The 144,139-nt window shown below is 41.2% G+C and overlaps 5 protein-coding genes across 6 annotated transcripts; 1 reads left to right on the forward strand and 4 right to left on the reverse strand.

The window, feature by feature from the left end:
- Positions 1-3,049: 3,049 nt before the first annotated feature.
- Positions 3,050-19,248, reverse strand: LOC127584673 (ferroptosis suppressor protein 1-like). 2 transcript variants are annotated; one of them, XM_052041536.1, is made up of 9 exons: positions 18,479-19,248; positions 13,763-13,944; positions 11,739-11,854; positions 11,486-11,605; positions 11,264-11,356; positions 8,528-8,636; positions 6,740-6,892; positions 4,999-5,199; positions 3,050-3,478 (listed from the first exon to the last, which is right to left on the reverse strand). In XM_052041536.1, the coding sequence occupies exons 2-9, from the start codon at positions 13,935-13,937 to the stop codon at positions 3,324-3,326; spliced, it is 1,122 nt and encodes a 373-aa protein (XP_051897496.1). In that variant the 5' UTR covers positions 13,938-13,944; positions 18,479-19,248; the 3' UTR covers positions 3,050-3,323. The 2 variants fall into 2 exon arrangements, with proteins under 2 accessions (XP_051897496.1, XP_051897497.1); XM_052041537.1 differs by having other exon boundaries at positions 3,058-3,478; positions 18,957-19,248.
- A 7,383-nt stretch (positions 19,249-26,631) lies between these two features.
- Positions 26,632-52,926, reverse strand: LOC127584674 (ferroptosis suppressor protein 1-like). Its single transcript, XM_052041538.1, has 8 exons — positions 52,752-52,926; positions 48,409-48,524; positions 48,163-48,282; positions 45,726-45,818; positions 37,336-37,444; positions 36,158-36,310; positions 31,969-32,169; positions 26,632-26,849 (listed from the first exon to the last, which is right to left on the reverse strand). Exons 1-8 carry the CDS (start codon positions 52,924-52,926, stop codon positions 26,695-26,697), a joined length of 1,122 nt encoding a protein of 373 aa, XP_051897498.1. The 3' UTR covers positions 26,632-26,694.
- An 11,207-nt stretch (positions 52,927-64,133) lies between these two features.
- On the forward strand, positions 64,134-103,573 carry cdhr1a (cadherin-related family member 1a). Its single transcript, XM_052041358.1, has 18 exons — positions 64,134-64,239; positions 64,426-64,722; positions 65,342-65,437; positions 67,141-67,286; positions 68,592-68,642; positions 72,691-72,780; positions 72,868-72,954; positions 74,910-75,026; positions 75,126-75,269; positions 76,913-76,991; positions 79,912-80,012; positions 82,443-82,646; positions 85,079-85,231; positions 87,688-87,852; positions 90,690-90,757; positions 95,583-95,811; positions 97,327-97,581; positions 103,010-103,573. Exons 2-18 carry the CDS (start codon positions 64,662-64,664, stop codon positions 103,571-103,573), a joined length of 2,610 nt encoding a protein of 869 aa, XP_051897318.1. The 5' UTR covers positions 64,134-64,239; positions 64,426-64,661.
- A 12,064-nt stretch (positions 103,574-115,637) lies between these two features.
- lrit2 (leucine-rich repeat, immunoglobulin-like and transmembrane domains 2) lies at positions 115,638-122,258 on the reverse strand. The gene is made up of 3 exons (XM_052041359.1): positions 122,152-122,258; positions 121,176-121,957; positions 115,638-116,443 (listed from the first exon to the last, which is right to left on the reverse strand). Exons 1-3 carry the CDS (start codon positions 122,256-122,258, stop codon positions 115,638-115,640), a joined length of 1,695 nt encoding a protein of 564 aa, XP_051897319.1.
- Positions 122,259-129,289: 7,031 nt separating this feature from the next.
- lrit1a (leucine-rich repeat, immunoglobulin-like and transmembrane domains 1a) lies at positions 129,290-142,377 on the reverse strand. Its single transcript, XM_052041360.1, has 4 exons — positions 142,337-142,377; positions 141,378-141,850; positions 134,130-134,435; positions 129,290-130,386 (listed from the first exon to the last, which is right to left on the reverse strand). Exons 1-4 carry the CDS (start codon positions 142,375-142,377, stop codon positions 129,290-129,292), a joined length of 1,917 nt encoding a protein of 638 aa, XP_051897320.1.
- Between the last annotated feature and the right edge of the window lie 1,762 nt (positions 142,378-144,139).

Here is a 144,139-nt window from a genome sequence, read left to right on the forward strand (position 1 = left end):
CTTAACAACTGGGGAGCAGAAACTGACACTACTAGATGGGAAATATTCAGAAATGAAACACGCCTCACCGTTCTCCCTTGCCCATTTGGCAGTCCATGGAGCCATATGAAGTGATTGTTCTAACAGTCGTTTCACTGCGAACTGCCGATCCTGGTGTCAGAAACTGTCTGGAACTAAGCTGATCCAACAGATAATGTTTCGTAGTGCCATCTTGTCCACAAAGACGGTGTCATTTTTTTCCTTCAGTCTGCTTTTCAACAGTGTTCAAATGTATTATAATGTACCAAATCTTCTGTACATACACATACTGTATGCATTTGTGTTTAAAGAATGCCTAACTCATTGTCAATGTATTCATTAAAAATTTAAACAATTCATCTATTGTGCTTTATTTCAGGAAGGAAATATTCTAGATTTTTTCAGTTTTGTATTGTCCTAAACATTAAGGAATACTCTGAAGCAGAATCAAAAAAATTACAGCAACCTGTCAGCCGTTCAACCTAATTTGTCAAGCTAATGTCACTTCCCTACATTAGGTGCCTAGCCCTGTAGCTTATGGCTCTACAAGTGCTCATTTAGGTACATTTGAAATGTCTGCTTTGTGCTTTGATTCTTTACACTTTTACTGACAGCAGCACAAATCCTAAAATGTGCTACTTGCAAGAACCACAGAGCAGAGTCAGCAATCATGGTGTTATATAATTCAAAACATCATGATGTAACAGTTTCCTATCAAGGACATCTGACCAGAATCACAAGAACATTAGTACTCATCTTCGATTATCAGTAATGCAAAACGTCAAGGACTTCCCAGACCACTCTGAATGCACTTACTGGAGTGTTTTGTCTTTGACCAAGCACAGAGCTGCCTGCTCTGAACAGGTTGGGCCTAAACTCAGGAGTTCAGAATAAGGAGAGGTGATCCTGTTGAAATACAAGACTCCAAGATATTTGCTCTCATGGGTGAATCTACAAGGGGGCATAGTGATATTTTCAGGATAAAGTGTCCCGCATTTAAGACTGAGATGAGTATTTTAGAATACTGAACCCCGAGAGCTGCGATGTCCAAGTCATTGAATAAATTCAAAGCTGGGATCAATAGGCCTTCAGAAATCAGGAGAATCAAGTGTTATAGGGAATCAACAGGAAAGTAGTGTTGAAATCAATAATCAGATCGGCCACGATCTTATTAAATGGTGAAGCAGGTTTGAGGAGCTGAGTAGCCTGCTACTGCTCTTATTTCTAATGATTTATTGGCAGCTAAACCACACCCGTATAACCATTCTGCAAGTTTACTCCCCCTTTAGTTCTGGGATTAATTAACCTGCTGCTGTTTCCAGCCCGAAACAAAGGCTTCAGCAAACTATTGAAGTAGAAACTGTGTGAACTGGAAGGAGTCACAATTCAGATTCATGGTATTTTTTCCCAAGACTGCAGGCTGTGGAATTCTCTCCCAACACCTTCCTCTTTTTATTGAGGCTTAGTTTACAAATGAACTCTTTCAATAAGGTTGTCAGTCATCACCCCAAATATTCCCCGACGTGGCCGTGTTGATCCATTGCTTGATAAAGTTGGACGGGCTAGTCTTGCATTTGCTAAAGAGTGACAGAGGACTTGTTTGAAACATATAAGATCCCAAGGGACCTTGACAGGGTGGGTGTGTAGAGGATATTTCCTATTCTGGGAAGAATCTAAAATTAGGGGGTCACTGACAGGGATCACCCACAAGTGGGAAAGAACACAAAACAGCACAGGAACAGGCCCTTTGACCCTCTATGTCTGTGTCAACCATGATGCCAAATTAAACTAATCCCTTCTGCCTGCACATGGTCCATATCTCTCCATATTCACGCGTCTATCTAAAAGCCTCTTGAACGCCACCATTGTATCTGCTTCCACTACCACCCTGATGGTGTGTTGCAGGCACCTACCATTCGCCATGTAAAAAAAAATTAAGCCCTCTCACCTTAAAGCAATGCCCTCTAGTATTTGACGTTTCTACGCTGGGAAAATGATTCTGGCTGTCTACCCCATCTATGCACCTCATAATCTTAAACCTCTATCGGGTCTCCCCCCAGCTTCTGACACTCAAGAGAAAACAACCCAAGTTTGTCCAACCTCTCCTAGTAGCTAAGATGAGGTAAAAATATCATGAGTCAAAAGTCTTTGGAACTGTCTTCCTCAAAGGGTGGTGGAAGTAGGATTGTTGAGTATCTTTAAGGCAGAGATAAATAGGTTCTCAGTAAGTGAGGGGCTGAAAGGTCACTTGTATCAATGGGCATGCAGAGTTGAGGTTGCATGCAGATCAGCCATCGTCTTACTGGTAGAGCAAGCTTGAGGGGCCAGGTGGCCTACTCCTGCTCATAATTCACATAGGTTCCCATGAAGAATGTTGGAGTATTCTATGTTGAAGGTGCTTAATAACATTATGTAGTTGTATTTAATGTGATCACTGTGGCCCTCTACTGGTAAATCTTAAATTACCCGAGTTTTGTCAAGGGCTTCAAAGCTTTGTCCATTCAGTTGATCCTGGTTGATTCTATATAAAAAAAATTGCATTAATGTTAGGTATTTGCTATTAGGAGCTCGAATTTATAGACAACTGTGAAATCATGGCATTTTCTGCTGATTTCAAGAAAACTGCCTTAAAATAGTCTCCCTTTGGCGCAAGTGTGCTGGAGGTTGATGTTGGGTCACGACCCAAGACATTGACAATTCTGTTTCTCCCAGATACCTAGTTCCTCCAGCAGATTGTTGACTTGTTGCAATGATAGGTAAGAAATATGAGACAAATATACATGGATCCCAATGTTAAATGTTTCAGGGATTGTAAAGGGTTTCCTTCCGGATAGAAGGAAAACAACAACCTATATTGGAGACATGAGACTGCAGATGCTGGAATCTGGAGCATTTTCAAAGCAGGGAAAGAGCAGGAGAATTGGCCTGATTTGACTGGTCCACTGGGAACCACCACAGACTCGATGCTCCAATGACCTGTTCAGTATTGAAACAATTCTAAGACTAAAAGTAACCCACTCACACCTGACATCATGTTTTGAATAATTTATTAAAAATATTCAACAAACTTTTTGCAAAATAAATGGAATAAAGGCTTTCAAAATTCCATTTATTGGTTAATATTTTAAAGTTACATTGACACAATGAACACAGACAACATGGTGGTCGCCTTTCTCCACACATAAAGCCACTTGGGATGGTCTGTGTGTCAGTTTATGGCACAATGTTGTAAACCTGTTGCATCACTGAAGAAACTGCACAAGGCATATCTGTGTATGGGAGGGAGGTGGGTTGGAACTTGGGGTTCAAGGAGGTGCTGTCTGACCCATTTCTCTCCAGCTTTTCCAAACTAGAAGATCTTTACTTTTGGCCTGCACAACAACAAATTTTCCAACATGGAATCCGAAAATCTGACCAATCCCATCATTCCGCCCCATGGACAACAGCATAGTGAGGGCACCTAGGGGAGAAGAGATACCAGAGAGTTGAAAGCTTAACAAAACCATAAACAACCTCAGTACCCATCTCCCTCTCAGAATCAGGGCAGATCAGGGAATTGGTCAACATTGAAGCTATTGCAGCTGAGGACAAGATGATCGAGCAGTCACATTGAAGAATGTTACAGGTGTAATAGTTTGGCCATTTTTGCTGCACCTTCTACAGAGAATGAAGTTGAAACTTGAGGCAGTACTGAGTATACACTTAGGGCCAGAACCAATTATTTACAGCATGTCTTGCACTGTACTGCTGCCACAGAACAACAAATTCCACAACACAAGTCAGTGATAATAAACCTGATTCTGAACCTTCTTTCAGAGGTTCCAGTATCTCAGTGGGAAATGTTCTGGACCGAATGAATTAGCTCAGTTACATCAATGTCAGTGCAACTGAATCACCATCCTAAGGATGTTGCTGAAGAATCTCAGCTTCACACAACACTGGTACCCATTCAGCCCATTGGCCTATGCTAGTTCTCAGAACAATCCCATTCCCCTATTTCCTGCAATCTATTTTCTCTCTCATGCCCTTCAATTCCCCCCATTTACAGAACACTCACCTACACCAAGAACAATTTTACACGGCCAATTAACCTACAAACCCATACATGTTAGGCAGGTGGGAAAAATCCCCATACAGTCACAGGAAGAATGTGCAAACTCCATACAGACAGCAGTGGAGGACAACATCAAACTCTGGTCTCTGGAGCTGTAAGTGCTTGTATGTGCCACAGTACTGCTCCTGTTCACACAAGTTTAATCAAACAATGTTTAGTGGTATCTTTAAGTCCTGCACAAGATGATAGTGTTTATTTTATAGTCTGACTGGAGAGAATTTACAATTATTGAACTGAGGAGCTCAATGTTAAGTTAATGAGTTAATCTAACCAATTCTACTCCAAACACGAACACTAAGATATCTTTTATTGGTCACATGTACATCGAAACACGCAGTGAAATGCATCTTTTGCGTAGTGTTCTGGGGGCAGCCCGCAAGTGTTGCCACACTTCCAGCACCAACATAGCATGCCCACAACTTCCTAACCCATACGTATTTGGAATGTGGGAGGAAACCAGAGCACCTGGAGAAAACCCACGCAGACATGGGGAGAACGTACAAACTCCTTACAGTGGGTGGAATTGAACTCGTCACTGGCACTGTAACAGCGTTATGCTAACCGCTACACTACCGTGCATTCCATCGTATGGAGATACGCAAAAAACAAAGGATGCACCCCTCCCCACCACCCCCCCCCCACCCCCCAAAAAAATATTCTCCATCCTCAGGGCAACTTTTGCTTCTGTTCAGCATTTGTCATAGTGACAAGGTAAGATAAGGTACCTCCTTTGTAAGGGACACAGTGCACCGATCCGAGACACATGGGCAACTTTAGCTCATTGAACATATACAGTGTGTTCAGAGGTATCACAATCCCCTTGTTACCTTTTATTAAAATTACTTCGAATATATCTGCAGGCCTACCTGGTTTGTAAATTTTCAGGGGCTTTTTTGTCAGACTTCTGACAATGTTATCCACAGCAACAGCTGCATGTAGGCCAGCATGATAAGCCATTTTAGGCTCTTTGATATCTGCACAATCACCTATTGCATAAACATTTTCCATCCCACTGACTTGCAGATGCTGATTGACGTGCAAGGCACCATTCTCAGCAAGCTGATCGTCTGTAGAACAAAGATAAAAACAAAAGTCACATTCCAATTGCAATCACTCCAAAGGGTGGAGAGAATCCCTGACTCCAACTCAGTGAATCCAGCAGCAAACTCCCATCCAGTCACACAATGCTTTTACCACTTGGTTTAATTAAAAGCAGATTGCTTTTAATTAAACAAAGAGGGCAAAATCCACAGAGTCCTAAACAGTACAAATCTATTTATTTGTTTAATAAAAGTCCTTTTGGGGATTTTGGACAACTGTGGCAAAGGCCAACATCAAAGTCAAATTTATTGTCATATGCACAGGTACATGAATGCACAGGTGCAATGAAAAATTTACTTGCAGCAGCATCACAGGCAGTAGCATCAGATACACAACATTCACAAGAAACACATAAATTACACACAATTTTTACAAGAAAAGACACAATTCGAACAAAAAAAAGAGTCCATTGTAGTGCAAAGTGGTCATAATGTTGCTATACTGAGGTAATGATTAGGGTTGTGCAAATTGATTCAAGAACCAAATGGTTGAAGGAAAGTAGCTGTTCTTGAACCCAGTGGTGTGGGACTTCAGGCTTCTGTACCTCCTGCCTTATGGTAGATGTGAGAAGATGGCATGGCCCAGATGGTGGGGATCTTTGATGATAGAAGTTGCCTTCTTGAGGCAGCACCTCATGTAGATACTACCAATGGTGGGGAGGGATGGGCCTGTGATGTATTGGGCTGAGTCCACAACTCTCTGCAGCTTCCTACATTCCTGCACATTCGAATCGCCATACCAGACCGTGATGCAACCAAGTCAGGGTACTTTCAACAGTACATCTGTAGAAGTTTGTTAGAGTGTTAGATGACCTCCTTAACCTTCTAAGGAAGTAAAGACGCTGACATGCCTTCATTGTGATTGCATCAATGTGCTGGGCTCAGGACAGGTCATCCGATATGTTAATGCCCAGAAATTTAAAGCTGCTGACCCTCTCCACTGCAGATCCCCCAATGTAGACTGGCTCATGTTCACCCTCCTTCTCCTTCCTGAAGTCAACAATCAGTTCTTTAGTTTTGCTGACGCTGAGCGAGAGGTTGTTGTTGCAGCACCACATAACCAGATGTCACATCTTGCTCTGATAAGCTGACTCATCGCCACCTGTAATTCGTCCAACAACAGTGGTGCATTGGCAAATTTGTATATGGCATTGGAGTCATGCGTGCATTGGGAGTAAGTTGAGAATTAGCAAATGCTTTATATAAAAGAATTTCAGGAGGACAATTAATATTTCTCGGAGTTCACTAATTTATCAAGTAGCCAAATTATTTTTGGTCATACCAAAATAAATCAATTCTTGTTTAAACCAAAACTTGTTCATGTATTCATTGGAATATTCAAACAAAATTTGCAAAAAGATAGAAGGATTAATAATTCTTAATGTTCACAAATTGTCTGAATGCATTGAAACATTTAGTGCGAGTATTGGATTCTTCTTTAGCACAGCTGTGGCCGTGAACTAAAGAGCAAAGGAAAAACAGTATGGTCTACCAGAATTAAACTTACTAAAAGCCTTTGAGTATGCTGAAGAGTTGATCTTTATTCCAGTACAACAGATGACCATGTCTGCAGTGATTTCCAGACCCTTGTCAGTCAATATTTTCATGTCAGGCTGCATTTCATTCAACACGAGTTCATGCAGATTAGTGACTTTCTGTCCTGTTGGAAGACAGCAGAGTAGAAAAGAGTTCACTTGCTTCTCGAGGCAAAGCTTTAGTCAAGTACAAGCTTCAGGGAACAGCCTTGCTGTCTGCATGGAATTTGCAGGTTCTCCCTATGACCATGTGGGCTCCTCAAGGTGCTCCCATTTCCTCCCACATCCCAAAGACGTGTTGGTTGGTAGGTTAACCGGCGCTATAAACTGCCCCTACTTTGAGGGGGGAGTGGTAGAATCTGGGAGGAAGGTGAAGAGAGTGTGTGAAGAATAAAAAATGTGGGATTAACGTCAGATTAGGGTAAATAGGTGGTCGATGACTCAGTGGGCTAAAGGGCCTGTTTCTGTGTCGTAGAACGCCATGACTACAAGTTCTCAGAAGCAATGAAGAACCACCAGGACTGGGTGACACAGTGGAACAGCAGTGTTGCTACTGCACAGGTGCAGAAATCTGGGTTCGATCCCAGCCTCCAACACTGTCTGTACGTTCTCCCTGAGACCACTTTGGTTTCTGCTGGGTGCTCTGGTTTCCTACCGTGTCCCAAAGAGGTGCTGGTAGGTTCATTGGCTGCTGTAACTTGTTCCTTGTGTAGGTGGGCGGCAGGAGAATCAGGGGAAGTTGATCGATGTGGGAGTGGGAAGATTATAGAGAAGTGTTGGGGAAAGGGAGTGACAGGACTGGTGACAGCTGGCATAGACTTGATGGGTTGAATGGTAAGAAAGTATGTTTGGAGTATGAAAATCTATCTTCAGGAAAACCAGGCAAGGTACCAGAACAAGAACGAAGTGTCAAGTTATAACAAGGGCTGAATAGGGACGAAGATGTCAAGGTCAAATTGGGGAGAAAGGCAGCAAGAAGTTCATCTAACCAGGGAAGGCAAGGCAACCACCCATATGGCAAATTCAATCCCACGGCATCGAGAGCCACCGACATACATCAACACACCCTCTCTTCTCACGCTACACTAGTGCAGAGAGAACAGAGGAAGGTGGGAGGCAGGTCCAGGAGCAGGATCTGGATGGTAGAACATTAACAACCTTGATCAGGGCCTTCAGGCAAATGGCGTTGTTCTCACACAGGTTTGGAGAGAGGGAGCGAGTGTTGGTTCTGTTGGGAGGAGTGAGAAATGAGGGAGCTGAATCGGGGGTGGGGGCAGGGAGGGGAAGCTTTTGCCCCTAAAGGAGTCAGATTCCCTGCTCCGGACTGGATGTAGCTCAGGGAAATGTCCTGCAGAGCGCCATTAAAACCCGCTAGTTCCAAGAGTGATCAACAGCCACATCTTGGAGCAATGAGATGCGGTGTCCCAGGCAACCCTCTGAAAGGGGGAATTGAAGGGGTGCGCAAGTGCGAGTGTTGGCTAAGTGTTTGGTGTGGAATGAATCAACGCCGAAAACTGGTGCAATCACATTCCACCCCAGACACAAGTGATATTAGTTTGCACGGATCAAAGATTACAACAAAGACGAGCTTACCGCATGAAATTTATCAGGCCACTGAAGGGGCAATGATAACAGTAAAATCACCCACCAACCACCATCTCACCCCCCCCCCCCCCCCCCAAAGTCAAGTCACTGGCCATTTTCAAACGAGCTGTGATAAAGAGGCTCCGCCCTTGTTACCAAGTCTTCAGCCAACGTACCTAACTCTAGCTGAACCCCTTTCCTCAGCAGGATCTCCTTCAGCCCTTGCCTTACACTGGGTAAGAGCTGATCATCAGCCAAAGGAATCTTGGAATGAATCAAGGTCACCTAAAGAAAAATGTAAGAAAAGAAAATATTAGGGTCATGAAAGAACAGAGAAAAAGGCCACTCGGCACCTCAGTCCTGCCCTGCCATTCAACATGGTCACGGCCAACCTACGCTGGCCTCAACTCCTCTTCTGTGCCAATTCCTCGTAACCTTCAATTCCTCGAAATATTCATCTATCGCCACCTTAAATACATCTAATGATCCGGCCTCCAGAGGCAGAGAGTTCCAGAGATTCACTATCCTTAGAGAATAAATGTCAACGCGCCACAGTTTTAAATGATCAGCCCCTTGTTTGTGACACTTCCACTAGTGGAGACACCTCGACATCCACTCTCCCAAACCCCTTGAAATAAGGCCATCCCTCATTATCCTAAAATCCAAGGGATACAAACACAAAGCATCCAGCCTCTCTTGACAGGACAACCCTCACATCCCAGGAGTTAGTCTGGTGATTCCCCTTTGGACTGCCTCCAATGCTGCTATATCGTTCTTTTAGGTAAGGGGACCAAAACTGCAGAATAATTCAGGTGTGGCCTCACTGTTCTTAAACTCCGATCCCCTTGCTATAAAGGTCAAAATGCATTTGCCTTGTTGGACCTGCCTGCTAACTTTATGTGAATCATGCACTAGAACACCTAGATCCCTCTGAACTTTACTCATTTGCAGTCTCTCTCTCTTTAGATAATAATGCACTTTTTGATTCCTCTTACCAAAGTGCATCACCTCACACTTCCCCACACTAAACTCCACTTGCAAAGGTTTTTGCCCACTCAATCTATATCTCATTGCAGAATCATGATGTCCTCATCACAACATGTCCGTCCAGTTCCATATCATCAGCAAACTTTGTTCCCTCCTCCAGGTCATTAATGTAAATCGTAAACAACTGAGGGCCAAGAACTGATCCCTGGGGTACTCCACTAATTACATCTCTCCAGCCTAATAAGGACCCATGTATTCCAACTGTTTTCTACGCAACAGCTAGTTTTGAATCCATGCTAACACACTTCCTCCAAGACTGTCGGCTCTTAATTTATGCATTAATTTAAAGAATAAAGATGGATTTAACAAATCCAAGCAGAAAGTGTAGGTTCCCCAATAGAACAGGTCACACTTACTCTAGTATCACAAAGGATATTTTTCTTCTGTTTCTCATACATAACCCTTTTGGCAAACACTTCTTGAACAAGAGTGAATTGCAACTTTTTAAAAAAAACAAAGGGGAGTTGCCTATACTCCCATACAAATGATTTAAGGTTATGGAGAAACAGCAGAACCAATTAGACAGTTTGAACAGAGGTAGCAGAACCACAATAAGCCAATGATACTTTCTGAGGATGCAAGGGAAAAAGTCACTTCCAATCTTAGTTTGAAAGCAGAACCACTCAGTGCAAGGGGCTGTTTGTGTGCGCGCTGACCTCCATGTCAGAGCTCACCACCTATTCCTCTGTTTGTTCCCCTAATCCTGCCATTGGTTCATTTTCAAGTTTCTTTTGAAAGCCACAGTTGGAAACCCCTTCTAACTTTCAGGCAATGAATTAATTATTGTAACATCTTGCCCTGTTTAAGACTTGAATCTCCCCTTTCCTTTAAACCAAGGCATAGTCACACAGGATAGACCACAAAAATACATAGACCCAGCATCCACTGATGTGCGATGGTCTTTGCAGCAGGGAAGAGATGAGGAGGGATGCAGTGAGAGAATGGTTAATGGTCACGAGTTGGTGGATTAGGTCAGGGCCTGGCTCTCAAGGACTATCTGGGGACTCCTCATGAGGGATCCAAGGTTACCTTTCAGGGGTCTCAATCCAATGCTGTATTACTAAATCCTGGTTGTCCCAGGAATGCCAAACAATGTTGTTGATTCTTAACTGCCCTCCAAAATGCCCAGGAAACTACTCAAGTTTGTGGCCAATAAACTTTGATCCAGCCACATTCTGTGAATTAACTGTATTAAAATGAATGGAGGTCATACATTGGGCTCAAAGGGAACGATTCCCTCAGAGTGCACAAGCTTTAGGAATGCAAGTTACCCAGTCACAGTGCTCTGGGTAACATCCAATTAACACCTCAACACGTTGTGGGGAGGACGTCATAGGTTAACAAAGGAATTAACTATATTCGGACGATCACGCTGCAATTCACCCATTCTTCTCATAAACCTGCATCACCAGACCACAAAAGAGCAGCTTACAGAACAACACTGGATGGCAATCTTGGTTCCAACACATGGCAGTCAGTTTTAATTAAAGTCTTAGACTAATACTGTACAGAACAAGGCCCATCATTCACTCATCCTACATTTATCCATTTTTAAAAAAAATATTCTTTCCCCATTCTCATCAAACCCCCCGATTCTACTACTCACCAACATGCTAGGGACAATTCACAATGCCCAATTTTCCCATCAACCTCCACATCTTTGGGAGGTGGCAGGAACCCAGAGCACCCAGAGAAAACCTACGCAGTCACAGGGAGAACAAGCAAACTCGATGCAAGACAGCACCGAAGTCAGCATTGAACCAGTGTCTCTGGCGCTGTGAGGCAGCAGCTTTACCAGCTGCACTGCTGTGCTGCCCATCTGTGCTCCGCAGCCTTATAATAAGACTGACAGCAGTGTTACATACCTCTTTGTCAGGATAATCAGTTTTGAGCTCTGCTGCCATTTCCACACCAGCCGACCCACCTCCAACCACGACGATCCTTGGAGCTGCTCGAACCTGTGAAAGCACAAGTTCCCACCGCCGCCCCCCCCCCCCCAAAGTCGTTACAGATTGCAGAACCACAATTACAGATTCACAATTTTCTTTTGAACAAATGCCATTTCACAGTCTGCAACATAGTATTACCTTCACTACAAGATCTTCATACATCTGGATGGCATTCTCCATTGTAACTGGTTCACTGAATTTTCCAGGAAAGGGACCAGAGCTGCCAGTTCCCAAAATGAGGTGTGAAAAATGCACAACCTTCAAAACAAGCCAGTTAGATTTGCAATCTTGCATATTGAGAATGGAAGTTCAAATATTTCACAGCAATTAGATACGTAGACTTACAGATCTAAAGATTTCAATTCAACTCAAACAAACTTAGTGTGCCTACCTGCCCACTTTCCAAAACAACTACTTGTTTTTCCAAATCAATATTAATGACATAGCCTTGCACGAAGTTCTCTGCAAATGTCTCTTTGAATGAAATAAATGTTTTCTTTGCAAATCCTAACAAGAAAGAAAAAAAGCAAAACTATAGGAGTTATTTTGAAAACTTGAACTGATTTCCAAGCACTTGATATAGACAAGAATATTTCAGCAAGTGTGTCAAGAAGTACTGATATTAGTGGTTGGTAAACATGCCAGACGCACTGCAAAATGCCTTGGACTAGCAACTCCAACAGATTGGCGGTTAAGTATGCAGTTTGAGTGTACAATATTCCAGTAATTGGCAAATTGGTTTATTATTGTCACATGTACTGAGGTACAGTGAAAATCTTTTGTTTTGCATGCCATCCATACAGATTATTTCACAAATCCTAACAAGAAGAAAAAAGCAAAACTAAACAGGTTATTTTGAAAACTTAGACATGTTTCCAAGCACTTGTTATAGACAAGAAATCTTAACAATTGCTCCCTATTACAAGGAGCCATACAACATAGTCCAGGATAATAGTTCCTATTTCCAATAAGTTTCCATTGGTTCCAATAAGTAATCCCATTTCCTTATGGCACTATAATAAAACTATATTAGAGCAAACACTAAACTAACAACTGTCCTAAAGTTCTTTCCAGAGGGTGGGGTGTGAGGGCATGCTCATTCTTCAGAGTTCATCCCTGCCACCTTCTGTAGGCTTGATAAAACAGATGCTGTGGATAGTTGAGGACAGAAGAAAGAGTTAAATGGAAGAAAGGAAAACACCAAAAGAGACCTGGTCAGTATGAAGCTGAAGAGATGATGTGAAGTGGGGCCACGTTGACATTTGAACATTTGATTAGTGTCAGTGTGAGAATTTAGCTGCAGTAATTTTCCACCTGAGGTAATCTTACAGTGCTCTGTTCATCTCCATCACCCCTGAGACTGAGACACACACAGACAATTTTAAGATACTGTGTACCAGGGACAGTATTATACAAGTCTAAGCTCTGACAATTGTGGATCAGGTAGCTAAGGTGATTATGGGAACCAGCAAGAATTTGGAAGTATCAAACAACAAGTACATATATGGACAAGGAGTTGACCTATAGCAATATAATTGTCAAGGTCGAGTTTATTGTCATATGCACAAGTACATGTGTGCACAGCTATAATGAAAAACTTACTTGCAGCAGCATCACAGGTACAGAGCATCATATAAGCAGCATTCACAAGAAAAACAAATTAAACATAAATTATTCACAACTTTTACAAGAAAGAACAAAATTAGAACAAAAAAAGCCACGAAGTCCATTTTAGTGCAAAGTGATCAAAGTGGTTGTAGTGTTGCTAAACTGTGATTAGGCTATAAAATCAAAGTAATATCTGGAAAGTTTACAAAGAAGTGCATGAAAAGGTGCCTCATGAGATGATTGACAGCAATAACTCTGGAGACCAACAGCTGCAGAAGACCCCCCCAAGTTTCTGACTCAGAGGAACTCATTGAACCCTGGCCAGGTTCATCTGGAGCAGGTAATATCTGAATAGACTTAACGAGCTTTGGGGGTTATGAAACTGCTAAAAGGATTGTGTAACTGAAGAGTTAATGAAATTTTTTTGGTACTACATAGTGAATCTTTGAGTTGTTTGAACTAATCGTGATTAATAAAGAAATACAGTTAATAGGCAAAGTCATTCTCTGATGCGGTTTATTGTGTGCGGCATTAAATTTGGTTTAATTGGCAACTTCACACAGAACATCAGTACCCTTCTCCCAAGATGTATATCACTCCTTCATTAAGTACAGCTTAGTGCAACAAGGATCCTTTGTCCGATTACTTTTCCCTTTTGCAAAAAGTAAACCTTTGTGCAACATAGGAAAATGGCACAATAGAAACCATATCCTTACTGGTTCACTACTGGGGAGGGAGGAGGAGAGGGAAAAACACCCAGAGTTCAGGGCCACAGTTAACTTGCAGACTGTCTTTCCATGAACTCACCACTTTCCACAGATGCTCGGAGGGCTCCTGGATTGTGATGGAAGGCATCTTTCATGTCAATCAATGTGAATGGAATCTTGTACGACTTCAGCTGGTTTCCTGCTGCAATCCCTCCAAAGCCACCACCGACCACCACAACGTGGACCCCCTCGTCCACTGATACCGCCCCTCCCATGTTGTTTCTGAGGAAGAGAATATTTTAGCAAATGTGTTAAAAACTACTGATATTAGTCGTTAGTAAACGTGCCAGACGCACTGCAAAATGCCTCAGACTAGCAACTACAGCAGATTGGTGGTTATGTGTGCAGTTTGAGTGTACAATATTCCAGTAATTGGCAAATTGGTTTATTATTGTCACATGTACTGAGGTACAGTGAAAATCTTTGTTTTGCATGCCATCCATACAGATCATTCCAGTACATTGAGGTAATACAAGGGAAAAGCAATAACAGAATGCAGAATATAGTGTTACAGTTACAGAGAAAGTGCAGTGCAGGTAGACAAGGTGCAAGGCCATGACGAGGTAGATTCCAAGTTAAAGAGTCCACTTTATTGTACAAGAGGTCTGTTCAATAGTCTTACGACAGTGGATTAGAAATTGTACTTGAGCCTGGTGGTACGTGCTTTCATATCATCTGCCCGATGGGAAGAGGGAGAAGAGAGAATGTCTGGGGTGGGAGGGATCTTTACCGAGGCAGCAGGGAGTGTAGACAGAGCCCATGGAGGGGAGGCTGGTTTTCATGATGTGCAGAGCTGTGTCTACAAGTCTCTGCAGTTCCTCGCGGTCTTGGGCAGAGCAGTTGCCACACCAAGCTGTGAAGCATCCAGATAGGGTGCTTTCCTTTGGTGCATCTATAAAAAGTGGTGAGGGTCAACGGGGACATGCCGGATTTCCTTAGCCTTCTGAGGAACGAGAGGCACTGGTGCACTTCCTTGGCAATGGTGTCCATGTGGTTGGACCAGGACAACATACGTGAAGCTCTCAGCCATCTCGACCTCAGCACCACTGACGCAAACAGGATGTACATTGATGTACAATAATGTATGTAACATATACATTACAGAAAGGTACAGGAGCATAATGGGGTTGGACTACTGATCTGGAGACCCAGTTTTCAATCCCACCTTGACAGCTACCAAATCTAAATTCAGTTAAAACTATTATCATTAACAATGACCTTGAAACTATAGGATTGCTGTTAAATCTGTCTGCTTTTTTAATCTCTTGGGAAGGAACGGCCTATTTACGATTCTAGATCCAAAGCAATGATTCTTAACTGCCTTTCGAAATCACCCAGTTCAGGAGACAATTAAGAATGGATATTAAATGTTGGCCTGGCCAGCAATGTCTTCACCCAATGAACAATACACGAGCAAAAGGACATCCATGGCTCATCCCCATCCCTGACTTTTCAATGAGCCCTGATGCAGGGTCTCAACCCAAAATGATAACCATCCCTTTGCCTCCACAGATGCTGCCTGACCCAGAGTCCCTCCAGCAGTTTTACTTTGTCCTGACATGTATTCACATTTGAGGGCAGAACCAGCACACTCTCGCACTTGTTAGAGAACTAAATGTGACTGAATGAACTGACTTAGGAAAGTCCACTGACGTCAGTGACGTTTTTGCTCCAGGCAACTCTTTAAAGCCAGAAATGCCACAGCTACTGTTAAGAGCATTTGAGAATTCAGATACAAGTTTAAGAAACAGAGTTTAAACCAGAGTTTTATTTGTCACAGACAGATGAGGGCTAAATTCAGGCAAATGGGATTAGCATAGATGGGCATCACCGTTGGCATAGCTGAGATAGGCCTAAAAAGCCCATTTCTGTGCTGTACACTTCTATGAAAATCCAAAAATTGCCTTTCAGAGGCCATTTAAATGCAGCTGACAGCATTTAGTCAATGTAAACTATCTGTCGTCTTCCACAAGAGACTCCCATCGTCAAAAACTGTAACATCAATAGGTTACAGGATGTTAATAAGTCATTGGGAAACAGCAACACAGAGCCAAGACCTGAAGCAAAAACTTTTTATCCCACCACTTAAGTTACATCAATGTTGCAGGAAGGGTTCCCGCCTTGGCTGCAGATAATTCTGTTCAGCCAGAGAGTATCTGTGCGACAGCCATATTCTCCATACTGTGGCTTTTCAACGTAGCTGATTAAGTAACAATTTTATATTGGAAACTTGGACTCTTCATTTCCACTCTCCACTACCACAGCATCTTCACCAGCTGGAGGGAATTCAAGTTTATTGCCAGGGGCATACGTACCCAGGGTATAAATGCCATGAAAATTAGCTTTGTGTAGCAGCACAGCACCTTACAGACATGACAAACAAGTTAACATAAACTATACACAACATACGCTGGCACAAAAATAAACAACGAAATAAACGTAATGACAATCTAACAGTCAAAGATTAGTGCAGCCATTCCACCCATCCAAGCGTACAGGGAATCTAGTTTCTACGTCACCCTATCGAGCAGTCAGATTCTGCTCCCAACTCAGATGATCCAACACAGGTGAGCATTGCATGAAGCAGCATTTGCCGATGTTCACCCTATAATGTACCCATGCCCACAACCTTCACCCCAGGCTTTGTTTTTAAAAACTTCAATACATACTTTATTCATAGTATCCAGAGTAAATACAACCGCTACTCATCCTTGCCTACATTATACCATCAATTCAATACATTTTCTTACCTTACAATCAACAACACTCATCTTTTCTCAAATAATGCACCAGTGAAGCATTTGAGAGGCTGTTACACAGGGTACAGCCTCTCAATGTCCAGTGCGAGCAGGATCCCAAACTGTGCTCCTTCCCCTTTGCAGTTTCTCACCGTGCTTCACTTGGTCCATCAGCAGGTACACCTGCACCTTGGAATGTGCCAGTGGGCAGCATTCCCTTGCAGACATATCCCTCATCCCAAGCTGTAGATCCTTTCTCCCGTCTCCAGAAGCCAGATTACACAATGTTACCTCGACTTCACAACATTACCAAACCACTACACAAAAGGAGCTTAACTGCCCAATCAATGGCTACCTTATTTCACTGGCTCGGAAATTCCCTTTGCTCCACACAATGCCCTCCACCACCTTCCCTGCCATTCAGACCAACTCATTCTTCTCAATTCTCAAGGGTCTTCGACTTGAAATTTCAACTGTTTCTTTTTCCACAGATGCTGCCTGACCTGCTGAGTTTTTTTCCCAGCATTTTCTGTATCCATTTCAGATTTGCAGCATCTGCGGTTTTTGTTTGATTTTCATCCTTTTGTTGATTTGTTTTGCGAACTTTGACTGTTTTTCCCAATCTCCATTTACAGTTCTGAGTAACGTGCACTGCTTTATTACTGAATCCAAGTCAGTCATGTACTTGACAAAAAATGCAGGAAGTTCCCTCCCTGCTATTGGGACAATCCACTCAGTGCAACACTCCTAAGGTGAAGACACCAGAGGCCATAGATGCTGGAATCTGGAGCAACAAACAATCTGCGGGAGGAACTCAGCAGGTCGAGCAGCATCTGTGGGGGGAAAGGAACTGTCGACGATTCAGGTCGAAACCCTGCCTCAGGACCGTATGGGGAGACGGCCGGTATAAAGAGAAGGGGAGTGGTGAGACAGGGGTCCAAGGTGATTGGTGGACTGAGGAGGGATGAAAGATGACGGGCAGGTTGTGCCAGGTAGGGGAGGCGAGCAGGGATGGAGTTGGGAGACAGTGGCAGGTGAATGATAGATGGAGGCAGACAGAGAGAAATAAAATATGGAGGGGCAGATGGTGCAAGGTGGGAGGAGGGGAGTGTGAGGGTTGGAGACAGCTGCTGGAGGGAGATAAGCAGGAACACCAAGGGCCACCAGTGCTGGACTCTGATAAATAAAGGAGGTGAGAATAGGAACCATTAGGGGAGGTGCTTGGCAACTGGAACCAGGACCAGGGGGTGGGGGAAGGGGACCTGCAAACTGTTGGAAAAGTTCAGCAGATCGGGCAGCATCAGTGGAGGAAAACAGGCCAGTCGACACTTCAGATCGAGACACTTCTACCCGAAACGTCGACTGTTCATTTCTCTCCGCAGATGCTGCCTGACCTGCCGAGCTCCTCCAGCAGCTTGGCAAAGGCGTCAACCCAATCCGGCAAAGACACCAGCATCGTTCAGGAGGTAGCTGCAGAAAATAAAAGGACACAGGACCTCCTCATAAAGTCCAGATGCAGCACAGAGTTGCCAGCTCAAGTGGGAGAGAATTCTGCAGATTATACAACACTGTTCACTGACCTAGCTTCACCATTGGTCTAACACCATGTCCACCTTCCCTGATAGGGTGATTGGAGAGGAGGTGAGAATTCTTTTTCAACTTAGAGGGTGGTGGTGGACGGGAACTCACTGGCTGAAAGGTCAGTAGAAGCAGAATCTATCACCACATTTTGTTTTAAAAAGTGCTTACACCTACACTTAAGCTGTGACCTGCAAGGCTACACACACAGTTGGAAGATGAGAGCACACAGGTAGCTCTTTCCTCGACTGGCACAGACAAGAGGAACTGAATGGCCTCCTTCTGTGTCACAGATGTTCCACCATTCACTACACATGGTCTCAGCTCCATCGACAGGCAAACAGACTCGTCACTGGATGATGCACAGTTCGAAGTCCCTTCCCCGTCACACTTCACATTAGCCTGCACTTCACAGTAACAAAACATTAAATGAACGTTACCTTATTTCAAGAGGCCGGTTAGAAACTATTAACTTCCCAGTAAGAATGAAAGGTCGTCGAACCGAGAAGTTGACTCGGCTTCTCCCCGTGTGACCTGCTGAGCATTTACAGTCCTGGAAACCCGTCAGACTGGTGCACCACCAATGATATCCACCAGGTGGAAAACTCGTCCACGGTCGGACATGGGAACAACTCCCACAGCCCAGTCCCGAGTTGTTTTTTTGTTGCTTTTACGAGTTAGTTGGAATAATTCAGCGAATGCAACATCGAATTTTGAAAATGTAGTTTTAAAAGTTGGGTAAGTGTTCTGTTTCACTCTGATCTGCAAAGTTAATTTTAGCGCAGGAATTCCAAACGTTACACGAGCAAAAAGGTGGGGGGGGGAGGGGGAGGAGGAGGAGGAGGAGGAGGAGGAGGAGGAGGAGGGGTGGGGGGAAGGAGAGGGGGGGGGGAGGAGGGAGAGGGGTCCTGCACAGACCTGTCAGACTGCCCCTACACTCCTCAGCACTGAAGCCGTCCGCAGGATAAGACAGTGAGACCTACTGCCTCTGGCAATGGTGGCGAGCTGGAAGCGACTTGTGAATGACTTCGCTTGACCCGCCCCTTTGCAAATTCCGACACGGGCGAAGGTCCAATTGCAACGGCGATGCCGGGAGACTGGTGCTGGCGCATTGCCCGTCCTGGGGACCGGCTCTCAGAGTGATACAGGGTGCCCTTCAGATATTCTTTCTCCTCGTTTCGACCAACTGTTTACAGTTCTTCTGTATCTTGACCCGGCATTGGTATATTATTGTCACATGCACTGTGATGTAGAGAAGCTCTTGTTTGCATGCCGTCCAATTCACGTTTATTGTCATAGGCAGAAATAAACGGAATAAATGGCACGAAAATTGCAGCAGCAGCACAATACAGAACAAACATAAATTATACCTAACTTACACAACAAAATAAACAAAAAGAAACATCATGACATTAGTGCAAGAGGAAAAGAAACGTGGCCCAGACAGATCATGCCATACATAAGTACACTGAGGCAGTAAAAAGAAAACAGAATGCAGAATACAGTGTAGCAGCTACAGAGAAAGTGCAGTGCAGGCGGACAAATAAAGTGCAAGAGCCACGGCGAGATAGATTGGCAGAGCAAGAGTTCATCTTTTAGCGTGTGAGAGGTCCCTTCAAAAGTCTGATAACAGCAGGGTAGAAGCTGTCCTTGAGCCTGGTGGTAGGTGCTCTCAGGTTTTTGTATCTTTTGCCTGACGGGAGGGGGAGAAGAGAGAATGACCGGGCTGGGAGGGGTCCTTAATTATGTTGGCTGCTTTCCCTTATACACTGTGAGTGTAGGGGGTTACAGACCCCCAGTCTGGATGCCAGTGTAGTTGGTACTGTAATGACATCCTTGTGGCTATGATCAGCAGTGACTCAATTTAAAAAAAAATCACTTATGTTTTCAAATTCTTCTGTGGCCTTACCCCTCCCTCTCACTGTAATCTCCAAATCTACAACAGTTCGAATGTAAATTGTAAAAATGCAAAATGTAGAATCGGAAAAAGTTACAGGGCACATTAATAGACAATAGGCTATCAGGAAACAAGCAGGGGAAATAGATTGATGAGAATGCTCTGAGAAGCAGTGCAAACTTGATGGGCTGAATGGCCTACTTCTATGTCATAAGAAAATATGAATATATCTTCCTTGGAGGCAATGCAACAATGTTTGCCAAAGTAGAATGAGCAGTGATCTCCTTGAAACATAGAAGACTCTGAAGGGTAGGTTAACTTGGGGTTTAAAATGGGCGGCGCGGACTCGTTGGGCCGGAAGGGCCTGTTACCACGCTGTAAATAAAAAAAATTTAAAAAATTTTAAAATTTAGAAAAGGGTAGATATTGAGAGAGTGTTCTCCTAGTGGAGAAGTTTAGAATTAAGTTTAGAACTAAATTCCTAAAATAGCACTGCACTTTCTCCGGAACTGTAACACTATATTCTGCATTCAGTTTTTCATTTTACTACCTTGTTGTACTTATGTATGGCATGATCTGCCTGGATGGGACGCAAACAAAAGTTTTTCATTGTATCTCAGTACAAGTGACAATAATAAACAATTACCAATTCCAAATCCAAGTGTTTTAGTGAGAAGTAAATACCTTTGAGTAGTTAATGTGTGGCTGTGGAGAATGGACTCCTGATACGTCTGGCAGCCAATGAGACTTTGTGTCATCTAGCACATGGAGCAGGATTGGTTGTTTTCAGAGATAACATTTTAACCAAGAAAGAGAAAGGACTTACCTGAGAGATCGGACCATCTTTAAGAATGCAGGCAGGTGTTGATGATCCCTTGAGCTAAACTGGTGGTGGTGAATCTCTGGACTTCTCTTCCCTGGAAGTTTGTGGAGGCCAGATCATTGGATGTATTTCAAGAGGAGGGTAAACAAATCTTTGAAAGGTCGTGGAATTCAGGAATATGTGGAACCGGCACAGAAAAGATGAGATGCATAGGTGATGCATTTTGGGAAGTCAAATGCAAGAGGAAAGTATGTAGTAAAGGGAGCATTGAGGAATATTGGATGCAAGTTCAAAGTTCCCTGAAAATGGTAACACAAGTGGATAGGGTGACAAAGAAGAAAGCTGGCCTTCATCAGTTGGGGCGCTGAGTATAAAAGTTGGGAAGTCATGTTGCAGCTGTGTAAAACTTTGGTTAGGCCACGTTTTGGAGTATTGTGTGTAGTTCTGGTCACCATTCTATGGGAAGGATGTTGAGGTTTTGGAGAGGGTGCAGAAGAGGTACACCTGGATTGGAGTTTATTGACCATAAGGAGAGGCTGAACAAAGTTGGATTGTTTTGCTCCAGAGCGTCAGAGACTGAGGGGTGACCTGATAGAAGCATGTAAAGTTATGAGAGGCGTAGGTAGGATAGATGGTCAGGGTCTTTTTCCCAGGGTGGAAATGTCAAATACTAGAGGAAATATGTTGAAGGTGAGGGGGCAAAGTTTAATGGAGATGTGCAAAGGAAGATTTTTTTACACAGAGAGTGGTGGGTGCCCGGAATGTGCTGCCAGGGGTGGTGGTGATGGTAGATACTATAGCAACGTTTAAGAGGCATTTAGACAGATATGTGAACAAGCAGGGAATAGAGGGATACAGACCATGTGCAGACAGATGGGACTAGTTTAGATTGGCATCATGGTCAGTTAAGACATGTGAGCCAAAGAGCTTGTTCCTGTGTTGTATTGTTCTATGTTCTATGAGGACTGGGGCAGATCAGGCTTGAGGGGCCAGGTGCTCCTGGTTTCTTGTGTTCTTGTGTAAGCTGATGTATGCCTCCCCCTCCAGTTATAGCCTACCCCAGTGTTTGAGGTTCATGTTGTTTGTGAAGTGTGCAGCGAACAGTGAAAACACTAATTGGCATCTCTGATGCATGCCCAACAGCGTCCTTGCCTAACATGGGCAGGCACGGTAGTGTAGCGGTTAGTGCAACGCTATTACAGCACCAGCGACCCGAGTTCAATTCCTGCCGCTGTCTGTAAGGAGCTTGTACGTCCTCCTCGTGTCTGCATCTGCTCCGGTTTCCTCCCACATTCCAAAGGCGTACAGGTTAGGAAGTTGTGGGCATGTTGTGTTGGCGCCGGAAGTGTGGTGACACTTGCGGGCTGCCCCCAGAACACTCTGCGCAAAAGATGCATTTCACTGTGTGTTTCGATGTACATGTGACTAATAAAGATCTTTTCTTAACTGTGTCATATGGAGGAAGACCATACAGTCACTGAGCTTATAGCGCAGTTAGAAATTGGCAGGTACAACATTGTGGGCATCACAGACTCGTGGCTGAAAGAAGATCACAGCTGGGTCCTAAACATCCTGTCGAAAAGACGGACAGATGGGCAGAGGGGCTATGTCAATAAAAAATGAAATCAAATCCTTAGCAAGAAGTGACATATGATCAGAGATGTAGAATCATTGTGGGTAGAGTTGAGGAACTGCAAGGGTAAAAAGACCCTGATGGGAGTTATATACAGGCCTACGAATTGTAGTCAGGATGTGGGGTACAAATTACAACAGGGGATGGAAAAGGCATGTAAGAGAGGCAATGTTGTGGTGGTCATGGGGGACTTCAATATGCAGGTAGACTGGGAAAATCAGGTTGGCACTGGATCCCAAGAGAAGGAATTTGTAGAATGCCCATGAGATGGCTTTTTAGAGCAGCTTGTGGTCGAACCCACTAGGGAAAAGGCAATTCTGGATTTGGTGTTGTGCAGTGAACCAGATTTGATTAGGGAGCTTAAGGTAAAGGAATCCTTATGAGGCAGTGATCATAATATGATAGAATTCACCTTGCAGTTTGAGAGGGGGAAGATAAAATCAGATGTATCGGTATTACAGTTAAGTAAAGCTAACTACAGAGGCATGAGAGAGGAGCTGGCCAAAGTTGATTGGAAGGGGACCCCAGCAGGGATGACGGTAGAGCAGCAATGGCAGGAGTTTCTGGGAGTAATTCAGAAGACAAAGGATCATTTCATCCCAAATCAGAAGAAGCATTCTAAAGGGAGGTTGAGGCTACCGTAGCTGACAAAGGAAGTCAAAGACAGCATAAAAGCCAAAGTGAGGGCATACAATATTGCAAAAACTAATGGGAAGCTAGAGGATTGGGAAACTTTTAAAAACCAACAGGAGGCAACTAAAAAAGCAACAAAGGGAGAAAAGATGAAATATGAAGGTAAGCTAGCCAATAATATAAAAGAGTATACCAAAAGTTTTTTTCAGATACATAAAGAGTAAAAGAGGTAAGAGTGGACACCGGACCACTGGAAGATGACGCTGGAGAAGTAGTAATAGGGAACAAAGAAATGGCGGATGAACTGAATAAGTATTTTGGAAGACCCCAGCAACATGCCAGAAGTGAGTGTAGTCGCTGTTACTAAGGAGAAGGTGCTTGGGAAGCTGAAAGGTCTGAAGGTGGATAAGTCACCTGGACTGGCTAGACTACACCCCAGGATTCTCAATGAGGAAGCTGAAGAGGTTGTGGAGGCATTAGTAGTGATCTTCCAAGAATCAATAGAGTCAGGAATGGTTCCAAAGAACTGGAAAACTGCAAATGTCACTCTACCCTTTAAGAAGGGAGGGAGGCAAAAGACAGGAAATTATAGGCCCGGTTAGCCTGACTTCAGTGGTTGGTAAGATGTCAGAGTCCGTTATTAAGGATGAGGTTTCAGGGTACTTGGAATCACATGATAAAATAGGCCGAAGTCAGCATGGTTTTCTTAAGGGGAGATCTTGCCTGATAAATATGTTGGGATTCTTTGAGGAAGTAAAAGGCAGGATAGACAAAGGAGAGTCAGTGGATGTTGGTTACTTGATTTTCAGAAGGGCTTTGACAAGGTGCCGCACATGAGGTTGCTAAACAAGATAGGATCCCATGGTATTACAGGAAAGGTACTAGCATGGATTGAAGATAGGCTGACTGATAGAAGGCAAAGAGTGAAAATAAAGGGGGCCTTTTCTGGTTGGCTGCTGGTGACTAGTGGTGTTCCTCAGGGGTCAGTGTTGAGTCCACTACTCATCACATTGTATGTTTTATGTTAATGAACTGGATGATGGAATTGATGGCTTTGTGGCCAAGTTTGCAGATGATACAAAGATAGGTGGAGGGGCAGGTTGTGTTGAGGAAGTAGGCAGTCTGCAGAAGGACTTGGACAGGTTGGGAGAATGGGCAAAAACGTGGCAGATGGAATACAACATAGGGAAGTGTACGGTCATGCACTTTAGTAGAATGAATAAAGGCGTAGACTATTTTCTAAATGGGGAAAGAATTTAGAGATCAGAGCTGCAAAGGGATTTGGGGATTCCAGTGTAAGATTCCCTAAAGGTTAACACAGTTTGAGTTGTTAATAAGGAAGGCAAAAACAATAATTCATTTTGAGAGGACTAGAATATAAAAGCAAAGATGTAATGTTGAGACTTTATAAGGTGTTGATCAGACCACATTTGGAGTATTGTGAGCAGTTTTGGGCCCCATGTCTAAGGAAGGATGTGCTGGTATTGGAGAGGGTCCAGAGGAGGTTTACGAGAATGATCCCAGGAATGAAAGGGTTAATGTATGAGGAGCATTTGATGGCTCTGGGCCTGTACTTGCTGTAGTTCAGAAGGATGAGGGGGATCTTATTGAAACCTACCAAGTATTGAAAAGCTTGGATAGAGTGGACGTGGAGAGGATGTTTCCAGTAGTGGCAGAGTCTAGGATCAGAGGGCACAGCCTCAGAATAGAAGGATGTCCCTTTAGAACAGAGATGAGGAGGAATTTTTTTAGTGAGACGATGGTGAATCTGTGGAATTCTTTGAAACAGACGGCTGTGGAGGCCAAGTCATTGGGTGTATTTAAGGCGGAGGTTGATAGGTTCTTGATTAGTAAGGGCGTCAAAGGTTACGGGGAGAAGGCAGGAGAATGAGAGGGAAAAGTAAATCAGCCATGATCAAATGACAGAGCAGACTCAATGGGCTGAATGGCCTAATTCTGCTCCTATGTTTTATGGTCTAACTTCCCAAAGTCTGCTGCATGCACATTATGTTGCCCAAGATCTTCAGCAATCAGAAAAAATACTATGGCATACATAGCATAGCCCATGATTAGAAAAAATTCCATTACTTAATACACCAGATTCTTAATAAATTATGAGTTTCTGAATGCTTACAGAGGTGTTTGTTAACCATTGAAAGATGGAATTGGGTCACTTATATAAACCATGTTTTATTGTGCTTTGAGATATAGGAAGCTGTTTAAAGTCTGTGCAAAAATGCAGCCGAAACAGAATGTCTCAAAAAGGAGGAGGCATAAAATTGGATAAATCCCCAGGGCCAGATAAGATATAACCCAGGAGTACACAAAAGACTGTAGATGCTGGAACCTGGAGCAACAAACAATCTGCTGGTAGAACTCAGTGTTTCGAGCAGCATCTGTGGGCAGAAAGGAACTATTGATGTTTCCAGTTGAAACTCTGCATCAGGACTATTCCATGACATGTAAATGAACACAGATTGGTACTGATAAAGAACAGAGGATATGTGGTTATATTGAGCAAAACATTCTGACCTGGATAAAGTACTGAGTTGAGCTGGTCCACCACAGCCTGGTCTAATCTGAACCTGGAGACACAACATACTGCAGATGTTGGAATCTGGAGCAACACACGATCTGCTGGAGGAACTCAGCATCTGTGGGAGAGAAGGAATTGTCGATGTTTCAAATCAAAACCCTGCATCAGGACTGTGACAGGACTCAATCCTCATGCAGGGTTTTGACCCGAAACATTGAAAGTTCCTTTCCTCCCACGGATGCTGCTTGACCCACGGAGTTCCACCAGCAGATTGTGTTTTGCTCCAATCTGAACCTGAATATTTTAAATTTGGGTCATGTAACACCAGGGTCACATAACCCAGCTCCAGCCTCACCTACTCCCTCAACATAAAAATATCCCATGCACTATCTCACAGAAGAACAAGGAAGCAAACTCAGTCTCCCAGTCAACATTGTCCCCTCTTTCAACAGTACCTGATCTGATTATTTGGCTGTTATCACAGAGCTGTTGAATCTTGCTGTGTGCAAATTAGTTGATGAATTTCCTCATTTGCTACACTGTCTTTATTGGTTGCAATGTATTTTTGGGATATTTTGAAAGGGATGTTACTGGAATATATAAACATATCTCCTTTTGTGTGAAGCATTGCACATTGATGCTCCCTATCTCATATTCCCATCTATAATACTACATATATAAAGAAGTTGTATCTGGATGCATTTCCGGTCCACAAAACCTTTATTCACGTCATCTTGTTTTAACATTTCTCCATCAACTTTTTTGCTTCCAATTGTGTAAGTCCATGAAAAGTCCAGTGGTGCCAACTTTAAGTGTCTCAGTTTTCCCGATCAGTCTGTGGATAAACGTTTAGGCTCCAGCCAACTCCAACCTGCCTCCCAAACTGAATAAATTTCTAGAACACATAAAAATCAAAAAAATCCAACAAGGTCTAAGACTTTTAAACAAGCATGGATCTACGTCTGCATGCTCTGGCCCAAGTATCCCCGGCCTTTATTATACAACACAAACTTTATATATAGAAATTAGAAGGATTCAGGAAAAAAAAGGGATATAAACATTAGGCACTGGGTCACTGAATCAGACACTCTAGAAAGGGAGAATATATTTATATACTGTAGGAATTAAACTTCATTAGTTTGGCATCTTTTGGCCCATTTTTTTCCAGCTCGTCTTAACCAGCAGGTCCTTGCTCTTGATGTAAGTTACGATTAACTTCCCAACGTTGCAGCCACACATCTGACCAACGCCATCATTCCGACCCATTGTCACCATCATGTAAGGAGCACCTGAGATCAGAGAAGTGCACAACATCAGTTAGTGAGATGAGGAAGTAAGTGGCCTACATCGTTCAGTTTCTATGAAGTTCTATATCCAGAGGCAGCTATGACACATCTAAGATTCAAACAAAAGCAAGAAAGGATGGACGATGAAATGCAGTGTTTATGATGCTGTGAACTTAAGTTGGGAATTAATCTTGTTGCATGACCTCATATTCTCCTGGGACATAAAAGCAGACCATTTGGTCCAATGTCTGTGCTTTACCATCAATCTCATTTCCTCACATATGTCCTTGCACAGCAGCTCTCCCTGGATATTCCTGCCACCCACTTACACTGGCGGTAAATTCCAGTAACCAATTAATCCACCAGCATGTCACTGAGATTTGGGAAGAAACCAGATCATGCAGTTAGAGAGTGAGAGCTTGCAAACTCCACATAGACAGTGCCTGAGGCCAGGATTGAACTCAGGTCACTGAAGCAGTGTGGCAGTAGCACTACCTGCTGCTCCACTGTGCCCATCTTCATAATTTCCAGATCGTTAATGGAGCTGATGAAAGTGAACATCTTGCTAAACGCAGTCAGTGTTGACCATTGTCAAAGCAGTTCTGCAGGAAGATAAATTTCACCCTATTTTGCTTGTTTGGAAGGAATTGTTTTGTATGCCTTCTTTAAGCATCAGAGAAAATCCTCTGCAGAAGTTCCTTCACTGCCAAGTTCAAAAGCTTCTTCTACCACTGCAAAGTTGCAATTTATTCACTAACCATTTATGGCAAAACCACTTATACTCTGACAGAGATGAAATTTTTAATATGCTTGAAATCTATCTCATTACTTGGTTTACTGCCACATACAGTGCATACAAACAACACACTAAAAGGGCTATGGCAACCCAAAGCTCCTGGGTAACTCCTCAATTCCCAGATAATTTAGGGTCCTCTTGTCCTGAGCACTGTCATTGAAATTTCCTCAGTTTGGAAGGTCTGTTTTAGCTGCCTTGACATCCCAAGGGTCACCATGGACTAACACATGTAAATTCTGTGGCTACAAGAGCAGGTCATCCTATGACCAATGATTCATCTCCCGTCACCCAGAACCATCTACAAAGTAGAAGTCCCAGGTGCGATGAAGTCCTCTTGGCAAGGTAAGTGCAGTACCTATGGCACACAAGAAGCTCAACACCATCCAGCTCAAAACAATCTGTTTGGGGGTCTATCAACCACCTTACACTCACCCTAACAAACTGCAATTGATGTTGTGATACTGAATATTCTGAGAGAAAGTTTAGACAATTCACAATCACCGAAGGTTGCTTTATAAATTCCATCCAACAAGACAGAGGTTCAATCAGACCCAGAATTAGAATAAAAGGGACATTGTTTCCTTTTGATCCTGCTTTCAGTGCACATAGAATTTATGTAATAATGAGATTTGAAGTTATGGACTTTACCAACTTCCAGCTTCCTGTGGAATTAAAGCAGAGAGCTCAAATGATGAGCTAAAACATACCTCTCGCTGGTGGTTGCACACAGGAGGTTGCACAAGCTGGAGGGAAGATCCTGGTGCATGCACTGGATGCAGAGGCAGGTACACCGTATCACACACCTCAGCTATATGCCAGCCATGTAGTGTTGCTGACCTTGATTAAAAAGTAAGTGATTTGTTTATTTTTCTTTATTTTACTTTATCTATGTTTAAAATGAATTTCTGTTTAAGGAAATTGATTATTATTAATGTTTATTTTTGATGTAATTATTTAAATCTGTGTGAACTGTTTTCAAATATCTCTGTTTTTTTGACACAGGTAATCTGTCAAAGCCAACAGGATGGTTATGGGGGAGGAATTTAGGATGCACCAGTCGAGGTCTCGTTACCATTGATGCCTTGCTCTGTTTCACAGGCTGGCCATGAAATCCAGATCTCTAAATCAATTGATCTTACAAAGACACACAAGGTAGGTACAGCCACAGGAAACGTGCAGGTGATTGAGTTGGATCAAGTCCGATAAACCACACCCCAAAGTCTATCAAAAATACTCACTTGGAACATATTTCGTGTAATCACTTTTTCACGGAACTGATGATAAGCTTTCCTATTGGTTTGCACTTGTTTTTAAATATAAATTTTGCTTAACAATCATCCTTCAAAGTACTTCTTCACCTCCCCCCACTTCCCCACTAGTGATGGACAACATCTCCTCCAATTCCACCAACCCACTGTGGTACATTGTTCAAACAGCTACTCTCCTTGTGTAAGTTTGTACATGGACGTAGGGCAGATCAACAGGTAAAAATTTGACTGCACCATTTTTTTTTGCCAGGCACCGAATTGGCAACATCCCCATATACTGACAAAGGAAGCAAAAGTTAAAAGTCAGTCCTTTCAATGTTAGAATCTGGGTCTGAGTGAAGTTCCATGTTGGATGGAAATTAGAACCATCTAACCTGGTGCTCCTTGCACCAAGAAATTTTGCTTACACCGCATTTGATCACCTTCAGCTGCTTCATCAATGACCTTCCTTCCATCGTGAGGTTAGAAGTGGGCGTGTTGGCTGGTGATCAAACCCACTCACAACTTCTCAGCAAGTGAAGTAGTCCATGCCTTCATGAAGCAAGAGTTAACCCACATTCAGTCATGGATTGGTAAGTATCAAGTAACATTAATGCCACGTAAGTGGCAGGCAATGACCATCTCCAAAGAGTGTCTAACCATCTACCTTTGATATTCAATGACTTTGTCATGACTAAGTTTCCAAACATCAATATTCTTACTCAATGGTGACAAGAAACAACTAAACCAGTCACAGGAATAATCTGGCTATTATATCATGCCAGAGGCTAAGTACCCTGTGGAGACTGACTTACCACCTGACATCCCAAAGTCTGTCCACCATTTACAAGGCACAACTCGGGAGTGTGATGGAAGATTCACCACTTGCCTGGATGAGTGTAGTTTCATCAACACACCGAGGCGTGGGAGCAGGCACCCAACCTCTCAGATTTTGTTCTGGACAGTCTGGGTCAGGAGTCAACTGAGCACTTTACTTAGACTGATGTCCTGGCTACTTTGAGTATGAGGAGGATAAGGTCAGTGAACTCGTGGCACAAATCAGTACAAAGGGGTATGATTTAGTGGCCATTACAGAAACGTGGTTGCAGAGTGGAGATGAGTGAGAATTAAATATCCAAGGGTATCAGGTAATACAGAAGGATAGGCAGAAATGTAAGGGAGATGGGGTAGCACTGAGATCAGGGCGATAGTGAGACACCATATAAGATCCAAGGCTCAGAATGTTGAGTCCATCTGGGTAGAGATTAGGAATAGTAAAGGGGAAAAGTCACTGGTGGGAGTTGTCTATAGGCCACCGAATAATAACATTCCAGTGGCACAGGCAATAAACCGAGAAATATTTGACGCATATAAGAATGGACTGGCAGTGAAACTGGAAGATTGGGAAAACTTTAAAAAGAAATGAAGAACCACTAAGCAAGCAAGAAGGAAAGGGAAGATGAATTATGGAAGTAAACGAGCATAAAATATAAAAACAGATAGTAAAAGATTTTATAATTATATAAAGTGGAAAAGGGTGGCTAAAGTGAACGTAGGTCCCTTGGAAGATGAGAAGGGGGATCAATATTGGGTAATGTGGAAATGGCCAAGGCCTTGAATGACTATTTTGTGTCGGTCTTCACGGTGGAGGACACTAACATGCCAAAGAGAGATGTCATGGATGCGATGGGAGGTGAGGACCTTGATACAATCACTATTACTAAAGGGGTAGCGATGAGCAAACTAGTGGGCCTGAAGGTAGTTGAGTCCCATGGTCCTGATGGGATGCATCCCAGGGTACTGAAAGAAATGGCGGAAGTTATAGTAGAGGCACTTGTGATAATTTACCAAAATTCTCTGGACTCTGGGCAGATCCCGACGGATTGAAAGACAGCGAATGTCACGCCACTGTTTAAAAAAGGATGTAGGCAAAAGGCAGGTAACTATAGGCCAGTTGGCTTAAAGTCTGTAGTCAGGAAAATGCTTGAAGCTATCATTAAGGAAGAAATAGTGAGACATCTGGATAGAAGTGGTTCCATCAGGCAGGCACAGCATGGATTCAGGAAGGGCAGATCCTGTTTGGCAAACTTACTGGAGTTCTTTGAGGATATAATGAGCACAGTGGATAGAGGGGAACAGGTGGATGTTGTATAGTTGGATTTCCAGAAGGTGTTCGATAAGGTGCCTCATAAAAAACTTATCCATAAGATATGGATGCATGCAGTTGGGAGTAATGTATTAGCATGGATAGAGGACTGGTTAACCAATAGAAGGCAGAGATTTGGGATAAATGGGTGTTTCTTTGGTTGGCAATCAGTGGTGAGCAGGGTGCCGCAGGGGTCATTGCTGGGCCTGCAACTGTTCCCAATATACATTAACGATTTGGAAGAGGGAACCACGTGTAGTGAATCTAAGTTTGCTGATGATACTAAATTGAGTGGAAAACCAAATTGTGCAGAGGATGCAGAGAGTCTGCAGAGAGATATAGATAGGTTAAGTAAATGGGCTAGGATCTGGCAGATGGAGTACTATGTTGGTAAGTGTGAGATCATCCACTTTGGAGGGAAAAATAGAGGATCAGATTATTATTTAGTTGGTGAAAGATTGCAGCATGCTGTTGTGCAGAGGGACTTTGGAGTGTTTGTGCATGAATCGCAAAAGGTTGGTTTGCAAGTGCAGCAGGTTATCAAGAAGGCAAATGGAATGTTGGCCTTCATTGCTGGAGGGATTGAATTTAAGAGCAGGGAGGTTATGCTGCAACTGTACAGGATACTGGTGAGGCCACACCTGGAGTACTGCGTGCAGTTCTGGTCTTCTTACTTGAGAATGGATATACTGGCTTTGGAAGCGGTGCAGAGGAGGTTCACCAGGTTGAATCTGGAGATGAGGGGGTTAGTCTATGAGGAGAGATTGAGTCGCCTGGGACTATACTTGCTGGAATTCAGAAGAATGAGAGGAGATCTTATAGAAACATTATTAATATTCCCATAAAGTATCAGGAACAATTTTACACTATAAGTGATGCTATATCAATGAAAGTTGTTTTTAACCTTTTGGTGTGCATTTCTAGCATATCTACCTGGTTTGTATAGTTCCATAGGCTCATGTTTAAGACTATGGATGATATTTTTCACGCATGTAATTGCTTGGAACTCAGCAGTGTAAGCTGATTTATGTTCATTCACATGTGCACAGTCTCCTATCGCAAAAACAACCTCCATTCCCTTCACTTTAAGATGTTCATCGACTATTATTGCTTCATGTTCAGTGAGGTTACCTTCTGTTAAAAAGAAACAGAGGTCACACAACTTACTCCTCTCATAAACCTTCTCCTATTGTAAGTCTTCATGGCTGCTGAATCAAGGGTGAGGTGTGGGGAAATTCCCCAGGTCAGGCACTGTGAATATCCCCAAAAAAATCAGTAAGGTTCCTTTACACATGCAAGATCTAACTAATAATAACCACTTAGTTTCTGTATGCAACTTAGACCTGCCCAGGAAAATCCACCATTGAAGTTCAGTAACAAACTATTTGTTTTTGGCATACGTTCCTTTCTGGTTTAGGATGTTGTTCAAAAGATAAAAGAAACACCAGCATAAGATGCATTCTTATTGTCAGGTTATTTAACCATTAAAACACTACTGATGGTCCAGATACAAGGAAGCACAATGGTTGATTTCCCTGAAGCAGTGAGATCAGTCGCCAGTGAATCTCTGTCCATGATGTTGGTTGAGCGGTATGTTAGCCTGCACCCTGGGAGAACTTCCCTGCTCTTCAGGTAATTGGTGTCTGTCCTCAGTGGATGTTCTTTGTGTCAACTCTCTGCCCAGCAATTGCAAAGTTGCTTGATGGTTCAGGAAGGCTGTAGGTTGACAGACCAAGACACGGTCAAATTCAAATGACTTCAACAACTGTACCATTAAGAGAGACACTTGCAGGAAAACAATAATTTGATTATTGACACATTTTCACATTAGACTCAACCTCTATTATTCTCTCAGGTTGTTTATGGATAATATGGCATTGCAGCTTATTGAAAATGATCCCATGGCAACAAATTGAGGGGAATAACCACTGGATGAACAAAGGAAGAGAATAGCAAATAATGGGTGGGATCAAACAAATCACTAGAGTGCTTCTGCAGTGGTTTTGGAAGGTGGTCAAGTTAGAGAGAACCAGTTGATTGGGTTGACACTAACTGCCTGGCACCTAGCGGAAGTGGCCTGATTAAAATTAGACTACAGGCACAAGTTTCAAGAATGGAGATTTAAAACATCTAAAGTGATGGAAAAATGAAGGAAGCCTTTCAACGTGGAGGAAAAATCTTCAAGAGTTGGAATTAGGGGCACTGGTCTCACTCACAAACAACAGAGGTCCCAACACTGATCCTTGCGGAACACCACTGATCACGGACCTCCAGTCAGAATACCACCGCCCCCCCCCCCCCCCCCCCACTACCCTCTGTCTTCTATAGAGTCATAGAGCACTACAGCACAGAAACAGGCCCTTCGGCCCATCTAGTCCATGCCGGCCTGGTTTTCTGCCTAGTCCCATCTACCTGCACCCGGACCATAGCCCTCCATACCTCTCTCATCCATGTACCTATCCAAACTTCATTTAAATATTACTATTGAACCCCCATCCATCACTTCAGCTGGCAGCTCATTCCACACTTGCACCACCCTCTGAATGAAGTAGTTCCCCCTCAGGTTCCCCTTAAATATTTCACCTTTCAGCCTGAACCTATGACCTCTAGTTCCAGTCTATGGCCAAGCCAATTTTGAACTGAATCTACCAAGTCTCTATGGATCTCCTGTGCCTTAATCTTCTGGATCAGCCTAACATTTGGGACCTTGTCAAAAGCTTTACTCAAGTTCAGGTGTGCAGTATCCGCTGCCCTGCCGCATGAATCATCTTCATCACTTCCTAAAAAAGTTCAATACCTTTGTCACCTCCTCGAAAAGCTCAATCAAGTTTGTAAGACATGACCTCCCCTGCACAAAGCCATGGGAGTGTATCACAAAGCAGAAACAGGTTTTTCATCCCATCAAGTATGTATCGGCCATTTTATCCCTATAGACTGCCCGCTCCAGTCTCACTCTCATGCTCAACTCGTCACATTTCTATTTGTTTCTGGTAATTAAAATGAATTTTGGGCCCTGCTCCCACAGCCAATCTTTCCCAAAATTCTACCTTCTAATCTTAGGTATTGAGAAAATGCTTTCTTCCTACAACAGCTATGTTGAATGACGCTGAATTACGGATAATTTTGTAATAAGATTCATATTTGTTTAGTGTTGCCAGAACCATCAGGGAAAAAGATACTTACTCTATGGATAGAATGGCTCGGAACTCCAGTCTCAGAGACCGAAGGACAATATTACGAAGTCACTCCATTTCCCAGTCCCATGGTGTTGAAATTTAAGTTTATTATATTACTACAGAACCTTGGGGTGGCTGATCTCTGGGACAAACATATGGCAAAAATTGATCTTGTTATTTCAGTTATCATTACATATCCATTAAGCAACTTAAATGTTCACTTTCTCACTAAAATTTACAAGATTTAGTGTAGCTGAGTACAGGGTAAAACTTAGCAATGGACACTGTTATGAATGACAAGGGTCACATTTTCTAATGAGGATGGACTCCAAAGAAAAGTGTGATCATGCTGAAATAATAGCAACTAGACTAATGATAGAACCCGTCAATTTTTAAGGAAATAATTAGAGGAAAAACCATAATATTGTGGAAAAGATTGTAATATCATTGTGCATTTTAGTTCATTAAGCGGTAGGGTGAAGCATAAGACAAAAATATGAGAGACAAAGGTGTTTGACAGGAAATATCTTGATCAAGAGGAACATCTGCTCTGCTTCAGCCTTCTTCTGTGCCTTAGCATTCCCCGTGGATGGAATCAGCCAGGATCTCAGGCTCCCAAAGAATCGAAGAAAAGTGAACTATTTCGACACTAATCTGGTCTGGTAGTTTGGATGGATGAGTAGAGACAACTGAAATAATGAGACCAACTTTTGTCATCTGGTTGTCCCTAAGGTCAGCAACCCCAAGTGCTTCAAAAATGTATTATCTTTGCAACATAATAAACTAAACGGTGGACACAATGTGAAGTCATTGTGCAATAGGTAGATAATAGGGACAATCTACCTCAGAACTGAACCAATTAACAAACAGCAGACACTCATTCATGCACTGATAATATTTACTAATGGCATTATCAGTAGGTTCTTAAAGGATAAGGTTAGACTCAAATAAAAGACAGAGGTGGAATTGGAGCACTATGTACCTCTAACTAATCAGGTTTGACAAAAGGAAACTATTGTTAGCATTAATTCCAAGAACACTCATTGTGTAGGGTTATTTGATTGCTCTAATTGGTTGCAGATGGAATAATTTTTGGATTTAAGATAGGAAAGAGTCACAAGGCAGACTATTCATTTTCTGTGTCCTCTCCATCTTCTCTTGCAAGACTTCCAATCATCTGGGACCTTCTGTTTAAATTGGGAGTATCAGACTTGGCGCTTTTGACTATTAATCAGCACCTCTGAGTTTAACTAGGTATCTGAACATCTGGCAAAGATCTGTTCTTCAGTTAGGCTGAAACATTAGCTTGAAAGGAGCAGTAATGACTTGAACCATCGTAACCATGTTCTAGGATAACAATTGTCATGCATCTGTGGAAATGCTCAGAAAGTAGTGATATGCCATCAGAAGCAAACTCACAGCATAAACTTCGGTACATGGAGAAATTCAAAGACAAAAGTCAGATTCTTTATACAGTGTGCCTGCTGTCCATTAACATTCTGTACTTAATATTGTTTACTACTTAACTCCAGGAATTTTAAGTCATTATTGTTTGAGAACAAAAAATAGAAATTTAACACCCCAACCTCTACCTCATATATATCCAACTCTGGAAATATTTTTAAAGTATCTTTAAATACAGAAAAATATACAGACGAGATTGTGCTGCTATCATGTAGAGAAACCATGAATATTTGACAAAGTTACCTTTTATACTTCAGAGCCGCATAGATCTTGATGGAACAATTCCTCTCGTGGTTATGGCATAAAGGCAAGTCACATGCAGTTAAGATTCTTTATTTTAACAGTAATAGTCAGCCAATGCTTTGCAAAGAAAGTGGAGTATGCATCACCATGAAACAAAGAACAGAGATTCAGCACAAACTGTGCCACAGAGACGTTATAAGATCTTATATAAATTATAACATATCATAATTAGAACTTACGGAGAGCGTTGGCATATGCAGAAGAATTAATCTTTATTCCAGTGCAACAGATAACCATGTCTGTTATGATCTCCTGCCCCTTGTTTGTCACCACCTTAATGTCTTTCTGTGCCTTATTCAGAACTAGTTCTGTCAGGTTATTGACTTTATGTCCTTTTGGAAAGAGCAAAATGCAAAATATGCTGTGATTCAGATTGTCAGACAATCGTGCTTCTTGTAGTCAATTGTCATTTCCTGGAACCAATAAAGATGGAAATTATTATTGGGAGAGGTGGTGTCTCTGTGCCACTGAGTGGTTGGATAAGAGTCCACAGGCATAACTTTTTGTCAGCTTGGATACCAATCTTAAAAATGTTACTGCAGGAATATAGAGTGGAACCTGATATGTTACCCTAAGGAGGGAAGGAAGACTAGAGACAAAGATCTCTTTCATCCTTGGCTTGTTGTAACTATCGAGTAGTGGCCAGCTTTAAGAGTGGGGTGCCATTCGGAGAGAGGTGGAGACAGTCATTTACTCTTCCTTCTTGGTCGAGCAATGGTACATGGTTTAGTCCAACCTAGGTGGACTGTCTTGAAAAAAATAGCAACAGCAGTTTCAAGGAGACCTTTACGTTATGGGTGGAATGGGATTTTGCAAAGGTTCTTTAACAATGTTTACAAAGGGAATAGGTGATGAACTCTGAACCCCTGAATTACAGGGCTAAACTGAAGGAGATATATTTCTTTAAAATTTATTGCTACCCTCTTAACCATCGATAGGTCTTCAAATGATGCATTCTTCTCCTTCTCAAATGTCTGTTGATCTGCTCACTTAGAACATTCAGAATATACACCCATAAGGTGAAGTATTTCTTAAGAGTGCAGAATAAATTATATTTCATTAAACCAGGCTCTACATTTCTTCTTAAAGGGCAACATTTGCCTATTTTATATGGACTTGAAATGAGGGTCAACTTTATAAATAAAATAAAATAAAATATGTGAGATGAAACACACTGGAAAACTAACATTATTGCTCGAATGTTTTCCATAATTATGGGAGTTCAGCGGTTAGGTTGTACATTTTCATTGTGACAGAATAAGTAAATTTCATTACATTCATTCCATTAGCTGATTTAATAATTCCCAGAAATAACAGCTTTACCCCTACATTATACTGTTGATTGATGTGACATTACCTAATAGAAGATGGGCCCCTTTATTCACAAGAATTTCTTTCACTCCTCTCCTAACACTGGGTAAAACCTCAGAATCGCCCAGAGTATAAGTGGAATGAATTAATGTTACCTGGAAAGAAAAAAGAGAGAGGGTTAAATGAGTTATGCAAACATTATCCAGTTTAATTTCCCGCATGCCATGTTTGTAGTCAATGGTTCAATGAATTTGCAATAGATTTCCGCCTCTTATCAACAGTGAGGCAAAACCAGTAATCAGTGCACATGGAGGAAATTCAACACTGAAATTTAACACACTTGATGCTCAAAATATTGCTCAGAATTTATTTTGCTGCAGAATACTGGAAATCTGAAATAAAATGCAGGAAAGTTGCTTGGTTGTCTCATGAGGAAAATCTTTTTTTATGCAGTGAACAGTTATGTTCTGGAAGGGACTGCTGAGGGTAATGCAGAGGGAGATTTAATTGTGACATTCAAGATAGAGCCAGATAAGTACTTAAAGGAAAAGCATGGATAGCAATATCACAGCTGAATAAATGTTAGTAATTGGACTATTGACAACCGTTCTGATTTGGAAACAGATTAGCAGATGGAACAAGTACCTTCTGAGAAAATTTAAAAGGATTATTTTTTTCCAAAACAAAACCCATGGAGCAGAATTTCATTAAGTTTACTCTGTTATCAGGTTTTAAACCCACAACCAAAAGATGCATTTGTAAAGTATTTTTTAAAAATCTGTCTTTCAATATAGTGATCAACTGAGCTTCCACAACCATTTTAGTATAAACGGAATTCATAGCCATGCAGCAGGTTATGGGAAGAGCAGCTTGTTGCCCCTGCTCCAGGAGCTGACCAGATTTTCTTATCTGGAAATATCATGATACTTACACTTACAAAAAAGGATTAGTCAAAATTTCCCTAAAAACTGCTGGAATCCTTATTCCTGGATAGAATGACAGATGGCTTGGATAGACTATTTATAGGAAGAAAAGTTTCCTTGCAAACTGTCCTTTTAAAGGTATCCAAACAATCACTTTTTCTTAAGGTAACTCTGGGGTAAACTAATAAAGATCTTTCAAATGATGAAAGGCTTTTGATCGAGTGGTTATAGAGAACATGTTTCCGCTTGTATAACTAAAAGCCAGAAAAATAAGAGTGAACCAAAAACTCCAACAGGGAATTTAGAAGACTTCTTTACCCAAATGACATAGAAATTTATAGCACAGGAGTGGATGAAGCAAATAAAATTGATGCCTGCAAAGGGAGTATGGGCAAGCTACAAGAGAGAAGGGAATTGAGGGTTAAGATGATAGATTTAATTCAGGAAAGACAGGAGAAAGAGTGGAATATAAATGCTGGCATGAATTGGTTGTGCTGAATGCTGTATTTCCCATGTAAGAACTTGTCATAGAGTCATACAGCATGGAAACAGGCCCTTCAGCCCAACTGGTCCATGTCGACCAAGATTCCCATCTAAGCGAGTCCCATTTGTCCTTGTTTGGCCCATATCCCTCTAAACCTTCCCTGTCCATGTACCTGTCCAAATGTCTTTTAAACATTATTATTGTACCTGCCCCAATCACTTCCTCGAGCAGCTTATTCCATATACGGACCACCATCTGAGTGAAAAAGTTGCCCCTCAGGTTCCTATTAATCTTTTCCCTCTCATCCTAAACCTATGTTCTCTAGTTCTCGATTCCCCAATCCTGGGAAAAAGTCTGTGTGCATTCATCCTATCGATGCCCCTCATGACTTTATACACCTCTGTAATATCACCCCTCATTCTCCTACGCTCCAATGAATTGAGTCCCATTCTGTTCAACCCCTTTCCATAACTCAGTCCGTCAAGTCCTGGCAACATCCTCATAAATCTCCTCTGCACCCTTTCCAGCTTAATGGCAACTTTGTCCCTCAGTTGAGCCTACCAGCGCAAGCAATCTCCACGGTAATTCATTCATCAGATTTGCCAACTATTATTTATTATGCTGAAGATCTTTGATGTGCTGAGCAAAATACTGACCATTGGAATTGTGCCTCAGAAGTCCTGAGGTAAAGAGTTGGAGTTCTCTCAGGTTAAGGCTTAAACTTGAATAACTGATACTAACCCCAAGCTCAATAGCTCTCTGCAAAGGATTAAGGGATGAATTTTAGCCAAGACGAGACAAAGCAGCCCCAGGTAGTTGGAGCAGGACTCCATGCTGTAACTCAACGCCTGTAAGAGATTACTAAGAGAGCCATATGGAAACCAGAATTAGTCACCTGAAACAGCAGGCAGCTTCTCAAGAAACAGTGGCTAATCACACCACAGAATAAATCCAGTCTTAAAGTCATAATGTGGAACATATGGCAGAGTGAAATCTGAGATCGTTGTTGTTGACTACATCTGTGCTGGATCTGTAAAGGCCAAAAATATTTTCATTTGGCAGGCTCAAAGTTCTTCAGTGCTGCTGTTGTCTGCACCAGGCTTACTGAGCTGATAGTTCAATCTCAACAAAATCCATTCATGGTACCATAGACTGGTACCAGAACAAAACAGCAGGAAAGTTCTAAATGAATGCTGTTGCAAATTTTAATCCTAAATTGAAATGATTATAAATTACCATAAGAAATGTGCAGAATGATAGGGAAGCAAAAAACCATTTTACTAAACTGAACAAAGTTGAAATGAAAGGGCTTGATTGTACAGGGTAATAATGGTGAAGGTGTTAGCATTCAGTGCCATATCCCAAGTAACTGACAGGAAATTGGGGTTTCTGTAGATGAACTAACTCACAAGTCCAGATATAGCTGAAAAATTTTCATTGTTGGGTAATGGGTTCAGATCCGAAGTTGGATTCTTGATGGAGTTCAGTGAGAGAGAGGGAATCTGGACTGGATTCCCAGCATTTATATTCCACACTCGCCAGAAGAATCTGTGTCAGCTTGTGGGGTTGTGGGTCACGGAGCTTCTCGCCTTGATTTAAATGGAAGGTGATAGCCGAGAAAGCCTCAAGTTGGGGTTTGGTAACTTAAATCATTTTTAGAAGGCTCATTGATTTAAAAATACCTATAAGTCTTTCCAAGAATTTTTAAAAATTGTTTATTGATTTGTATTTTTAAAACATTTAAAATAATTTAAAAACAGATTTATGGTTTTATTTCTTCTTTAGGTTTAGGTTTTTCACTTAAAAATTCTTTTTTTAAAAGATTTTCACTTGCTTTGAATGTTTTTGACTGTCTTAGAAAATGTTTTTGAAAGATTTAAATGCTTAATTGTTCCATGTTTGTGGTCATGACTTTGCTGGCATTGAACCTTTCCCTAACTTTATGGATAGGGCTCACATTTTCCAGTACCTGTGATGTTGCTTATGACATGGAGACACGATTGCTCCACAGGGCTTCACCATGCAGAGCCCACAATATCACTTGATCTGCTTTTTTATAGCTGAGAACAGCAGTGAGCTGAGGGTACTTACTGCTGACTGCAAATTCCCCACATGATTTTCTTTCTGCTAGAGACAACTAGAGATATGTGTATTTAAAATCTTTGCATGAGTGTTTGCTCAGCCCATCCCAAATCCAGTGTCAAGTAAGTACATGGCTATCTATTCAAGATTTTGGCTTATGGATAATTTGGTAGATGCACATCAGAATCCCTGTCCTGATAAACTGTAGTCACCCCACATAACAGGAAAACAGAAGAACTAGATAAGTCTGCAGTGCAGTGGATAAGTCAACATTTTTGCATAAAATTAATGATGCTAATTCTGACAGAGTAAAAGGCAGGTAACGTTCTCTGGGTGTTTGTTTATTTTGTCTGCTCAGTCCTGGTTTAGTTACAGGGAATGGGGTCACTGAATTGCTAATTCCATTAATATCCTGGCTGGTTTCTGCCACCTTTCATTTTGACCTGTTCCCAAGTAAGCAAGGCTCAATTTTAGTAGAGACATAGAGTTGTGCAGCACAGAAACAGACCCTGCAACCCACCACATCAATGCTGATCTTTTTGCCCATTCTTTATGCCTGCATTAGGTCCACATCCTTCTATGCCTTACCTATTCCAGTGCCTGTCTAAATGCCTCATAAATACAGCAATTGTATCAAACTCCACTACCTCATCTGGCAGCAAGTTCCAGATACCAATCCACTCTCTTTGTCAAAAACTTTCCCCTCAAATCTCCTTTAAAACTCCTTCCTCTCACTTTAAACCAATGCCCTCTTGTTTTTGGTACTGCTACCAGGGGAAAAGATTCTGACTATTTACCCTATCTATGCATGTTATAATTTGATATACTTCTATTAGGTCACCCCTCAGCCTCCTTTGCTCCAGGGAAAATAAAAGCAGCCTAGCCAATCTCTCCCCATTTCTAAAGTCCTCCAATCCAGGCAATGTCCTGGTGAATCTTCTCTGCACTCTCTCCAGCACAACCACATCCTTCCTATGGTGTGCTGACCAGAAATGCACAAAATACTCCAGTGTTTTGTAAAGTAACATTCCAACTTTTATATTCTATGCCCCGACATATATATCTCGTCATCATCCTGCCTAACTGTGTTGCCACTTTTAGGGTCTATGGACTTCAATCCCAAGGTCCCTCTGTTCATCGATATTCCTTACTGTCCTACCATTTACTGTATATGCCCTACCCCATCTGAGTTCCCAAAATGCATTACCTCACTGTTACGTACCAGCAACAACAGAAACACACTGAGTCATGTATAAGTGTTGAAGCTATTTTATTAATAACTACTTGTGGTAATAAGAAAAACAAAAACATTAGATGTTAAACATTAACCCCAAATTGAATAAACTCAAAGTGTGTGTGTGGCAAATTCCCAAACCCCCAAGTCTAGGAATAGTTCTCAAAGTTCAGTTCAGCAAGTCATCAGGTGAAACGTGAGCAAAGGCTTTTGCAAAACCGCCGACTGAAGAGAAAATGTAGAGAGAATGTAGAGAAATTACGAAATCCACATGTTCCACGATGGAACCCATACGACACATCAATCTCTGATGATCTCCACTGCTTTGTTCCAAAGTATCTGCCACACCAAAGGCATTCAATACGTGGCCACCCACAGAAATACCTGTTTTCCAGTACAGGTTGACGACAAAGTGGACTCCACTTGATTGCTCCAAAAATCCATACGTGGATTGTAGTGACAGACACAGCTATTGTTCTTCATCCATTGATACGGAGACCAGCAGTCAGTGTCTCTCTCTCTCTCTCTCTCTCTCTCTTCTCGACTCACTTTGACTCACTGAGCAAAACAGCCAGCACGTTGTTACAACCTTGCTGTCTTGATGACACCACACACACACACTACTACTCTACTATCCAGGTGCCTTAAAGGGACAGTCACCAAATAGCAACCTGACTTGTAACATCACACTTGCTGGGATTAAATTCCATCTGCCAACACTCCGCCCAACTTTCCATCTTATGTCTATCCTGCTGCAGCCTAAGACAACCATCCTCACTATCCACAACACCACCAACCTGCATGTCAGCCACAAACTCATGAATCATATCTCCGACATTCACATCCAAGTCATTAATGTATATTACATACAACAAGGGTCTCAACACTGATCACTGTGATACACCACTGGTCACAGACTTCCAATCAGAAAAATCTCATTCCACCATTGGCGTCTGGCTCCTATCACCAAGCCAATTTTGGATCCAATTAGCCAGCTCAGTTTGGATCCCATGTGCTTTAACCTTCTGAACCAGCCTACCATGCAGGACCTTGCCAAATGCCCTACTAAAGTCCATATAGAAAATGTCTACCGCCCTACCTTCATCAGTCTTTAAACACATTGATTGAAGTTTGATGACATAATCAAGCCCCCTGTAGAAATTTCAACCCCAGCCCAGATGTGGAAGTCACTTGTGATTAAGAGTTCTTAAAAGGTTGTTTCTTTCCTGCAAAAAACTCTCCATGGCTGGTCTGGAACAACCAGGAGTTCTCCTTCAGGCCTGGAGAGGAGGTTTGCTCTCTCCTGGCCTTCACCCTCAATCATGTCTCCAGTAACTGTCTCTGACTCCTGCTGCCTTTCCTTTGGTGCTGTGGTATATCCACTCTAACCTGGTGCCCAGGACCACCTCGGGATGGGCAGCTGATGGCTGCGTTATGGGTGAGACTCATAGTAAAGTTTGATTCCTCTGCCCACCAGTGCAGCCTGAATCCCACTTCCAGTTAATACCCCCCAACGTTGCTCCAGTTGTGCTATATGATGACCTTGTATTCCAGACGTCTGGTGCACTCTAATTAATGTTCTAGACCTTTGTATCAGTAGTGACCAAGCCCTGAGGGCTCTTATGAGATGGCTGGGACCAAGACTGAGACAGACATTAGTGGCAGGGAGAGCTAGTGGTTCAAGGCTCAGTCTGGGCCTGAGGTTGAAATGATGTCAGAGCTGGATAAGGGGTGGTGAGGGGGTGGAGGAGTTGCAAGCAAGATCAGTGGTGATGTTGATCAAGTCTTGGTGGGGGTGCCGAAGATCTCTGATGTAGACATCAGGTCAGTGAGATCAAGTTCAAGTTTATTGTCATGAGCATACATGCCCAGGGTATAAATGCCATGAAAATGAGCTTTTAGCAGCAGCAGCACAGTGCATTACAAACAGGACAAACATAAATTACATTAAAAAATTAAGATAAATTATACATAACCTACACGACAAAATAAACAAAAATTACATTATGACATTAGTGCAAGTTGATGGAAATATAGTCCGAGGTTGAGTCAGGGTTTTTCAAGTTGGTTCGAGAACCTGACGGCAGTGGGGAAGAAGCTGTTGTTGACCCGTGAGGTGTGGGTCTTCAGGCTCCTGTACCTCCTGCCTGATGGCAGCATCGAGAAGAGGACATGGCCTGGATGGTGGGGTCCCTGATGATGGATGTCGCCTTCCTGAGAGATCACCTCTTGTAGATGTCCTCGATGATGGGGAGAGCTGTACCCGTGCTGGGACTGGCTGAGTCCCGCCACTCTCTGCAGCCTCTTGTATTCCTGTGCAATGGAGTTTCCATACCAGGCCGAGAGCTGGCACCAATGCATTGTGAAGAGCTAGTTGTCCTGGGAGTGCCCAACTAGTTGTCATGGGAGTGCCCAGCTATGTCCACTCAAAGGCCAACTCAACCCAATTACCCCCGCAATGTTCTTACATTTCATGGGAAGTGATTTCCTCTCTGCCATGAATAAAGAGGAAATTGCACAAATTGTTCAAGAGAGAATCATACCCAGATGTGTTCGGTCAAAATTTTAGAGAGGCACCATTTCAGCCAGAAATGGTCACAATCGTATTCCACTTGAGGAAGGAAATAAGATTTTCAGACTTTGAAAAAAAAAGTACCCACATGCTAATTTCTAAACCTGTATGTTTAGCCTTGATAGTGAGCATCCTAATTCATCAGGAAGTAGACTAATGTCTCTGGTATGTGAAATGCAGAGAATGAAAACAAACATAGGTCACCCACGGCAGTTCCACTGTTAGACAAGCATGGATCAAGGTTTAAATCTGTATGACACTGGGCTCAGATAAATACTTGGCAGACCAGGCAGCATTTGTGGAGAGAGTTGACTATCCCTCGGAACTCATTAAAGACTTCGTTTGGGGCATTTCTCTCTGCACTGGAACTGGGAGAATGGAGAGGAAAGCGAGGATCTAAAATATAAATGTCACTGTGCTAACAAAATGCTAAAGGCAACATAAGAGACTGCAGATGCTGGAAATCTGGAGCAACACACACAAACAACTGGAGGAACTCAGCAGGTCAGGCAGCATCTATAGTGGGAAATGGACAGTCAACATTTTGGGTCGAGATCCTTCATCGGGACTGGAAAGGAAGGGGGCAGAAGCCAGTATAGAAGTGTAGTATGTGTGGGGGGGGGGGGGGGGGTGGTGTGGGGGAAGGGGTGGAGCAAGAGCTGGGAGGCGATAGGTGGATCCAGGTGAAGAGGGGGGATAGGCAGGTGAGGGAGGGGGAGAGTGGGAATGACGTAAGTAGCTGGAAGGTGATAGGTGGAAGTGACAAAGGGCTGAAGAAGATGGAATCTGATAGGAGAGGACAGTGGACAATGGAATAAAGGGAAGGAGGTGAGGAGGGGAACTCTGCAGAGGGATGAGTGTGTGGATGATGGGCAGATTGAGAGGGTGGGAGAGGGGAAAGAGATGGGGTGATGGGGGCCAGTGTAAAATAAGGGGAAAAAAAGCGTTTGGGGGGAGTGGTTATCAGAAGTTAGAGAAATCGATGTTCATGCCGCCTGGCTGGAGACCGCCAAATTGGAATATGAGGTGCAGCTTTTAAGCTGGGACATGCAAATGTACCAAATTTCTCACATGAGTGAGCATTTACTACTGGGTAGCAGATCATCAAACAGAAGGCTTTTATGAAACTTTATAAAATTACCTCTTTGTTGGGGTAGTCAGTTTTGATCTCTGCTGCTAACTCTACGCCAGCAAGCCCACCTCCAACCACAACAATTGTTTCAGCTTTCTGAATCTACATAGAATGAGAAAAAGAATTTATATAGCACCTTTCACGACCTTAGTTGTCCAAAAATGCTCTGTGGTCAATTGAATACAGACTATCTTAATGAAAGAAATGCAAAAGTTATGCATAACCAGGTCCCACAAACATTAATATGATAAGGGATAGATCATCTATTTTTTTAAACTGACATTAGTTTGCAGAGATATAGTGGTCACTGGTTTTCTTTGAATAATCTAGCTGAGAAAACAGAGGATGTTTCTGTTTAATGTCTGACCCAAACAACAGCACTCCCTCAATACTTGACTGGAGCATCAGCCTGAATTAAAGACCCAAGTCCTAATGCGAGGCTTGAGCCCACAGCCTTCTAATTCAGAAGCCAGACTGCCAGCTTGTCTTATTGTATATCTATAACAACAATGATAAGATAAGATATCTTTATCAGTCACATGTACATTGAAACACAGTGAAATGTATTTTTCGTGGTGTTCTGGGGGCAGCCCACAAATGTCACCACGCTTCTGGCGCCAACATCACATACCCACAAATTGCTAACCCGTATGCCTTTGGAATGTGGGAGGAAACCAGAGCACCCGGAGGAAACCCATGCAGTCACGGGGAGAATGTACAAACTCCCTACAGACAGGGGCTGGAATTGAACCCAGGCGCTGGCGCTGTAATAGTGTCACGCTAACCACTACACTACCATGCCTGCCCTGAAGATAGCATTCAGCCAATTGAATCCATGTCAGCTCCAGAGGAACAATCCCATTATCCCCATTTCCCAGTATCCCATGACTTATATTAAGATGCACAATGAAACAGAGTAGATCACGAATAACACATGGAACATTGCAGGAATAACCTAATTCTTCAGGGAGCTTTTATTAGGCTCAACTAAATTTAATTAAACTATATCATGAATCACACATTACATAAATTAAACACAGCGGGAAAATATCTTGCCTATTTTATACATTTATTTTGTATATATCGCCCTGTTATAAATTGAATTTAGACCTGCCACTCCATCAATTATTAATATATATTTTTAATGTTTTTCTATTTCAGAGACTGCTCAGTGTAAGTTAGGTAAACATGGTGTAAATTAGGCCTGAAATGTTAGCTTGATGAATCTGTTTGGGGGAAAAGGAACTAATTATTACGGCTTGGTATGGCAACTGCTCTGCCCAAGACCGCAAAAAACTGCAGACACAGCTCAGCACATTACAAAAACCATCCTCCCCTCTAGGGACTCTGTCTACACTTCTCGCTGCTTTAGTGAAGCAGCCAACATAATCAAAGACCCCACCCACCCCAGATTTCTCTCTTCTCCCCCTCCCATCAGGCAGAAGATACAAAAGCCTGAAAGCAGGTACCACCAGGCTCAAGGACAGCTTCTATCCTGCTGTTATAAGACTCTTGAAAGGACCTCTTGTACTATAAGACGGACTCTGCACCTCACAATCTACCTTGTCGTGGCCTTGCATCTTATTGTCTGCCTGCACTGTACTTTCTCTGTAACTGTAACACTATATTCTGCATTATTGATTTCCCTTTGTACTACCTCAATGCACTGATGTGATGAAATTATCTGTGTGGATGGCATGCAGAACAAAGTTTTTCACCGTACCTTGGTACATGTGACTATAATAAACAATTTACCAATTTATATATTTGATGCAAATAGGGTTAAGTCAGAGCCCTAATTTTCCTAATTTTCTAATTTTGTAACTGATTAACTGTCAGAACAGAACAGATTCATCTGAGGACAATGCTTAAAAAAGAATAGTTTCATCAAAACTTTGCTGGATGAAATGCTTTTGCCTTCAGTAAAAAGGCAAGTAATCGACTCAAATGTAAGCAGATTCTTGGAGAATTTGGCAATGAAAATAACCAAATATCAGAGAAAAAAAATTATTAATTTACTTTTACAGACTGATTAGCTCAAGCACAATGGTTGTTGCTGGTGTTTCACACCCGAAGCAAAATCACTGTCTGAAAATTGCATCAATCGACACCAACACCGTCGTCATCATGTCCACCAATAATGAGGCAAGAAGAAGGCAGAGAGCAGTTGCAGATAGCCCCAGTTGTGTCTGAGTGGTAAAACAATGGATAATTGGTGATAATAGAATTAATCAATGCCTCGGGAGGTTCAGTGGTTGTGACACAGGCAATAAAAACTGGGCTGCATAAGGTTTCTATAGAAGGGAAATATCTATGTGAACCATATAGATATTTCCTATCCATTCTTTCTTGTGGAGTGACATGAAAATAAATAGCAATGGATAGAATAAAATGCACATCAGATAAACCTGCTGGAGTACCCAAATGTAATTCACATTAGTGTTACCTCCTTTACTAAATCTTCATACATCTGGATGGCAGTTTCTCTACTAACTGGTTCAATTAATTTTCCAGGGAAAGGACCTGTGCTTCCAGTTGCCAGAATAAGATGTGAATAATGTATGACCTTCAAAATACAAGAAAAGGCAATGTGTTTGTTGGGATTGAAATGTGTGATAATTAGCTTAAAGTCCAAAAATATATTTGACTCATTCCCTTATTAAAGGGTCAGAAATATCAGGGTTTTTTTTACCTCTCCATTCTCCATAATAACATCCTGGTCTTCCAGGTCAATGTCACTGACTTTGCCTTGTTTGAAGTTCTCTTTGAATGTCAAGTCGTATGATATGAATGTTTTCTTTGCAAATCCTAATTAAAAATATGCATGACAGCAGGTGGTATGAAAATATTAACAACAATGAGGTACAAGGAGGAAAGATATATAACCCATCAAAGTTACCTCTTCAAAAATACAGACATGATTGATTGTAAAGCCATTGAATATAAAGGATAGGTAGTTAGTCTTACATTAGAGATGGCCATTGTCTGGCAATTGTGTGATGTGAATGTTATCTATCACTCATTAACCCAGGTCTGACTATTGTGTAGGACCTGCTACATGTCGTTGTGATGCTTACTACAATACAAAGGGGCTTGGTGAGACCACACCTGGAGTACTGTACACAGCTTTGGTCCCCTTACCTAATACTTGCTGTAGATGGAAGCAGATACGATAGTGGTGGTTAGGAGGCTTTCAGGTAGACACATGAGTATGCAGAGAATGGAGGGATATGGATCATGTTCAAGTAGAAGATACTTAGTTTAATTTGGCATCGTGTTCAGCACAGACATCATGCGTCGAATGGCCTGTTCCTGTGCTGCACTATTCTATGTTCTATGGAGTGCCGGGAAGATTTACTAGACTGGTTCCTGGGATAGCAGGTATTCCATATGAGAAGAGATCAAGTTGGCTGGGCCCCTAGTCTCTAGTTTGATAGAATATGACGTGACCTCACTGAAACATACAAAAATTCTTTGAGTGCTTGAGAGGGTAGATTTGGAGAATATGCTTTCCCTCGCTGAGGCACCTAGAACTAGGGGGTCACAGTCTTAAAATTAGGGATAGGCTATTTTGGAATGAAATGAGGAGGAATTTATTCACCCAAAGGGTGGTGAGTCTTTGGAATTCTTTGCACTGGAGAACTGTGAAGACTCAGTTAGTGATTGCATTCAAAATTGCGTTTGATAGATTTCTTGGATAATAGACAAATCAAGGGATATGGGAATAGAGCAGGAAAATGGTGAGAGGTAGATCAACCATGATCTTACTGAAGATGGAGCAGGCATAAGGAACCAAATGGACTACTCAGAAACAGGAGTAGTCCATTTGGTTCCTTATGCTTGCTCCATCTTAACTTCCTTTGTTCTTATGCCTTCTTAGAACATAGAACATAGAACACTACAGCATAGTACAGGCCCTTCGGCCCACAATGTTGTGCCGACATTTTATCCTGCTCTAAGATCTATCTAACCCTTCCCTCCCACATAGCCCCCCATTTCTCTATCATCCATGTGTCTATCTAAGAGTCTCTTAAATGTCCCTAATGTATCTGCCCCCACCACCTCTGCCGGCAGTGCTTTCCACACACCCACCATTCTCTGTGTAAAAAACTTACCCCTGACATCCCCCTTATACCTTCCTCCAATCACCTTAAAATTATGTCCCCTAGTGTTAGCCATTTATTTATCTATTTCTTATGTTCACGTTTTTGTGAATTCTCTGAGGAATTGCGAATGGAATTGAACATTATGTAGTTATCAGTGAACATCCTCATTTCTAGTCTCAGGATGTAAGGAAGATCATTGATGAGGCAGACTATTCTTAGGACTAAGGAATTCCTGCAGTGATGTCCTTGAGCTGAGGTTAATGACTTTCAACAACAGCTATTGGAACCATCTTCCTTGTGGACATTTGACTCCAGGCAGTGGAAGGTTTCCCCTTGCTGCCCATTGACTTTGGTTTACCAGGGTTCCTTTATGACACAGTCAGTCAACTTCTGCTTTGATATTGAGGGCAGTCACCATCACCACACCTCTGGAATTCAGCTCTTTGGTCTATGTTCAGTTCCAGACCTCGTCAGAACTTTGGTGCATGTTTGGACCAAAGCTTTGATGAGATCTGAAGCTAAGCAGTTCTGTCAAAACTTAAACTGGGCATTGGTGAGCAGTCTATCAGTGAGTAAAATGCTGCTTGATAGTAGTTGATACCTTCCTCATTTTAATGATGAGTGAGATTAGACTGCTTGGGAGGTAATTAGTTGGAATGAACTTGTCTTGCTTTGGTGAACAAGACAGACCTGGGCAATTTCTGATTGTCAGGTAGATGCCAGTTACTGTACAAGAACAGAGTCAAGGCTAGTTCTAGAGTGAGGCCTTAACAGTACTTTGTCTGGGATGTTATCTGGTCCTATAGTCTTTACTGTAGACAGTGGTGTCAGCGTGTTTAGTGATATCACTTGCAGTGAATGGAATTGGCTGAAGACTGGCTTCTGTGGTGGTGGGTAGCTGAGATAAAATAAGGTAAGATAAGATTTTTTTATTAGTCACACGTACATCAAAACACATAGTAAAATGCATCTTTTGCATAGAATGTTCTGGGGACAGCCTGCAATTGTTGCCACGCTTCTGGTGCCAACATAGCATGCCCACAACTTCCTAACCCATATGTCTTTGGAATGTTGGAGGAAACCGGAGCACCCGGAGGAAACCCATGCAGCCATGGGGAGAACGTACAAACTCCTTACAGACAGTGGCCGGAATTGAACCCAGGTCACTGGTACTGTAATAGCGTTACGCTAACCGCTACACTACTGTGATACTTCATCCACTCAACACATTTGGCAGAAGATGGGTGAGAATATTTCAACCTTGCCTAAGTTCCACTATTCTTAAAAGTGAGTATGTTCGCGGAGCCTCCTGCTGTTCATTATTTGATTACTCACCATGCTTCACGACTAGATGTAGCAGAAGTGCACAGTTTTAATTTGATCTGTTGGATAGCTTAATTCTGCTTTTGCTGCTTAGCAAGTAACACTGTGTCACAGCTTTGCTAGGCTGCCACCTTATTTTTATGTGTAGCCTTCTGCACACTTCAAAGAACCAGAATTAAACTATTGACTTGTTACTAACAGTGAAGAAGGGACATGCTGAGCCATGGGACCCGGAACCAATGTTTAGGACACGCAGGGCCACTCCTTCCTGGTTGGATACCACTGTGCCTGCTGATAGGTCTGTTTTGTCAGTCAGATAGAACATACCCAGGTATTGTAATGGAGGAATCTGGAACATTGTCTGCAAAGTATAATTTTTTGAATATAACAACTTAAGATTGTTGCTTGACTATTGGGACAGATCTCCACCAACAACACACAGTGGCTGCAGTGTGTACCATCTACAAAATGCACTGCAATTACTCACCTAAGTAACCAGTAGCTCATCCCAAACCCATAAAGCCCTATCAAAAAGAAGGACATGGTAACACCACCATCTGCATGTTCTTCTCCAAGTCACGCACCGTCTGATTTGGGTATATGTCACCCCTCCTTCATCATTGCTGGATCTAAATCTAAATTATGGGAGTATCTTCACCAGAAAGACTGCAGTGGTACCTCACCACTACCTTCTTGAAGGCAATTAGAGATAGGCATAAATACTGGCCTTGCCAGTGATGACCCAGACCCCAAAACTGAATACAGGCATCCCCAGGTTAAGAACACCTGACTGATGGACACCCCTGCATAAGAACATGCTCCAATAATAATATTAAATTCCAAAGTCCAACATACATACGTACATTCCTTCCTACAAACAGCAGAACTAGTTTCTTCTCTCTGTCCACTTTGAGTCATTGTTCTTTCTTATCAGTCTTAAGTGCTTTTGATGACATTAATTACAATCCTGGGGAGGTGTGGTTATTATATCAAGTGATTTTTGTGTATTTTCTGACTTCTGGACAAAGTCAACTTATGGACGTCTGTAAAAACAGAACCTTTTCGTTACCCAGGGATGACCTGCATATCATTCATGTGATATTTGTGAGGATGACTTTGCAAGATTGCTGGGCTGGGAGTGACATTATCAGATCTGTATGTGGTGCCTGGGTTGATCCCGAATGGTTCATCAGTTTTATTCTTGATTTGTTTTAAGGTGGCAACCTCAATACAATGAAGTAGCTTGTTAGGCCATGTCAGGAGGGGCCTGAAGAGAGGTCCACATTAGTGGGTCTGGAGTCACCCAGTAAGGACAACAAATTTCCGCCTCTGAAGGAAATGAATGAACCACCTGGGTATTTACAACACTGCAGTAGTTCAATGAGACAAGATATTTTTAATTAAACTGACAAAAATGAAGCCAATGAACCCATCATAAGAGATTTCAAAGCCCCAAACAATTAAATTCCTTGTGAAGAAATAACAACCTGACTCACAATAATGAGTTAAGACTTTGTGCTTTCTGTAGTTTATGCTGATGTAACCTTAAACCATAGCAAAGCAATTAATGTTGAAATTTCAGAACCCTTATTTTCCTCCGATTTACCTTCCTGTACCGATGCTCTGAGAGCTCCCATGTTGTGGTGGAAGGCATACTTTATGTCAATCAGTGTATAAGGGATCCTGTGGTTTGACAACTGTTTTGCTGCAGCAATCCCTCCAAAGCCACCACCGACAATGACGACATGGTTATTTGTACCGACGGATAATTTCCCTCCCATTGCGTCTCTGTTCAAAGGAGAGAAAGTGGAAGAATCAAAACAGAAATCAAAAGCCTGCATTCATGGCGCATTCTCACAGCGTCAATAGATTGCAAACAATTTATAGCCGATTACATAGTAATATAGAAAACAGGGCAGTCAAACAAAAGCAGGATACACTCAGCAGGTCAAGAAGCACTTGTGGAAACAACAACAGAGTTAATGTTTCAGGTTGAATATCCTTCATCAGAATGGGGAAAGAGAGGAAACATGTTAGTTTTGAGTTGCAGAGAGGGCGGGGCGAGGGATGAATAGGACGAAGGGAATACCTCTGATAGGGAAAAAGTTTCCATTGCGATGATCTGTAAGTGAATTCATCCGGTTGATAGGTTAATGAGGGAGGTAAGACAGTGTTGGGATTGGGAGTGGTGTTTTATATCCACCCATCACTTTACAAGCAGACTAACTCCTGATTCTGGATGTAAGGCAGATAAGTGCATCTAAGGCAAGGTTAGATGAATGCATTTAATGTGCGTCATGAAGAAATAGAAGGATATGTTGATGAGGGAGTAAAAGGATCCTCCTTTGGAACATGAATGTTATCTTGGTCTAGTTGGGATGGATGGGTTGTTTATGTGCTGTAAATTCTGTACCTCAAGGCACTAGAGAAATATTGTCAGTGGTGTCTCTGTAACACCCCGTAAATGCTTTGACAAAATAGGCAATGTACCCTCCCAGGCTCATTCTCCTACCACTGACACTCCATCACACTGATGGGGTGACATTACCCGCATGCCTGACCCCAGACTCTTGAACCAAGCACTCCAAATTGCATCATGGCAAGAAATAGCCAGGAGAGAGAAAACACCTCAAAGTCTCTTTGGGAAAGGTATAACATCGTCATTGACTATTCAAAATTGAAAAGGGCATCTGGAGAAGTGCTGAGCACCTGGGAGCTCCAAGGCAGGAGGCTATTCCCAAATAATGGAGGGAGCGCCCAAGATGCCAAAGAACATAGCCAACCATCTCATCAATCACCTCCTGCTCCAGTTGTGGCAGTATCTGTGCATCCCACCATGGACTCTTCAGCCCCCTCTGAACCCACAGAACTGGAGAGGAAACAAGTCACCCTCAATCCCAAGGGACTGCTGAAAGAGGGAAGGGAATTCTGTGGACATCGATAATACCGCCATGCAACAAAAATGAATTGGAAATGGCGACTAGTTTTGTATTTTTTCCCTAACTTTACACTTTCTGTTCTTGCTTTGACAAGTCTGTGTGCATAGACCAGCAACTGGGTGTAGAATGCTGAAAACAAAGGAGTTGTGTATAACTCCAGTCTATGCAGCCAAACTATTTAAGTGAGGTTGGAAATTCACTTATCTAAGCAAGTGGATGACTCCCCAATCCAGTTACTCACCACAGATTATTCAGCCTCTGGCAAACAAATAAAACTGCAGATTCTGGAACGTGAAACAAAACCAGAAATGCTGGAAGAATTCAGCCAGTCAAGCAGCATTTGTGGAAAGAAAAACCAATCAATGTTTCGGGTCAGTGACTCTTCCGCAGTTCTGAGGAAGGGTCGCTGATCTAAGACATTGACTGGTTTCCCCACCCACAGATGCTGCCTGACTGGCTGAATTCTTGCAGCATTTCTGTTTTTATCCATTCTCTGGCCTGCTCTTGCAGTTACAGTGATTATGTGGCTGTGCAGTTGAGATTCTGGTCAATGTTGATGCCTCAGATATCAATGGTAAGGGCTCGATGATGGTAATGCTATTGAAGTTCATGATGGGTAGACTGCTCTTGTTGAAGTTAATCAGTGCCCGCCATTTTTGTGGCATGAATCTTATTAGCCATTTCTCAGCCCATGACTGAATGACACCTAGGTCTTGCTGCCTGCAGGCAAGGTGACAAGGAGTCTACAGATGCTGGAATTTGGGGCAACAAACAAGCTGCTGGAGGAGCTCAGCAGGTAGAGCAGCATCTGTGGAAGGAAAGGAATTATTGACATGTTGGGTCAAAACTCTGCACCAGTCCTGAAGAGTTGAGAATAGAATTAAACATTATGCAGTCATTAGCAAACAAGCCCACATCTGATCTCATGACGGAGGGAAGGAATACTCTCCACTTGCGTGGATGAGTGTGACTCCAGCAACACTTAAGACCCGCGCAGGACAAAACCACGATACAACAAACTATTTGCACATAGCAAGTACCCATTTTGTGAGCTTGCTACGTGCAAATTGGCTGCAGCATTTCCTACATTACAACAATGAGCAAATCAACTAGATTTTGAAAGCATTTCCCATCACTATCCATACCATCATTACCCTGCATGAATGGAATTTTGATAACATTAGGTGGAGCCCAACAACACACCTAACTAGGGCTAATCTATGAGCTCAAAGTTGTTAAAAGCAGATCATATCACCTGCATTTATTTCTACCATTCATGCTGCTCTAAATTACTGGGTTGAAACTGGATAAACTACATATTTGCAACAGCCACAAAATATCACAACTACTAACATTGCTGATTCAGTTTAGTATGAAAGAAAGTACTTAATTATTCATTATGTCTAATGATTATGATTGATATCATTTTATCATACAAATAAGCTGTTCACATTACAATGAACATTTTATCATAATGTACTATTTTACAGTCAGGTTTCTGCTCGCATTCATACCTGCAGTGAACAGTTTACCACTGTAAGACTGAGATGACATATACAAACAACCAAACAATAGAATTTAGATCCTAGAGTTTCTATATTGTCGACTTTATCACTGTAAGAATACTGAATTTCCAATAAACATTTATTTAATTTCTTGAGAAGATTCGGCCCAATCATTTCATTTTAATCAAACAATAATGTGCTTCAAACCAGGCCACATAATCTAATCAATCATCGAAATGTCAATAAAATGATAATAAAACTAAATAACATGGTGATTCCAGCATAAGAATACCTTGGAAGATCTTCATTTACATCAGCTTTTAATAATGGTCATGTCTAATAATGCATTTAACTCACTTATTCAGAGTCACCTAGCTCTTCATGTTCTATTTGATATTCACCACTGGGTTATTGTTTTCCATCATATGAAGTATTGAAGATCTCTGATTCAAGTTTCACACTTTGGAGAAGAGAATGTTACTTTCCCAGCTTATTTATATATTAAACTCCTTCACCCTTGCACCTTCAAATGGTGTAGATGGACTTCCTTAAAACTATTGGTCCATACCCACGTCACTGGACACTTATTAAGAACCTTTGTTAAAAATAAAGTCCATTGTTCCATCAACACCAGTACAGCTCATTGTGAGGTAACTTAGAAACAATAGGCACATATCAGCTCAAAACAAAACACCATTCACTATGTATACAGGACAGAGAGAAGATACAATTCTTTGAAGGATTAATGTAACATGATTGCGAGTGAAAGCGGCCAGATTACTTCAAGAAGCAATGAACGCAGAACATTTTAAAGACTGTCACTGAAATATGTGAGCATGTGACAAAAAAATGCCAATTTATTCAGCGGATGTGACCACAGTAAGTACAATGTGATGTTGTTAATCTGGATATTCCATATCTCCACAGAATTTGTTGTCAGTGGTGTCAGCGGTGAAGCAACATCACTTCCCACTTCTCTGAGAATATTCCTCGCAAATGATTTTATCATTTCTGTGACATGGACCTTTCTGACATCTGTTGCTGTCAGACCCAGCTCAGAGGGACCCCTGGCAATCAATGCTGCCATCTCATCTACCTTGCTAAGCAGCCAATCACATTAATTAATTCTCACAGACAGGAAACCACCTTTTTTGTGTTTGTTTGCATTTGTGGATGGCAGTGACAAAGCTGGCACTTATTGTCCATGCTTAGTTGGTCATTTGAGGACTGTCAGGAGCCAACGTTGGGTCTGGACCCACACGTAGGCCAGATTGAATAAAGATGGTAGATTTTCCTTCCTGAAAGACATCGATGAACAAGGTTTTTTTGAACAACTGGCAGTTTTTGGCCACTGAGATTATCTTCTTTATTAATTCCAAATTGATTTTCTTTTAAATTGTTGATTCTAAATTAACATTTGCAATGGTGTGATCCAAATTCATGTCTGTGGATCAACAGTCCAAGCCTTTTGTTGCTAGTCCAGCAATTAACCATTGTGCCACTGTTTAATCTTCTAAACATTTTTTTAAGTGGATGTAGCTTATAAAAAAACTTAATTTAATACCAATTCAAGTTCTAGAGTTATATAGCATGGAAACAGGCCCTTTGGCCCAACTGGTCCATGCCAACCAAGATGCCCCATCCAAGCTAGTCCCATTTGCCAGTGCTTGGCCCATAATTTTCTAAACATTTCCAATCCATGTACCTGTCCAACTGTCTTTTAAAAGTTGTTATTGTACCTGCCTCAACCACTTCCTCTGGCAGCTCATTCCACATAGATACCACTCTTTGTGTAAAAAAGTTGCCCCTGAAGTTCCAGTTATATCTCTCCCCGCTCACCTTAAACTTATGCCCTCTAGTTCTTGATTCCCCAACCCTGGGAAAAAGACTGAATGCATTCACCCTATCTATGCCCCTCATGATTTAAGCTTGTTTGTAATGGAGGTTAAAGACGGCCAAGGTGTGTTGGATTATTGACAACAGTTTCGGAGTTTCTGAATTAAGCTACACAAAGTTGCTGTCAGTTTCAGGGAGTAATCATAGAGATATACAGCATGGAAATGGGCCCACAGCTGATTGTCAAGCACCCACCCATGCTAATTGCATCTTTCCTGTCACATTCCCATCATTCCCACTTCTCCTGCCACAAATCTTATCTAGATGCAACTTACAATAGCCAAGTAACCTAACAACCCAGCTCTGGTCCAACAAACAATCTGCTGGAGGAACTCAGCGGGTCAAACAGCATCTGTGGGAGGAAAGGAACTCTCGATGTTTCGGGTCGAAACCCTGCATCAGACAAACCCTTTCCCCCCACAGATGCTGCTTGACACATGGAGTTCGTCCAGCAGATTGTTTGTTGCTCCAGATTCCAGCATCTGCAGTCTCTTGTGTCTCCAGATCTGGTCATCTCATTTTAGGAAGGATGTGAGTGTCCTGGAAATGCTTTGCAAGAATGGGGTCAGGATTGAGGGATTTCAGCTTGAAGGTTAGACTTGATAAATTGGACTTTGAACAAACAAGGTTGAGAGGAGAGGTGGATAAAACCCTAACTGATTCAGATACGGGAAGGAGAGAAAAGCTCTTCCTGTAATGAATAGTTCAAGGACTGGAGATATGGATGTAAGTTACTGGGTAAAAGACACACAAAGGATGGAGTTCAGAGTGGAGGTTGTAGGAAAGAATTATTTTTTGAACGCAGAGAGTAGTTACGATTGAGAACTGACTGCCTGGAACGCTGGTGGATGCAGAATCAATGCTTTCAAAAGGAAACTCGATCAACTTTTGAGGAAAATGGTTATGGGAAAGAGCAAAGAAATGTGGTTGACAAAATTGCTCCCAGCACAGACTAGATAGATCAAATGGCCTCCCACTGTGCTGTGATGATTCTATTAGATGTAGCTTTGTGTCCAATGACTTAACAACCAGACTTTGTTTACCAAACTGCTTAGAATCTGAAATGACAGAACTTGCCCCAAGTTTTGGGGTAAATTTGAACATTTTAATGGTTCCTTATTTAGAATATGTGTTTTTCTAAGCAAGTCTAGCTGGACACTTCTCCTCTCTCTACCAATGGGAGTCAAATATTAATACATAGTTCAATTCCTAAATGATTATAAATGAATGGGGAGGAAAGGATACAGTTTAGAAACAGGAGACACAACGGACTGCAGATGCAGGAATCTGATATAACATACAAACCACTGGAGGAACTCAGCAGGTCAGGCAGCATCTATGGACGGAAATGGACAGTCGACATTTAGGATCGAGACCAAAATGGCATTTGGTAATGGTATTGGTATGGGTTTATTATTGTCACTTGTACCGAGGTACAGTGAAAAACTTGTCTTGCATACTGTTTGTACAGATCAATTCATTACACAGTGCATTGAGGTAGTACAGGATAAAACAATACCAGAATACAGAGTAAAGTGTCACAGCTACAGAGGAAGTGCAGTGCAGATAGACAATAAGGTGCAAGGTCATAACAAGGTAGTTTGTGAGGTCAAGAGTCCATCTCATCATATAAGGGAACCGTTCAATAGTCTTATCACCGTGGGAAAGAAGCTGTCCTTGAGCCTGGTGGTATGTGCTGTCAGGCTCCTGCATGGGAGAGGGGAGAAGGGAGAATGACTGCTTGACCCGAAACATCAACTGTCCATCTCCCTCCATAGATGCAGTTTAGAAATATCCTTTCCTCTGTTCATGAACTTAAGGACTTCTTATCAAATACCCTCTGAACCTTCCCAGCTCAGAGAAGAACACACACAAATAATTGACGTCTCTTTCACCCACAGTGCTATCCCAGTAAATCTCGGCACTTTCTCTAAGGCCTTTCCGTGCTTCCTGAAATGTGGCCCTCAGAACAATCCAAGGTGATGCCTGGATAGTTTTTCATAAAGGTTAGCATTGTGTCTCTGCTTTCCTAACTGTACTGCAATAGACAAGTGTCTTGTATACTATTTAACAGTGTCACAAACCGGTCCTGTCACCTCCAAGGTTTGTGCCCACACATTCATTCTGTTCTTGTACCTTCTTTGCTGTTGTTTCCCCTCAGTTTTAAGCAAAAGTTAGAAAAGGAGGCAGGGTTTGAGAGAAGGTTCCAAAGGGCATCATTCCATATTAGATTTTATCGCCAGGGACCTGCCCATTTTACCATTATGTCAAAACCCTTCTAATATCCTTTGCTATCGGCCTCTTGTTTTACATTTCTGAGTTGAAATTACAAAGAGAAAGTATGTATGACACCCTCCTGTTCCCCTCTTCCACACTCCGAAGTGTCTACAAGCAATGGGTGTCTCATACAAACAGTCACCAATTTAGTGCAAAAAGTAAATTGTACACTATGGTGGTTTCTGGTTCAATGGTATGTTTATAGCAATCACATTATGAAGCAAACAAGTTGTAAATCAACAACTTGCATTGATAAAGAACCTTTAACAGGGGTACTTTACAGGAGTACTATCAACAAGGTTTGAGACCAAGAAGATCTTTAAATATTGAGGGAATCCAGTGATATGGGGTCTGAACAGGAAAAGTAGCACTGAGGTAAAAGATTAGCCTGATCTTCTGAATGGTGGGACAAACACAGGGGGACGAACAACCTACTCTTGCTTCTGTTTGTTACGTTTAACATTAGAACATAACTAATAGATCGTCAAGAAAGTAGGCTATTGAAGAAAGATTGAGAGGTTTAGACCATTTGACCCATCGTCTGCTACCCATTCAATCATGGCTGAATTTTTTTCAATCCCATTCTCCTGCCTTCTCCCTGTAACCCTTAACCCCTTTATACCAGCCAAGAATCTATCAATTTCTGCCTTAAAATACCCTTACTATTTAGTGGGGATGATGGATTGGTTTTCAGATCTTAGTGTCCTAGCAGCAGAAGGCATAGCCCAGTGTTGAAGAGATGAAGCAGAGGACAGGAACAAGAGGAGTGATAAGATGAGATGAGATGAGATTTCCTTATTAGTCACATGTACATCGAAACACACGGTGAAATGCATCTTTTACATAGAGTGTTCTGGGGGCAGCCCGCAGGTGTCGCCACGCTTCCGGCGCCAACATAGCACGCCCACAACTTCCTAACCTGTACATCTTTCAGAATGTGGGAGGAAACTGGAGCACCCGGAGGAAACCCACACAGACACGGGGAGAACGTACAAACTTCTTACAGACAGCGGCCGGAATTGAACCCGGGTCGCTGGCGCTGTAATAGCATTACACTAACCACTACACTACGTATGGTGCAGAGAGTTAGAAGGAGGTACCAGTGCTAGGAGAAAATTGAAAACAAAGACGACAATTTTTTCCTTAAACCAGAAACACATTCATTGTTGACTCAGTACATACAGTTAAAAATAAGAATGCACCTTACCCGGTACTGAAGTGTGAAAATCCCTACATAAAGCCGTTAGCAGCATGTGGTTCAGCCTCTCCCACTATCATGAATATTTCAGACTCAATGATCAGAGTTGACATCATTACACTCAACCATTCTGATTTGCCAAGCTGCTGTGCATCCATTGTTTATTTAACTGTTGTTTATCCTACCAGAGTGCGGGTTACATGCATGTGGGAAAAATCTTAAAGCACTAACAAAATTGGGCAGTGTAGAAACCACGAGGAAAGCTCCAGAGGATTAAGACTGAGGAACTGATGGAACTAAGTATCAATCAAAAGTAGTAGTCGAGACTTAGTGAGCTTAAAGGCTGATAAATTCCAAGGACCTGACAATCTACATCCCAGAGTTTTGAAAAAGTTGGCTTTAGTGATAGTGAATGTTTGAGTTATTATTTTCCAAATTCTCTGGGTTCTTAAATTGTTTCTGTGGACTGAAAAGAAACAAATATTGCAATCAGTTCTGGCCGCCCCATTATAGGAAAGGTGTGGAAGCTTTGGAGAGGGTGAAGAAGAGGTTTACTAGGATGCCGCCTGGATTAGAGGGCATGTGCTATAAGGAGAGGCTGGACAAACTTGGTTTGTTTTCTGTGGAGTAGTGCAGGCAGAGGAGAGATCTAACAGAAGTTTATAAGATTATGAGAAGCATAGAGTAGATAGCCAGTATCTTTTTCCCAGGGTTAAAATGTCTAAATACGAGAGGACATGCATTCAAGGTGAGAGGGGTTAAGTTCATAGGAGATGTGCAGGGTAAAGTTTTTACACAGAGGGTGGTGGGTGCCTGGAATGTGCTGCCAGGGGTGGTGATGGAAGCAGATACGATAGAGGCATTTAAGAGGCTCTTAGATAGGCACATGAATGCATTAAATACAAAATGATGGCACACAGGGTTAACCAGGTTATTGGAAGAAATCATGTCTTTAAATTCCTTTGGAATCCATGATAAGTAGTATATTGAGTTTTCATGTAGAATTGGCCCACTTATAGCAAAGATATCTTCTGTAATGATTTAATCATTTCACTGAAGTGATTCAGAGACATCAGATGGGCCTTAATAATGTGCATATTTTATGTGAATATTTAAGCAGCCAATAATTTATTGAAGTCTGAACTAAATTCTTAGTCATTACAAATTTTGAACAGAAACCCAACCTTTAATCATGAACTGACATTTATCGTTTTCCTGAGAATTGGATGACACTGTGAAGTACTGGCACTTAATGAAGCTTCACAGTCATTACTGCATTGTGTCTGCTATGCTTCTTCCTGGGATGTTCATTGTAAATGCTGACACAAAAAAAAATAGATTAACTGCCAGGTGTCAGCAAGTTATCCCCTTTACACTGAGCATCAAAAAAAATGGATTTGTTAACAATGTGGTGATCTTCATCCATAAATATTATTTCATTTCAAAACATTTTGGATTCCTGGACCCTGATTTTATCGGCAGCTCGACGAGACATGAGCAAGTTCGTGGAATTAACTGATGAGCAGATTAGGCCGATCTGTGTCTCAAGATAACTTGAACAGCAAATGGTTTCAGGAAAGACTTCTCCTTTATTCAATGGTTAAAGCTCAGTGGCAATGTCATCCAAGGGTGGAGTGAATAAAGAAGCGTCAGGAAATCAATCTAGATTCTTGTACATTGAAGTTTATCAAAGATTGGAACAGAGACTTGTGATTTCTGTGGGACTGCACGCGATTATTACAATGTCACAATACAGTCCCCACACTACAAATTATTGCAAAGTCCCAGTGACCCTACCCCTTAAAAAAATTCGGCGGTCCCTGTAACAGCTCACCTAAATTTATTCTGTTGTCTCCTAAACCCATTCCCCCTAAAAAAAATTGCACAGTCTCAGTGACCACCCTACAAACTATTGCACTGACCCTGTAAACAGTCCTGGTAAAATTTATTGCACCATCACACATTGAATCACTGCCATAGAGACCCTTTCCCCAACAACATATTGCACTGATGCTAGTGGATATCGAATTGCATGGTACAGTCTACCTTGTGTCAAGGGCACTGCACTCCACTCCACTCCCAGGGCTATCAGTCCCTGGTTAACTTGTTGGCTCTCATCTTTCAGCCAGCACCACCAAAACATGTGTCCTTCAGTTTCCCTTGTCCTCCGCCCTATCACAGACATTCCCTTTTGCGCTCTCAACCTGACTTCTTTCCCTGCAACAAAACCAATTTCTTTTCTAACTTTTCCCAGTTCTGATGAAAAGTCGCTGACCTTCAAAAATTCACTCTTGTTTCCCTCTCGACAGGTGCTGCCTGACCTGCCAATTACTTCCAGTATTTATGTTTATATTTCAGATTTCCAGCAGTATTTTGCCTTTGAAGTATTTTGCTCTTCTCAGGAAGTTCAATTAGTTATCTTAGGACATGGTACCACTCTTTTAATTACTCTTTATTTTACTTTCACAACTTCCAAAACTCATTACTGTATTCAGATATTATCTACACTTGATGAGCGTGGCTGGGATTCGATCCTGATGAACTCTACCCTGAGTCCCTGACTCAGGCTCTACTTCTTCAGTGGTTGGTCTCCACAGTCACTGCTGCTGATCATCCCGTAAAGGCAACTTCTTACACGTTTCTTCAGACACCTCCCAAGTTCTTTATTATCATTTACACAGCTGTAGTTCCAGTCCTTATCCATCGGAGTATGTGTTTCTTTCACTTCTTCAAATTCCCTCTGGTGCCGTCCAACAATTACTTCAACCATTCGGTTCCTTAATTATCAGATTATTTGTTTGTGCTTTTTGTAATTTACCAAATGGTTCTTTCCACAAGATGTCAGTTCCCAATCATCCCCATTTGCTTGTTCTGTCCTCACAGCGGGATGGTTTACAATGGGATAGTTCACAGGACTGTCAAGCTGTCTCAGCTCTGTTCTCAATTGTTATTGACCAGGTGTCAATTACATGACCATCCTTCGCTGTGTTACTTTGTTCTGTGGTTCCCAACATCTCTTCCCAGCCAGTAGATTATCCTCTCCAAAAACCTCACTGGATATTTGACATCTGTCTGGCTGCTACATTTGGTTTTTTGCTTTGGATTCTATCATCTGTAGTGTCTTATGTCTGCACTATTCTCTCCATATCCCCTCAGATCCCTCCAGATTCTGCCACTCACCTACTTGCGAGGGGCCAATTTACCTACGAACCCATGGGATAAAACCAGAGCAAGCAAAGGAAATCAATGCGGTCAAACTGCACACAGACATCAGCGGAGGTCAGAATTGAATCCAGTTCACTAGCTGTGCCCCTCCACCTAATTCCTATACTATTCACCCCTATTAATATCTTTACAATGTTCACATGTGAGAGAAGTCAGCAATGCTTTGGGCTCTCTATGCTTGTTGTGTTGGGATGCTACTGCAATTAATCAAAGCATTTCTTCGGGATTACTTTGAAACAGGTAAAAAATTTCTAATCATGGAAATGGAAAATTTAAGTCTGTTGTCAGTTCTGTGATGGATTTACCCAAGAAAGCAGCTTCCACTCTCCTCAGGACAATGAGTCATCCGATTAAAATCTAAGCTGTTGGTATTGCATCTGTCCAAAGCCAGCTTCTGTGCAAGGGCCATCAGAATGCTCCCTCTGGAATAACATCAAGATTACTTTCAATAAAATCAACCCCATTGCTGTGCTATAATGAAGCATGTAGAGATTTATTACAACTGCATCCTCTTCACCGTGACATACATCTCTCTAGGTAAGTGCGTGGTCTCTCAATATTTTAAAAATAAAGCCTCAGTCAGAATGACCAAAGTAGCGTAATCCTCAATAATCCTCTGTGTAAATTATTAACTATATCATGGAGTGTGTCATCCAAACTACTTGCATAATAGTATGATTTTAATTAATAATAATTTCAATTAGGGCATTTCTTATCATATTTTCACAATGAATGTGGTTTAGTGTTTGGATGCTCGTTTTGTGTTGTCTTGAAAGACGTTTTGTGATCCTATCATGGGCTGAATGCATGCATTTTCTTTTTCCTTGTTATATTTGCATTCATTATTGCTACATATTTCTACTATGCCAGAAATCTGTGTAACATTCTGAAATTATTACAGTGATCTAGCCAACTAGCCCTTCAATATACAAATATAATATGAAACTGCTTCCAAATAGTCAAAACTAATGTTGAATGAAGCCCAGTAATCACTTGATTGTGATGCAGAATAGAGCGATAATTATTTAAATTTTAAGTAATTTTAAATAAACTTTTCAGTGGATTGAGATAATTGTGTTAAGTTGTTTGCAGAGTCCCTAAAACTTGCATCTTGTCTGGAGACTTCTTGAATAACATGATGTTGAATTTCTCCCAGTTCAAGCAGATTATGCTCCCTATTTCTACGACAATGCACCAAACAGCACAAATGGGAACATGGCTATGCTGAGCATTCCTGAAGACACACCGAAAGGTAAGTGTAATAAATACTTCTATGGGCTCAGTGGTAAATTTTGCAAAGCTTGATCCTCTTTGACAGGGGTGTGAGATGGAAATTTACACACAAGCACCAATGTGTCTGATCCATGACTCTTCCACTTTTCTAGGTATGAAGATCAATTGTGGGAAAATGGAAATGATGCACTGACATTGCCATCCTATACAGTGATCTGTCCTGCTGGCAGCAAATGCTCCAGAGGAATAGAGTCCTGCACACTTGCTGAGATTATACAGGGCTTTGGACTTTTGTGACTATAGGTTAACTATAATAGGTTGGACAAACTCGTGTTGTTTTCTCTGGAGCAGTGGAGGCCGAGGGCTGATAGAAGTTTATAAGATTATGAGATATAGATAGAGTCGACAGCTGGTATCTTTTTCCCAGGGTCGAAATGTCTAATACTAGACGGCATGCATTTAAGGTGGGGGGTAAGTTCAAAGGAGATGTGTGGGGCAAATTTTTTACACAGAGAGTGGTAGGTGCCTGGAATGCACTGCCAGGGGTGGTGGTGGAGGCAGATGCAATACAGGTATTTAAGGGGCTCTTAGATAGGCACATGGATGTGCAGAAAATGGAGGGATATGGACATTGTGTATGCAGAAGAGATTAGTTTAGTGAGGCATTTAATTACTAGTTTGGCACAACATCGTGGGCCGAAGGGCCTGATCCTGTGTTGTACTGTTCTATGCTCTATGTTTTATGTATAGAAGGAAATACTTACCTTGGATTTAGTGCAGGGTAGATCAATTCCTAGGATGAGGAGTTGTCTTATTAGAGCCATAGAGTTATACAGCACAAAAACAGGACCTTCAGCCCAATTCATCCATGCTGACCAGGGCACCTTTCTAAGCTAGTCCCATTTGGCTGCATTTGGGCCATGACCCTCTAAACCTTTCCTTTTCATGAACCTGTCCAAATATCTTTTAAATGTTGTAATTGTACCTGTTCCTACCGCTTCCTCTGGCAGCTCGTTCCATATACCCGCCACCCTTTGTGCTGAAAAACTTGCCCCTCGGGTCCCCTTTAAATTGTTCCCCTCTTACCTTAGACCTATGCCCTCTAGTTTTAGACTCTTTTTCCCAGGGTAATGAAGACTGTGACCACCCACCTTATCCATGCCCCCCATGGTTTTATAAACCTCTCCAGTGTCACCCCTCAGCCTCCTTTGCTCCAGGGAAAACAGTCCCAGCCTATCCAGCCTCTCCTTATAACTCAAGCCCTCCAGTCCTGACAACACCTTTTTGAAGCTTTTCTGCCTCTGTAGCTTAATCACATCCTTCTTATAGTATGGTGACCAGAACTGCACACGACAGTCCAGGTGTGGCCTCACCATCTTGTACAACTGTAACATGATGCCCCAACTCTTGTACTCAATGGCCCCTCCGATGAAGGCAATCATGCCCCTTGCCTTCATCACCACCCTGTCTACCTGTGTTGCCACTTTCAGGGAACTATGTACTTGTACCCCCAGGTTTATCTATTCTACAACACTCTCCAGGGCCCTGTCATTTCCTGTGTAAGACCTGCCCTGGTTTAACTTTGTAAAATGCTTATGAAGAGAGAATCCATAAGATTGGCCTGCACTCATTGGAGATGAAGAATCTAGGCAATGGTATATACATTGTTCACTGTAATGTCTTCTTGATGATATAAACTCTAGATTTTGAATCCCTCCCTAGGATCCCATCTATACACTTTAAATGGCACAGATCTGGAGGGAAATTCTGTTACATATGACATGACATTTGAACCAGGATCAAAAAACTATTTTGCAGTGGATCCACAAACTGGAAATGTCACTTTGATAGAAGAGCTGGACAGAGAGGTAAGGCTACTTTCTGCTTCATTTACAGTGATTGCTAGAATTTAATCAAAACACTGAACGCGGAAGGAGGCCATTCAGCCCATTGTATTTTTACTGCTGGTAACTTTCAATTGGGCTTTCCACTCTAATCCCATTTTTCTGCCATCTCTCCAATGTTCTTTCTCACAAATTTATCCACATTCCTCATTAAATATATTTAAGACAGTTAGATAGATTTTTGCATAGCAGGGGAAAACTTCCCTGCACCCTCACCACAAAATTCAGCGTCAGAAATTTGCAAGGGAACATCTAAACAAGCCTGATGCATTTTGGAAACCGATTAAGTTAAAATAGAACTTTTTGGCCGCTATGAGCAAAGATATGTTTGTAGAAAAAAGGGTGCAGAATTTCATGAAAAGAACACCTCTCCAACCGTTAAGCATGGGGGTGGATCGATCATGCTTTGGGATTGTGTTGCAGCCAGTGGCACAGGGAACATTTCACTGGTAGAGGGAAGAATGAATTCAATTAAATACCAACAAATTCTGGAAGCAAACATCACATCGTCAGTAAAAAAGCTGAGGATGAAAGGAGGATGGCTTCTACAACAGCATAACTATCCTAAACATACCTCAAAATCCACAATGGACTACCTCAAGAGGCACAAGCTGAAGGTTTTGCCATGGCCCTCACAGTCCTAAACATCATCGAAAATCTGTGGATAGACCTCAAAAGAGCAATGCATGCAAGACAGCCCAAGAATCTCACAGAACTAGAAGCCTTTTGCAAGGAGGACTGGGCGAAAATCCCCCAAACAAGAATTGAAAGACTTTTAGCTGGCTACAGAAAGTGTTTACAAGCTGTGATACTTGCCAAAGGGGGTGTTACTAAGTACTGACCATGCAGGGTGCCCAAACTTTTGCTTTGGGCCCTTTTCCTTTTCTGTTATTTTGAAACTATAAAAGATGGAAATAAAAAAGTAATTTTGCTTAAAGTATTAAAGAAATGTGTCATCTTTAACTTTATGCCTTTTGGAAATCAGGTCATCTTTTGTTCGCTTAGTTATTCACAGTAACCGAAATTTTGACCGGGGTGCCCAAACTTTTGCATGCCACTGTATATTTGATAAGCAATGGGCAAAAGCTTTTTCAGGGTTGATGAGACCTTGGTGCTGAGGTTACATTTAGATCAGCTAAATTTTATTAAATGATGGGGCAGGCTTGAGGAAAAATGTGGCCTACTCCTGCGCCTAATTGGTACTTTCATATGTATGACTCCAGCCATTTTGTTTCGTCCACTAATATTTAACTGCGTTTCTTCTTACAGAAAGAAGATGAAATTGAGGTCCTGGTCAGTATTTCCGATGGTGTGAATAAAGTAAGATTTCTGACACTTATAAAATGAACTATTTATGACATAAGAACATAAGAAATATGAGTAAGAGTCAGCAAAATGGCTCCTTGAGCCTGCTACACTCTTCAACAAGGTCATTTTTAAAGTTATTCATGGTTGGGATGTGGGTGACTCTAATAGGGCCAGATCTGATTGCCCTTCCTTACCTGACTTGTGAATGAGCCACCTTCTTGAACTGTTCTAACTCATGTGGTCGAGGTTCTCCCACAGTACTGTTGGGGAATTCCAGGACTGTGCCTGGTGACAATGAAGGAACAATGATATGCTTCCATGTCAGGATGGCGTGTGGCTTGGAGGTGGTGCTTTTTCCATTGGTCTGCTGCCTTTGTCTTTCTTGCTCCTAGAGGCTATGAGTTTGGGAGGTTCTCACGGGGTGCCCTGTGCATTTGTAGTTAATACATACTACAGTCTCCATACACAGGAAACCTCCCTTCCCTGACTAAATCCCACATGGTAATTCCCCTATGGTCTGTTTCTTCTGCAGCATTTTTCATACAGAGAGTTAGATAAATATAAAAGGCTTAGATTTGGATCTTAGCAGCCTTGGGTAATATGCTTATTGATTGCAATATTACCACATATGTCTTTGTTTTAGTCAAGATCAAATAAATAGAGGTTTTGAAGACCAAATATATCTATTGGTTCCAGAGGGCTTTGTACTTCTTTTATTGCTCTGCCTGCACTTAAGTTGATTTCTTCATTCTCTCTATAATTGTTTAGAATTTTGACTTCAACTCAAAAACTAATAGAACTGATTACCCAATCTCAGCCCCAGCATGCTTCTCTCAGTGTTGGTTTAGGGTCGGATTGGGTGTGTATTCCTGCAGAACATCTGAGTTCGTGTCAGAATGGGTCAGGTTGAGTTGCGTTGGCTCAACTCACAACCTTACCTGGTGAATGTGACTGAGTGTCAGTGGGTAGCAACTATATTAGGCAGGCACCTGACTTTACCTTGGTTTGGAGGGTGATTTTTGGGTGTTAGCTTCATGTTTGCTCTGATGCAGGCTGGGGTTTCTGCCCAGAGAGTGGACGAAGGATATTGCCGGGATCATGGAGCACTTTCCCAGCAGCTTTTTTCAAGTTTGCCTCAGTGCTTCAGTCAGGCAGTGACATCTGTCCATGGGGAGTGGACTGAGGGCTTCTCACAGACAGGGAGGGCCTTTCTCAGGCACAGATGGCAAGGTATCAGTAACTGGGCAGAATATTCTGTAAATGCCTCTAGATTGGGGTTGGGGTTGGCCATGGTCAGACTGGGTCAGATTTGCTTTTATACTCGAGCAGACTTCAAATAACCAAGCCAAAATAAATGCTTCATTCCCCAATCTTGGCAGCACTCCTGATTTGCCTTACTACCATATCAAGACGATAGAATGTCAGGAAATTCTTCCCATTCTCCTCTGAATTATTCTCAGTTATCACAGTGAGGGTGAGGCCAAGAGACAGTGGTAAGTGTGGAGTAGAGGCAGAGTTGGGAGGGAGATGGTTAAGTAGATATTGAATATGATGAGCTAATTGTTGCCATGAAGGAGTTCAGGCTGAGTGAGACCAACATGTAAAGAAGAAAGACAGGAGTTTATAGCTAGATATTCAACAAGTGTAAAGGGCACTTAGGATTGAATCATAGAGTCTGTCAAACATGGAAGGAGGCTATTCAGCTCATCAAACATATGCTAGCTCTCTGTTTGTCAGTCCCATATCCAGTTCGTTCCCCTTAGACCTTCAATCTTTCTCCCCCAAGTGTCTATTCCCAAACCAAGCTACTCACTACATGGAAGAGATTGTTCTCATATCATGGGAAGGGTCTTTAAACCTGTACCTTCTGGTTCTTGGTCCTTCAACCAGTGGTTTCTCTTGAACTGGACCCCTCAAAATCACCAAAGAAATGTGTAGTAATTTCTGACATGAGGATACGTGGTTTGGAATTGTAGCAGTCTGTGCTAGACAAAAGGCACAAGTAATCTCACGGGGGAATTTCCTGCTGCCAGCAGCCTTTATTCTAATCGACCCAGTCTGCACCGAAGTGCAGAATGGAAAGAAGATAGTTTTCTCCCTTCTCAAGTAAAGAACAAATTAACAATCATCTTGTATCACAGAGTAGACAATATCTTTATTAAGCAATATTTAAAAATAAATGTTATGTTTTATTTTACATTGAATTACAATTTTATTTAGACATCTGTATTATACATTCAACATCACAGTGGTTTTTCAGTGTTTGTTAATATTATGACTTTGTACAGAGGTTTCAGTGATGACTCACTTTCTGGATTAGCTAGGAGCAATACAAAGAAAGTATTATAGCTCAAAACTAGACAATGGAGGGCCTTCAGCGAACAAAACTGCTGTAAAGTTGTAAAATGACATGCCACAGAGTCATAGTGTCACAGCATGGAAAAAGGCCATTTGCCCCATCACATCATCGCTGACCAGTGGATGCCTATTCATACTAATGCCATCTTTCAGCTCTTGGCCTGGAGCCTTCTATGTCTAAGTGATTCAAATGCTTGACTAGGCACTTCTTAAATTCTGTCAGCAACTCTGCTTCAATAATTCTCTCCGGTAGTGTGTTCCAAGTTCCCCTCAGAACCCCTCTAAATCCCTTACCCTTTACCCTAAACCTGTGTCCTCTCATTTTATTCACCTTTGATAAGGGGGAAAGTTTCCTGGAGTCTACTTTATCCATACCCCTTATAATTTTATATATCTTAAATATAAATATATCTCCTCTTAACCTCTTCCTCTCCAGGGAGAACAGACTCAGCCTCTCTGGTCTCTCCTCAAAATTAAACTGCTTCATCCTGGACAACATCTTGGTGAATCTCCTCTGCACCCTCTCCAGTGCTATCACACCCTTCCTTTAGTGTGGTGACCAGAACTACATGCAGTGCTCCAGCTGAGGTCTGATCAATGTTCTATAAAGTTGGAGCATAACATCCCTGTGACTAATGAAGGCCAGTATCCTATCTACCTTCTTAACCCACATCAGCTACCTTCATTGCCACCTTGAAGACTCTTTGGACTTGCACAGCAAAGTCCCTCTGTTTCTCAATGCTCCCTAGGACCTTACCATTAATGGTGTACGTCCTAGCCTCATTTGTACTCCCAAAATGTATGACCTCCCATCTGCAGTTTTGCAGTCCACTTCACCAACACATCAATATTCCCCTGTAGCCTAAGACTACCCTCCACGCTGTCAACAACTTGACCAACCTTTGTGTCAGCTGCGAGTTTATGAACACATTTGGGAAATATTTGGGAAATCAGGTCATCTGGAAGTTTATCTACATACAGTATCTTCATTTTACAAACACACTTGACAAATATTTTGCCTTTGTAATTTAGGGTTAATAAAATTCTATCACTCTTTATTCATTTAATAGAACCTGCCTGGAATGTCTGCCTGAAAAGCAATGTAACACACATTGTGTTGCTGGATGGCTTCTAATCAGAATTATCTTCTGAACAAAAATCACCACTGCTTATTGATTTTAGTGAATGTATTGCACAGAATTTGTAATATCTTTTTATTCTGCATTTCTTTCTAAATGAGCTTTCGGATACTGCCCCACTTTAATATTCAATAACAAACCCTTTGTGAACATAGAATATCGAGCAGTACAGCACAGGAACAGGCCCTTTGGCCCATGATTTTGTGCTGAACTAATTAAACTACAAATTAAATGCCTAACTAAACTAATCCCTTCTGCCTACACAAGGTCCATATCCCTCTACTCTCTGCACATTCACATGCCTATCTAAGTGGGTCTTGAACGGCTCTATCGTACCTGCCTCCACCACCACCCTTGGCAGCGCATTCCGAGCACCCACCACTCTCTGTGTTAAAAAAAAACTTGCCCCGCACATCTCCTTTGAACTTACCCCCCTCTCACCTTAATTGCATGCCCTCTAGTATTAGACATTTCAACCCTGGGAAAAAGATACCGACTGTCCACTCCATCCATGCCTCTCATAGTCTTATAAACCTCTATCAGATCTATCTTTGTGCTTATAGGTTATTGAAAAGGTTCGAATACTTGTTACTGATGCCAATGATGAGAGGCCAGAGTTCATTAATACACCTTACATCATTAATGTCCCTGAGGTAAGTTGCTTTTCAAAGTTTGAGTTCCTCAGTTAGTATTTATTGCAAAAGCTTTTGACAATTAGTGGTTTTTTTTGGATTGGATAGAACACACCACCAGGTGCCAGTATCTTCAAGGTACACGCAGTGGACAAAGACAATGGATCTGGAGGCAGCGTCACCTACTTTCTGCAGGTTGGTCTTTCTAACAAAGGGTCTGAGGTGAATTAAAAGAAACGTATGGATCACCCAGGTGACCTTAGGACACGGGAAATAACTGAGTGGTTTGGACTTGCATTCCAACTCAATGGTCAGATGGTCAAGTGAAATTCTTTCCACACAACAGATGATGTTGGGAGCAATTTTAACAAGCTGATGGTATAATATGGGAATCTTATCCTTTACCGTAGGGTTCCAAAGCACAGCAGTTATCACATTTGCCTTGCATATGAACGGTCTTCAGTTTGATTGTAGGTGGAAAGAGAATTATGTAGCAGATGTAGAACAGTTGCCTCATGGCTCCAGTGACCTGGATTCAATGCTGATCTCCATATTCTCCCTGTGACCCCACAGGTTTTCTCCAGTTGCTCCTGGTCCTCCCACATCGCAATGGTCTACCAATGTTGTCACTTGGCTACTGTAAATTGCCCCTAGTGTGAGTGGTTCAATCTGGGGACAGTTGATGGGAAGGTAGAACGAATAGAAAATGAGATTGGTGTAAATGGCTGCTCGATGGTCAGTTCAGAATCAGTGGGCTGAAGGGCCTTTTTCTCTGCTGTATGACTCAATGACATTTCCCCACTCTCAGCTTTGTTTTCTAATAAGTTCAAGGAAAGGAGTTTGGGGGGGAAGTGTAAAGCAGGTTACTTACTTATTGAGAAAATAAGATTGTCACTTATATCGTGACTTCAGGCCAATGAAAAACTTTGAAAGTGTAATCACATTTTTAATATAGGAAATCTGCAGTAAACTCCCACACAAAGTAACATGATAATAATACGTTTTTTTTTTGCAGATGTTGATTGAGAGTAAGTTTTGGCCAGGACATGGGGAATAACTCTCCTGTTCTTCAAAATAGTGTCAGGAGATCTTTTATATCTGCATAAGTGAACAAATGTGATCTGAGCTTAATATGGAAAGCAAACTTTACAAAAACACAGTTGTCATTTTGAAACTAGCATCATTTCTGTTCCCTCCAATCAGAACGCATGAAACAAGAGACTGGAATATGAAATAAAACCAGAAAATACTGGAGATGTTTATGAAGTTGTGATACATCTCTATAGAAGTCTGGTTAGGCTGCATTTAGAGTATTGGATGCATTTCTGGTCACCTCACTCTTGGAAGGATGTCAAGGCTTTAGAGAGGGTGCAGAGGAGGTTTACTAGGATGCTGCCTGGATTAGAGGGCATGTACTATCAGGAGAGGCTGGACAAACTTGGGCTCTTTTCTCTGGAGTGGCGGAGGCTGAGAGGTGATCTGTTGGAAGTGTATAAAATTATGAGGGGCATAGATAGGGTGGACAAGCAATATCTTTTTCCCATTATTGAGCAATCCAATACCAGAGGGCATGCATTTAAGGTGAGAGGAGGTAGGTTCAGAACAGACGTGAGGGGTATGTTTCTTACTGAGAGAGTGGTGGATGCCTGGAATGTGTTGCCTGATAGGGTGGTGGAGGCAAATTCATTGGGGGCTTTTAAGAGGGGCTTGAATGGGCACATGAATGAGAGGAAAATAGAGGGATATGGGCATTCTGCAGGTAGGAGGGAATAGCTATGTGGGCACAACATTGTGGGACGAAGGGCATGTTCTGTGCTGTACTGTTCTATGTTCTATGTTTAGTGGAACAGGCAGCATTTCTGAAAGAAACACAAAATTAACATTTCAGGTGTCCTAAAGCATTGTGAATGTTGTGGATGACATGACCTGAAATGCTGACTCTGTTTTCTTTCTCCTAATCTGTTGAGCATTTCCAGCATTTTCTGGTTTGGGGTTTTTCATTACATTATTATTTTAATAATTTAAAAAAAAATTTAAGTACTTCATCCTATTTTTATAAATATCGCTTCCTGCTCTTCACTGAACACTTGAGATTTTCTTTGTCAGTTCTCTTCTCTAAGTTCTTCCTCCGTTTGGTCTCACGCCTCCAGAACATGCGCAAAAGCAAATTCTTCATTGACCGATACAGCGGAACTCTTCGGATAAAGCCAAGCACATCTTTAGATTTCGAGAAGTCCAGGGCTCACTTTGTCACTGTTATAGCGAAGGTAAGTTGACAACCTTACAGCAGATGGGGGAAAAAATAAGATTCAGGGAAATTCCAAAGTCTACAAGGAAATGCAAATTTGATTTTACTTTTATCACAGGATGGTGGAGGGAAACACAGAGGAAAACATCAGATCTGCTCATCAACTGCTACTGTGACAATTAATGTTGTGGATGTTCAGGACACCCCTCCTGTATTTGATGGCATCCCATATTATGGATATGTGTATGAAGACACAGAACCTGTAAGTCATTAGTTGTCCCAATTACGTGATCACGGGATGTTTTTTGCCTATCCCTAACTGAGCTTCAGAAGGTGAACCACCTTGAACCATTATGGTCCTTCTGGTGAAGGTACTTCCCACAGCGATGTTGGAGAGGGAGTTCCAGGATTTAAATCCAATGCTGATAAAGGAATGGTGATATATTTCCAAACCAACCTGGAGGGCTACCTGCAGGTGGTGGTGTTACCATGCACCTGCCGCCTTTGTCCTTCTTGATGGTAAAGATTGGAAGCTGCTATTGGTGTAGCCTGATCTGGGAAATGCACTACGCTCTGTAGATCACACTCATTGCAAATACAATTGGCAGCAAAAGAAGTGAAAGTTCAGTGTGATGGGTGGCAAGCCAGTCTGGTAGGTTGCTTTTTCCTAGATGTTGTTGAATTTTTCAAGTACTGCGGGAACTGCACGCGTACAAGCAAATGGAAAACGTTCTATCACACCCTTGATTTGTGGATGGTTGAAAGGCTTTACTAACGTGATGATAATTCATTTCTAATTAATATCCCTGGCCATGTTTGTTCCAACAGTTTTACCACATTTTCTTCTCTATTTTATTTAATTTGTCTTACATCCCTGCCTCCTCCTACTAAATCTCCATCTTCATAACTTCAGTACTTCATATAACGTAAGCCTCCTGGTTGGCTGACGAGTGCTTTTACAGTCCTTTTCTCAGCTAATTAAAAGGGAATTTTTGACATTTATGATGAGGGCTTTCTTTTCCACAGATAGAAAAGAGCACCATGACAACCCAAAACCCTTCATAGCTACTGCAATACTCTTGAAGTGTAGCTACTGTATTGTAGAAAACATAGCTGCACTTTATGCACAGCAAGATCCCACAAATAGTAATGACACTATGACCGGATTGATATTGGTTGAGGGCAGGTATTGACTTGCTCCACTGCAATTTGTACTGGGCATCTTCAATACCCATCTGAGAGAGTAGGTGTCGGGCAAACCTCGGATTAACAGCTAATGGACAACACCTCTGGCAGTGCAGCACCCCTCAGTACTGCAATTAATCATCTGTCTGGACAGATACTCAAGATCCTGGAGAGGCACTTGAACTTTCTAAATCAGAGGCATAAGTACTCTAATTGAGTTGCCACTAAGATTTGTATGCTTCAATTCGCCAAGCCCTGGATCAGGAATCCGCTCTGAAATACAGCTCAATTGCAGGAAGTATAACATCATAGAATGAGGTAACTTGGCAGTAACTCTGTAATGGAGTTTGTTAGCTGTGACTGATTTCAAGGGGGAGAGCTGCTATCACGCAAAAATGTCTCTGCTTAGGACAATGCAATGAGCATAGCTTGTTGGAACTCCACTGGATTGCAATGTCATGGGACCACACTTATATCAATGAGTCCCACATGGTTAGGTGGGGGCCAGAAAGAGGGAGTCATCTCCTGAGAAGCCTTTAAGGGACAGATAGTATAGTAACATATGCAAAGTGTCAGAGTGCTAAGCTGTTGCAGGAAGTCCACGGAGGCTAAATCAATTAATAGTTTATATATTAAAAAAAGAAGCCCATACTTCAACAATGCAAGTAAGGAAACATTGTGCTGTCATAAATAGTTTACATATTTCAATTTTCCTTCCAGGGTTTGGAAATATTTAGTGTGGTAGCTTACGATGGAGACCGTGGCAACCCAAATCCAATCCGTTACTCAATTGCTCATGGTAAGCAAGTTAACACAAGGAAAGTGACCCTCTATCACTTTCACCATAGATACTTGTTCTGCAGTAACTGTGTGTCCTTGCAGTTGCAAGCCCTGGCTGACCGGCCTTTAAACCCAGGTAACTAGGCCATATCCCAACTCACTATATTTATAAATTTCATGCTTTTTTCCCATTTGAGTTTCATGGAGTCACGGGAAGTATCGGGGATAACACTGTTGCACTATTGGTGGACATATCCAGAGTTTCAAATTGTAGCTTGTTAGTGACACCAACTAGAGATGATTGACAATTGATGGGGATAAACATTTAATTGTAAAACTGAAAAGATCAGTGAAGTGAGAATATGGATTGAAGAATCGTGTTAGAAGAACATTTAAAAAGAGAAGCAGGAGCTGGCTCTCTGTCCCTCATACCTGCTCTGCCATACAAAGAGATTCTGTGCCACGAGTCTACTTTTCCACCTGATCTTGTGATTCACTCAGTGTCCACAGATCTGTCACTCTCACCGAAGAGTCATAAAGTCACACAGCACAGAAGCAGCCCCTTCGTCCCACTATGTCAATGCCAAACATCTAGTACTTAACTTTACTCATCCCATTTATCAGTACTTGGTCCATTCATTGGTGATTCAAGCGCTTGTCTAGATACCTCTTAAATACTGTCATTCGTGAATATACTGAATGACTGATTATCTTTCACCTTCTGAATTTCAAACAATTACAGCAACCTCCCCCCCACCGAAAAAAGAAAATTCTCCTTGCTTCATTTCATTACTCACACTCCCTTGAGCTGAAGCCCCTCAAGCCTGCTCCACCATTCAATAAGGCCATGGTTAATCCAATTGTAATCTCATCTCCACATCCCCACCTACCTCTTATTTTCACCCACTTGCATATCAACAATTTGTCTAACTCTGCCTTAAAATTTCTGCAAAGCCTTCGCTTCCGTTACTCTTTGAGGAAGAGAGTTCCAAAGATTTCCAACACAAAGAAGAAAATTCTTTGTTTAATTTCTGTCTTAAATGGGCAACTGCTCATTTTTAATCAGAGGTCTCCTAGTTCAAGATTGTCCCACGAGGAAACATCTTCTCCACATCCAATCTATCATGACGCCTCAAGATCTTATCAACTCACAGAAGCATTCCTCTGTATTCTACTACACATTCTCTGTATCTCTTCACAGTATAACTGGTTGTAGGAACACACAAAACACTGGAGGAACTCAGCGGGTCAGGCAGCATCTATGGAGGAAAATGGACCGTCAATGTTTTGGGTCGAGACCCTTCATCTGAACTGAAAGATATAGGGAGGGATAGCCGGTATAAAAAAGGTGGTGGGAAGGGGTGGAGCAAGAGCTGGCAGGTGATAGGTGGATCCAGGTGAGAGGGGGGTGATAGGCAGACGGGGGACAGGAGAGTGGTAATGGCAGGTAAGCTGGCAGGTGAGAGGTGGAAGTGACAAAGGGCTGAAGATGATGGAATCTGAAACATTGACTGTCCATTTCCCTCCATAGATGCTGCCTGACCTGCTGAGCTCCTCCAGCATTTTGTGTGTTGCCCCAGATTCCAGCATCTGCAGTTTCTTGTGTCTCCATTTGACTAGTTATAGGGTTTGGAGTTGCAACCATGGTCTAGAGTCTAGTGACTTTAGAAACACTTCATTCCTGTCACATTTCCCCAGGTGTTACTAAACCCCAAGGCAGGTGGACAACTAGCTCTCAAACTTTCTTTCTCCCCTGTTCTCATTATCCGGTCAGAAAATACTGGAAAGAGTGCAACGAAGATTTGTGAGGATGTTGTCAGGATTTGAGGGCCTGAGTTATAGGCAGAGGTTGGGCAGGCTAGGACTTTATTCCTTGGAATGTAGGAGATTGAGGGGAGATGTATAAAATCATGAGGGGCATAGATAGGGTGAATGCACACAATTTTTTTTCAGGGAATCAGAAACTAGAGGCATAGGTTTAAGGTGAGAGGGAAAAGATTTAAAAGGGACCCGAGGGGCAACTTCTTCACACAGAAGGTGGTGGGTATATGGACAAAGTTGCCAGAGAAAGCAGTTGAGGCAGGTAAAATAACAACATTTAAAAGACATTTGGATAAGTACATGGATAGGACAGGTTTAGAGGGATGTGGACAAAACGCAGGAAAGTATTACTAGCTTAGGTAGATACCTTGGTCAGCATGAGTGAGTTGGGCTGAAGGGCCTGTTTCCATGCTGTATTATTCTATGACTCTATGACTCTAAAATGAGGGAGAAGAAGGGGAGAATTTTAAACCAAGCAACACTTTGAATAGTTCTATAAATAAGTGAATTGATGATTCTGCACTCGAGTGAGAAACGTCTTTCTTGACACAGAAGATGAGGTCTCCATGATATCCTCTTGATGCCCTCTTCTCATTACTACCATCGGGGAGGACGTCCAGGAGCCTGAAGACCCACACTCAATGACTGAGAAACAGCCTCTTCCCCTCTGCCATCAGATTTCTGAACGGTCCATGAACCCATGAACACTACCTTATTACTCCTTTGTTTTTGCACTATTTATTTTTGTAATTTATAGTAATTTTATGTCTCTGCACTGTACTGCTGCCGCAAAACAACAAATTTCATGTCGTATAAGTCAGTGATAATAAATCTGATTTTGATTCTGGCAATAGTCCCCTCAAAGAGTAAGTCATTAAACTTCAACTGAAAATGGAAAGAAGACAGATGTCAGAAATCTGAAATAGAAACAGAAAAAACTGGATGCATTCAGTAGGTCAGGCAGCATCTGTGAATGTTACCTCCTTTTTCTCTTTCTATAGATGCTCCTGACCTGCTGAGTGTTTCCAATGTTTTCTGTTTTAATTTCTGTAATGTAGTTGACATTGAGTTTTCATGATTTGGGTACAGTTAATTTTTATCTTGCTATTTGTTGTCAGGAAATGATGGATCCTTTGAAATAAATAGTACAAGTGGGGTTATTACTCTTCTGCAACCTACAGAACTGCTTCAGAAGGATGTTTACAAACTATTAATTCAGGTGAGAGAATTGGTGCTGACGTTATGCTCAAAATACAGTTTGCTCTGATAATGCCTCATCTGATTGTATGCAAGTTTTTTGATGACGATGTCTCAATGCCTGTTGCATGATTGTGTGAGTGGGCTTTTCGAGTGGGAAGTGGATGTGTATAAAACACAAATTAGGAAATTAGGTGTCCATAGTTCTGGGTTTTCCACCCATTTACATTAACGAATGCAAAAGTCAAGCTTTGTGCCAGCTCTTCTTGACAATAACCTCAGTATCAAAAACAAGCAGATGCCATTTATAAAGTTCCATGCTAAATATAAGAACATAGGCAATAAAAGTGTAATAAGTCATCTAGTCCTTCATCATGTTTATGGCTGATTTTCAACCTCGGTTTCCTGCCTTATCCCATATTCCTGATTCCTTAACATCCAGAAAACTTGCAATTTGTGAACTCAACAACAGATTCTTCCACATCTCTCCAAGGTAGAGAATCCCAAAACTTCACCACCCCCTCAGCAAAAAAAGGTCTCTTCATTTCAGTTCTAAATGTTTTGAGACTGTAATCCCCACTTCTAGACTCCTCAGGCAGGGGGATATTTCCTCTTGCATCCATTCTGTTGACCCTTGTAAGAGTTTTATAAATTCCAGTGAGATCACCTTTCATTCTTCTAAGCCCAAGGTGATACAACCCTAGTCTACTCAAACCCTCTTCATTCAGTAAGCATGCTATACTAGAACCCCAGCCAATGAATCTTCATTACATTCCCTCCATATATCCTTTACTACATAAGAAAACTGACACTGTACACTGTTCTCCTGGTGCTGTCTCACCAAAACTCTGTATAATTACAGTAAGACATCTTCTGTACTTAAATACTCTCTTTATAAAGGCCAATATACCATTTGCCTTCCTGTGGGTTAGCTTTCAGTGAGTTGTCTACAAAGACTTCTATGGCCCTTTTAACATCAATATTTCCCAATATGTAAACATTTGATAAACTCTCTGATTTTCTCCTTTGTGCACTGAAGTGGGTGACCTCACAATTTTCCATGTTGTGTTCAATCTGCCATGTTTAATTCCCCTTAAAGCATCTCTATATCTTCCTGACCACTTGAAGCTGAAGTCGAGTTCAGTCGGTCGAGTTTATTGTCATATGCACAAGTACATGTATGCACAGGTAGAATGAAAAACTTACTTGAAGCAGCATTACAGGCACATAGCAGCAGATACACAACATTCACAAGAAAAAACATAAATTATACAAAAATTACACAAGAAAGAACAAAATTAGAACAAAAAAAGGTCAACAGCTTGAAATATTAACTTTGATTCTCTTTCCACAGAGAGACATTTCCAGCATTGTCAATTTTTATGTCATAAGATAGTTTAATGTTCAGACCAATGATAGTGGTGAAAGAACTTCTGATTACAGAATTGACATATTTTAATAGTCCAGTCATATTTTTCAACGTGTCTTAATTGCTCAAAATTAAAACTAAGCTAATAGTGTTGGTGAGTGACTTATTTGTTGATACTTTAATTCACTGCAACACATCAATAGAACAAACAATTATCTGCATGATCCCAAAACCCCAGGGTTTCAAGCAGAGTTGACACAGTTCCTTACAGGAGAGGAGGAGCAGTTTGTTTGTCCACCTTCCGCATCCTTCCACCTCAGGATTGATTGAATCCTGCTCTTCAATCTGCTGTCAGATGAATAATAGTACATTGAAGATCAAGAGCTGTAATAAACATTAAAAAGATGAAAATATGTATTGCAATATTGACAAAGTAATTTCATGTAATTTAGATTTTACAGGTGCTGTATCATCGATAAGATACCTTTATTAGTCACATATACAGTACATCGAAACACACAGTGAACTACATCTTTTTGTGTAGAGTGTTCTGGGTGCAGCCCGCAAGTGTCGCCACGCTTCCGGCGCCAACATAGCATGCTCACAACTCCTAACCCGTACGTCTTTGGAACGTGGGAGGAAACCGGAGCAGCCAGAGGAAACCCACGCAGACACGGGGAGAACGTACAAACTCCTTACAGACAGTGGCGGGAATTGAACCCAGGTTGCTGGCGCTGTAATAGTGTTATGCTAACCGCTACACTACCGAGCCGCCCTGGGAGTTTGCATTCTCTTTAAAATAAGCTTCTTCCATCTCACAATATAACTGATGAGGATGCTAGCAGGTAATTTGAGATTGTCACCTCCACTGATATTTTGCTGCTGCACAGAGTTCTCTAACTTGGGACTTCCATGCTAGAGCACTCGAGACAGTCGGGCAGCAATTAGTTTGCTCCTGATGTCATCTATCAGTCCATTCCACAGTCCAATGCCCACTATTTATTGCACCAACTGTTAATACAAAATCAAAATGAGATCACACAGATCTAACTCATTATATACCTTCATTGTGTTTTGCACAAGGCCTCAGAAGTTAACCCAGATGTTGACACGCTGGTGTTTATGACAGCCATGGTAACAATCCAAGTAGTGGATCTCAACAATCATCGGCCCACCTTCTATGGCAAAGATGGACCCCAGTCACAATTCGAGATCACAATGCAGGAACATCCACCGGAGGGAGAGATACTGCGTGGTCTGAAAATAACAGTGAATGACTCTGATCAGGTTGGCCCTCTTGCTTTACAACCAAACTATTTGTACAGTGTCACTGATTAAACCAGCTATAGCAACATTGTGAATGAAAATATCATTATGTAAGTTTATGGAGGGCTGCACAGTAGTTTTTGTCAGAGCTTATGCAACAGCTAGCTTGAAATTATTTCATGGATATATTGCCATCTACTGGTTTAAAATGTTGTTTTGTACCTCTGTTATTCAATGGTTTACGTAAGTGCAGAGAAGTTTTAATTCACATTGAAAGGGCCACATTCTCTCTGTCACTTCATTCCATTACCATTGTGAATGTTTACGAGCAGGTTATTGTATTTAACAACACTTCAATGTTGAAATTACCTCAGTTGCAGATTAGTCTGAGATATAAATTGGAAATAAGAGGATCCAATATGGTAATATTTCTCTGTAAATTTTAGATTTTCATCGAATTTATAGAAAATTATGCTACTGAAGGTCATCATTCAGCCCACCATTTGAATTCTGGCCAAAACTGAGCAATTTATTCCAACCCCATTCCCAATTCTTGGTCCAGAGCCTGGTGGCTTAAGGTTCTTCAGTTACTTCACCAGGTCTTTTTAAATATGCTCATGCCTCTGCCTTTACCAGGCCTGTCTGAGGGTGAAACATTTTTCCTCAGCTCTCCTCCAATCCATCCACCAATCATCTTAAGTCAAAGCCCTCTCGTTAATGGCCCTTATATTGGCGGCTAAAGGTCTTTCTCTTTACCCCCCCCCCCCCCCACCTTTGTGCCACAAAGCATCCTTTCACTCCCTTGCTTACCAGGAATCTGCTTGAAATGTATTCAAAGACTATGAATTCACCATCCCTTGAGGCACAGAGTTCCAAACACTCACCATCCTCTGGGAGTAAAAGTTTTGCCTCATCCTTGTCTTAAATAAGCAACACCTTTTTTTTTAAACGGTAGCCCCTAGTATGCCAGTTGAAAAAGTTATTCAACTAATATCACCTTCCAGTACCGGACTCATAGCCCTGGTAAGTCAAGGCTCTTCAAGGGCACTTCCAAATATGGTTTAAATATGATGAGGTTTCTGTCTCTACCACTCTTTCAGGCAGTGTGTTCCAGATCCCTGGGTTAAAAAAATTTCTTCATCTTCCCTCTAATCCTTCCACTAATCACTTCAAATCCATGTCCTTGGTTTTTGACCCTTCTGCTAAGGGAAATGAGTCCTTCCCATTTACTCTATTTACACATCTCAAATATACCTCAATGATGTCTCACCTCAGCATCCAAGCCAAACCGAACTTTTCTTATATTTATAATTTTCCATTTCAGACAGCATCCTCTCCTTTGCAATCACATCTATCTGTCTAATAGTTTCTGACTTTCTGCTAGACATTAGAAGAGGATACCCTTGTTTGACTCAACAAAAGGAAGTCTATGGATAATAGATGGTGTAGCGGCCCGGACCCGCAAGACTCGAACTGCCATCGGCGGCCGCGGGCGCGTGCATGGGAGTGCGACGCGGACTAACCGCGGGGCTGGCCTTCCGGCAGGGACCGCATGTCACGTCTGCTGGAGTGGCTCTCGGTTACTTTAGCGAGCGCGCGCGCTTTGTTTGATTCAGTAAAGTGTGCTCCAGTCCAGCCTCCGTGTTTCTGCGTCTTCCTTCCTGCCACGCGCCGCGTACGGCTACAATAAGATATTTATTTATTATATCTGATATTTGATATTATTTAGATATCTGGCTCAGATTTGCCATCTTAAGTTCTGTTAACTGACAATCTGTTTGAGAAGTGAATTTTGTGTTGTTACTATCATAACAAGACATTGTGAATGTAAACATACAGTATATTAAACAGGCAAGGGGTTCCAGACCAAAAAAAACCAGACTTCTGGAGGAACTCAGTGGGTCAGGCAGCATCTGTGGAGGGAGATGGTCAGTCGATGTTTTGGGTCGAGACACTTCACCTAGACTGGAAGTCCAGATGCAGGGTCTCGATCTGAAATGTTGACTGTCAGTTTCCTTCCACAGATGCTGCCTGACCCGCTGAGTTCCTCCAGCCGTTTGTTTTTTGCTCCAGATTCCAGCATCTGCTACCTCTTTTGTCTCCAAGGTGTTCCAGATTCCTGGATATTGAGGCAATTAAAGAACATAAGAATCAGACAGGGATGTAGATTCGGATCAGACTGGAGATGTCTCCAGCTGTTCCTATTTCTCAACTAAATCATTTTACTGAACTATTTGTCAGTTCTCACAAACATTTGATATAATTATGTGCCAAAATTTCCCGTGACTTGTATTATCAATTCTGATGAAACACATCGAGATTTTGAAGACTTTCTTCCATTCCAGGAAGCAATGGAAGTAAAGATTTTGCCAAGCATTTTCTTGGTTACAAGATCTTTGCACCAATTAATGGAGAACAAACAAGTCTGTAATAAATCTTCCTTTCTGCTTCAGGGGGCAAATGCACAATTTAGCCTCAGGTTGGTGGGCTCTGCTGGAATATTCCGAGTTATTCCTCAAACCATCCTCAGTGAAGCCCAGGTCACAATAATAGTGGAGAACTCAACTGCCATTGACTACGAGAAATTCCAAGTGTTTACTTTTAAGGTACGTGAGTCTCGAGATCTCTGTACCGAATATAAAATGGAGATGGAGCGCTTCGGTTGTAAGGAGAGACTGGAGGGACTAGGTCTGTTTTCCCTGGAGAAGAAGAGATCAATAGGGGACTTGAATGAGGTATATAAAGGATATAGGTAGGGTAGACTGAAGGGAACTGTTCCCCATATCAGAGGTAGATAAAACTAGTGGATATAGATATAGGGTAAGAGGTAGAAATCTAGAGGGGATTTTTCACCTAGAGAGTGGTGAGTACCTGGAGTGCACTGCTGGAGAGAGAGGTGGAAGCAGAGTCACTGACAGCATTTGTTGAGACAAGTACTTGAATGCTTAGGCACAGAAGACTATGGGCCACGTTCTTGAAGATAGGACTAATATGGGTGGATGACAACTGGTTGGCATGGATGTAGTGGGCCAAATGGCCTGTTTCCATTCTGTATGACTTTATAACTTTAGGCATAGAGTACAACCACAAGAAAGTCTTAGTGAACATTTATGAAGCACCAATTCAGCCACTCGTAGAGAACTTAGCCCAGCTCTAAGCACCAGACTTAAGGAAAGATGTGATGACCTCAGATTGTTTTTTATTTTTTGCTCACAAGAAGTGGCATCACTGGTAATCTATTTTCCATCCCTAATTGTCCCTGAACAGAGGTAGCAATTAAGAATCAAGCATGCTAATAGGTCTGGAGTTGGGTGAAAGCCAGACTGCGTAAGGACGGTAGATTTCCTTTCTTGAAGGGCGACACTGAACCAAATGGTTTTCTTTTGACAATCCCCAGTGGGTTCAGGCTTACCATTAACCAAGACTAAATTTTTTACCACATTTTTTAAATTCCTCACCAGGTGTGGTCAAGTTTGAACTCCAGCACATGTCCAGTAACACTGGCCTTATTGCACCACACTCAGCATCAGTAGTGCTGCTGTCTCATGGCTTTATCGACCTGGGTCCGATCCTTAGCTCCAGTGCTGCCTGTGTGGAATTTTCATATTCTCAGTGTGTCCGTGTGGGTTACCCCTGCGTGTTTCAGTTTCCTCCCACATCTCTAAGCCATGCTGTTTGGCAGGTTAATTGGTTGCTGTGAACCATCCCTAGTGTAGGTGAGATGTAGAAGAACCAGGGTGGGGTTGATGGGTGTACCTGAAGGAAAAAGAAAATAAGGTGGGGAATGGGAAAGAGCTGGCATAGACTTGACGGGCTGAATGGTCTCCTCTGTTGTGAGGAAATATGAGAAATGCCCAATACGAAAGAGATTCACTATAATTATTCCTGGGATGTGTAATTATGTGGAGGGACTGGAAAAACTGGGGTCGCTCTGCTTGCAGTAGAGGTGGTTGAAGGGGTTCTGGTGAATGTAAAATCATGTAGGATCTAGAGAATATGTTAAGACAGAAACTGTTCCATTGGCAAGAGAAGCAAAAGTACATGAGGAAAAACTTAGTACCTGGAGTGCACTGTGGGGCTGGAGGTGGGAGCAGTGGAAGCAAATTTACTTATGGTGTTCAAAAGGGGTCTGGCTACATACTTGAAAGAAAAGAATTTGCAGTGCTATGGGGAGAGGCTGTGGGAATGGGATTAGTTGGATTATTCTTGGATAGACACAGCACAAATTTGGGGGCAGCGAACTGATGGGAATGTGGGGAAAATAAAATGGGATTAATGTGGAGTCATGGAATCATGCAGCATGAAAACAGGCCCTTCAGCCCAACTGGTCCATGCTGACCAAAATTCCCATCTAAGTGAGTCCCATTTGGCCCATATCACTCTAAACCTTTCCTATCCATGTACCTGTCCAAGGGCCTTTTAAATGTTGTTAATGTACCTTCCTCAACCAATTCCCCTGGCAGCTCATTCCATATACTGACCACCCTCTAGGTAAAAAAGTTGCCCCTCAGGTTCCTATTATATCTTTCCCCTCTCACCTTAAACCTATGCCCTATAGTTCTTGATTCCCCAACCCTGGGAAAAAGACTGTGCACATTCACCCTATCTATGCCCTGCATGATTTTATACATCTCTATAAGATCACCTCTCAGTCTCCTACATTCCAATGAAAAAAGTCCCAACCTGCTCAAACTCTCTCCATAACTCAGTCCCTCGAGTCCTGGTAACATCCTCATAAATCTCCGCTGCACTCTTTCCGGCTTAATGGCATCTTTCCTATAGCAGGGTGACCAAAACCGAACACAATATTCCAAATGTGGCTTCACCAATGTCCTGCACCACTGCAACATAACATCCCAGGTGTAGGTTTAGAGTATATGGGTACTTGATGGTGAAACAAGGACTCTTTGCGTCGAAGGGGCTGATTCTGTACGGTATGATTCTGAGACTCTATGGTGGCTGATTTGCTGCCTCCTGAGCTGTAACCCTTCTGTAATCCCACGGATTAATTTTGCCATGTTGGTCGTCCAGTTTCAGTGATAATACTTTTTTTTCCTTGTAGCTCCTTGCTGTTGAATCAGATACTCCAGAGCAATTCAGTTCAACAGCAGACATCGTCATTCATATAGTGGATACAAATGACAATACTCCAAAATTCACTTCAGAGTTCTATGTTGCTCGGATTCCTGAAAACTCTCCTGGGGGCTCTCCTGTTATCTGTGTATCAGTAAGTTTGTGTTTATGCAGTAACCTTGAAAAGCTTTCTTGTAAATAAGCAGATCGCTCTGCTGGTGGAGGCCCGCTAAACCTTACAGAATAGCCATCCCCAGGTTTGGCTCCCAATCTGTGGTGATTTAGTTGGACCTGACCGGTGTGGCAGTAGGGCTGTTCCAATTATTGCATTGTTTCTTGGGAGAGTCTAATAAGGTGGAGTTCACACTCCTGTTTATTAACCGCTACTGCCACGTGTTTATTTGTGAATATTAGAGTGTTGGTCTTCTTTCTGAGGTCTGATATGTTCAGATAGCTTGATGACACTCAGAAGCTTTACCCACTTCTTGTTAGAGTTTGATATGAATTCCTTGCACATGGTCACAATTGTGTCTTCTAAAAAATGGCGTCAGGCATATCAGAAGCCTCCACAAAACAAATCCCTGTGAGGATCCAATGTTTTATCAATGTATCTCTGTTGCTGAAACTCTCAGTCCTGTTTCATTGCCTCTTGACTGCGTACTCTTATACTTCACTGGCTAATCTCTGACTTTGAGTAAGTGCACACAGTCTTCTCTTCTAGTGAAAGGGAACCAAAAACTTGAGGGCATAGATTTAAGGTGAGAGGGGAAAGATTTAAAAGCGACCTGAGGGGCAAATTCTTCACACAGAAGTGGTGCATGTATGGAACAATCTGCCAGAGAAGGTAGTTGGGGCAGGTAAAATAACAACATTTCAAAAAACATTTGGGTAAGTACAGGGATAGGAAATGTTTAGAGGGATATGGGCCAAATGCTGGCAAATGGGACTAGTTTAGGTGGGTACCTTGGTCGCATTGGGCCGAAGGGCCTGTTTCCCTGCTGTATTTCTCTATGCCTCTGAATCTAAATGTCTCTGCTTGTGCCTTAACTTACTCTCAGCTTCATTCATCAATCTTGCCCGTGTTTGTTGAGCCACTCTATAATTCTTTGGTTAATTGCCTTGGAGCATTCCATTACGTTGGGAGCTGCCATCTAAAGTATATTGTTATTGATGCTGTGTTTCCCCAGTTCCTGAATGCAATGGGAGTTACAGGCACCCCTCTAAGCACTGGGCAGTGGGAAAACCTTTACAATTCTAATATTAAAACAGTGCTAAAGAAGCAATTCCACTCCACACCAGTTAATTTTTTGTTGTTCTTTGGTTGTCAATATCATTGGCAAAACAGAAATTATTGGCAATCCTTCATTGCCCTGAGGCATTCTGAGACAGCCATGTGGTGTAACTGGACCAGCAGGTAGACCAGACTAGATAGGTGTGGCAGCTTCCCATCCCTGACGTATTCACACCCAACGACACGGCAGGTATGCAACTGTGGTCATTGCCTGGGAATAGCCCGCAAATTGCCATATTTTTCTGGTGAAGTTTAAACCCTTCACCTCTATGTTCATAATCCAGCAACATACAAACGTGAACTAGGAGCAGGAGTAGGCCACTCGACCCCTCAAGATTAGTCTGTTGTTTAAAATGATCATTTTTGATACAATTGAAGTCTCAGTTCGGCATCCTTGTCTGTCCATATTGCATTCACCTCCTCTCTTATCAAGCATTTATCTACCCTGCCTTTAAAAATATTCAAACACTCTGCTTCCACCGCCCCTTGAGGAAGAGAGTTCCAATGTAAAAGCCATAATGATGGTTTATATTGGTTCTGCTTTAATAGAAATCTCTCTCTGATGATGCCTCATGTTGGTAGGTAGCTCTCAATGTACTCCGAATGAGGTGTAACCAAAATTTTAAACATGACTTACTGACTTTTATACCCAACACATCAACTGATAAAGGCAAGTATGCCATATGCCTTCTTTTACCTCCCTATCTACTGGTGTTGCCACTTTCAGTGAGTTATGGACTTGCACCCCAAGATCCCACTGTACTTCAGTGCTCCAGAGGGTCCTGCCATGTACTGTACACTTTCCCCTTACATTTGACCTCCCGAAGTGCAAACACCTCACACTTGTCCGGATTAAACTCCATCTACCATTTCTCTGCCCACATTTCCAACTGGTCCACATCCAGCTGTATCCTTTGAAAACCTTCCTCTCTATCCACAGCTCTGCCAGTTTTTGTGTTGTTTACACAGAGAGTGGTGGGTGCCTGGAATACATTGCCAGGGAACGTGGTGGAAGCAGGTATAAAAGCAACATTTAAGGGGGATTTAGACAAGCACATGAACAGGCAGGGAATGGAGAGAGAGAGAGACCATGTGCAGGTAGACGGGATTAGTTTCGACTGGCATCATGGTCAGCACAGACACTGTGAGCTGAAGGGTCTGTTCCTGTGCTGTACCGTTTTATGTTCTATGTTCTTAAGTAAGCGCATTCCTCAGAGGTTTTCTTATTTACATCCGTTGATGTTACAAGCCAAGGCAGCAGAAATTGGAGGGTTGAAATGATTGACAGGTGAACAATTCAGATGATTAGAGCAATACCATCTGATGTTGTTGATTCTTTTCCCCATTTTATTCTTGTAAATAACCAACCATATAATTGATGATTATAAGTAGCACATTCTCATTATGGTAGTGTAGCGGTTAGCATAACGCTTTACAGTGCCAGTGACACAGGTTCAATTCCGGCCGCCGTCTGTAAGGAGTTTGTACGTTCTCCCCGTGTCTGTGTGGGTTTCCTCTGGGTGCTCTGGTTTCCTCCCACATTCCAAAGACATATGGGTTAGGAAGTTGTGGGCATGCAATGTTGACACAGGAAGCATGGTGACACTTGCGGGTTGCCCCCAGAACACGCTACGCAAAAGATGCATTTCACTGTGTGATTCAATGTACATGTGACTAATAAAGATATCTTATTTTCTTAGGCAAATGACCCCGACTCAGAAATGTGGGGAGAAGTCAAGTACTCGATACATGGAGCAGGAGCAGATCTGTAAGTAATAATATTCCTCGATGTAACTGAGGATTAAATGAAGCAATCCTCATACCTGAGAACAAATTCCACTTAAGCACTGTGTGAATTATGGAGAGGGTTAAGTTGCATCATTCTTGTTACCTACACGGGACAAGTGTCTCAAGGGTTCCGTCATCTTTCCCCAAGTCCAGAGCATGATGGAACTTACAACAAAATGCATTATTTTTGGACTGCATTATGATTACAAAGGCTCCTCCACCTCCCCTCACAGCAAGGAATGGTTTATCAAAATGAAGTTCCTTTTTTTTGTCATTCCCTCTTCTAACCTGTTAACTTCCCATGCCATCAACATCGACAACATTAGCAAATCAGCAATGGAGATTTTCCTGCGTAATCACTGCTTTCTTTTCCATTGAGAAATAGACTGAGCCCAAATTTTCTGGGTTCTGAGCTTGGTTGAGTGGACCCCTTTCTGGAGTGAGATGTGAAGAGCAGGAAAAGGGGTCAGAACTCAGATCCCCTGGGTTTCTACTCAGTTTACACAATACCCCAAATTCTGTTCCAAAGATTAATCTGTAATGCTTGGAAAATCCCAGGCAATCCTGGAGATCAGGCAACCCTCTGCCTCAGGCAGCCTTTAATATGAGCACAGCACCATCTGTGTATTTGTTGTCAATGCAAGAAGACTGGAGTCAAATGCAACTCTCAAAGTTACAACAATGATCCTTAGGGCTACTTTCTGCAGGGAAACACTTCAATGCATCAATTGTATCTGCTCAAATGAATGTAAGCTGGAGCACAATTTGAAGTTTGCAATGAACACATGCTAAATGATGTCTCAAAAGCAGATTGGTGAGATTGTTATTGTATTCCATTTATCTAACAGTCCACTGACTTCTCTTTCAGCAGAGGTATTAGCACAGATGAACTAAGTCCCTCTAAAATAGCAGAGGGAGGAATTTCAATCTTAAATATTTATACTTCAGTGTCAAAGAGCAATATTGCAGTTGACATTTTGGGTTTCCACTGTCCAGATGAAGGTATTGACCCGAAATGTCAACTGTCCATTTCCCCCCTCAGATGCTGCCTGACCCATCGAGTTTTCAGCAGTTTGTTTTGATTTTGTTCCAGCTTTCAGCATCTGCATTCTCTCCTGTCAGTAAAATTTCAGGGTTGCTGTTCTGCAACATCCTACCTCTTCCAAAATTGTTACTTATCCAAGGCGTGAAAGAGCAGCTCGCAAAATGCTTTACAACCTAAGTACATTCCAGAGTCCAAATGATTAAATGTTTGCTTGAGTCTCTCCTTAACTCATTAATTGGCACTGGGCAGACATTTGGGCCATATCATTGGTTTTAGATGAACAAATGTCCCAAACAGGCCAGATAATTCTACTGTTTATCATACTCAAACCAAGCATAAAAGAATTTTACAAATACTTGGGGCAGATCTTCTGCCCACATCTTTGCTTCTGCAGGGACTTGCTCCATGTTCACTGGAAGTCTGTGGAGGTTTGTTCTGCCCAGTTGGACTGCTTGGGGAGTCCACCAGTGCAGTGAAGATGTAAGCCACAGCAGCATCCTCTGCCCTGCTACCTGCACTGCATTGGTGGACTCCCTGTGGAATCCAACTGGGTAGAACAAACTTCCGCCCAGGTAAAACCTGCGCAGGCCAGATCCTGCCGATGGCTAACTGGTGTTCCTTATTGATGCATCGGTGCACAGAAATACTAAATGCGCTGGAGGTCAGCTACTGGCTGATTGGACCTATCACTACACTGCTCGCCTTAATTCCAAGCCTAGCAATGGTTCTGTAACATATCAAGCTGATGGGGCTGGATACACGTCATATCTAACCCCTCAGCTTATTTCCAGTAATTTCAATAAACTAATTTATTAATAATGGCAGATGGAGTTTAATGTGGCCAAATGTGAGGTGTTCCACTTTGGCAGATCAAATATAAAGGGACAGTGTAGTGGTTAGTGTAACACTATCACAGTGCCAGTGACCTGGGTTCAATTCCGGCCGCTGTCTGTAAGGAGTTTGTGCGTTCTCCCCATGCCTGCTTGGGTGTCCTCCGAGTGCTCTGGTTTCCTCCCACATTCCAAAGACGTACGGGTTAGGAAGTTGTGCGGAAGTGGTTTACCAGGATCCTGCCTAGGATTAGAGGGCATGAGCTATAAGGAGAGGTTGGACAAGTTTGGGTTATTTTCTCTGGAGTGGCGGAGGCTGAGGGGAGAGCTGATAGAAGTTTATATGATTGAGAGGCATAGATGGGGTAGACAGTCATTATCTTTTTCCCAGGGTCGATATGTCTAATATTAGAGGGTATGAATTTAAGGTGAGAGGGGGTAAGTTCAAAGGAGATGTGGGGGCAAGTTTTTTACACAGCGAGTGGTGTGTGCCTGGAATACACTGCCTGGGGTGGCGGTGGAGGCAAATACTATAGAGGCATTTAAGAGGCTCTTGGATAGGCACATGAATGTGCAGAGAATGGAGGGATACGGACATTGTGCAGGCAGAAGGGATTAGTTTAGATAGCCATTTATTCACTTATGTACCTATCCAAAAGTCTCTTAAAAGACCCTATTTATCCGCCTCCCCCACCGTTTCCGGCAGCCCATTCCACGCACTCACCACTCTCTGAGTAAAAAAACTTACCCCTGACATCTCCTCTGTACCTACTCCCCAGCACCTTAAACCTGTGTTCTCTTGTGGCAACCATTTCAGCCCTGGGAAAAAGTCTCTGACTATCCACACGATCCACACCTCTCGTCCTCCATTGCTCCAAGGAGGGGTTGAGAGGGATATGGGCCAAATGCATGCAAGTGAGACTAGCTCTGTAAGGCAACTTGGGCAGCATGGATGAATTGGGCCAAAGGGCCTGTTTCTTTGCTGTACAGTGATATGATTTCATGATTCTATGACATGGGGGGTCATGGAACCACAGAAGGTAATGGTGACAGCGATTGAATTGTGAGAAGCAAACTTGAGGCAGTGAAATTTATTGGCTCTATTGAAATCACTGGGAAGAAATGGTATTGGTATTGGTATCGGTTTATTATTATCACTTGTACTGAGGTACAAGTGAAAAACTTGTCTTGCATACTGTTCGTACAGATCAATTCATTACACATTACAATGGCTGTCTTTGGAACAGTAAAGAGACCTGTTCATTTGATTTAAGTTAATAAGTTTAATTGCATTTAAATACATTAATTGTTAGTGTTTTTTATTTTATAAAATAATATTAATTGTATTTATATTTTTCAACAGTACCCAAGTCTTTTTGAATGTTTGAATATCAAAGACATGTCGCCTGACTTGGAGGGGTGGGTGTAGGTGGTGATGTTCCCACTTGCTTGCAGACCCTGTCCTAACCTGTAGGGATCTTGAGTTTGGGAGTCTCTTTTGGAAAAGTCTTTGTAAGAAACTGCAGTGCCTTCTATAGAAGATACACACTGCAGTGGAGCCAGAGTGTGTTTGATTAAGATGGGAGATGGGATGTCAGTGAAGCAGACTGCTTTGACTTGGATGGCATCGAGTTTCTTGAGTGCTGTGGGAATTGCACTCATCCAGACTTTCCTGACTCATGTCTTGTAGATTGCAGAAAGACTTTGGGAATCTGAAGGATATCCAACCTCCTGTAGCCACAGAATTTACAGAACTGGCCCAGTGTTTTATTTCCAATGGCCAGGTTGCACTGAGGATCGGATCTGTTTTCGCAATCATTTAAAATGCCAACACATTTATTGTTAAGACCAGTTTCAGAAGAATTTTGTTCAGCTTCAAGTTACTCCATGTCTTTTGAGACTCAGTGGGGTCTGAGCCACTTTGACATGAACCACTGGTATCAATGGGTAAGCTGGAAAAACACTTTGACAAAAATGTTAGTCAATAGGGCAATAATGGCACTCATAATAAGCAATCTACAGTATATTGCCATAATTTGAGAGCAATACTGGAAAAATTATGTTATTTTCACAACATTTATTAATATTTGTTCTAAAATCAGATTTTGAATAGGATAAATCTGTGCCAGTTGTATTAGTGCTCCTCTCTGTGGTCACTCAGCCAGACTGCAGGTTCGTTTTGCATCCCAGACAACATCTGAAAATGATTAAGGATCTAATGTTATCAAGCTCTCCTGTTGAGAGTTAACAAAGGGGAAAGGCACCACTTAAATCACATCCCACAAACAATAAAACAACAACGTATCTATTTTGCTATTTTGAACAATGCAATTGCAATTTATAAAATCTCATTCGAAAAATGTGTGTGCTCAGCTGATCACAGTAATCATATACATGCAGTCCTCACATCTTATGTAAAACTGATGCTGTAATGTGATGCATACAGCTGGTTCAAGAACTGAATGATTGAAGGGAAGTAACTGTCCTTGAACCTGGTGTTGTGGGACTTCAGGCTTCTGTACCTCCTGCCCGATGGGAGCTGCAAGAAGATGGCATGGCCTGGATGGTGGGGATCTTTGATGATGGATGTTGCCTTCTTGAGGCAGCGCTTGTGAGCTACTTTTTGAACCACTTCAGTCCTTCCGGTGAAGGTACTCCCACAGTGCTGTTAGGTAGAGAGTACAGGATTTAGACTAAAGAGCAATCAATATTATCAGGATAGTGTTTGATTTGGAGGGGAAACTGAAGGTGGTGGTGTTCCCATTCAACTTCCACTCTTCACCTTCTAGATGATAGAGGTCACAGGTTCAGGAGGTACTGTTGGAGTAACTCTGCAGTGTACTTATAGACAGCATACACTGTCGCCACTGTGCACTAGGGGTGCAGAGAATGACTGCCTAGCCTTATTCTCCTGAATTCTTACTTTTCAGATTTCTGATTCACCCAAGCACGGGAGTCATCTACACTCAGCCCTGGGCCGTGCTGGATGCTGAAGAGCAATCGAAGTACAACTTTCACATCAAAGCAGATGATGCGGAAGGGAAACACAGCTTGGCAGAGGTCTTCGTGACAGTTCTCGATGTAAACGACCACTACCCAGAATTTAACGAAAACATTTTGGACAAGGTTATGATTATTGGATCACCTGTAAAAGTTGAGGTAAGCCCCAGGAATTAAATAATTTGCTATATTTGTTGTGCACCAGTGTGCACAATGATGAATTAGATCAGAGTTTATAGAGCTGACATTTTCCCAGAGAAAAGTTTCAGACCACATATGTTTGCCATGTAATAATGTGCAGAGGGCTCTCGACGAGCCATGACTCAGAGTGTTTGCAGAATGAGGAAACATTTGAATGGAGTTTGGTTCCAGATTTTCATACCGACTCCTCTGTGCCTGGTACCATTGTTAGAGACTTGGTATCACATTGTGATTGCTGTTCCAGAGAGGATGGATCAGTAATCACTTCTAAAATTGAGGCATTACTATTAACAATGGCATCTGTAACTATTAGAGGCATCGAGTGATAGATCAATGCAGCATGGAAACAGGCCCTTTAGAGCAACTCATCCATGCCGACCAAGATTCCTGTCTTAGCTAGTCCCATTTGCTTGCATTTGGCCCATATTCCTCTAAATCTTACTATCCATGTACCTGTCCAAGTGTCTTTTAAGTGTTGTTACTGTACCTGCCTCAACCCCTTTGTGTGGCAGCTCGTTCCATATATGCACCTCCCTCAGTGTGAAGAACTTGCCCCTCGCATCCCTTTTAAATCTTTCCCCTCTCACCTTAAACCTATGCCCTCAAATTTTTGATTCTCTTTCCCTGGGAAAAAGACTGTGTGCATTCATCTTATCTATACCCCTCATGATATCATTTATACACCTCTAAAAGGTCACTCCCTCAGTCTCCTACGCTCCAAGGAATAAAATCCTCACCTATCCAACACCTCCCTGTACCTCAGGCCCCCGAGTCCTGGCAACATTCTTGTAAATCTTCTTTGCACTCAAAACTGTACGCAATACTTCAAATGACGGTGGGGGTGGTGGTGGAGGTGGGATGGGGGGGGGGGGGGGAGTGGTTGAACTACAAGGGGAGAGAGAAGAGCTCAGGGAGTGTGGGTTACCTGAAGCTGGAAAATTTAATGTTCATATCATCAATTGTGTGAGAAATACTATTGGAGCTGGCATCTTAAAGTCACAGAAAAATTATGACACAGAAGGAAGTCATCATATCTGTGGCTGTTGAAAGAAGTTTACTACCCTATCCTAGCATTAGGTCTGTTACACTGCAAGTCACAGCTCACAAGTACTGTTTAAATACAATGAGTGTTTCTGCCCCTACCTCCCCTTCAGAGAGGTCTAGGCCACCCACAGGTTGGAAGCATTATCCTTGTCTTCTCTCCAACTATTCTAGGAAGTTCAAGTCAAGGAAGTTCTATTTAAACCTATGCCGTTATGGTGTTGTTGAGCTCTCTGCCAAGGGAAATAGATCCTTCCTTGTTACCTTATTAAGACCCCTTATAAGTCAATTTAATCTCCTCTCAACCACTCCAGCCTATCTAATCTTTTCTCATTGCTACCATTTTCCAGTTCTGACCACAGCCCCCTAATCCTTGCGCAAGTTTTGGAGAAAACTAACGATTGTGTCATCTGCACCAAACTTTTAACACAGGCCAAAGATGAGGATGCAGAAGAACCGAATAATATTGTAGATTACTCGATAATGCAAGCAGATCCGGCCAATGTTTTTGACATCAATGAAGCCACAGGGGAGATAGTGCTGAAGTCCTACATCAGATCTCTGGAGGTCATTCACAACATCACCAAAACCAAGGACTGCCAGTGGTCACTGATAGTGCAAGCTAAAGACAGAGGCTCTCCCTCATTCAGCACAACAGCAGTTGTGAGAATCGATATTACAGAGGAGGTAAGTGTATGTTCCCTGAAGTTGAACCATACAAGAATAAAATGTTTCAACCTGGCAGCATTGGAGGATTCAAAGGCAGAGATCAGTAATCAGAATAGCAAACATTTCCATCAACTTCTGCATGCATTAGTAATTTTATTTTAGCCTGTGTGATGTGAATGAGTTTCTTGTTGGGACATGAATTCAGTTTGCTTGTTGGATCATTTGTTTCCCAGGCAGTAAGCCCTTTGCACTTAGTATTCCCAGTAGCCTCCTATCCAATTACTGGACAGTCCTGAATCTTGTTGCTTAGATACTCAAAGGGAACACAACAGCAATGCTGCTCCATTGCTTCTACTATTGTTAATTAACACTTCTGCACATGTTATGACACGGTGGATCTCAATAATAGGATTTCTTGTGTTCTCCAAGTAGCACTGATGTCCCGGCCTTCTTTATCTGCAGAAGTGTGTGTGCTGGGTCTCTACATCCACACATTTGGCATCTTTTTAAAGTGAAGTGGAAAAGTTAAGTAAAAAGGTCAAGGAAGTTCTATTTTCTCTCCTGAACATACCAAGCTTCAAAGTGGAAAATTCATTTCTTTGTGACTCTGTGCAGGCTAGGAGCATGAATATGCAAACTTTTACCAGGAAGTCCTTACAGCTAATCTTCCCCAACCTCCACCCACTGGCCCTACCCCCTAATTTAGATGAACTGCTACACTTGAGATGCTCATTAGATCATCCAAAGTTGCATTGATACAAATTATGGTATATATTTAGGAAGATGTATTTTTCCCATAATTTATTACTTGTTTATGAAAAGTGGTAGTGGTTTGGATTTAGAAAGAGAAGTTGCTCATCAAGCCTGCAGCGAGGTGCAGCGGGATTACAAATGGTCCATGACCTGACTCCATGTTTTCCACTAATACTTTAAGTTAACCAAAACCTATCAATTTTAGTTTCGAAACTAACATTTCTTTATTGAATAACATTTCAGATTTCTATTACCCTCTGCATGTTGGAGTGTTTCTTAAATTCATTCCAGAGTGACCAGTTCAAATTTTTGGTTAATATCTTTAGTTCTTGAATCAACAAGCAGATGTAGTTTTTTGCCATTTGCCCTATAAGTTCTCAATCGTCAATCAAATCAATGCTTAACCTTCTACGTTTCAGGGAAAATACCATTAGTTTGTGTAATCTCTCTTTGTAATGTACCTCTTGAAGTCCAGGTGTCATTCTGGTGAACTGATGCAGCACTCTCAATAAGGTCAATATATCCTTCCAAATTTGTGATGCCAAGAACTGTTCCCTCTGACTTGTGTACTGAAGTCTCACATTGTATCTTAACTTTTTGATTATTTTCAGTGGTTGTCCATAATATTTTAATGAACCACATCCAGACCTTCTTGTCTCTTTGCCTCAATTCCTCATCTTTAGAAAGTAGTTTGTTCTTTTTAATCCAAACTGAATAACCTCATACTCGCTTCTATTGAAATTCAATCACAAATATTTTTTTCCTGTTCGCTTAGCATATTATTATTTCCTTATAATTTAGTGCTTCCTACCCTGCTGCTTATATAGTTGCCTGTCTTCATGGCAAAGGCAAATGGATATATGGCTTTCTTTTCCATCATTCAATTCAATACAGTTGTGCCCCGGCACAGTTCCTTGCCAATATGAATAGCTGATCATTATCCCAATGCTTTGCCTGTTGCCACTCAGCCAGTTTTCTAATCCTCATGACTTTTGGAAGTCCAATTAAACAAGATCTGCAGACATTCCCCACTTTTATCATTACTTCAGAGAAAGCCAATGAGGTTTGTCAGATAAAGACGTACAATTGTAAATCCACGCTCTTCCTGATCAGCTAACATGTCTCACTGTGTTCAATTACTCTATCCTTAGTTATACAGTCAAGTCATTTTCCAAATCACATTGGACTTCACAATCTCACCTCTTAAATAGTGATGTGGTTTAATTCTGTAAGAAAATAACAATTAAAAAGAAACCAACAGTGTATAGTATCAAATAAAAGAAGTGTTCATTGGACTGGGTGAAATTTCTATCATATGAAAGAAATCTTAATTGATATGAAGGCAGCTTTGCAAACTGGACCGTGTAGTTTGCCTGTAAATAGATGAAAGCTCTCCTTGAAGATTATGTTCTTTCACTTTTACACTTACCAGTGAAGGGTGTGGGATGTTAGTTGAGGGTGTGCTGGGGTGTGTGGGGAGATGCAAAGCTGAGCTAACAAACATAGAAGCAGAAAGTCTCTTAGAGGTAAAAGTCATATTCCCCAAATATTTAAACTAACATTTAACTGTGTGTGTGTTTTATTGTGTTTTTAACTTTAAGCAAATGAAGGAATAAATGAATTATCAAACTGTTGATTGCTAACTTAATTACTGAATGTAGTTTATGACTCTGTGATTTACTAATAGTTTGCCTGAAAACATGTCAGGAAAGGATTAGTAGCTGAACGTCATACCATCGTACAAACTGATCTCAGAGCACAAGTTTGAACGAGCTCAAAGATCAGCGTTACTGAAATCTGATGTTTTAACATTTCCAGATTAAATCAAGGCTAAATTCTTATGTTTTGGGCCTAAGGAACCGTCCATGGAAAATATTAGGATTTGTGTGAGCACGATCATCCTCATCGTTTCTGTAGCAGTAATTATTTCTGCTCTGCTGTTCTGGAAAACTGCAAAAAATGTCCCAAGTACATCCAAGCAGCAAGATCCGAAAAATTGTCAGAGACCAACACAAAAAAATGTGTCTGGTTAATGAGAGAGCAGGACTGTACTTCTACTTAACCTCAATACCGCGGACGAGTTGCAGAAAATATTTTCATTTCCTCTTCCAATACTTACGCTGTGGAGGTCTGTAAAAGAGTACAGAAGCAATGAATGGAAATGTGACTGACTGTCTTCTTGGACAGTGGAATCATTCAGAATAGTGATCATCTACAACAGCTGGTTGGAAACTTTGATATTTACTGGGTGGAATTCTGAAACTTTATGATCACTGGCCAGGCAACCTGTAAATGGTCAATGCCAGTGGCACGACAGAATCCATAGTGTCATGTGGCTGACTAAGCCACAGTTTTCTTGATCTGTGCCTTGATTTCCCACATGGAAAGCTTCAAATCTAGCTCATTATTTGGTCTGGCTCCCCAAACCTTGATCCATTTTGTTTGGCTCACATATGTGTTAAAGAGTGCTGTGAACATGGCTATGGTTAAAGCCCAAGGTTTTAACCATAACTGGTTTGGCATTAGCATTGGCTAGAAATTGGAATTAAGATCGGCACACCATTGTGGGCCGAATGGACTGTCCCATGCTGTACTGTTCTATATTCTATATTCTATGTTTCATGGTGTGAGAATTTCAGCAGATTATTTGCCAATCCCAAACTGCCCTTGAGAAGGTTGCGTTGAGCTACCTTCTTGAACCACCTGAGTGTGTATGGACTATAAAGGAAGAGGGTTCCAGTAGCTATTGGATCACAACATATTTCCAGTGTGTGACTAGTGGAGGAATTGTAGAGGTTGACATTCCCCTGCACCAGCTGCCTTTTTAGGTGGTCTACAGTTTGTTGAGAGGTGCTGTCAAAGATGCCTCAGCAAGTAACTGCAGTATATTTTGCAGATTATAAATATTGTGGCAACAATATGGAAGGAGTGAATGCTTAGTTTGGTGGATGGGGTGTTAAGCAAATGGTGTTGAGCTTTAGTGTTGTGAGATCTACACTCATTCAGGCAAGAGGAGAGTATTCCACTATGATTCTGACTTGTGCCCTGTCGATGTTGGAAGGGTTTTGGGGAATCATGAGTCTCTTCTGACCTGCTCTTGGATCTACAGTATTTTTGAGGCCAGCCAGTTACTGCCCAAGATATTGATGGTTGTAGATTTGAAGATGGCAATGTCAGAAGGAGGAGGTTAGACTCCCTGTTCCTGAAGATCACTTTTGCCTTCCACTTATGTGCATGGATGTCACGTTAACTCAGCCATGAATGCTGGATGGATCTTGGTGCATGTGTGCACAACCTGCTTCATTATATGAAGAATCGCACATGGAAGTGAACTTTGTCCAACCATCAGCTAACATCCCACTTCTGATCTTATGATGAAAGGAAGGTCGTTGATGAAGTAGTTTGGGATAATAGTGTCTTAGATACTGCCTGATGAACTGCAGTCATGTTCTGGGACTGAAGTGACTGATCATCAGTAACAGATTCCAGTCAGCGAAGAGTTTTCTGGTGGATTCCCATTATCCTCAATTTTACTAAGTCTCCTTATTCTAACACTCAGTCAAGTCCTGCACCGATGTCAACAGCATTCATTCCCGGCTCATCTCTGTGATTCAGCTCTTTGATCCATGTTTGAAGAAAAGCTGCAATGATGCCAGGAGTCAAATGAAACTGGGAGAAGACAAACTCAGCATTAGTGATCCGGTTACAAGAAAATGTGTCTCGATAGCATTGTTGATTGCACCTTCCCTCACTTTGCTAGCGATTAAGAATAGACTGCTGGAACGGTAATTAGCTGGAATGGATGCATCCGGCATGTAGTGGACAGTGTATATCTGAGCGATTTTCCACATTGTTGGGTAGATGTCATAGTGTTGCAAATGTACTGGAATAGGTTGGATGGAGGCACAAATTGCTCTAGAGCACAAGTCTTCAGCACTACAGCTGGAATGAATTCAAGGTCCAAAGATTTTGCTGTATCCATTGTTCTCAGCCATTTCTTGATATCATGTAGGGTGAACCAAATGAACTCAAGGTTGGCTTCTAAGATGCTGAGAATTTTAAGAGGAAGCCAAAAGGTACTAACTAGGTGCTTCTTGCTGAAGATGGTTCCACGTGCTTTGACCTTGTTTTTGCACGATCATCCTGGGCACCGTACGATTGGCATGTTCATGTATCCTGCTCCTCCCATTAGCAATTGAATCGTTTACCATCATTCAGAAGAAGACTGAAGTAATCTGAAACATTAGCTCTGGGAATGTTTAGTTGTCTATAGCATGCTGCTTCTGCTGCTTAGCACACAAGTAGTCTTGTGTTGTAGTTTCATCAATGCATATGCTGCTTATCATTTGGAAAACAACCCATGACAGGGAATGACTTAAAAATCGGAGAGGAAAATAGCCTTTAAAATTAAAAAAGATTTAAAAAAAATAATAAATCAACATTATACATTAACTGAAAATCTGGCTCCTGCCTCCTTTGAAATCAGGACTCAAACTTTACTCTTCAACTGTCAATTTTGGTTGCGCAGTATAGACGGAGGGGATGAGCTGTTCCAGGGAATGAAGAGCAAGTCTGCTCTAGGACGCTTAAAGATTCTGTCCAGAACTATCTTATGAGCACTATGTATGTGTGGTAGAAATGAAGAACCTAGTCCTTTGGACTAAATCACTTGTTTTTTTGTACTCTTTTACAGACTTCTGGCAAAGGGCATTTGGCAGACTTTTTGTTGCAATCTAAAGATAATCCTATGAAAGCCCTAGGAGCGATAGCTGGAATAGTTTGCTTTTTTGTGGTTCTGACTGTCATAATTTCAACGGTCATGTTTTGGCGGAACAAGAAGTCCAATAGAGTTGGTCCAGTAAGGCGCATCATAAAGCGGCGGGCAGGCTGGAAATTGCAGACTCGCAGATCAAGGTGGTTCCATGGTAAGAAGTCCAGCCAAAAAAGGGCCGGTTTCATGACTTCTACAGCTGATCAGCACTTGCAGAACACGAGCACAAACAATAACCGCCCAGCACTTCCAATGGCTTTGCCAAGTGCACCCTTGCTTCCTCCCCCACTAGCTATGCACCCAACCAGACTCAATAAACCCAAACGGGACCTCCCAACTGTATCAGGATCCATCAGCCCGAAAGTAAATTATATCCCTCAGCAATCAAAAAGCAAGACCTCGAACATCAACAGTGCACTGGTGTTAGAGCTTAAACAGCGTCTGGAAAGAAAAATAAATGAAGATGCTTCTAAGCTGTACTTATAAAAAGTTTGGTTGCTACTATAAGATTGAGTACTAATATGATTGAAATGCTTTGTTGATGCTTTCTATTTGTGTTTGAAAAAATTATGTTTAATAATTCCCAGGTTTTAAAAGCATTGCATGGTTTCTTAACCTCAATGCATGCCTAATGTAACACACCTCATTTTTCACTTGAAAAGCATCAATTATTGCAGGTCCTGGAGACCAGAACATACAACATGTGCAGGTTATAGATTAAATAGAGAAAGTGATATACCTGAAATATGGGGAGGGAAGAGCACCAGGGAGTCCAGAGTGATCAGAAAGCAAAATAGTTTCAGAAGTGGATGGCTGTAATTCACAGCACAACAGGACCATAGCGACGTAGACAAAATACAATCTACTCCTCTCAGCTCCCAAACACTGATTCCTATTCCCAGTCTTCCACAAACATGCAAATAATTTCAAAGATGAGTTGAATGCACTGTTTTCTAAATGGAGTGACATGACACAATCAAAGGCAAGAAGTGTAATTTGAGTAATTTATGGTTTAATTAAAACAATCCTTCTTCAGTTATAACTTCGAAAGGAAAATAGATCACACTGCTGAAGAATGATTGAATGCTGCACATTTGTTCATTAAAAGGAACCTTAGTTATGCTGCGCTCATGATTTTTCACACGTTAGTCAGTGCATTCTGAATTTTAAATCAGAGATTGTTAAATTTGGCCAATTTATAATTCAAAGCCGACAGGTGGTATATTGAGAACAATGGAAAGATATTGTTACATTAGAACGCTTTACCGGTTATTTTTATGTGTAGCTTGGAGCTATTTTATACAGTATTACAAAGATTAGTATTAGCCTCTGGAAATCAACCTCAAATCCAATGCTGTTACTAAATTTGAATTATTTCAATACCGATTTTTGACTCTATGACCCTATGATTTTGTTGGTTTTTATCTTGGATTTCAATTTGCTTTTAGGCTGAAAATAATTGAACAATATTAAATTGTGTTTCAAATAATGAAAAAATGGAATGACTTGTTCCGTTCAAATCAATTGCAGATGTCTCGATGTGCTTTACAGCCAATGAAGTAATTTTGAGATGTTGTCATTGTAATATTGGAAACCATGGTGATATATCTGATTAGCAAGATTAATGTGATGTCTGACAGTGCAATGAAGTGTTTTTATATGTACATTGTGCAAAAAGTATGCATATTCATTCTGACTTGCAATTTGAGAAAATGGAATACTGATTATATCATGCTTCTTTATAATGTGTTACTTGACAGAACAGAATCTCTAGGAATGATTAAAGTTATCACCAGTAGGACAATGATTGCATTTTTTGTGCTATGAGATATTGACAGAAATGTTTTGTGTACTCGTATGAAATTCCTTCTGCTTTAATGGTGGCATTTTAAAAGATTAACGTGATAATTAAGATAGTGAAGGAAGAATTTTTTTACAAACATATTAGATGTTCCATAAATTATTATGGAATAATCTCACTACCTTGTAGATGGGTGGCATGGTAGCGTAGCGGTTAGCGCAACACTATTACAGCACTAGCGATTGGGTTTCGATTCCCGTCGCTGTCTGTAAGGAGTTTGTGCGTTCTCCCCGTGTCTGCGTGGGTTTCCTCCGGGTGCTCCGGTTTCTTCCCACGTTCTAAAGATGTACGGGTACATTAATTTGGGGGTTTAAGATGGGCGGCGTGGACTCGTTGGGCCGGAAGGGCCTGTTACCACGCTGTAAAGTAAAATTAAAAAAAAATTTTAAAAGAACTGAGCATGGTCTTCTCAACCAAACTTTCAATAGAATCTGCTTGCTGTGAGTTAAATATAGTGATTTCTCCCCCAAGCTTAACTGAAGCACTGCCCAAACGAAGGTTCGTGAGAGGATACAGGAAATTGTCTTTGATCCTTTATCCTGGAGCCAGAACAAGTAGAGTGAAAAGGGAAAAGAGGGAAGGGAATGACTGAAGAGGCTGCTGTTTCATCAGCATCTACCATTGTGGGGAGGTGGTAAAAGAACAGAAATTGAGGCATCCTGTGGCCAATGAAAAGATTATTGTCTTTCACATCTCTTGACGGCGGGTGTGCACCTCATCTGTAATCAGTGCACTTCAAGGATGCTCTCCTGGGAGATATGTAGAACTCACAAAACCTCCGTTGTCTCTCTAACTCAGGAAAGTTGAAAACCTTTCAGTTCACAGAATAGCACTGGGATATCCAGTTATACGTTTAGTATAGATCTTGTAAAGGCATAATTTACAGCATTTCCCCAGTGTTCAAATATGTTGATTTGTATTTTATATTGCTTTGATAAATAAAAGTTCATGAACTCTGATTCTGTACAAATGCGCTTTGTGCTTCATACAGATTTATGTCTGTTTCAGCCGAATGTTAATTTCAGCTTTAACTTAGATGATCATCTAACCTTCAATTACAGCTGCTCTATATAGAACTACAAGGATAACCAAAATACTTACAAGAAAATTCCACATGCATTCTATACCCATTTAGTTGAACACCCAGCTGTACTTTTTGCATTTATTGAAGGACTGAAGGCCTGAGATCCAGTGGTGTGCTGGGTCCCGTGTTGTTCTTCATATATATTAACAATTTGGATGAGAATGTCGATGGTATTTCAGCAGTTGAGGATGAGACCAAAATTGGTGGTTTGGTGGACAGTAAAGAAGGTTTTCTAAGGTTACAATATGAGTAGATCAACTGGGAAAGTAGGCAAGGGAACGACAAATGTGAAGTGATACATTTTGGGAAGTTAAACCAGGGCAGGACTTGTACAGTAAATGACAAGGTCCTGGTAAGTATGGCAGAACAGAAAGACGTTGGGATACAAGTACATAGTTCGCTGAAAGTGATGACACAGATAGACAAGGCGGTGAAAAAAGCATATGGCATGTTTGTCTTCATCGGAGGAGGCATTGAGTACAAGAGTTGGGAACCCATGTTACAGCTGTATAGGATGTTGGTGAGACCACACCTGGAATACTTTGTGAAGTTCTGTTCGCCACACTATGAGAAGGATGTGATTAAACTAGAGAGGGTGCAGGAAAGATTCACAAGAATGTTGCTGGGATGGGAGGCTTGACTGTTTTCTCTGGAGTGAAGGAGGCTGAGGGATAACACGAGAGAGGCTTAAAAAATCATAAGGGGCATAGATAAGGTGGATGGTCACAGTCATTTTCCCAGGGTAGGGGAGTCTAAGACTGGATATTGAGTTAAATTCGAGCAAGAGTGAGCTACTGCGCTTTGGAAGCTCAAATGTAAGGGGAAAGTATGCAGTTAATGGCATGAATGCATTGTGCCGAAGGGCCTGTTTCTGTGCTGTAAAACTCTGTGACTCGACTAATAACATTAGGATATTCACTGAAACATGCAGAATAAAGATACCCTGATTTGACATTTTTGTCTTGATTTTGGATGCATTAGTCTGAGAGTCTGGGAGTTCACATGATAATTACTTGAGGAAATTGACACCCCATTTCAATCCATCCATCCAGAAACAACCTGTTGAATGGCCCCATTGACTGATAGGCATAATTGCAACAAATCAATAGACTATTCTTCCGAGCAAGGGCCAATTTATAACAGGATACCAGCAGACTTATGCCATCGTTTCATTAATAAGAACAAGGTTGTGACTGCTATGGTATGTTCAGACCATTAGAGTCAACAAGAAAAAGAGGCTTTTATTCCATTAATCTGGACTGATTTTAGAAGACAGACAAGAGCAGATTAACTTCCATTTAGAATCCTGAAGATTAATTCCATCCATTTCAGCAGAAAGTAACCTACTTTTAAAATCTATTTCTAAATTGCATTTACTTTATGTATGCTTATTGATGTAAAGATCTGGCTTATAATTGCAAAATAAATGAAGTAATTGTAAAGAATATTTGCAGTTTGCATAGAATTGCACATTGTATATAGTGCAAAAATGGGCCAATCAGAGCAACCTGTCCATACCAGTGTTAATGCTTCACTGTAGCACATCTCATTTTCCCTTATTTAAATCTATATTCCCTCTCCTTTACACTCCTGACCAGCCTCCCCTTAAATATGCTTGTACTATTCACCTCAGCCAGCCCCTGCACCAGTAAGTTCCACATTCTCACCACTTCTTGGGTAAAGAATTTTCTTCTGAATTCCCTGTTGGATATCTTGGTGACAACCTCATATCCAACTTCGAGTTCTGCTGTTCACCACGTGGAAATGTTCTCTCTCTCTGTCTTCTCTGTGAGGCTTGATTAATTTCATCTCAATTGTCCTTATCTCCATACTGCTATTTGTTTTTTAAATTCCTTTGTGAACTTCAGCACTGTATTTCCATATGGAAGACACATGATTGAATGCCTAATGCAGGACCTCGACTCAAAACACCTCTTTGCCTCCCCAGATACTGCTTGACTTGCTGAGTTCCTCCAGCAGTTTGTTTTTTGCTCTACAGTCCAGTCTCATGTGTCTCCATTGTGTTTCCATTACCTCCTACAAACATCCAGCACTCCCAAAGCCATCTCTTCCAGAAGGTCCAGTCCTCAAACTCAAATCCTGGTACATCCTCTCCACCCATTGCCCCATCTAATCACCAAGATACTACTTGAGGGAATGCTTTGGTCGAGAAGTATTGGTTTTCCAAGCCCCTTACTTACTTTAGAAGGTAACTAAAATACACCTGCTTCACCAAGTCCTTTCCTAACCTCTCCCCCTTTTGATTTATTACCTCAGGCTTTTGAAAACATCTGGAATTTTCTCCTAGAACCACTCTGGCTCTATCTCAACCTCCCTTGTTCTTTGACCAAGATTTTAGTCACTTACCCTTATGTAGCTCCTTTTATGCCTTGGTGTCCACTTGGTTGGCTTAAAAATACTAAATACTTGTTGTAGAAGTGAGGCTGATTGCTATTTGTGCAATAATCTTAAATAATTTGAATAGCAAATTAAAACACCTTGAAAATTACCCAGTGGAGGTAAAATGAACCAAGACTTTGATAGTTCATTTGGTAATTTTCATAAGTAAATTAATATTCATTTTTAATGCTCTTTAAAGCAGCAATGAAGTATCAATGAGAGGCTATTTTCTATGGTGCTATAGTAGAAGCACTTGACTTCATGCATAAGAATTATTATGGCCTGGGGCAGAAAAATGAGAAAGTTGCAGAGATAAATCATCTGTAAATCAGAATTTAGGATTACAAAGGGAAAGATCAAGAGGAAGAGAACATCTTAAGTTAGCAGAAAGTACTCAGTTACACAAGTACTAAAAACAGAATTCTTGGTTGCTGAGTAGAATATAAGAATGTATATTCTTGGTATGTAGACTAAACTAACTAAACATTGCAGCCAACATACTAATAAGAGGTTCATGTTATATTAAGACCTTTCAGCCACTGTATCCAAGGACAGAAACCCAGAACAAATGTCTGAAGCACACTACATAGAACTTTAATCCGGATGTAGCCTAGATTTTAGATGGATCAATGGGATGACGCTTTGTAAGCAGCTTTTGTGTCCTTTGCTCTCAATATGCTCCTCTTACATAAAATTATTATCTTCATTTGATGGAAATTGATTTTAGCTAGACTACACTTGTTTTATTCTTTTTATTTGAGATACAGGCATTACTGGCATGGCCAACTTTTGTTATCCTTGAGAAATCGGTGGTGTGCCATCTTACTGAATAATTGCAGTCCTTCTGATAAAGTTAGTTCCACAATGCTGTTAGGCAAGGAGTTCCAGAATTTATGAAGGAATGGCAAAATATTCCCAAGTCAGTACGGTGCATGACTTCTCGGGGAACCTACTAGAGATGATGTGCTAATGTGCTTGTTGCTCCTGTCCTTAATGAGGGTAGAGGTCACAGGTTTGGTAGGTGCTGTCAGAGTGGCCTAGATGAGTAACTGCAGCACATTTTGTAGGTGGTACACACTGCAGTCATTGAACAATGGTGGTGGAGGAAATGAACATCTAGGATGGTGGTTGGGGTGTCAATTTAGTTGGCTGTTTTGTCTTAGATGCTGGTGAGCTTCTTGAGAGTTGCTGCAGCTGCAAGTGGGAATATTCCATAAGTCTCCTGACTTGCACCTTGTAGATGCTTTGGGAAGTCAGCTGTTGAATCATGTACCAGCCTCTGACCCTCTCACAGTATGTAACTGGTCCAGGTGAGTTTCTGATCAATGGTGACTGCCATTGATAGTGGGTGGTCTGCCGATGGAAATGCATTGAATTTAAAGGGTAGTGGTTAGATTCTCTCTAGTTGGAGATGGCCATTGCCTGACACTTTTGTAGTGCAGATGTTATTGCCACATTTGATCCCAAGCCTGTAGGTTGTCTCGTTCTTGCTCTGTGCAGGCATTATCTGCTTTGTTTGCTGAGCAGTTGTGAATAGAATCGACCATTGTGCAATCATTAGAGAACATCCAAAACTTCTGATTTAATGATGGAAGGAAGACCACTGACAAAGCAGCAGAAGATAGCTGGGCCAACAAAAGCAGAACGGGTTGGAGAAACTCAGCAAATCAGACGGCACCAGTGGAAAGAGAAACGGTCAACATTTCATCAGGTTCTGACAAAGGGCCGCAGATATGAAACGTTGACAGTTTCCCTTGCCACAGATGCTGCCTGACCTGCTGAGTTTTTCCAGCATGGTCTGTTTTTGTTTCAGGTTTCCAGCGTGTGCAGCATTTTATTTTCATAGTTGGGGCTGCATTAGCCTGATGTCCTGCAGCTGGGATGATTGACCTCCAACAACCATCTTCCTTCACACAAGGTATGAGTTTAACCATTGGAGTGTTTTCCTCTTAAGTATAACATAAGAATTATGAATGGGAGGAGACTAGACCCCTTACGCCTGCTCTGCTAGTGGATGGGGTTATGGCTGGTCTGACTGTCATCTCAATTCCATATTTCTGCCCAGTTCTCCTGGCCTTTCACCCCTTTCTTACTTCTATTCCTTCCTATCACTGTCTGACTATTTCCTATATTAATACCTTGATGCCCATTTACTTCAGTTTTACCAGGACTGTTGATATACTCATTTAAATGATGTCCTAATATGAAGGGCTGGAACTCTCTCCTCGCCTCTGGATGTACTGTGCACATCATTTCATCATAATCCAAAAAATCACATCTACTTTATCTACTCTGGCTTAAAAAATATTCAAAGCCTCTTCCCATTAGTAAACCCTCCACTATCAAAAGAGTTCCAAAGATTCATGACCCAGTCATTGAAAAAAATTTGCCCCTTCTGTGTCTTAAATGGCCAACCCCATTACTTTTAAACAATGACCCCCCCCAGTTCTAAATTTTACCACAATAAAAAACATCCTCTCCACATCTATACTGTCAAGACACCACAGGATCTTATCACAGTGTCATAGAATTTTACAGCATGGAAATAGCTCATTTGGCCCAACTTATTCACACCAGCCAGTGGGCTCCGTTCTGTATTGACCCCATCACCCAACACTTGGCCTGTGGTCCATTTAACCTATCTATATCCCTTACATTTTAATCAAGTCAACTCTTGCTTTTGTAAAGTGAGCAAATAGAAGTCTAGACTGTACAACCGTGCCTTGTAAGCTGACCTGTCCTTTCTAGGTGCCAGTGTAATAAACCTTGTCTGAACTGCTTCCAACACACTTATATACTTGTTTAAAAAGGAACACAGTAGTCCAGATGTGGTCTCATCAATGCTTCATTTGATAGAAGCATAATCTCCCCACTTTGGTATTTAATGACCCTTGTAATAAATGGTAATATTTTGTTTGCTTTCCTTACTACTTGCTGTACCTGCACTCCAGATGTTTGCAAATTCTGCACTAGTACACCTACATCCCTCTGCTTCTCAGAGCTCTACAATCAGTTGACACTTAGATTATACACTTTTTCTTTAATATTCTCTCCAAAATGAACAATTTCATACTTTCCCACATTATACTCCATTTGGCAGTTCTTTGCCCATTCATTTAACCTATCCATATCCCTTTGTAGCCCTATTACATCATCTTCACAACTTACTTTCTCACCTAATTGGCATCATCAGCAAATTTAGCAATTTACCTTTTGCGCCTTAATCTAATTCTTTCATCTCAATTGTGAGACATTGAGAGCCCAGCACTGATTTACTCATTTATGTGTACTCACTCGTTCTTGTTAACCAGCCAATGTTTTGTCTTTGCCAACATCCTGCCTCCTACACCTTGAGCTTTTATCTTTTGCCATAACCTTTGAAGTGCACCTTATCAAATTGTACATATGTACTTAGATGTATGCACTATACTTAATTACAGTATATTCACAGCATGTTACTTCTTCAAAGAATTCCAACAAATTGATCAAACATGATTCCTCTGACACAAAACCTGTTGATCTTGTCTGATTACCACAACTTTTTCTAAGTGTCTTGCTATAAAGTCTTTAATTATAGCTTCTAGAAATTCCTTACGACTGATGTTAAGCTAACTGGCCTGTAGTTTCTGGTTTTCCGTCTCCACCCATTTTTGAATATGAAGTTGCATTTGTTATTTTCCAGTCTGCTGGAACCTTTTCTTAATCTAGGGAATTTTGGAAAGTTAAAACCAAAACATCAACTATCTCACCAGCCACTCTTTTTAAGACCTTTTGATGTACATCAGAACCCGAGGACCAAGCCCACAGTTCAAAAATTCGCTGTGCACTACTTCCCCAATGATTACAATTCTCCTGGGTTCCTTCGTCCCTTCCAATTCCTGATTTAAAACAGTTTCTGAGGCATTACTTGTAATCTTTATAGTGAAGTCTATTGCAAAATACCTGTTTAATTCATCTGCCATCTCTTTATTTTCTATAGGACCAACACTATGTTCTTTTTTTTAAATAATCTGTAGAAAGTCTTACAATCTGCTTTTAACTTTTTAGCTAGCTTTATCTCATTCTGTCATGTGTTTTCCTTATTAATCTTTTAGTCATTTTTTGCTGTTCTTATATTTTGATGAATCTTCTGACCTGCTGCCTGTCCTTGTGCCATTGGTGTATATTTTTTTTATTTAAATCATTACTTTTTAACTTTTTTAGTTAACCACCAATAGTATGTCCTCCCCTTATTTTTTTCTTTTTAGAATAAGCCTTTCCTGTATTCTGAAAGATCCCCTTAAACGTCTGTCACTGCCCTTAACCTAATTTTCTAGTTCATTCCAGCTCATTCTGTTTTCATGCCCTCATAGTTGCCCTTATTTAAGTTTAAAATTCTGGTCTTGGACACATTCTTTGCCTCGAACTGAATGTTAAACTTAATCACATTTTGATTGCTCCTTCCCAGGAGTATCTTCGCTATGAGGCCATTAATGAATCCTGTTTCATTACACAATATCAAGACTAGTATAACCTGGTCTCTGGATGGTTCCAGGATGTGCTATTCTAAGAAAATATTCCATGAGCTCTTCATCTTAGCTTCCTCTGCCAGTCTAGTGGTTCCAGTAGTTAGAAGGCCAGTACCTCACTCCCACAGGTGTCATTCCACCTTTATTATTTCTCAGTTCCACTCTAACCACTTCTGTATTTTGGTTTCCATAGCTTAGGTCATCCTCCTCCACTGTGTGAAGACCAGCGTTCAATAATGGAGACACTTCTCCATTTTTTCCCAACATTTTGTCCTCCATAAATGTCATGTATCCTTCAATATTCAGGTCCCAATCTATGTCATCCTGCAGTCACATCCATATTTAGTTACTTCTATTTGCACTGTCAGTTCCTCTGTTTTGTTTCAAATGTGATGTGCATTCAGAACAGACTTTAGTTTGGTCCTTTTATTATTTTTGTGACCTATAGTTTTATCTGCTGATTTTCTCTTAGATCTGTACTCTCTATCCCTTCCTGTCACAGTCTGTTTGTCATTTCCCATATTAATACTTTGATATCCATTAACTTCAGTTTTACCAGGACTCCTCAATGCTACACTCAGTCAAACACTACCTGAATTATCGTTCTCACCTCACCTCTGGATATCCTGTGTACATCATTTTATAATAAGCTAAATATCGCATCGAAACCTTTTTATTATTTTGTCGTCAACTTTGAGTCAATATTCTATATAGGTTTGTATTCTCACTTTCCCAAGTAAATTCATGAATATTCAAAAACAACAGTTCACCAGCGTGCAGCCCTTAGAATTCACTTTATGAATCAGCCTAATGGTACAAGGCCCTATCATTAATTTATTTATATTGTATCTTTTTCCTCACTTCATGAGTTTTGTTGTATTTGTTTATAGGTTTTCTTTTACTTCTCGGTTATCCCCTACAGTAGGAGTTAACTCCTCGCTGCAGCATAACTCCACACTGCACACAGCCCACTGTACATTGTCATTGCCAAATCTGGCTTCATAACTGAGTCCCACCACAGATGTTCAAATCTTAATGCAAGCACTTAACTCAGAATTTGTGGATTATGATCAAGAGAAGAAACAGTGACCACTTGTTCTTCAACATAGAGTGATAAGTTATAATGGGGTCAGCTGCCTCAGTACACAATGTTTGGGCTGTTATGGAGCTTGTAGATGAATATCTGCTCAATAGACTCACTGGTTCAACTTAAAAAGCTTTCTTTCATCTTCGGATATTCAATTAATTTCATTTTATTATGCAATTAAATTATATTTTATAAACCCATCTTGGTGTTTGTTTTAGTTCTGAATAATCAGAATTTCATAACAATCATTTTGCTGTCTTATTGTGTGCTGTCCTTACTGACACTTCATCTATTAGTCTTCATTGAATGTTTGTCAACTGTATCTTGACAATGCAAAACTTTTCCTTTTGTGGATCTTTACCCAAGATTGATTAGTTTCCTAGGACTGGTTTGACCAAATTAAAAATTGGACAATCACTTTCTATATAATACAGTTCTATTCAAGAAGTACTGAGTAATAATCTTTTTCCAAATGTTAGCTGCCTTCACCAATTTTAGTTTAACTTAATTGTATTTATTAATTTATTTTAATTTAGTTTTATTAATTTTAGTTTACAAGCAAACACCAACCATTATATGTTAATTATTTTACAGAACAACTGCTTGACCTTTTGCATCATCAAGACATTTCATTGAACAGGAAAAGTGAACATTTGTATTTTGAATGAAAATTTCTTTTGGCTTCATTTGTATTGGCACTGAAGTAATATTAACAAGGTTCAGGGAGAGTGTTAATGCTTTGACATAAAACAATGTGGTCTTCATTGGGTGGCCCAGTTTTAATTGCCCATCCCAAATGGTTTTGGAGCTATTTCTCCCGCCCTTAAGAATCAATCACAATGATGAGTCTGAAGCCAATGATGAACTGGGTAAGGATGGCAGGCATTAGTGAACCAGGTGGGTTTTAATAACAATCTGGCAGAGTTATGATCAATGACGTTACCTTTTTTATTCCACATTGTTTAATTAACTTAATATAAATTGCCCAGCTCTCAGAACATATTTCTGTATTAATAGTTCAGGACTTTGGCTGCAAGTACAACTTCACCACTGTGTTTATGCTTTAAAGATAATAATACATCTATAGTTGATATCAAAATTCATTACATCCTGAATTTCTATGTCCACACTTAAAATTGAAACTGCCCAAGTAAGCCTATCACATTGCAACAACACCTTCCCTCCAGCAGCGACACTGCGGCCCATCAATCCGAGGGCAAGTAACTCTTCAGAAAGCGTTGCAGAGAAACTCAGCCTCCAACACTGCTTCGCAATTTATGGAAAGGATTTCTATTTATAAATAACATCTCATCAAAATACTATATATAAAATGTTAAAGCGGGGATTGTGTTAAGTCTGCACACTCTAGTCACCCTACCCTCCAAAGTCACTTCACCTGAATACACTTGTTTTAATTCCCTATGTGAGATACCCAGGAAATCAACAGGGATTTAACGTTAATACCCCACGAGTGTCCGTAAATGGAAATAACACAGTCCCCACTAACTGTCCCGTATTGTAAACAGCAGTGAAATATACAGTGGACTTTTAGCCCTAAACATAAAACATCCTCTAATCGTTTAGTAAGGTTTGTCTAATGATCAGGTTGTCTAGTACAATTCATCGCTGTTTTTGAGCTCTGTTTTGGTCTTGTGGGTTTTATCATCCGACTTCTTACGTCTCCTCCTGTCTTCCTTGGAGTCTCTGTTGCAAAGTTCAGCATCGCTCCCTGTCTGCAAACTGTCGAAGGTAACATTCTGCGCCCCCTTCCTCAGTGTCCTGTCTCCTCGCCTTTGCCGCCGACAAGCCTTGGTGCATTTGTCAAAACAGCTGAAACGAGTGTCAGTGGTGCAGGCGTACATTCCAGCCGGAACTGCTAGCACCATGGCGCAGACAATGACGATGATGTGAATAAGCTTCTCCCTCTGTTCCATTTCACTGATGTCAGTGCCCGTAACAAACACAATACACTGACCTCTCTTTGGAGATTGGTTTCTCAGTGTCACACACACCTTGTACTTTGTTGCTGGAAACAGATCGTTCACTGAGTAAGTATTTACCCCCGGCCCTATGTAAATCTTTTCCCTTTTGGTATCTTCAAACTTCCCAAAGTGTAGGGTGTACCAGGTCTCAGCAGGGTTCTGTGTTACTGCGTGCCACTCCAAGGTTATCCCATATACTGTCTGCTTTGCAATCCTGACATCTATATAAACATTCTCCTCCTCGGAGGGCGATGGGGGCAAGGATGAGGGGGTAGGTAAAGTTACTGAAGTCAAAATTTTCACCAGGATCTGCGTGGACGAGTTTCCAAGATAATTAGCAGCAGTACAGATGTAGCTTCCTCCCTCTGCGCCCTGTGCTGATGGTATGTCCAGCTCCGATTTCACTGTTTCTTCATCAATATTTGTGAGTGTCACTGTAATTAATGTAAAGAATTAGTTAAGTAATAGCGTAATAATGGAAAATAGTCACATGAGTTTTTATACCAAGTGTCCCTGGATCCCTACCATGAGCACTAAGGTAAAACTCTGGCAATGACAATCATCTCAGCTCACACTGCCATTAAATTCATCAGTGTAGCTAATCCTTTTCCATTTCATTGAGCTAGAATATGATTGCTTCCTTAAAAGAGAACCAGCAGTTTTCCTTCAATTCCCAGTCAGGACCTACTTTAATTCAGGGTGTATATCACACATCTTTCAGGAAATGGGGGCTTTTAAGAGGGGCTTGGATGAGCACATGAATGGGAGGAAAATAGAGGGATATGGGCATTCTGCAGGTAGGAGGGATTGGTTATGTCGGCACAACATTGTGGGCCGAAGGGCCTGTTCTGTGCTGTACTGTTCTATGTTCTATGTTCTAAATAGGTCATGATGCATGACAGTTGCATTTTTCCAAGTATTATTTTATTAATTTAAAATGTTCCCTCTCCCTCCCATGAGTCTATTGCCCAGGGCAGGAGTGGTTCTCCTAGAAAAAAATGAATGTTTTGTATTCATTCTGAGAGTGGGGAATTTCAAGCTTTCAGTTGGCATGAAGCAAAATCACAAGTGAACTTCAAACCACTGCAATTCAAGATAGTTGGCATGAAATTCCTTTGTCACTGCAGTTTAGTAATCATATTCCATCTTTTGTCGTCAACCTAAGTTCTCTGAGGTAGAAAGAGGCGATGTCAATGAGAAATATAAATTTGTACTGAGACATAGTTGTTCAAATCAATTTCATTTGGGATATTTATAAACATCTCATATATTTGCAAAATTCATTTACTTTCTCTCTTCATTCACTGATGTTAAAGCAACTCTTTTGTTTCAAAAATGACCATCATAGCCTATGAGTAACTATAAAGAGACAATGAATGTGGCCTTACCATTTCCAAAAGAAAATACATGTCCATTAATACTGCTTTTCAGTAGGATATGCTGCAGTATCTTCAGGAAGATGTGCAGTTAGTTCCTCATTGACCAAAAATTGACAAAAGTTCTACCCAGCAGTCAAAGAGAGACCATGGGACTTCTGTGTACAGCAACTTAAAAAATAAATGGGCTGTGGGATGAAGGCAGTTGAAGTAAAGGTATTTTCCTGTCACAAGCAAGATTAAGCCCAATGTACAATTTACATCATCTTCTGTCTCCACAAAGATTTTGCGTTCTGACTGTCTACTAGATGTCCATGCAACAGGACAACTTCTGCAAATGTCAGTAAGCTCAGAGCTCTTCCCCACTGTGATGACACAGGGCTAATTGGACTAATCAGGTTCAGAATGAAAAGGAATAAACCGGGCAGGGAGGAGACAATCAAAAAGGGAGGGGTTTGCGTCAATCAACTTTTACAATAGAGATTCTTTTGTATTGAAAGGTGAGAGGGGAGGGGGTTCAAGACAGTTTTGCCAAGAAATTATGTACATGTCCAATCAACATGTCACAATAGGGGCAACCGCCAGAGTGAATTGTGTGCAGAATCGGAGTTAAAGCTAATTATATGGAAGTTGAAGTTACAGTTAGTCAAGAGTTAAAAGCTGTGCAATATTATCAGAGCATAAAAGCTGCAGCAGAGCATGGTACTTAATTATAGTTTGTAACATTACATTATATAATCCAAAATTATTCAAGTCTTTTGTAAATTCTTGCAATATGTTATATAAATTACAGTATTTTACATTGTATTAATTATAAATTTACTTGATCTCAAAATACTTTTAAAAGAGAGATTGAGATGAGGTGCTGTATTAGTCTAGGCTAGTTTTACCTAACCTGGTAGAGGTCAAGTACTGAAGAGGTAATAGATATCAGGGAGAACTACCTACAGTATGCATCCAGTGATCATTTGTCCAATTCTCTCTGCCTTCTTCTGTGACCTTTGTCCAAGTTATAAACTAAATAAAGTATACTCAATTTTATGATACAGAAACAAGTTGAGGAAAATATTTGGACTTGCCGCAGTTGCAGAACCCAGTGTGTGGAATTAATCATTCATTTGCATTACTTTTAATTTTATAGTCAATCCTTTAATTAACTAATTAAATGAAAACAGAAAATGCTGGAAACACTCTGAGGGTCAGGCAGCATCTGTGGAGGGAGAAACAGAGTTAGTGTTTCAGGTCAAAGACCTTTCTCAGAACTGGGAATGAGAGAAAACAAATTAGTTTCAAGTTGCAGAGGTGGGGATCCACCCTTCCAGCTTCATCAAGGTTCGATCACAAGACTCGTTTTCCCCACCCCTGCCTTCCCCTTTCAGCTGTTCGAAGGGACAGTTCCCTTTGTGAGTCCTTGGTTTACTCTTTTGTTTCCACTGACCCCTCCCCTTCCCATCCCTCCCCCATCTGCCCCACAACTAACTTGTTTCTTCTTTACCCAGTTCTGTTGAAGGGTCTTCAACCTGAAACGTTAACTGTTTCACTTTCCACGGCTGCTCTCTGACATGCTGATTGATTCCAGTGTTTTCTAAATTTCCAGTGTCTGCAGATTGTTAAATTTTAATTAACTAGTTGGCATGTCCATTTAACTACATCTATTATGAACAAGTGATTGTACCTATCATGCCTATGCAATGATGTGGGCCTTTTGGTATGGTTGGCTTCACAGACTGAGAATCTGTGTGCATAGTTTGTAATGCAGGGACAGAGTAGGTTTGATCTGGGCTACCATTAGTAATTTCCCACGCTCTCCAAAAGGCTGTTTAGATTTTTTTAAAATTCTGACGTTGTCCTGTACACCAGATTATAAATCTAAACAAGCTATTACGTAGTATCATTGCTTATTTGCTTTAAATGTAATCAGAGGTTTCAAGGAATTCTGACTCCCAGCCTCTTTAGTGAAGCTGAATTCAAAATAATCCCCACCAATTTGTCCTGAAAATAAAGTAATAATTTTCTACCAATATAATGGTATATTAAATCTGCCAGGTGAAGGACATCAAGAATCCACTTGATCACTATTTTTGGCAAGCAGTTTATATTTTCTTCATAAAATGTTGTGTTACTGCAGACTAATCAGAACATTACTCTCCAATGTTACAAGACAGCTTTGTAATGTAATCTGACATCAGATCAGCAAAATTACTAAACAGGAAGTGCGCACTCTGATAACCCAATTTTCAATTTTGGAATGTAGGAATTGTCAGATGGAAGAAGTCTAAAATCCACAGATCCTACAAAATAAACTGAGAATGGAATTATTGGATGATAATCAATCTGCATTGCTAAACTTACACTGATCCAGAAGTGAAAGTTTGAATAATATAAAATACACATATACACATCTACAAACAGATTACATGTTGGATTGAAGAGTAAACGGTTTTACAATAATTATGGCATAAGGAAAGTATCACGAGCAATAAACATGATTTTTGCAGGATGTGAGAGGAATCCAATGTTTTGCAATATTTTGTATGTGTGTTCATTTACTACTCTTGTGATGACATGATCTGTAAATTAATCTTCAGTAAGACTAAAAGGCAATCTTACCTGAAGTTGGCACTTGCTGGTTTTCTTTTCCTAAAACATAATTTCACCAACATTTGCTATTGTAGAAGAAGTCTTAACTTTCAGAGAGTGCCAATAACTTATGTGCCGTACCCAATCTAGGAGGAATGATTAGTAATTCTGTGGATGACATGAAAAAGTTCTCCCCATGTCTGCATGGGTTTCCTCCGGGTGCTCTGGTTTCTGTCCACATTCCAAAGACATACGGGTTAGGAGGTTGTAGGCATACTATGTTGGTGCCGGAAGCATGGCGACACTTGCCCTCAGAACACTCAATGCAAAGATGTATTTCACTGTGTGTTTCGATGTACATGTGACTAATAAAGAGATCTTATCTTAATTGGTGATGTTGTTGATAGTGAGGAAGGTTGTCAAAGGCAACACAGGATCTTGATCAGTTGGAAACTTGGGTTCTTGGGTCATTGGCAGATGGAATTTAATCCTGACAAGTGAGAGGTGATTTTGGAAAGTCAAATAGGGGTAGGACATATGCTGTAAATTGTAGGGCACTGAGGAATGGTGATGAACAGAGATACCTTGAGGTCCAAGTCCATAGTTCCCTGAAAGTGGCAACACAGGTGGATAGGGTGGTGAAGAAGGCATATGGCATGTTGAAACTTTACAAAACACTGGTTAGGCCACACTTGAAGTATTGTGTGCAGTTCTAGTTGGCACACTATAGGAAGCATGTGATTGCAATGGAGAGAATACAGAGGAGATTCACCAGGATGTTGCCAGGATTGGAGGGCTTTAGTTATAGGGGGAGAATGGATAGGCTGAGCTTGCTTTCCCTAAAGTGAAGGAGCTAAGGGGTGCCCTACTGGAAGTATATAAAATTAAGAGAGGCATAGATAGGATAGGTAGTCAAAATCTTTTTCCTGTGGTAAGGGTATCAAAAAGAAGAGGGCATAAGTTTAAGGTGAGAGGTAGGGGTAAGTTTTTTACTCAGAAAGTGATTGATATCTGGAACAGTGGCATGGTGGTGATGGAATTAGATACAATTATTACATTTAAGAGGCACTTGAGACAGATACTTAAGTAGGCAAGGCAAGAAGGATACAGTCCTAATGTGGGTGAATGGGATTAGTGTTGATGGGCAAAAGAGTCAGCATGGACATGGTGAGCCGAAGGGCCTGTTTCCATGTTGTACTCCATGACGTACCGTTAAATTTCCGAATGATCTTCACACCATTTGTCCACCACACTGTAGGGGTAGGATTTCCTTTAGCTGTACAGGATAAATGTACCTTCTGTCCAAATGGAACACTAATGTTCGTGTTCTCAGATGTGACTAATGGTTTAAAGCAACTCTTTAGTTCCACATCGTAGAAAAAGCTCCCTGCCCTGGAATCTGGTCCTGAACAGGTTAGGTAAGAATTCATCAGAATAACAGGGGGCCTGATGGATTTGAAGAAGTGTATAAAACCTTCAAGACGACAGTCACATAACCAAGGGTTATCATGGAGAGCTAGGACAGCATTAGAGATGCCATCTCTTGGGCCATCATACTGTTGTGCTCTCAGATAGACTGGCCAATTTAAGAACACATCTCCAGAAACCACAGCAAGCCTGTTGAACGATAAGTCCAAATAAGTCAAGTTGGTAAGATACCTCAGCGCATTTTCTGGAAGAGCATCAAGTCTATTGTGCTTTAAATCCAAAATTTTCAAAGCTGGACAGTCCTGGAAAGTTGTCCATGGCACTGAGCGCAGTTTGTTCCCTTGCAGACGCAACTCAGAGAGCTTGCTCAGACCCTGCATGCATCTCGTGTGCATGACTGTAATGTCATTAAAATTCAGCCACAGGTATTCCAAGGCAGGGGTTGTGGAAAATGCACCTTGGGGCAATTCTGCCAGGTGAGAATTTTCTATCCTGATTTTTTTAACATCAGATGGGACATTCTTTGGTATTCTTCCCAGAGCTGCAGTCATGCAAATCAAACTCCTGAGGAACAAAACGTAGTTTTTGTGATGAACGTTTATTTAATATATGTATAAATAAATACTGCATTGTAAGCATCAGTTTTAAATCTAGTATCTTAAATGCATTTATGCATTAATTTAGTTCATAGCTTGTGTTTGACAATGTACGGTATGTATCAGAAATACTATGTATAAATGAATAAATCTCACTCTCACCTTCCAAAGCTGTCATTTCTGCAGGAGCACTCTGTTACGCAGGATGCAATCGTTTGTTCAGCACAGCAGATGAGGAAAAGACAGAAAACATTCCACTTCATGTCCATATTTAGTTAAATGTAGGCAAGGCGTTGGTCACAACACCAACCGAATGTGTGTGTTTCTGAATTTGAGATTAACTTTAATCACATTAACAGTAATCTCATCTGACGTAACCTTAGAACCAACAGAAGGTAAGGTGGGTCAGACAAGATACTAAAGCCCTACCTTCGTTCCATGGGGAAAGTAGCCTAAACTCAAAGTGGATCCACATTTGTGAAATACATCAGTAAATGCTTAAGTTAATCAGAGAATCTCTGAATTTGAAACAAAAGAAATAATTCTAAAACTTAATTCAGTGCGATAGATTGTTTGAACAAGTAGATATGATTAACACCAATTTTGTATTCGACTTGAAATCTCAGGGAGTTATTTAATGCAGAGTTATTTATTATTAAGGCAGCACTGTAGTGTAGTGGTTAGCGTAACGCTCTTACAGCGCCAGCGACCCGGGTTCAATTCCCACCCCTGTCTGTAAGGAGTTTGTACCTTCTCCCTGTGTCTGCGTGGGTTTCCTCTGGGTGTTCTGGTTTCCTCCTGCATTCCAAAGACCTACAGGTTAGCAAGTTGTGGGCATGCTATGTTGGCGCCGAAAGTAGGGCGACACTTGCAGGCTGCCCCCAGCACACTCTACGCAAAAGATGCATTTCACTGTGTGTTTCGATAGACATGTGACTAATAAAGAAATTTTTATAGGGGCAAAGTTGCCCATAATATGCATCAGAAAGTAGCAGTACCTTTTTTATCCCACGCAATAAAAGATATGTACGTTTAGACTATAGACATGTAACTCTTCGACCATGTATTAATATCTTCCGGAAAAGATGGGCCATTATAAAGTTTATTTCTTTGGTATTGGAATAATCAGAAGGAAACAAATAGGAAGCGTTTGTCAAGAGATACGACATGATTTAGCGTCACCAGGACAGAGTCCAGCAGGTTCTGCGGGACTGCAGATAGTAGAGAAAGGTGAAAATGACTCTAAACTCGCTGGACTTCTGTTCCAGTCGGATAGTTAGTTCATCAGCTTCCACCCAAGGTTTATTCGCGTCGCCTTCTGGATGAAAAAGATATTGCTGAAGCCCCACATCTGAATTCAGACCACGCAATTCTTAACTTGCTTTGGAATACACACAAAATAGTGGTAGACAAGAACGAACTCAATATTGTACTGTGAAATATTTGCTATCTGTGATATTGATGACGATGACGTTATTCTGGTGGCGCCGCTGTTCAGGTAATATATTTACATGAAATCGTCCCCTTTCCTTTCACTCAGGAGCGAGCATTTCGAATTCCTTACAACAAATCAACTGATTTATACCAAATCTCGAGAATCAGTAACGAAGAGGTTGCCTGCATGGACGCGGTGGGCCATATCAAGCACTGACTGATTGGTAAAAGAGTGCAGCTGAAAACGTCCATATGGTTGCATGAATCGGGTGCAGATGAGTGGCGATGTTACCAGTAATCCAAACGCATGGGCTGAAGATTCAGTGACATAAGTTCCTATCACACTATAATAGCTGAGGATTTACAATTAATTAAGTACTTTTTTTTGGAAGAAAATTATGGTAAAGTGGTAAAACCTCAATCTGGGTCTTCAGACAAGGAAATCTGGCTTCTCTACCCAAACGGGCCAAATATGATTCCAAACCTCCAGCAATGTATTTGTCTCTCAACTACCTCTGCAATGACCCAGCAAGGAACCTACTTCAAGTGCAATAAAAGCTGCTCCTAACAATGATTTCTATATCCTATGAAAGGATTCTTAACAGAACCTGAACTTTTGAAGAGAAACTCTGTCTTATTCTTTCTCCACATTCCTGCAATGTTCTTTGTTCCTCCAAATATTTGCACATTTCCCCTTTTGAGTTATTGTTGACTCCATACCCAGTCTTACATTAGAAATATTCATCTACTGGTCCCATAGTGTAGATTTTCCTCAATTCTTCAGTGGTTCTGCCAATGATGGTCATTGATGGTCATCGACCCTTCATGAAACTTAGGAGAGAGATGGAGGTGATGGAGATGAAGTACAATGTGCTCACTCTTCAAACTCATGCTTCAGACCAGCCTTTACTGATTCAACAATCAACACACGACCTTACAAAAACACTAATAAGCTATTCAATGGCCTTAGCCAGACCTTCATGACTTGTGAATAAACCTCATCAGTCATAAAGCGCTTGCTAAAGTTCCACTTGAAAGACTGGGTACACAGTGAAGGAGGCTGACTGGCGACATAATCGAGGTATGTAAGATTATGAGAACTATAGATAGGGTAGCTAGCCAGAGTCTGTTTCCCATGGTAGGGCTGTCTGAGACTAGAGGGCACAGGTTTCAGGTGAGAGAGAGGGGGTTTAAAGGGGATCTGAGGGGTAAATGTTTCACACAAAGAGTAGTTGGTAACTGGAGTGAGCTGCCAGAGGAGGTGGTGGAAGCAGGAACAGTAACAACATTGAAGAGGCATTCGGTCAGGTACTTGAATGAGTAGGGCAGAGAGGGATATGGAATTAATACAGACAAGTGGGATTAGATAGGTAGGGACAATGGGCAGCATAGACAAGATGGGCCAAAGGGCCCAATTCTAGGCAGTACAACTCTATATACAACTCCAAGTTCAGGGCGATGTGTGACGTTGGTAAGATATGCAGGTGGATAAAGCATAAAAAAAGAAACACTCATTACATATGGGAAATGATTTGGGTTGGGATATGCACTAAGCAGAGTGAAGTTATGATTTCCCAATAACTGCAGCTAGTATTCCTAAAATTCATCTCCAGCTTCCTGTCACAAACCAGCAACAAAAGAAACACACTGAGCATGATTTAGTGTTAAAAACTATTTTATTAATCACTACTTATGATAATACGTAAAATAAAAGTAAAAATGTTAGTATGTTAGAATTCAAAAATGTTAAACCTTGAACGTTAACCCCAAAACTAAACTCTTCGTGTGTGTGTGGCAAAGTCCAAAACTCCCAGTTCCGGAATGGTTCTTAAAGTTCAGTTCCGCAAGCCATAAGGTGAAACATGAGCAAGGGCTTCTTCAACAACCACCGTTGTCAGAAGATAAGACGTAGATGTAGAGAACATAGGGAGAGTAAATACGAAATCCAAATATTCCACGATGGAACCCCAAACGACACTTCAGTGTTTACTCGGTAGTGACTTCCTCACCCCGAAAAGCATCCGAACCGTGGTCGTCCACACACAAATACCTGTTTCCTTCTACAGGTCAGCAACAAAGTGAACTCCACCGGATTACTTCCAACTTCCATACATGGATTTCAGTGGCAAACACAGTTATTGTTTCTCATACATCGATAGAGAAAACAAGCAGGCTGGTGTCTCTCTCCCTTCTCTCTCTCTCCTTCTTCTTCTTCTTACTTCTTCAACAACGTCATTACGTCCTTTATCTTCTATTGACGTAAGCACGCCCCACACACACATACACACACACTCTCTATCTTAAAGGGACTTTCACTGAGTCCGTAACATTCCAAAGATATAGATCTAGCAGTTCTGAATAGGTTATCTCACATAAAAGTTCCCTTCATAAAACAAAATATCACTGCATGTCAGCTTGAAAATAATCTCCCTGGAATTGATGAATTTGTGAATATTTATTGAGGAGCTTATAGACAAAGAACAAAGAACCATTCTGAATCCTGTCCAACTTGTCTTCCATAACACATATCGGCATATGAAGTATGAGCTCAGAAAGTTTACAGATAACTGCTGCAGGTTTCTATAAAGTTTTGACAAGTTATACTTACAAAGTGCACCTGGGGATAAGGATCTAATTCTTTCTTGAGCAACTATGGTCCAGGTCTGTCTGTGAGAAACATCAATTGATCCCCACAAGAGATGTGACCCCGTGTGAAGGGGTAACCAACAATAGTGAAATGGGAAGTATCAGTCTCTCCCACCAGGCTAAATAATATGCTGGTTGGCATCTGATGAAAGTCACTTCGTGTTTTTCACTCAGTTTATCCAAACATCTTGTAATTTGTCTTGTTTTTCTATTCTCTTATTCATAACAAAGACTTGAGAGGTTTCAGTTTCACAATGCATCGATATTTAATATATATATCTATTATCCGATTTAAGTTGGCATACATTGAGAAAAAACACTTCAATTACATTGACTTTATTAAGTAATTGATTGTTAATTCAAGACAAAGAATTCCCCAATAATTGACCCAATATGCAATATAATTTATAATTGAAACTGCAGTTGATAAATGTTTCAATTAAATGTTTAACCAAGTGGATGTTAGTTCTGTCCAAAGATCCTGAATGCAACTACTTGCATGGTAATTAATGAACAAAAAATTTGAACAGAGACTGCAGGGAAGGAAGGATCTGCAAATATGATTCTGCAAATAACACGTGCCTTGGATGACTAGAAGCTTCAAGGTTCTGAGACTCTTGCAGATGTCCCTTTAAAATGGCTTACACTCGAAACTTTATATAACAGCACAAATGGAAAACAAAGAGTGCTTGTAGGAAAACGTCCACATGCCTAATCGCTGCATTCTCACAAAGATTCACAAGAAAAATACATGGGTCTCATTCACTAATTTGCAAAGAAAACTTTAAAATTAATGATGACCTTTTGATTACAGGAAGCACATCACCCTTCTGAAATGTGAAATCACCCAAATTGTTGCTGCTTATGTCTGAACAAACATGAAGTTCAATTACCCATCAGCTCTCTGCTCAATGATTCACATTGCCTTCTGGTTAAGGAATGACTTGATTATAAAATGTTTATCTCTGTTTTCCAATCACTCGGTGGGCTTGTCTTTCCCCTAACTTTGCATTTACCAGCCTTGTAGCCCTGGGCAATATCGCTTCTTCTCTATTTCTGACTTCTTGTGCATAACGGTTCCCTTATTTGATGAGATGGACTCTTGACCTCACAATCTTCCTTGTTATGATCTTGCACCTTATTGTCTACCTAAAATCCACTTCCCTGTAGCTGTGACACTTTACTCTGCATTCTGTTATTGTTTTTACCCTGTGCTACCTCAACGCACTGTGTAATGAATTGATCTGTATGAACAGTATGCAAGACAAGTTTTTCTCTGTACCTCGGTACAAGTGACAATAATAAACCAATACCAATACCAATAATGGCTGTAGGCCTTTAGCTATAGGGTTTCTTTCCAAATCTTCTCCTCTCAACCTGCCTTTCTTCCTATAAGCTCACCTCTTCAACCAAAATTTTGGTCATCTGCCATTATATCTAACTAAATAGTTTTCTTATCAAATTTTATTGTTGCCTTGTAAAGCACCTTAGGACATTTTATTATGTTATATAAATACAAGTTATCATTGTACATGAATTCTATCCTTGGCAATGAGTCCAGAAATAACAGTGACATTCTAATCATCATGAAGAAATGCTACCTTTAAGCCTACCATATATAAATTATGTTGAAAGAAACTGTTCACATAAAGACATCCGCAAACACCAAACAATGAATAAAAATTGATGTTTGAGTGTAGCCTGTTCAAAGGAAGCAGAAGATTATGCACTAGCCTTTCGCCTCTGGACTCAATTCTAACCTAGATTGATGAGTCAAAACTATCTCAGTCCAGTTTACAACCCTTAATCTATTCCTAACATGCCACTAATTGTAAATAATATTTGGTTCAATAGTAGATTGATTGGTGGGAGAAATAAGAAAAAGTTAGGAAGCAATTACGTCTAAGGTAACAGCTGAAGCACAGTGTTGAAGCTGATTAGAAGGAGGTTTGATCAGACTGTGCTATGCCTGAACTGGAATGCGTGTTATTGGTATTAAGTGCCTGAAGCATCAACAAAGTGATCTTAAAAAATAATAATCAAAAAATATAGGAAATGATGCAACATTAGATTTATCTTTAGACAGGAAACCTCCCACTGATTACCGAATCTCAAATGATGAATACTTTTCCACAATGAACCACTTGGAAGAAGCACTGAGACTGGGCTCTTTCACAGCTACAAAAGAATGCAAATGGAGCCTTAGTATAATCTCTCATCCAAATCAAGGCACATCAAACATTGCAGCACAACAATGATACTGCACTAGTGTGTCTTCCTCGAATATTGTGTTCAAGTCTCTGAAGTGGGACTTTTATACACAAGTAACTGACTTGACGAGGAGAGAGCCACCAACAGCAAAGAGTCTAAACTTCCCTTAATGTTCAATTGCATTAACATCACCATCTTCCCATTATCATCAAGGCACAAGCCAGGAGAGTGATGGAATACTTTCCATTTGTCTGGATGAGAGCAGCTCCACAACATTCAAGAAGGTTAACAATATCCAATAGAAAATTGTGGTGGGACCTCATCCACCACTTTATGGACTCATTCTCTCTGCAGTCAGAAGTTGTTCCACCCACCAAGACTTCTTATAACCTTCGCCGAATCATCTAGAAGAACAAGGGTAGCAAGGGCATAGGACAAGGGTTCCGCTCCAAGTCACACACAATCTTGACTCTGAAATACTTTGCCTTCTTTCTTTATAACTGGGTCAAAACTTTGGAATTCCTTACCCAACAACACTTTAATGCCTGGAATGCTATGGTTCAGGAAGGTGGATCACTATTATCTTCTCAAGGTGCAACTTGCTATTGGGAATGAGCAATAAATGTTGGCCTGCCGCCAACTTTTGCATCCTTTGAAATAATAACTCTTGCAACCTTTGGTGAAAGTGATCTCAGCATTAACTGACAGACCTTTTCTTTAACATAACATAACATAACATAACATAACATAACATAACATAACATAACATAACATAACATAACATAACATTTCTTTAAAAATATTTGGCTTTTTGGAGGACTCCAAGGAATAGATTCTTAGTTGCCTGAAGCAATCTAAAAAAATTATTATATTTATTAATGTGTTGAAAAATTATAGCCAGCATACGTCAAACATATTTTTTCCACAGGTGAAATGGGGAGATCCTTGTCTTTTTGAAACGCATTTCTAGTCTGATGATGTCCAAATCCTCCACTTGGTTATGATCCAATCAACAGAAATATTCATGTTGTTGTGCTTCATTGTTAGTTGCTTCTTCGGAATCCAAACTGGACCTTGGTGACAACAGTCTGTTGGCCTCATCTTTATTGTGATGAGTCATATATTCTTCTTCTGTAACACTTGGTCCTGGCCCCATTGCCAAGCTTTCAAATGTAACAAACGAGTTGTTTTGGTAATCGTCTTCTGGGGGTTTAATCAGAAACTTCCTGCAGCGTCTCTTTAAGGCCCCACAGCAGACAATGAGGGTGAGAGGGACCACAATTACACAGGCCACAGTGATCACCACAGCGTTAATCAGTTTCTGCGTACCACTTGCATGAGCCACCTCATCAGTGGAGAAAATCACACACTGCTCTTTCTTGGGTATGATTCCTTTGACACAAACGCAGACAATGTACTTGGTTTGTGGCTTCAAACCATCAATAGTGATCTTGGTCTTCCCAGGGCCCACATTTATTCTGCTCATGTCCCTTTCACCAAAAGTAGTATATAAGATACTAAAAAGAGTGATGTTTGTTGCCTTAGGTGATCTCCAAGCCAAGGAAACACTATGATAGGTACCCCCTATGACTCTGACGGTTCTTACTAAGCAGTCTGCTTCAGGTTGGGTTGAAGGGGGACTCGATGTTATATTGCGGGAATCATCGATGCTTCTTCGATTTTCCAACAAGCTATTAATTTTGGAAGGATTCATCTTGAGGGAAACAATCTCTGGGACATTTTGATTTGGATTCATCTGATGATGGTGCATGACAAAGTAGTCTGTCCTACCAATGGAATAAGAGCCCCTTGGCATCTCTCTTGGTGACACTGTGGAGGTTAGGGTACTCACATATCTGTCCATCAGCTTCCTATTGCGTGTGGCAGCCTTCTGATTTCTCATTTTTCTGAGACATCTCCTTTTCGACGTGCTCTTGATTGGTTCTACTGCCATGGCAGAGTCAACCACGAGAAGGGAAATTGTAGCACTAGATATTCCCATCAAATTACTTGCTCGACACAAATATTCACTAGAGTCCTGATGGGATACATCTGATAGGCTGAGCGTAGACCACTTTAGTGTCTTGTCAGTATTGTCCAGTATCACTGCAAAACACAATGTTTGTAACAGATGCTGTTATATTTATGGCATGAGTTCCAAGCACTATCATCTTAATTAAAAGTTCAAGCTAGTGAAATATGCCCATTGTTCATTTGTTTTGCATTTATGTTTTGTTTGTAATCATTGTCGAATAAACTTTGTAACCACTTCTTATGGATGCAAGCCCATTCTAAAAATAAGATGGGTTCTTCTCTGTTGAAGCCTGAAATTTATTATGTTAAAATACAGTGAACGATTTTAAAAGTAGTTACTTACTGTATCTTGGCTTATTTACCTGTTGAAACCACATTCCTCCAAGAAATTTTTGAACGGTGCTTCTAAAGGGATAGGTTGAACAGCTGGCTAAAATGTCAAATAAATGTGGTTTGTATTTTGTTAATATGCAAAAGATTTTAAACACTTACCATATTTGGCATGTTTCATAAGATACTACATGTAAATCCGCTGGGCAATGGAGTTAGCACATGGATGAGCATTGATTGAATTGAATGGTGGAATAGGCTCCTAAAACTAAGTTCCTATTCTAAATTACAATACTTAACCATATTTAACCAGGTTAAGGAAGAATATATTGACATATTAAAGGTTCAAGTAAAGACATACCTTCTTATGACAGCAGAAACAAATTTCTGCCTCTTAGCATTAGCTGGGAATAAGTTTTGAAAGTAAAGCAATGTTTGCAGACAGAAGAATATTTAAAGAATGTTGGATGAAAGAAAGAGAGATTTGCATTTCTACTGCAGCTTTGGGGCCCTGTAAGAATGTTCTAAAGTACTTTAGAAGCACGTCACTCTTATAAAATAAGAAATGAAGCAGCCAATTCATATCCAACAAGCTCTATAAGACCCTGGTTAGACCACATGTGGAGTATTGTGTCCAGTTCTGGTCGCCCCATTATAGGAAGGATGTGGAAGCTTTGGAGAGGGTGCAGAGGAGATTTACAAGAATGCTGCCTGGATTGGAGAACATCCTTGGAGAGACAGAGGATGAGAGGAGACTTGATAGAGTTATGTAAGATTATGAGAGGCGTAGACAGAGTAGACAACCAGCATCTTTTTCCTAGGGCGGTAATGCCCAGTATTAGAGGCCAATCATTAAGATGCGTGAAAGAAAGTTCGTGGGGGGATGTTAGAGGTAGGTTCTTTTACACGGAGATGGTGGGTGTCTGGAATGCACTGCATGGTAGGGACTGATACAATAGGGTCACTTAAGAGACTCTTAGATAGGCACATGGATGGAAGAAGAATAGAGGGTAATGGGAGGTGAAGTAGAGAGGGGGATGGATAGAATGTGGATAAGGTTTACATAGGTTGGCACAACATCATGGGCCGAAGGGCCTGTACTGTGCTGTACTGTTCTATGTTCTATGTTCTAAGCTCCCACAAATGGAAAATGTTCAGATAGTCTGTTATAGTAATCATAAGTGAGGGATTAAGTTGACCAGGCCAGGACACTAGGGATAGTTCATGCAATAACATGTCACAAAGGCTTCTCCATCTTGCCAGAGGACAGATAAAGTCTAAGTTTGGCATCCCTTCTGCAAAACAGAAACTCCCTCAGCACCACATCGGCTTCTGTGCTCAGGTCTCTGCAGAACCTTTAGGGGCAAGAGGTCAGTCCACTGTGTCACAACTGAAACCAATAGTGCTAAAATCATGACCAGAGACTGCATCAAATAAGATGGTGGAAGAACTCAGCAGATCAGCCAGCATCTGTGGAGGGAAATGGACAATTGCAGTTTCACGTCATGACCCCTTCGTCTGTCTGACCCAAAACATTGACTGTCCATTTCCTGCCACAGGTGCTGCCTGACCCATTGAGCTCCTCCAGCATCTTGTTTGTTGCTATAGTAAAATCATAACTCGGTGTGTTTTTAACACTGAGATTTAATTGCAGGGCTGAGAGTTTTTTAAACTGTTGGAACAAACTTGAACGTTTCAAATCACTATCTAAATCCAAAAATTAGATTATTCTCATTTTGATCTAATTGTTAAAATATGTTGTCAATCGGGATTTTGTCAACATGCTTGCTTACTGAAATTAATGTGCTGATATCCCTTCCTGATTTGATGGGCCAAATGCACTCCTTCAAATCTGTAGTGGTTCTGTTCTATTCTCAGTGAAGGCAATGTGAAATGTGAGATCACTGCGTTTACAGGTGACACAATGATGCAGCTAGCTGCTACCGCCTCACAGTTCCAGTGACGCAGGTTCAAAACTGACCTCCACCACTGTCTGTGTGGAGTTTGCACGTTCACCCTGTGACCACATGGGTTTCCTCTGGGTGCTCCAGTTTCTGTGCATATCGATAGGTTAATTGACCACTGTAAATTTCCCCTGGCATGTAGGTGAGTGGTAGAATGTGGGAGGAGTTAATGGAAATTTGGGAAAAATGAGATGAAACTACTGTAGGATTAGTGTAAATGGGTGGTTGATGGTTGATGGTTGGCATGGACTTGGGTGGGCGAACGGGCCTGTATCCGTACTGTGAGAATCTATGACTCTGACTGTTGTTTATTGAGAATGAATGCAAGTTTCAACTTTTGTTTTGCACTGTCTTGTTTTGCAGTTTTTTCTCTTCACTGTCTTGTATAATTTATGTTCTGTGGGTTGTCTGTACCTTTGTGTCTGTGATGCTGCTGCAAGCAAGTTTTTCATTGTACCTGTATCTCAACATACTTGTGCATATGACAATAAATTCGACTTGAATTGACTGACTTTCAACTTTGTGAATCTTTAACATAACCTAACTAGGTGCAAAGTGATCTTACTTGCCTTGATAAGTGATATCACTTTGACAGATACCTACTATAAGATCACTTTAATAGATACCTACTATAAGTAAGATGTTACAGACTAGGTTACTATTGGTGAATGTCCCTTTAAGATAGAGCATAGCGGTATGTGTGTTGGCACGGTTACATCAACAGAATATAAAGGACGTAATGACGTTTTTGAAGCAGTCAGTCGGAGTCAGTCAGAGGAGAAGAGAGAGAGGGAGAGAGACTAGCCTGTTAGTCTCTATCGATGGATGAAAAACAGTAACTGTGCCTGTCACTACAATCCACGTGTGGATTTTTGGAATAATCCGGTGGAGTCCACTTTGTCGTTAACCTGTAGAGGGAAACAGGTATTTGTGTGGACGGCCACATCTCAGATGCCTTTCAGGGTGGCAGATACTTTGGAACAAATCAATGGAGTTCACTTTGTTGTTGACCTGTAGAAGGAAACAGGTATTTGTGTGGACGGCCACGATTCGAGTGCCTTTCGGGGTGAGGAAGATGCAGTGGAGTGGTCACTGCTGAGTAGACACTGAGGTGTCGTTTGGGTTCCATCGTGGAACATTTGGATTTCGTAATTACTCTCTATTTTCTCTCTACATCTACGTTTTGTCTTCAGTCAATGGTGGTTTTGAAGAAGCCTTTGCTCACGTTTCACCTTACGGCTTGCTGAACTGAACTTTGAATACTATTCCTGGACTTGGAGTTTGGGAATTTGCCACACACACACTTCGAGTTTAGTCTTTGGGGTTAATGTTTAAGATTTAACATTTTTACTTCTAACATTCTAACATTTTTACTTTTATTTTTCTTATTATCATAAGTAGTTATTAATAAAGTAGTTTTTAACACTGATACATGACTTGGTGTGTTTCTTTTGTTGCTGGTTCATAACAAAGATCACTTTGACAGATACCTGCTAAGAGATCACTCTGACAGATACCTACCTGTCCCATTCAGCAGATTATTATCCAGTCGACTCCAGCTGACGGTAGGGGTGGGAACTCCTGTCATTGTACAATGAAGTGAGACTGTGCTCCCTGTCACTGCGATCACTTTACCTTCTGCGACGTGTATGCTTGGGGTCTGGCATTTATTTAGCTCTATGTTGCTGAAGAGAGCTCCGGTGAGGTGTTCTGGCCTGGAGCACTTTAATCGAGGATCCATCAATGCTGTTGTTGGATTGTGCATCTTAACAAAATTAACTAGTTCTGATAATCTGCAGTCACATTCCCAAGGGTTGTTATGTAATCCTGTTGAACAGAATAGGTTTGCATATTTCATTAAATTAAAAAAATGCCATGCTATGCAATGCCAGCTATAAATTCTACTAATTTAGCATTATTATAATTTATTTAATGGATTGTTTATTAGCAGTACCATGCCTATGGCATTTGACCCGAAGCCAACAAGTCCTGTATGCGGCAAACAAATAAAATTCACTCAGGAACCAGAAAGGAGCAAAAACTGCAGCAACATCTCCCAACAAAAGCAGTATTATTTCCCCACATGAGATACAGTGAGTGGGTGATGTCTAATTATAAAGGGGTGGAATGGTGTCACAGAGGTTGGTGCTGCTGCCTCACGGCTCAGGTGAACTGGGTTTGATCCTGACATTGGGTGCCGTCATTGCAAAATTTGCATGTTCTCTCTGTGACTGTGTGGGTTTCTTTGGGTGCTTCAGTTTCTTTCCCCGCTTCAAATGTTGAGGTTAGTTGGCTACTGCCAAAAATATCCCATTGCATGGGTAGGTGGCACAAAAAATCAAAGGAGAGTTAATGGAGAGAATAAGTTATAGGGAGGAATGGGACTGATGGGATTGTTCTGGAGGGAGCTGGCAAGGGGCGGCATAGTGATGCAGCCGGTGGAGTCACTGCCTCACAGCGCCAGAGACCCAGGTTCAATCCTGACATCTGGTGCTGTGTGTATGGAGTTTGCACGTTCTCCCTGTGGCTGTGTGACTTTCTCCCAGGTGCTCCAGTTTCCTCCCACATCCCAAAGACATGTGGATTGGTAGGTTAATTCGCCATTCTAAATTGTTTCTAGTGTGTAGGTGAGTGGTGGGGTCTGTGGGGAGTTGAAGAGAGTGTGGGGAGAATTGAAACGAAACAGGATTAAAGTAGCATTAGAGTAAAATGGGTGGTTGATGGTCAGTGTGGACTCGATGGGCCAAAGGACCTGTTTCTGCGCTGTATCTCTATATGAATCAATGATTCTGTGCACCCAAAGAGCCAAAGGGCATCCTTCTGTGTGGTAAGTAATTAAACTGTAGGTATCAAATCACCTGGATGTTTATGGACATCATCGACAGGGGAATTAGCCAATCATCTCCATGCTACCTGGCTCTACCATCTATTTAAATTATACTATATTCACCTTATTTAATTCCAAGTCACCTCCTACATCACAGTTTCCAATTTTTTCCTGAAGTCTTAATGAGTTATGGTTGTACAATTTCTGGTAAACAAATTTTCATTCACTGAAACCTTACAAACTACTAGACTCCAGAAGGCAATACAGCCACCTCAGTCATAGCCTCAACAAACTGGACTTTCCAACACTGGACATGGAACTGGATCAGGAATATTGCCTGACCTTCCTGCTCTCTGGAAATACCAAGACCAGTTGCAGTGCTCCCAGTGCTACCATACTTGAGATTGTCTTACTCAATGTAAGAAAGGCATCAAAACTTCCTATTCTGTTGGGTGAAATATTCTGTATCCTATGTTTCAAAATGAAAGGATTTTTTGGAAAAGATAGATGTAAAGCAGAATAATTAAAACAATAAATTAAAATGGAAAGACAGTGATATAATGAACCCTATATCTGTTAGTAGGCTCTCTTCCTGCTTATAACACAATGATTTGGAGACGAGCCAAAAGTCACAATAATGCACAATATTTGTGACCCTTTGCAATCACACTGTGTTTAATTTGGTTTCAGGTCAAGTCACATCTATCTTTGACAATCACAAGAAACAGCAAATTTTGGAAATATTTGGCAGGTCAGACAGCACCTATGAAGAGAGAATCACTGTCTGTAAGGAGTTTGTTCGTTACTTAGGAAGTTGTGGGCATGCTATGTTGGCGCTGGAAGCGTGGCGACACTTGTGGGCTGCCCCCAGAACACTCTACGCAAAAGGTATATTTCACTGTGTGTTTCAATGTACATGCAACTAATAAAGATATCTTATCTTATCAGGGGCATATATAGGGCGAATACACTCAGTCTTTTCCCCAGGACTGGGGAGTCAAGAACTAGAGGGCATAGGTTTAAGGTGTGAGGGGAAAGATTTAATGGGAACTTGAGGGGGCAACTTTATTACACAAAGGTTGGTATGTGTGTGGAATAAGCTGCCAGAGGAAGTGGTTGAGGCAGGTACAATAGCAACTTTTAAAAGACAGTTGGACAGGTACATGGATTGGAAAGGTTTAGAAGGTTATGGGCCAAATGCTGGCAAATGGGACTAGCTTGGATGGGCATCTCGGTTGGTATGGACCAGTTGAGCTGAAGGGCCTGTTTCCATGCTGTATAACTCTATTCTATTCTCTATTCTATTAACATTTTAGATTTCATCAGAAATGATAGAATATTAACCGCGTTCCTCTGTTGACAGTTGTGGCCTGACTTGCTGCATATCCCCTCTTTAATCATTGTTTCTCCACGTCGCCTTCTTCTATCTAAGACTGGTACAGCAGTTCGGGTAGTGGAAATTTGCCCTCATGGAATTCACAAATCACGACCAAAAAAATCTGAGATATGGAATAAAAATTAGCTCTTACAGAATTTATGTGAGATAAAATAATGAGATAAACCCAAATATGAAAAAAACAACAAATATTGTCAACTTTTGTCAAGGGTTGGTGTTACTGAAAATCACGATGTGGATGGTTGGCTAGGAAGGCAAACCTCTCTGTAACATGGCATGTACTGTACTTGCTATCACTATTCATTACGTATGCCAGTAACATGGTGCCATGTCAGTGAAAAGATCCGCAGCTTCAGTGCATTGACAGAAGAGGAATAAAAATATGATGTAAATTTTAACATTACATTAAGGTGTTGCAGCTTCAATTTAATTCTTATGGATAAAAATGATTCTAAATTGCATAAAACTGAAAAAAGTGTTATCCAATTGAATTACCAGCCGGTGTTACTGTAGGATCTCCAAAATGGCTTCTCTCATCATATCCTGTGCTTGTGGCCTACATTAGCTTCAGGTTAAGCAATGCCTCAAATTTAAAAAAATCTCCTATTTGCTCTTAACATCTACATACTCACTTCTCCCCATCTCCATAACCTCCCATTAATCCTCTGAGGTATCCAAGCTCATTCAGATCTGGTTTCCTGATCAGCCCCATATTTAATCTCTTTGCCATCATTGGCTGTATCTTCAGCTGCCAAGACTCTAAGCTCTAGAATTCCCTCCCTAAACCTCTTCACTCCCCCACCTCACATTTTCCCCCAAAACCTAACTCTGACCTAGCTCTTGGTGATCCGTCTAATTTTATGTCCCTGCACTGTACTGCTGCCACAAAACAACAAATTTCACGTCATGTAAGTCGGTGATAATAAACCTGATTCTGATCTGCCCTGATGTGATTCAGTATTTGCTTGATAATAATCCTGTTAAGGCTCTTGGGACTGTGAAATTAAAGGTTCCATTTAGATAAAAGTCATTGTTTTCTTGTTGCTGTTATCTGAAGAGAAACAAACAGAAAAAATATTTTCTTTATTATTTTATATTGCAAGATTATCAGTTTTTGCTTTATTTTTTTACGTTGTTTTGTGTACAAAATTAGCTGCTTCAGTCAGTTAACAATATATGCAAGACTATTTTGCACAACGTTAATAAAGCAATAAATTCTCATCTGATATAGAATCTAGCTACCTGAACGGGTGCCCAATAGGACCGGACAGTAAGTGTCAGGTTTGGGTCAGGTTGGGCTGTACATGACTGCCAGATTCAGTACTTTATCCAGATCAGGGTAATTCACTTAATATTGTTAAGTGGATAACATATTTAAGCTTGTTATACCCAGGGTAATGTTTGGGTCAAGGTAGTCCAGGAAAAAATTAGAAGTACCCAGGATCAGACCAGGCTCTGATTAGGTGAGGCTGGATTGGGCAAGTTCTGGTCAAGTTTTAATTTACAGTTAAATTAATTTAGAAATTTCAATTAGCAGAAGTACAACAAATGAGCTTCTGTACCATCTTACAGGAAGATAATCAAAAATAAGGTGATTTATGCTCAAGCATTCCTGATCTCCAAATGTAAATTTCTGCCTATTTGGTAATCTCTTTCCAGAAGGACAATTGAGTTTAAGACAATTAAGTTTAAAAGTACATAAATCATAGATCATCTGCAACTCATCAGAATGGATCTAGGATACTAGGTGAATCTTTAACACTTTCATGAACACAAGCAATGTGATGGATATTTGTAACCAAAGAAAAACACATAAAATTGTTACATTAAGGTATTATCAGCATGGATAGAAAATTATTGAAAAGAACAGAAAACAGAGTATAGGAATTAGCAGACCTTTTTCAGATTTGGCAGCGCAACATTTGTGACTTATGTAATATTGGATGTATACTCCTTGAAGAATTGTAGCATGTAACCAGCTGCTCCCTGTATATGCTACAAATGGTTCAGTGTAGAACTGGCAAGAATCAGTTTTCTGATGGTACATAAGCACACAAACAATAGAAGCATTTGGTCCCTCATGCCTGTCTCACTGTTCAACAATTATTTGCTTAATATCTAAAAATCTATCATCTCTGTCTTGAGGCACAGATAGAAATATTTCTCTGCAAGTTCTTTTGTTTAAAACAGCACCTTGATAGTTTACCTTACCTCCAGTATTTTAGTGAGTGAATAAGAGAAAGAAACAGAGACGGAAATTACAGTTGGTGGGTTACCACAGGGATTAGAATTGGATCCTTTGCTGTTCACAATTTGATGGGAATTCAGAATGTAATCTATCCCATTGGGCAGAAGATACAAAATCCTGAAAGCACGTACCACCAGGCTCAAGGACAGCTTCTATCCTGCTGCTATAAGACTATTGAACTGTTCCCTAGTACGATAAGATGGACTCTTGACCTCACAATCTACCTTGTTATGGCCTTGCACCTTATGGTCTGCCTGCACTGCACTTTCTCTGTAACTGTAACACTTTATTCAGCATTCTGTTATTGCTTTTCCCTTGTACTACCTCAACATACTGATGAAATGAAATGATCTGTATGGATGATACGCAAAACAACATTTTCACTGTATCTCTGTGACTGTGACGGTAATAAACCAATTTATCATTTTACCAATTTATCTAGGTATACTAACGACACACAACTAGGCAGGAACGAGTCTGCAAAATGACTTAGGCAAGTTAAACAAGTAAGCAAGAAAATGGCAATCGGAATGCAATGTGGAAACTTGTGATGTCAAACACTTTGGTAGAAGATGGGAAAAGCAGAGTATTGTTAAAATCATGAGAAACTATTAAATATTTGTATGCAGGTGATCTGGGTGTGCTGGTTAAGGAGATTAAGATTTGTAGGGGTATCAATCTGGAACTTAATTGAAAAATTGCCCTTTATTGCAAGGTAGTGGGAGTGACAGAATTCGGGACATTTTGCTGAGATAACACAGGACTTAGGTGAGGCAACATTTGGAGCAGTGTCTGCAGTTTCGATCTGTGCACTTGTGGAAGAACCTACTAGCCTTGGAGTCAGTGAGTGTGGACTTCTGATAGATAACTGTCCAAGGAACGAGGTTGAGGGAGCTTGGTCTTTAGAAGAATAAGAGGCGATTTCATTGAACTACATCAGATTTTGAGAGGGATTGACAGGGTAGATGCTGAGAAGTTATCTCCTCTTGGTGGAGAGTCTCAGGATAAAGGGTCATCCATTCAAGACTGAGGTGGGGAGAAATTCTTTTACATAGAAAGTTATAAACCTTTCATACTTTCAATCTCAGAGTATATTTAAGGCTGAAACTGATTTACTTTTGGATCAGGCAAGGAAGTGGACAAGATACCATATCATTGAATGTTGGACCATATTCATATGGCCTTACCCTGCACCACTCTTACATGCTTACACACCAGAATCAGGGGGGTTAAGGCACTCATCAGATTCTATGTTAAAAAGTTGAGTATTAACCCCATTATGTTTAGGCAAGAGGGGAATAATTTACTGAGGGTTGTGGGTTGTTCTCCCGTAGGCAACCATTAGATGGCAGGATAACCCAGAGATGAACTGACAACTTTCAGAATTGGGACTGAATGATAAATAATCTAAAATGAATTGAATTATTAGAGCTGACTCAGGTCTTCTTAGCTTATGTGAGGCTATTTCAGTTTATAAATAACAGAGGGGAGTTCAAGAATCCCTGATGGTAAATACAAAGTTGGCAAGGTCATTAGTTTCACCAAAGTCAATATTAGAACTGATTAACTTGAGTTTGATAATTAAAATGTTGAAAAGTTCTTTAACAGTCATCATTGTGAACACAGAAAATTAGCTTAGCAAGAAGCGAGAGACATTTTTAATCAAAGCAAGCCATGGGGTTAAGTTATTGGACTTTTCCTGATGTCTGATGATCAAGCAACATTCATCATGGCAGCTGGAGAATTTAAATTCAATTAACTAAAAAACTTGCAGAATTAAAAAGCTAGTCTCAGTAATGGTGAACATTGGGTTGTCATAAAAACCTACCTGGGTTATTGATATTCTTCAAAGAAAAATACCTGTACCTGTTGAGGTACTATATGTAGCAGTAATTTGTGGATGGCTTGTAACCATCCTCTGAAGTAGCTGAGCAACCTCCAAGGGCAATTTAAAATAGGCACTACATGCCAGCCTTGCCTTTAATATCCATATCCCACAAGCACATTTTAACAAGTCAAATGATTCAAAATAACAAAGGTGGAAAAGAGATTTCCCAAAAAGTGAAAGCAAAGCATAAAAGATGAACGTTATAAGTCTCTGTTATTGGAAACTATTCAACTTTTCCAAAATGATTAGCTAAAAAGCTAAACACAAGTTCGAAGATATTAACTTACTGGAGTTTTACACCAATAATTCAGCCAGAAATCTACCTGAATATTGAATTATTGATGGACTTGTTTATCGATTTTTTTACCAAACAACACAGACGAGACAGAATCAGAGTTGTTTCCACCTACCTATGATCAGTTTTGAATTACCAGTGGATGAGATCACTTTGGCCGCCTGTGGAACCATCAGCCACGTTGAGATCACACTAGATGAAAGTGTTGTCAACCTGTTATTTGATAAATCCAGGTAGGTGATGTTTTTGAAGTAAGTGGCTGCTTGGGTGGGGAATGATGGAAGGACATTGCTGTGTAGATCAAGCAGCCAGAGATGTGGCAAGCGGGAGAGGGCTTCCCATGGAAAGGTTGAAAGTGCATTGCCATTCAGGCGAAGCTCCCTCAGTCTGATCAGACCCTGAAGACTCTCCCCACTGAAGTTGCTGATGGGATTGAAGGACACCCTGAGACACTCCAGATTAGAAGCAGAAGAGAATGCTTGTGCAGAGACTTGTTTGATTAATGTTTTCTCAATCACCAGTTTCAGCGTGTCAGCAGGAATGTTAGAAGGAATCAAAGTCATTTCTGGATGGTTACACAGCACAGTCCTGAAAAGTAAAAAGAAAATCTCCTGTTTGTTTAATTATTCTCCATAGACTGTAAAATAATTCAAAAATCATTTAAAATAAGTGAAAACATTGTGGTCACTTTTGTACCTTTCAGTTTTTCCAGTTTTTACACCTTCTCTTCTGAAATCTGCTCCATGCATCGAGATCTATAGTTATTATATATGATGTAATTATACTCATCCTCTTGTTTTATGTTCAGATTGTCATCTTTAATCTTGGACCAAGGCAGTCAGCAGTAGCATTTTTATTCCTGTTGTAATGGGCGGGGGCCATGAGACAAAGACTGATAATTTTGAACACCATAACCATTTTTTTTCACTGCTGAAGTGATGAACAAGAACACTGAGTGATTTAATCTTTGCTGGCCTGGAGACGATAATGCCAATCATATGACCCTCAATCAAGTCTTAGAACATAAGAAATAGGAGCTAGTGTAAGCCATCCCATCCCTCGAGTCTGCTCTACCTTTCTTCAAGCTCTCGGTTAATCTTCTTCCTCAGCACCATTTCCCAGCACCATTCCCATATTCCTTGATTCCTGTAATGTCCGGAAATCTATCAGTCTCTGTTTAGAATCAGAACCTCTTGATTCCTCCAGGATGGAGAATTCCAGAGGTTTCCCATCCTCTTTACGAAGAAATTTCATCTCATCTCAGACCTAGAGACCTACCCCTTACTCTAAAACTGTTCTCCCCGAGCTTTCTCTCCTCAGCCAGGAGAAACATCCTCCTTACATTTAGTCTATCAAGTTCTTGAAGCTTGCAGCTGAAACTGACCAGCTGGGTTTTGAACAAGGACCAAGTGAGATGGTTTTATGGTTTAGCAACACACTGTAATAATAGCAGTAAAGTCCTGCTTGGATACAGCACTATGCACTTTAAAAACATTTATTCTTCATTTTGTCCTGGTGCAGCCTTACATGTTTGAGGCAGGCAGAGGACTGGGAGAAGCCCTTGCCGCAGACGGGGCAGGCAAAGGGCCGCTCGCCAGTGTGGGTGCGCCAGTGGATGCGCAGGGTGGAGGGGAGGGCGAAGCCATTGAACAATCTTATCAGATCCTCATACACCACAGTAAAGTGCTTGGCTCTCCTGGGTGGGGGGGGGGGGTGGGGTAGGAGATATTTACCTTAGCAGGCCAACAATTGTACAGCTAGGCTCCTGGGCACTTTGTCAATGGAAGAGTCTGTGGCCCAAATGTCATCCAAAGAGCTTCCTCACCAATTCTAGTGAGATGCTAGAAAGGATGAAAAGTGGGAACTATTGCTCAGATCTGGAGGTAGACCATGGAGATATTTGAAGGCCATGTCAATGATCACAACAGCAAGCTAATGATGTGCACCGCACATCACTTAAGGATAAATGACGGCAAGTGCAGTGTAAGGTTGATCTCCATTACTGCTGGGCAATTGCCTAAAGTTTATGTCAGTTTAGGTGGAAAATGCCAGCAGATTTAGGGGTAGGCAAGGAGCATGTGGAGTGGTTCTCTGGAGATTTACATTACGTTACACTGAAGTTACTCCAACTTTCCAGGACTATATATTTCTGAAAAATCCTTCGATGATCTCACTTGTCACCAAGCCCATTGTCTGTATTCAGTAGTTTTATACAGTATACATTGTGCAATTTAAAGCCTAGCTTCTTAACAAATGACTAGGTCACCTTATTTTTAATCAGTAAGATGGAAAGTTTACTGTTCACTAAGAGCAAATGGATGAAACCAACAGCTAGAGAGAAATGGCTTTTGACCATGTATTATTGTGATAATATAAATTAAAATAACAAAGAACCTGCTTATCATTTTCCAAAATTGATTATTACTTTGCAATACACCATTTCGCTTTACTTCAGAATGCAATGAATTGTATTATAAAAAAATAAACTATCAAATACACTGCACAGGATTTAGGAGTTCAAAACACAGCAAACTTATGAGAAATATCATTTTGAGCTTGTAAAATATTTTCAAAAATATGTAGCCAAAGTTTATCATTTACTGTACCACATAAAACATGTATGCTGACATAATTCGGGATCAACAGATATAGCTGTTTTAAAGAACACAATCAAAATGAACCAATTTGCAAAAAATTAATTTTGTATAACTTCTAAAAAGTGCATGAGATGTCAATCAATGATATCCCCCTTCCTATGTAAGATCAATTTTAAAATGCTGGGATACCTTGCCATGGGTTCATCACTGCCACTCTGGAAGGTACAGATGCATTGGGCAGGACACAAGCAGAATCCTACAGTTAGACAACCAAAACACA

Source organism: Pristis pectinata, chromosome 30, assembly GCF_009764475.1.
Source record: "Pristis pectinata isolate sPriPec2 chromosome 30, sPriPec2.1.pri, whole genome shotgun sequence".
In the NCBI taxonomy this organism is placed as follows: Eukaryota; Metazoa; Chordata; class Chondrichthyes; order Rhinopristiformes; family Pristidae; genus Pristis; species Pristis pectinata.

Bases quoted from the DNA above. Each gene is read 5' to 3' on its own strand.
- lrit2 (XM_052041359.1), bottom strand. From the start codon at position 122,258: ATGGACATGAAGTGGAATGTTTTCTGTCTTTTCCTCATCTGCTGTGCT. The intron at 121,958-122,151 runs GTGAGAGTGAGA...TTTGTTCCTCAG, and splicing joins AGAAATGACAGCTTTGGAAG to GAGTTTGATTTGCATGACTG. The intron at 116,444-121,175 runs GTACGTCATGGA...CATTAATTACAG, and splicing joins GATCATTCGGAAATTTAACG to TGACACTCACAAATATTGAT.
- cdhr1a (XM_052041358.1), top strand. From the start codon at position 64,662: ATGAAGCATGTAGAGATTTATTACAACTGCATCCTCTTCACCGTGACA. The intron at 72,781-72,867 runs GTAAGTTGCTTT...TGGATTGGATAG, and splicing joins ACATCATTAATGTCCCTGAG to AACACACCACCAGGTGCCAG. The intron at 85,232-87,687 runs GTACGTGAGTCT...TTTTCCTTGTAG, and splicing joins TCCAAGTGTTTACTTTTAAG to CTCCTTGCTGTTGAATCAGA.
- lrit1a (XM_052041360.1), bottom strand. From the start codon at position 142,377: ATGGTGCTGAGGAAGAAGATTAACCGAGAGCTTGAAGAAAG. The intron at 141,851-142,336 runs GTAGAGCAGACT...TTTACTTTTCAG, and splicing joins AACCGAGAGCTTGAAGAAAG to GACTGTGCTGTGTAACCATC. The intron at 134,436-141,377 runs GTAGGTGGAAAC...TCTGTTCAACAG, and splicing joins TAATTCAAAACTGATCATAG to GATTACATAACAACCCTTGG.
- LOC127584673 (XM_052041536.1), bottom strand. From the start codon at position 13,937: ATGGGAGGGGCGGTATCAGTGGACGAGGGGGTCCACGTTGTGGTGGTC. The intron at 11,606-11,738 runs GTAGGCACACTA...CTTGTTTTGAAG, and splicing joins TTGTTTTGGAAAGTGGGCAG to GTTGTGCATTTTTCACACCT. The intron at 5,200-6,739 runs GTAAGTTTAATT...TTTGTTCTACAG, and splicing joins AGCATACTCAAAGGCTTTTA to ACGATCAGCTTGCTGAGAAT.
- LOC127584674 (XM_052041538.1), bottom strand. From the start codon at position 52,926: ATGGGAGGGAAATTATCCGTCGGTACAAATAACCATGTCGTCATTGTC. The intron at 37,445-45,725 runs GTAATTTTATAA...TTTTCTTTCCAG, and splicing joins CTGACTACCCCAACAAAGAG to GTAACATTAATTCATTCCAC. The intron at 36,311-37,335 runs GTAATGTCACAT...TCTTTCCAAAAG, and splicing joins AGGGGCCCATCTTCTATTAG to GACATAAAGTCAATAACCTG.